Source organism: Megalops cyprinoides, chromosome 1 (assembly GCF_013368585.1).
Source record: "Megalops cyprinoides isolate fMegCyp1 chromosome 1, fMegCyp1.pri, whole genome shotgun sequence".
In the NCBI taxonomy this organism is placed as follows: Eukaryota; Metazoa; Chordata; class Actinopteri; order Elopiformes; family Megalopidae; genus Megalops; species Megalops cyprinoides.
In genome coordinates this window covers 58,018,398-58,162,576 of record NC_050583.1, presented here as the reverse complement: position 1 = coordinate 58,162,576, position 144,179 = coordinate 58,018,398, and the positions used below count along the sequence as shown (strand labels likewise).

At 41.5% G+C, this 144,179-nt stretch overlaps 4 protein-coding genes across 6 annotated transcripts in view; 2 read left to right on the top strand and 2 right to left on the bottom strand.

The window, feature by feature from the left end:
* LOC118783681 (A disintegrin and metalloproteinase with thrombospondin motifs 14) overlaps positions 1-49,207 on the bottom strand; it is a 55,389-nt gene extending 6,182 nt beyond the window's left edge. The window contains exons 1-18 of one of the 2 annotated variants that reach the window (XM_036537636.1): positions 48,928-49,207; positions 47,946-48,340; positions 32,018-32,174; positions 26,183-26,379; positions 17,323-17,406; positions 13,670-13,826; positions 10,091-10,196; positions 9,203-9,346; positions 8,884-9,016; positions 8,327-8,440; positions 7,693-7,841; positions 7,167-7,339; positions 6,843-6,976; positions 4,533-4,656; positions 4,162-4,242; positions 2,137-2,300; positions 1,839-2,004; positions 1,525-1,657 (exon numbers count right to left, since the gene is read on the bottom strand). In XM_036537636.1, the coding sequence (XP_036393529.1) occupies positions 1,525-1,657; positions 1,839-2,004; positions 2,137-2,300; positions 4,162-4,242; positions 4,533-4,656; positions 6,843-6,976; positions 7,167-7,339; positions 7,693-7,841; positions 8,327-8,440; positions 8,884-9,016; positions 9,203-9,346; positions 10,091-10,196; positions 13,670-13,826; positions 17,323-17,406; positions 26,183-26,379; positions 32,018-32,174; positions 47,946-48,340; positions 48,928-49,006 (2,690 nt within the window). In that variant the 5' untranslated portion in view covers positions 49,007-49,207. The remainder of the gene's footprint in view (positions 1-1,524; positions 1,658-1,838; positions 2,005-2,136; positions 2,301-4,161; positions 4,243-4,532; positions 4,657-6,842; positions 6,977-7,166; positions 7,340-7,692; positions 7,842-8,326; positions 8,441-8,883; positions 9,017-9,202; positions 9,347-10,090; positions 10,197-13,669; positions 13,827-17,322; positions 17,407-26,182; positions 26,380-32,017; positions 32,175-47,945; positions 48,341-48,927) is intronic. The other variant, XM_036537644.1, reaches the window with a different exon arrangement.
* A 9,642-nt stretch (positions 49,208-58,849) lies between these two features.
* Positions 58,850-131,359, bottom strand: pald1a (phosphatase domain containing paladin 1a). Of its 2 annotated transcripts, none has more exons than XM_036515535.1 (20): positions 131,193-131,359; positions 109,158-109,355; positions 108,749-108,851; positions 107,979-108,158; positions 107,588-107,752; positions 107,143-107,303; positions 106,286-106,361; positions 104,666-104,817; positions 104,153-104,249; positions 103,447-103,551; positions 102,778-102,873; positions 102,384-102,518; positions 101,814-101,930; positions 101,415-101,594; positions 100,566-100,763; positions 99,903-100,043; positions 99,657-99,728; positions 97,533-97,673; positions 73,351-73,506; positions 58,850-59,805 (listed from the first exon to the last, which is right to left on the bottom strand). In XM_036515535.1, the coding sequence occupies exons 2-20, from the start codon at positions 109,340-109,342 to the stop codon at positions 59,656-59,658; spliced, it is 2,610 nt and encodes an 869-aa protein (XP_036371428.1). In that variant the 5' UTR covers positions 109,343-109,355; positions 131,193-131,359; the 3' UTR covers positions 58,850-59,655. The 2 variants fall into 2 exon arrangements, with proteins under 2 accessions (XP_036371428.1, XP_036403934.1); XM_036548041.1 differs by lacking the exon at positions 131,193-131,359 and adding an exon at positions 123,073-123,145.
* A 983-nt stretch (positions 131,360-132,342) lies between these two features.
* On the top strand, positions 132,343-135,310 carry ndr2 (nodal-related 2). Its single transcript, XM_036551241.1, has 3 exons — positions 132,343-132,598; positions 134,072-134,829; positions 135,158-135,310. Exons 1-3 carry the CDS (start codon positions 132,343-132,345, stop codon positions 135,308-135,310), a joined length of 1,167 nt encoding a protein of 388 aa, XP_036407134.1.
* Positions 135,311-138,656: 3,346 nt separating this feature from the next.
* lrrc20 (leucine rich repeat containing 20) overlaps positions 138,657-144,179 on the top strand; it is a 13,642-nt gene continuing 8,119 nt past the window's right edge. The window contains exons 1-3 of the mRNA XM_036530203.1: positions 138,657-139,384; positions 140,363-140,452; positions 141,622-141,771. Coding sequence (XP_036386096.1) covers positions 140,383-140,452; positions 141,622-141,771 — 220 coding nt within the window. The 5' untranslated portion in view covers positions 138,657-139,384; positions 140,363-140,382. The remainder of the gene's footprint in view (positions 139,385-140,362; positions 140,453-141,621; positions 141,772-144,179) is intronic.

The window sequence follows — 144,179 nt, the reverse complement described above, 5'->3', positions numbered from 1 at the left end:
CAGCCTAGATGCACACTACTGGATCCAGCACAGCCAAGCCTCCTTAATTAGCAAGGGACCTGCTGTCAGGCAGACAGCAATATGTCTGAACCCAGTGAGCGTAACCCAAAAAAGTGTACAATTTTGACAGGCATAGATTCAATTAGCTACTTGCACCTGGTTACAGTCCCTTGCACTCCACAAACCACAGCGAATACCGACAATGCGCTGGCATGCCTTGCTGGATGGGAGTTTCTACACTTTCTACTGGAGAAGTCTTAACAGATTTCACACCCCAATTTTGGAAAAAAAAAAAACATATGCACCCTTAAATAACAAGCTTGTTCACTTCCAAAACTAAATGTCGGGATTCTGAAAATGGTAAGAAATGACACCACTGCATACGGATTATTGCTCTTGAGACACAATGAAGTAAACCATTGCTGGTTAGGAAGATGAACAACAGCTAATAAGGTTGATACAACAAAATGCCAGCCAAGGAGTCCTAGTCAGCGCTTGGCTGGGATGAGGCGTGGACACTTTTGCTGCCCATCCCACTGCAGCTCTCGCTGTACCACAATGCAGCACAGCATAAGTTTCACAACATCACAGACTCCCACCCTGCCTTTCCTCAGAGTGACTACAACCTGTTCCTGGAGTGCTAGAACAAACAGCTCCTGGTGCAGGTAGTTAGCTCGGCAGAACATTTCCATTTGGTTACGATAAGACAAAAAAGGAACACGTCTCAGTTGGAAGGGTCTGTGCATTTTAACAAGAATATCAAAGGCCTCCCTCTTCCATTTGTAATGTGCAGTGACCTCACTTGGCACCCTATGAGCCGTTAGCAATGAGCAATTAGCTGAGAGCTTGCTCAACCCCTCAAGAGATGAAATGTGCAGACAGGCACGAACTCTAACAGAAAGTGCTACAATTTGTCATAATATGGAATACACAAACAACAATACTGTATTCTTTCCACAGTTTCGTACCTTTCACACAGAACCACATTAGAGAAAGCAAATAAGCGACTTCACAAATTCATTGGCTGCAAAAGCGGGCTTCCCACCTTTCTTTAAAATTCCTAAAAATTGGTTCAATCAGGGAAATATGCCTGGTTCGAAGTAGGGAGACCAGTCTCCAAAACCAGAGCTGGCCACATGCAAAGAGATACAAATCTTGTTGTTCACTCTTGTTTTTAGATGAGTCTCTCTTAGCTTTTACTCTAAAGCTTTTCACTCTTATTAATTTTTTTCATAGTATATTAAAGACCGTTTTATGCAATCTCCATGTGAACTCAGCAAAGCAATTCTTGTGCGTATCTGATCCTGTCTTCTATATCTGCTCTCTTGAAATGATCTAATCCAGCACTTCTGACATTACGGAGAAATGTCTGCTTTGTGAAATAAAAAACATATGTGTCCTTAAATAACAAGCTTGTTCACTTCCGAACATAAATGTCGTAAGGTTAAAAGTGAGACGAAATGCCACCGATGTATACTCATTATTTCTTGTAAGACACAAAGAGGTAAACCATTTTTGACTTACGTGGGCTGGCTGCATTCGTTCACATTGCATCGCTTTCGAATCGGTTTGGGCTTCTTGCTGGTTTCGCAGAAGTTTCGGTGCACCAATCTGTTGTCACTCTTCCTCCTACACCCATATTTTGTATACTGAATACCTGGAAGATTCCACACCACAAAGTTATTGTTTTATGACATTTTGTGTAGTGAAGGAAAAAAAAATACAGTAGGTACTGTATGAATTTGAATCTATTTGTGGCAAAGCAGTCCTAACTCGAGCTGGCACAAACACAATCATACTTTTGCCCATGTGCAAGTTGCTGAAGTGCAAGGACCCACCTCCCCCACATGGTTTTGAGCATTGTGACCAGCTTTTCAGAGCCCACTCATAGGTGTCTAATTCCGCCAACAACACATTGTTATTGGTGATGACTGGCAGCAGGTCTTCGTGGATAATGTACTTGTAGGTCAGGCTGATTTTGGTGTCTTCCTCTTGAGGAATAACCTGGCGAGAAGAAACAGCACTCCGATTACTTACAGCCATTGCACACAGTCCAAATCCAGGGCCCACATAGGTGATCAAATAACAGCGCAATAATCACTTGTTCCCGTTCTCGCCAAAACCACATGGTCTTACCAGAACAACAATGCCTTCGTGAAGGGGGCCGATCGTTTTCAGGCTTTCTTTGCCACTTCCAACAGAGTACTCCCACTCCAAACCGCTCTCGATGAACTTTTTCGACTTGGCATCCTCACTTTTCGCGTTCAGTATGAAATTGCCAGTCACTTGATTTTTTACAGCTGTTGTACATGAGACAGAGGGTAAATTCATAAATTCACTTTGACAACTGTACAAACATTTGGTCATACTTTGGTCATACATTTGGTCATGCTTGGGAGCCCCAAAGAACCCTGTGTGACAAAATTAACGATTGATGTCAATCAACAAACGTGTCTCATTGCTGACACGTTTTTTTCTTTCCAAAATACTTAATCTCACATATTACTGGGATAACATAATCTTCATCACTGAGTGAGTGTCTTTGGTGTGTTCTATCACACTTGATGCATGTGTGTATGAACTGAAACACAAGAACTTCAAAAATTTGTTGCTTACAAAGGTGGTGTAAAAAGGAAACTGCCACTGGGTGCAACTGAAGTGATAAAAAAATGGCCATCTTGTCCCCAGAGCAATTATTGCTTGAGCATCTGTACAGTCTGGATGTAACTTTTGACTGAAAACCCTGCGATCACAGAGATTGTGAGGTGTATGACTTCTCCTCTTTGGTTGCCTTGATTCTTATCTAGAAAATGAACCTTAAGCCAGTGGGGAGGAAAGATACAGCCTTTATTGATTACTCGCAGGATGCTACCTATATTTGCCCACAGCAGTGCCTCTCTCGCCTTTTCCTCTGCATGGTCCTGGAATTCTTGTGACACAGTAACTGAAAAGGTTTATGTGTGTTTATTACATTTTGGGGGAAAAAAACAGCAATTTTTCCTTCAATTTCCTCCGATCACATCACTCTGTGTGACCTACTCATTTTCTTTCATCTGTGATTTTCAGGGTGTCGTCTCATCTTCCTTTGAATTAATAGCCCTCTTAGAGAGATCCTCTGAGGAGAGCCTGGCTCGGAGCCCGAGCGATACTGACTCGCACAGTCACACAGAGAGCCATTGTGTGCTGGAAGCGAGGACTCGCTGACACTCACTCATGTGGCTGGCTAAACTCAGAGGAGCCCTGCACAGCACTGCGACAGACGAATCCCGCTCTTCCTCCTCCTTTTTTACAATTCTCCTTTTAATTGATCTCAGTGGCAGGTACAGCACGGGCTCAACACAGCAGCAGCACAAACATGTTCAAAAATCTCCTGCCTCCTTTCTACCATTAATTGGCTATGCTCTCCTGAAACCTCTGGTTTCCTGGAATAGTGCGTGGGTGTCCGCTCCGCAAATGCAGGGCAGCACACATCTTTTATGCTCGTTATTCAAAATACAAACAATGTGCAATCTGGCCCATTAGTTTTTACATGTAAGTCTTACCTGCAAGGTTAGACAGCTTTTGAATAATCCTCCCATGCCTCATAAGCAGGCAGAAGTGCCTCCATCACTTCACTGTCCACCTTTTACAGCTCTCAACATTAAGACTCACTGTATTAGCTGACACTGTACCATTTCTAGCTGGTATATCTGTGGGTGGGTGTGAAAACGTATTTTGATTCCTACTTCGTTACTTCTTTGTTACTGTGAGGCAATAACTTGATTACTGAGAGAACAGATCAGTCTTGGTCCTAGACACAAGCTACAGTCCAGTCTGTGGAATATTTTAAAAAACTGTAGGTGTTAAATTGCAAGAGTCTATCCATCTTATTTCATTAATGCTCTTTCTTTTGATACGTGTCTTTGCTCAAGGATCTTTAAATGGTTTAAAAGGGCTTGGTACAGTTTCATCAATAAAGACAACTGAGAAAACATCTATTTTGGATGTAAATATGCTGTACTTACCAGAAAAAAAATATTAGTGGCACAAATGGTAACATTTCTAATGGGTCTGGGAGACTATGAAAAAATACATAATAATACTGAAATACCACTGCTGTCCTGGCTGAGGTTCAGGGGTCTAACAATATTAACATTTATCCAAAGATTACCGAGCTCTTACCAATAATGTGAGGGGATGTCTCATTTTCTTCTATGACTATATGTCTGGCTCCAACCGGGATATCAAACATTTTCAGCATGCCTAATAACAGCAAGACAAGGCAAAAATCAACGAAGAGAAGAGCAACTGCTGTGCTCTTCTGCAGCAAAACAAGAAGGCATTTCACTTTCAAGTGTATAATATTAATGTTAATATAGAGGATAAATTGATTCACCACATACACCTACATGACTGGATATTAATAATGACCGCATGCTGTCCAGTGAATCTGGCTTTCTTTCAACGAAGAGCAGCTGACTGTCTGCCCATCCTGGGGCTGTGCCACCCAAACCAAACATGTGTAAGAGAATCTGACAAAGGCGGCTGAATACCAGTTTTCTTTGGCGTCTTGGTGAGGGTGAGCTTGACGGTGCGGCAGTGCGAGTTGTCCCCGCCGCACACTCCACACTTGTCCTCTTGTTTGTACGATCCCACCTCTTTGTCACAGCCCACATGCTGAGACCACAAAGGACAGAGTCAGTGGAAGAGGGAGCTCACACAAACCAACCCAAAGAACAACCTGAGACGCCAGAGACGCTATTGATTACCGTGTCCTCGTCTGACTCTCTCCCCCAAGCTGAATATTCACAAATTCACATTACAACCTTCATCAATACAAATGAATTGGTATGCAGTAAATGATCACTTAGAAGTGAGGTTCTGCAGTCCTACCACTTAAAATTACCATGTAATCTTCATTTATTTATTGTTTTAAAGAACTGACAACTGATTTATGTGTACTTTGAAAGTTTGGCAGAGGGAGGGCCTCTTTTTGTCATTATTTATTTAAATGATGGATGCAGAGCCACGGTTGACTGATTAGAACAGAGATAGCACTTTCAAAACTTTTATTTTCTGTGCTCTGTAGTTTATGCAACATAGGCTTTGTTTGTGTAACTTTAATATAGAGTGTTTGAAGATTTTTTTTTCATTATTTTCTACTGAAGAAATATGAGTTTAATTTTCTGTTGTGTCATGCTTTGTAATTGAATACCTTAAAAACTATGGAAAGAATTGTTATTACCAACATGTTAGTGAAGCTAAGCCAAACACATTTTTAAGTAATTCATATGGGAAATTCACTGTAATGGTTAATGACCATTCTGGTCAATGGACAGTCTGATAAAGTCATTAGAGCAGGCAGATGTTAACCTGAATGAGTTCAGTATGTGATATAAACCTGTCAACTGGTTATACCACATCAATATTGAATGTACTGAGCTATTACAAGATTAGATATTACCTATGAATGATGCTAAAAGGTGGGATTTGTTCAAATCCCCCACCTTTCTTCCTGTGAGCAGCAAATGATCATCAAGCATGCCTGACACTGGCATTTCTGCACCTGCTGGCAGAGTAAGCCAAGGTGCATGCAGTCTTCTGACACATGTAAGACAACATAACTACTTTTCACACTTTAAGTCCCACAGGAGTAAGTAAGAGGATAGACACATCCCCTGATGCTATCTGAACAACTTACGGGCACCCCAGTGAGCCACAAGGCGTTCCAGTGGCATGACAAGTGACCCCTGGCTGACCTACCAACCCCTATCACCAGCAGAACAAAGCCAATTTGTTCCGCCGCTGTGGGCTCTGGTCATTGTTGGCAGACCGGCACAGCTGAAGACTTAAGTATTATATGAGGTAGCTGACCTCTGGGATGCAGATATGGTCACATGGAAATTTGAGGGCAGTCTGCAACTACTATCACCAAGGGTTGTTTTCATGCGTCCACCTCATTTGAATGACTTACGAATAACTGCCATCAGAACTAGGAGAAGAGTGTATCAGATTCTGTTAAAGAACATGAGATTCCAACTGAAATCCAGCTGCTGAACACAGGTTATTTTATGTGTGACTCTGTGATAAGCTGGTGAGGCAAGAAACAAGGAGCCATGTGGATGAGACATCACGTTCAAAGGACACATGCTGTAGCAGAATTGCATTCAGCTAGACGGAGCCCCTCATCTTTACTGTTAACAATTGATATTTCAAATAGTCTTTTCCCCTTGTCACCAACAATACAACCTTAGTACTGAACGATTGATTTTTTTTTTTAGTTTTCTTTTTGTGAAAAGAGCAAGAAAAGAGGGACTGCAACCAGCAGACCTTTTATGACCAAAATCTCTTTTTTCATTCCATTTTGGAGGGGGGGAGGTCAAAACTCCCTCTGTCAAAATTGAAAGATGAGACATTAATTGAGCTGATGGTAACTTGTGTCAAATGAATATGAGAGATGAGTAGCTTTTTACATTAAAAGAAATTCTGTCCAATGATTTTAATGTAAATCCTCCTATGCCAAACCTAGATTGAAAGGCGCATATCTATTGAGTATACAGAGACCATATGTGCCGTCATTAGATTTCTTGCTGCCCACATTCAAGTGAATACACTGTGCACATTAACACTACATACATAATATACCTCTACAGACTGTTTTGACAGTTCTGGCTTGTTGTCTAAGGTGCATGATGCAAATTTGGTTATTTTCATACATAATACTATCCCACATTATGTTAATGACGTGAACACTGTACTCTTATATCCTTTGGGGTTCTGTATGTCTAACTGTACAGTAGGTGCATAGAGGCCTGAGTGACTTAATAAGAAAGGGGGGGGAGACAGACACACAGATCTCTTACCAGACATTCCCCGCGGGCGCATACACTGAAGGGGTCGGTGTAGCTGCAACGAGTCCCATCATGCATAACCTGGTTCATGAACACCACCTCTCCCGTTTCCTTGGACTGGCAGCTCAGCTCGCACTTGTGGGCCTCTGAAACAGCAAAGGCGAACACACTGCTCAGGGAGACGGACAGATCTTCTTTGGCACGACCTCCCCATATCTCCCCCCACTCGGTTGTGTGACCTCGTCCGGACCCCTGTTAATGTCATCCCTCTGCATGTGTCCTGTCCTGAATAAAACGTTCCAGTTTTAAGGGAAAAAAAGGAGGGTGGGCTCTTACCGTCTGGGTGCTCATACGGCAGCCAGGTGTGCTTGACGTTCTGATGGTATTTGTTGCTCCTCTGGATGCACTGCTGGGCGCGGAAGTCCTCGTAGGGCCCGGGGCACTCCTCTGTGTTGCACATCTGGTAATCAAACGTAGATCCAGGACAATCCCTTCCACCATAAGCAGGCCTGCAGCGTGACAACCAAATGCACACACCCACATTGTACGGGTAGAATGAAATATTTGAAGTGTCATCTAGTTTTCTAAATAGACCATCGAGTTTTTTTTTAAATACACCTCATGAACAATACAGAGAAACAAACTTAATTAACACATAAAACAAGAGTGTTTGGACCCTTCTATGTGTGATGCATGGAGTGGTTACGTGCACACGGAAGGGGAAAAACACAAACATTTCCCAGGCTCACAGCTGTGTTGTACTGTTCCTCTGAGTACAGAGCACGCCTGAGAGTGCTAATGGGGAACATGCTTTCCCTTCCCTCTTTTCCCCTCGTCCCAGAGCCCCCGGAGAGCCCCTTACGGCGGGTTGTTGCACTGCCGGCTGCGGGAGCGCACCCCGCCTCCACAGGTCCGGGAGCAGGACCCGAACTTCCCCCAGGACCCCCAGCTTCCATCGTGTCCATACGGCTGGTGAGATGACCTCCAGATGCAGTGACCCTTGAAGCACCACTGGATACGCAGAGAATAACAGTGAGGCGCTAATGCGCTGCACATCCATCTGACAGTAGCTGCCGGCACATACAGTACACGAAAAACCATCCAGCTCCACAGCAGTTCATTATACCAGACGCACAGAGCAGACCTGTTACTTGGAGACTTTGAAGCTGCCTCAGTAACCGATGGGAACAAGAATTCTCTGTTTTCCTCCAGTTGATAATGAACATTCAAATTCACCACTGCCCTTTTCCCTAATTAAGCTTCTGACACATTTCACAGCAACCCTGTTCTTATTAATGCTTTGCCCCTTAACTGACTAACTAGGTTGAAGGTTCCTTTCAGCAAAGAGTAATTACATAAACATTGAAAAGGGATTAGCAACAGGATAACCTTTTGTGTAAAAACACATAGGGACACACAACTGATGGTCTCTGGTCACCTGTATTTCACTCCTTACAAAGTTATTAACCTGTAATTGAGGACCTGAATGTGCCCACCTTTCCTGGTGCGCATTCCGTGCCATCAACGGGGGGGCCCTTCTTGGTTTTGCAGAAATACTGGTTGTCGGGGTGGCTGCACCACAGCTGTTTGCACGGATCATATGTGCGAAACTGAGGACAGAAAGAATTAAGAGCGCGTGAGAGAACGCAGGGAATAGGCACATACCTGCGGCGGGGCTACGGGGACCGGCCGTACAGTGCCTCGTTCCTCAATTAAATATTTCCACTGACACGTTCCTGGCTTCCCTCAGGGGGGCCCAGGCCTCTCCTGCGCGGTCACGTGTCGGCCGGGCCCGGCCACATTCCTCCACCCTCTGAAGAAGGTACTACAGAGCAACAGAACACCAGACCTCGGCTAAGCCGGCCCGCCTCAGTCGAGCCCGCCACCGTTAACGGCCAGATTACTCCCTTTGAAGATGAAAGGGAATCCGTGGCAATGGCGGCTTTGAAAATGGCACGATCTGCATGAGGGCATTCTGGCGGTAGCGGGCGGGGGCGTAAAGTAGGTTACGGGAGAGCGTCCCACTTGGCGGGGGCTGAAAGGGCACACTTACGGCGGTGCACATCTTGTATCCCACGCCGAAATCAAAGCGGCACTGCTCGTCCATGGAGTAGTTAATCCCTGGGAGCTCGGGGAGCTTGGGCCACTTGTGTTCAAAGGGGTCGTCCAGCAGGCAGTCGTAAGAGCTGGGCGCAGGACAGACAAGGACAAGACCGCGTTAAGAGAGCAAAGCAATGGGCCGAACGTGTGCCGTGTCGACACAGTGCCACTCTGCATGGGGCCAGCCAACCAGGGTGAGGGCGAGCGGCATGGTAAAGGTGGGATACGGGAAAGAGGATGACGGGGGGGGGAGGGGGTGGTGACAGACGTACTGGATGTAGCGGTTGAGCTCCTGCTTGCTGCAGCGGGACCAGTGGTAGCGATGGAAGGCCGCCTGCACCAGCGGGGCCATGATGCTCCCCATGCTCGTCTCATCTGCACAACGATTCCCCTGACCGTCATGTTCCATACCTAACCTGTTAAAATTGCATATTAGTTATTGAGGAAAATGTTGCATTGCCTTTCATTTCTGTTATTTGGAGTGCAGAGTACAATAAACGTACCTGATTGACAACACACATATTGAAACATGTAGATAAAAATGAAAGCAATTTGATCTAGGTGGATATTTGACTGGAAATAATACTGGAACTGCTACTTTGAACGTGGCTGTGGCATACCTCCAGATATGATTGCATCTTTCTTTCAGGTGTTTCATATGAGACATCTAAAATGGATTTGGAGGACCGCAGCCTGCCTTAACCTAGCATTAACATACACTGCAATAATCACATCTTGTGAACAAACCTGAAAGATCAAAAGAAGAAGATGTCTTGGATAGCCATAGTAGAATCAAAAAACGTTTATGTTCACTGCCATCCATATGCATGCGTATGGAAAATATGAGACATACATGCGAAATGCCAGAGTCAAGTGTATAAATACATGCATGTCCCTAACTCTTCCCTATGGGGGGTGCTGTTGAGCTAGTGTTCGGGTGCTACAAAGTGTCCTCACTGCACATTATCCTTTAATTAAGACAAACAAAAACTTTAATGTATGAAATGCATGCAGTGCCATGGAAACACATGTGTTGAACTTTAGAGAATACTCAGCAGTGATGATTCAGTACTGCAGGTTTTAAATAATGGTAGATTTGAAATGAAGACCCCCGCCCCGATGTGTATAACTCCAGTGCTCAAGGTATACTCCAGACTTACACGTGGCCAGTCTCATGAGCTACAACAAAGGCAGAGGAGAAGCCGTCCTCATGGTTTAGAGTACAGCTCCGGAGAGGGTGGCACATTCCCGTAACTGGGGCATAACCTGGGCAAAAAAGACCAGAGGATACCGGTGAATGGGTAAGCAATGCCGATCCCACGCCACGCCCCTGACTGCGTGGACCAATGGGGATGTGGACAGCAAGCATAGCTCTCCCAGCACAGAAATGGCCCAGCAAATAAAAATAATCAATTGCTTATGCAAGCAAACATGGATTAGAAAAGAGGGTCGTCTAAAGGCAGACACCGTGTTTTCAATCATTCATTCTTTTGTAATGTTGATAAAACTAGGGACAAGTGAGGTTAAAATCTAATTTGACTGCTGTCACAACAAATTAGTAATTAACCTCTATCAATACATATGATGACTGCAGAAAAACTGAATGACTTCCTGCCAAAATATGTGGCAGCAAAAAGGACACAATTTTCCATGAATGACCTACACATATGATATTTTCTGTCCAATTATGAGTGTCAGGTATCTCAGCTTTAACAAGAATCTAGACTTTAACAACTATCTCAACTTTAACATGTATCTCAACTTTAACATGTATCTCAACTTTAACAAGAATCCCAGCTTTAAGTGGATCCTCAGTTCCTCCAAGGAAGGGTCTCCTGGAACACATGGCAAAGCTGGTCCCAATAAAACAGTCTCGTGTTAAACATACAATGGAAATCAAGGCCTCCTTGACAGGAGATGTTCAAATGTTGATGCATGATTGACCCTGTTAATATGAAAATATAATCCATAGAGAGTTAGTTACCACTACACAAAACATGAGTTGTAAAGCCTAAAGGGTGCTTGCTTGTTTATTTAAAGCCCCCAGCAACACAAGATGAACCCCGAGAGAGGGGAAGCTGGAAAGCGTTAAGTTCAACCCAGCGCAGACCAGCGTAAGCATGGTCAAATCAAACATACAGTGACCATACAGTAAAGTATATTTAATTTTCATTCATGAAAAAAAACAACTAACTCTTATGAAGCAAAGCACAACAAACACAATGTATGATACTCGATCAAGAGATGTGCAGTGATTCAGCTTAGCGCATTTTTATTTGCTTCAGAAGCACATTCTGGTCTTGTTTTTTTTTTTTTTTTTCTACCATTCGAAGACCTTTGGCATGCAAGTAAAAAGCGGTAAAAAAACAAATGCTGTCGTAGAAAAACAACACAGTGAGAGAGATCAAGGAGCCCAGGGATGAAATGCAAGCGTTACAGGAACAGAGCAGCATCCATTAGGGAATCAATAGTACACACTGTTCTCAGCCAGACAACATTCCCAGCACCGCTAAAAGGCCACACTGATGTCACACTGAGTGCCAGCTGTGATTAAACTGCATTTCTGCGCAGTAATCGATAATGATGCACAATGAGCCCAACACCTCTTGTGCATGCACAACAATATGAAAACATGAAAGCAGAGAAGGCAGCTGGCTAATACTGGGTGCTTGCTGTGCACCTGAGGGAGAGCCGGCATAAGCTTTGCAGCATATAGAACCAATGGGGAGCCGCAACAGAGCTGCACACACAAATCTATATATAGGGTCCACGCTTTTGCAAATACAAATGAGAGTGACATTATCTGTAAGACAAAATAGGCAGCACAGGTTTATGCCAGTGATGATGTGAGAGAGGACAACTGTGGGATGTGTTTCACCATCAGGGCAAATTATCAGTTGCCACAAGCATGTACATAACCACAGCATGGAAAAGGAAAACGGTGAAGTGAGTGATTAAACCAGAATATTAAATGGAAAAAAGTTTCCCTTTTTATTGAGACGTTTTCATATCATAATGTGTCTAAATAATATGAGTTAATTACACATTGTGGCTGAGTTCTGTGAAACCCTATAGTGGAAAGGCACCCATACTTCACAGTAAGAGCAAGTGAAAATAACAGTATGTGATGGAATTCGCAAAGAGAGCAATGTCTTGTGTATAGGGTCCAATTGATTACACCACCATAAGTGAAGAAAAACATTTTTCAACACATTCATTTGAACACGGTGCCATTTTATTTTAATCTCTGACCTGCACCATATATAGAATTGTACTCTCTTCTTGTTCAAAATGCCCTTAATGCAGGTTTTGAATGTACTAACTTTAGCAGGAGGGTGTGATGTTTGCTTTCCTGCCTCAAAGGGTGCTCTTCGTCAGAACAGAGGGCCCTGCCCAACCAAGCCTCAGGTGCCATAGAGACTGGGCTGTTATGACCAAAATACAGCTGAAACTATGGCAACACTTCAACTATGACAAAAACAAAACAGACACCTGTGATTGTCATTTGAAAATGACACGATGTGTTTAAGGCTGATGGTGAAACACAACAAAGAAAACATTTCAAGGCATATCTTCAAACAACAAATGTTCCTCATGAGTTTCAGAGACAATATGGACTTCGTGTGTGATTCACTCATTAATTAGAATCGGTATTTCTGAAGATTTTTTAATGAGCAAGCTGGGTAGTTGATCATGTACCTATTTATTAATCCTTGCAGCAGGTTATTTCTTACATATGCTAAACTAAAAATATAACAATCAACAATGATTGCAGCTGTTACCCTTGTCAGGATACTGTTGGTCCTCATTCTGCTTCTGGTATTTGTATTGTGTTCATCACTGTTTAGCAGCTGGCTCAAAGTTTAAAGTTGGACATCACACTGACAGACGCAGACAGTCATTATTCTGAAACTACGGTGAGTCCTTGACATTATATTCCTTATTGAAACGGGCCCAATAAAATTCAAGTATAAATCAAACAACATTACACATACAGCTGTCGAATATGATCAAATGAATATAGAACACTAATATCTGTATAGTTTTTACTTCAACCACTGTCATTCATTAATGTGACATCAGACAGATCGTGCATGCATGGTGGGATTAGAAAAATATGTAAGGCTTTGCTAGACAAAGCTAGACAGAAAGAGGTCTTAAATTTAGTAAGTACATAAACACATGCATCCTAAAACTATACATTAGGTTGATATGGGGAGCAGACCTCAACAGATCAGGGTGAATCAGGGTGAATTTCCTGTTAAACAGGCAGAGAATTGTTACTTGATAGTGAAATACTTGGGATGTCTACTTGTTAAAGTAAAAACTACGGGGGACAACAAAGGGGGAAACACAACAAGCTGACAAACATCTGGAAAAAGTGAGCTTCACATCTACGCTATCACATGACCAACCATTTATGTTAGCATCCTTTGAGTATTTTCTTTTTCCTCGACATGCCAAAAACTCTCCTTTTACAACTCGATGGTGAAATAGCGAGTTTTATTGCAGGTTGGCACCAATGCCCAGTCAGCAAGGTGCTGGAAAAATACTCAGCGATAACTAGCGTAACGGCATGAGGTCACCGCTGGCGGAACTGTGCCCGACCTCAACGGCGGCAGCGGCGTAAGTTTCCAGAAACCTTACCTGAGCAAGACTTGAGGCCAACCCTTGTGAATGGAAGCAGATACTCATCAGCACTCACTCTGCACAGGACTCGATCGAGAGAAATACAGTACCTTGCATACCTGCGGGACCAAAATCTTGCCTTGTGAGGAAGATGGCATGGTCGTGGTACTCGGCATGATCGGGGTCACGCCGCTGCTGCGTGTTCGCCCAGCGGCAGACCTGCTCCAGGCTACGGGAGGGGTTCCCTCGCTCGATCAGGCTGATGGACTGCACACGCACATACACACACACAAACACACAAACACACACACACACGCACACACAAGTACACATACACAAACACAGGAAAATGGTTGTTCAGGGAAGCCTCCTTCAGATAAAGTGCAACTGTATAGATACATCTGTATACTACAATGAAAAATGAGAAAAACACTACATTCTCAGATTATTTGAAACCCATTTTATCCTGTAGCACTTTGGCTCTGAATTTTCTTCACTACAGTCTCAATAATGGAACAGACCTCTTGCATTTATCAAATGTCTGAATGTGAACTGAATGCTGGTTATTTTTATTTCTTCAAAAATGAACACATCTATAGCATAAAAGACACACAGTGGCATTTCCATTTTAAATTATTTAAGACATCAGTATCAACAGTTCCAGGGGTATACATTGTGTTTGTGAACTTGAAAAGTGTGAAAGGGGACATTTGTGTGTTTTGATCTTCTCTGGGCTGTCACTCAGTCACCAGAATGTGACCCATCTGTGTGTTCATGAAATTCACCTGTGTGTCTCTTCCTCTTTCACATCACAGCAATCTGAGAAAACCATCAATCAAAGAGCACAAAATACAGGGCAGAAAAAGCCAAGAATGAGGCCCGTGAAGAAGTCTCATTGTCTCTCAACTTTGATAGCATAAAATCATATTATAGTCAATATTCAAATTAATTTTATTAATTACTGTGTCTTAAATGCAAAAACAAGTTTCAGACATAATCCTTCTTTAACACATCTTAAAAAAAAACTCTGGCTAGAAAATCTCAGTTCTCTTATCTAAACTGTGCTGCTATATCGGAACATCTGAAATTTGCATTCCATTATTTCTTCTTCTAAATGTGACTGACAAGATCAGTGTCAATGGCACTGCACTAAACACTATTTCATTTCATTTCTAAGATCAATTTCATTATCAACATTTTTTTTCAATCCTGCAACAAATAATGTTGATGTTTTACTCGTGAAATGCATAAACCTGGAAATAATGATGAACTGAACTATGAAGACCACTTTTACTTTTAATTGGCTGAGAACTTAACACATTGAATAAAGCAATGGACAAGAATAGAGGAATCCTTAAACAAAACTGCTACATTGTGTTGGATCTTGTATCTATCAATGTAGCAATGTATAAATCAGAATGACTGTAGTGCATTTCATTTCAAAGAGAAAGACCTAAACTGAAACACAAATCTAAGGATTCTAACCTACATCTGCATTTACATGGCGCCCATACAATTCAGTTTCACCATTCCAATGTAATGTTTAATTCATGCCATTTTTGTGTCATAAATTATTCCAAAATTACAGTAAATTTTAGATCCCTAATAAATTCTGTTCTGGAATTCTAAAACATAGAGTTCACTGTGTTCTTCTCCCTTGCCATTGGTTAATGTGGCTAAATACATGTAGAATTTTACTGCCAACTTTCTTTGAGGTTGTGTATGGTATGCTTTACCAGACAGCCCACCTTAGCTGTCATAAAACCCAGCCGACAGTCACATGATAGTCTGGCAAAGAGGTCTTAAGGCCAGGAAATAAATCAAATCAAGAGCACAAAAAAATCATACCGCTGTACCAAATCACAGGAGCAGGCCTGAGCTCCTGTTCCCAGTAACCTCGGCTCACTGCTTGTAGCAGGGCAACAGTCGGCCCGCAAATCTAAACCTGATGGCATATGTTTCTATCCACACTGGCATGGCTGTCACAATTAATTTTGGACTGCCATGAGTTGAGAGTCAGGTGGAAAAACTAATCCTCAAGTGCTAAATTTCTGCTGGGAAAAAACGGTCCGCTCCTGGTGGTGGTCCCTCTCTGTGCCGAGTAGCATTAGTGTGGGAGGTGGATTAACACACAGCATTTACTGCAAAGACCAGAGTTTACTGCTAAAACCAGGTGACTCCGTATCCATTCCAAAGAACCCTGTTCTCTCTCACACATGAAAAAAAATGAATATGGCAAAAAAATATATCTCTAAATAAATTCAAATGGAACTGGTAAACACGGAGCTGGCTGCTGATAATAATGTCCTGGAACAGCTAGATCCAAATAGCCTGGGATTATCAGCACCTTTTATGAAAGGTGCGGGACGTTACGGTTATAGGCGCAGGAGTTAGCACTGGATAAACACCGGTCCACTCCCGCTGCTGTGAGTTGAGGCATGTTTAGTATCATCTTGTCTAATCACGATTATGTCAACACAGCCTTTGCCTTGGGGAGCCGGGGGGGGTGAAGAAGCCAGGCATCGGAGGCCTTGTCAGGACCCAGAGTCAGCTCATCATGCAAATGAAAGGCAAAACAGTATGTTGGCGCATGCTTCCAGTTTTAAGGCTTTGATGGTGTACCGACATTATACAGTCTGGGGACAGAGATGCCAAAGCGGGAAAAAAAAAAAAAAATCTTAATTCATGCAGATGGGATTTGTAATTCATCCATATTCTTTCCACTGGGAGATAAGTCAATTAAAACCAAGTATTGTTCCAGTCAATTTCCTTAATTATCATGGGAAATGCTTAATATATTGCTGCCTTGAGGGAACAGCTCGACATATTAGTGATTGTGTGCCCCTTCACTACAGCAAATGCCACGAATGTCACATGCTTAATGTGTGTTAAGATGTGTATTGTTTGACCAGCTAATGGTTAAAGTTTGCAAACCTGGCACTGGTGTTGAAAAGTAAAAAGTAAGAAGTCAATATAGCCTGCTGGCAGTGATTCAATTCTTTAAAGAATTTTAAAGGTGCACTTTTACAAGTGCCATGCTCCCTTTACACAAAGCTTTGAACAAAGAGTCCTGACAGCTTGTGTGCATTGCACCAGATGGCCTATACCTGGAATCAGTGACTGTTTATGTGGTTACACATTTCTGTCTTCATGAATACTAACATTATTACATATCAGAGAATTTTGTTAGGATGTTCCGAGAGAGCAGTATCTATACTGACAATGTAGTTTGTGTATTGCTATAGTCTAAATATATATACTCTGTGGTTGTGTGTGTGTGTGTGTGTGTGTGTGGAGGCACACGTGCTGTGTGCATGTGTGTGGGGGTATTTCTTGCAGGGAACAAAGAAACATATTTGTGAGCTAGCCAACATAACGTACATAACGCTACCAAATCAAAAGTCAGGTAGCTGCCTACATATCTCATTAGTGTCATTAGATACAAACTGATTGCTTAAATGTGGCTAAGGGATAAAGCAATCAAAAGACATAGGGTGCTTTGCTTATACTGTTTAACAGCTGATGTTTGGTCACTGTTTTCCTACAGAACCAAATTCACTCTGCAAACTTAAGTTCTTCAGCTGCTTCTTCTATCCAGTAATAATCAGCGCCCACTCTAAATGTTTCAGCAATCATACATCAGCTGAATCATTTCACACATTTGTGGTGGGAGTGAAGGTATGGATGTATGATGTCTTCTGTGTTGGCATACAAGCATTCAAACAAGTACAAAAATGCTAAATGCTTTAGGATCAAATCTTACCTGTCGATAGCCGACCATTATCATGCGAACAAGGACAATATTGATGTTGGTTCCCAAGGACTCGTCATGGTAGATTTCATCAACCTGAGAGAACAGTGAAAGAAACGCTATCAACCACACAAATGAACCATGAACCCAGACCAGATAATGGTGCAGCCCAATGTATATGTGCTCTGAATATACATTTGATTCTTTCTGATTTGACATAATAGTCTCCTTCAATTCCAGAGATCCTATCGTTACAGCCCAATGAAACAATCTTCAGTAACATTCAAAACAGGAATGGAATATTATATGCGTTTAAGCAAACAGGATATTTTCCCATTCCAGATAACCAAAAAAATACATTGGAAAGCACTTATAAACTTGTTTATGGGTATAACATTAATGATTAACAAAGGTGATACTGAATGCTCAGTCCCGCAGGATGTGAGTAGGTCTGGCAGAGGGATGGAGGGGATACAGAAGGCAGGCCAATGCGGCTGGGCAGAAGAATGCACGGCAGCTGGAGATGCTATAAAGCCTGGCTGTTTAGCCCCGGAGTCTCTGCTTTCAACAGGTCATGCCTTCTTCCCCCGGGAAAGGCTGGTGCTACATTTGCTGGCATTCTGACAGCTCCAGGTCTCTCATTTTCTGACAGATGAAGGCCTTTCATTGTGACAGTGAGGTCATGGATTCCTCCGTGTGCAGAAAAGGTTTTTTGGAGAACATTATTCTACCTATTGCTCTTGTTTACTTGATCATGAATCTACCAAAAACTGTTTCACTGAACCTGTAATTGGCTCAGCCTTCAGAGATGCAGTCAAACAATGTACAAAGTCTGCCATATAGTTATTACCACTTATTACTCTCCCCATGAATGTGTAGAAATTTAGCAGCATGAGTTTTCTGACATCATTATTTTACAGCATCTGTCTGAACTCTGGAACCTTAATGAAAAGTGGTTTTCCATTATGCCTCTACACATAGAGAGACTGGGTGTGTAACTTATAACAGTAATTAACCAACCTGGTCAATCAACCTGCAGTACTTGTCCAAAGCAGCTATTGAGTATAGATTTTTGATTATACAAATATAACTAATAATTCATCTTTATGTAATAGGATAAATGAAGGCAAATATCTGCAGATATGTGACTTACATGAATGCAACTGTGTTTGGAATTATGCATAATTCATAATGAGTGTACCGGAACTACATCAAGGACAGAATGTGTGTGTGCTGGGAGCAAATAATTATTTTATCACTTTATCACAGTGTTTATATATTATAACTCAATTAAATGACTCCACTAATGATTGCCTCGACTCTAATAGTCACAGAAACCCAGAATGCAACGGTCTGAACTTCACTGTAATGTGTGAAAACAGGAAAGACACCAGACCATGCGACATATGTCCTGATGCAAAAATTACTTTCTGTGGATTTGTAAGTATATTTAGCACAGAATTAATGAGAGGCTTCTGGGACAGGCCATATTCTGTACAGTCTATAATTGAAAACATGATTCTGGATTACAGTTCACCGAGGAATACGTTTGCAGTGGCACGGAAAAAAAAATGAGTCCATAGTTTTCATGCAGTCTTGTGAGATCTCTGATTATCAGAGTCCTTGAAGCCAACAGGCAAGTTATAGCATGCGTATTTGTTCAATGAATATTAAATTAGACACAACTTCACCAATTACAGCCCTGGATCCATATATTTAGTATCAGTGAGGCACCTCTCTCCCTCTGTTAAACCTAAAGTAATACACTTGTCAGTTTATGCCTCAGGACAGACATTTGCAGCTTGCAGATAAGCATGCAGCCACTCACACAGAGGCCAATAAGCAATACATGGGAAGCATAATGCTGAAGCATGGCAAAGTAAGAGATTTATGTAATTTGCAGAAACTACAGCACTTTTAATACTTTTCGATAAATAGCTTAGATCAGACGGGCATCTGTAAATGTTTGTTTTTCAATCCTTCACAGACAAATCCAATGCCGGGCTGTCTCCCTGTAATTAACACCTACGCAAGCGCTTTCTTCTGAGCATTGTTGGGGGCTGCTGTTACCGTTTATGTAAATGCAAAATTATGGTGTAGCAAGTTCCTTACATTCTCTCAACATTGAGAGGAACATGCCTTCTTTCCCTACCCAAGCATCCATGTATTCTTAATGATGTTATTTAACAAAAATCATCACAAATTCACATCATTCATGAATACAACAATCCAGGCCACAAACAATGCTTTCTGTATAACATGCGATTCAGCAGGCAATCATGTGCTCTGTCTTGTTAAGACATTGGCAAGGTCTTCACCATAGGCAGTTGTTGTGTAATGACTGGCAGGTCTGACCTAGAAACAGCACAAGAAGTGCCTTTTGGCTTTGTAATGATAGCCAGGCATGCACACACATAATTAAGAGCAAACCTGCGATTCCAATCAAATAATGTCAAATTTCCACTTGAACATGTTTTTTCTCCATCACATAATCCCCCTGCATGTCAGTGCGTCTCTAGAGGCCTATTTAGTCAATCAACAGTTTCAATTTGTGGCTTCTGAATTCCAGAATCACAGAAGAGCAAGAGTAGAATGATTTGTGTTCCTTTTTCCATTAATCAAAACTACCGGATATGCTTATTATTTATTGTGCTTATCATTGCCAGGCACGAAAGCTGCAAGAGAAATTGGATTTTAATAAAATGCTCTTGCCTTTCTCCACTCTTGACTAGGCATGAGAATCAGCAAACAATTCATATGGACACAAATGTTAATATTTCAAAGTACAAAATATGGTACTTTTATTTATTTGATAGGCATATTACATAATAGTGTGATCTTTCAGTTCTTTCAGTTATAAAACTGCTGCTGAGTTTCCTATTTAACAGATGACACTACTACACCTACTCCTTTTTATTTCAAATTAATAAACAACAATTAACACATAAACAGACAAAGCACAGCAAAAGAAAATGTAACATTTGGAATATGGAAAAGTCCTCTGAGGTTGTGATTATGAATAACATCTCAGAGGTTCAGCAATGTTATCAGGGAGAAGGTTTGAAAACCCTGACTAACACAAATTTTAAGTGAAAGGCTCTACATCTCTGAAGCACATGGTAACTTCTTTTGCTCCCTTTGACATAAATGTACCTCACAGCTGAGTAGATTAGAGATGAGAAGCGTCATTGCTTTGTAAGAGGTAATCCACTCAGAACTTGTTGCTGAAGGCGGACTGCCATTCAGTCCGAAAGGCAGTGACAGCCTGCAGTGATGGCAAAAGAGGGAAAGTTGAGACATTTTTTACGAGTGAAATTTATTTTTAAATGTCAGCATTGCCATATTCTGACGTGAATACAAGCCATTTCCCCTTCAAATTTGACACTAAAGTGTTTAGGGGGGAGGCCGAGTTTCAATTTCAAAACATACATAATGCCCAAACGCAGAAACAGTCTGCAGAAAACTCTAGACGTATGCTTCAAAAGCACTGAAAAATGAACATTACTCAGTCAAAGGTCTCCTCAAGATTTCTGGTAGGTTAATGGCTTTCTACTTAAGAGAAAGTAAGTAATGCACGAACTGTACCTATTGATATTTACGTCACTGTTCAGTCGATAATTTTCCATATCCATATAATTTTCTGTTGCTTGACATTAAAAAAAACTTCCAGGGCAATGGAACGGCAAATTATGAATGAATTCACGGCATTAACTTTATCTTAACATGTAACCTTCAAGCAATGTAAATTCAATAGGACTGTAGTCCCTGTCCCCTTTCTGCAGTGCACAGTGCATTAAAAAGCAGGTGAAAACTCTGATTCACCCATATCCTGACCCAGGTCTACGCAATTTTGGCTCCTGTGATGCCAGAGGCGTTTCTGGTTTTCATTCCCGAGCACTTAATTACATAATTGGATCAGTTTGTGGGCTAAACTAATGTAGGTGATCATGTGCTCGGGGTACTCTGCATTTTATTATTTAGAGAGACCAGGAACACCCACAGGACTGTGCCAATCTTGGAGCAGAGTTACCTAATACTGGCCAGATTTATGTCATGAACACTCAAATTCCTGCAAGATTTTAAATCTTTTTAAATTTAAATTGTTCTACTTATATTTTGATCTCAATAGGGGTCGACCCTTCAGCATGCATCCGTGCAAGTCTGTTTCAAAAACAACATCATCAATGGTTTACTAAAACTAGACGTAATACGGCATTCCATGTCATGTGCAGTCATTAATTGAGAGTACCTGTGGGTGGGTCAGTGAATGGCCTGCCCATGTCTCTGGAGGACAGCTGAGGCTCTGCTGCTTGTTTTGAATAACATTTTAAATAGCCTGACAGCCCTACGATGGTGGATGATGTCACCTCAGCCAGTCACTTATAAATACGCCACAGGATGATAAATGAATGCCACGGCGTCTTCCGCCAGCTCTCCCAACAAAGGAGTATCTCAAGATAGCACAGGAATAAGGCGTATCTTTCCTGTTCTGGAACTATGTTATTAATATAAATAATCTGTCTTTATGGATGCCACCTTTCAAAGGGGGGGGGGGGGGGGGGGGGGGTGTGGCGCTTCCCTCTTCTAATGACACGTGCCTTCTCTCTCTTATTTGCACACATTTCTTCTGATCTTGCAAGGGAAAACCAATGTCAAAGACTGTTCATGAACAAAATGCAGACAGATGCAGATAAATATCGGCCATTTATTGTATGACTAAAACAATATGGCTACTTACCAGTCCTTATGCAGTCCCTCTCCGGACCCCATTTTTCAGCCCTTTGTAATTGCATCAGCCCATTTGCTGGAGTCACAATTATAAGATACTTCATGCACAATTAATTGCACATCTGATGCATGAATGCACTAAACTGGTGAAATCTAGTATTTTTTTGCCTAATTAATGAGGTTAGAAAGCCCAGTTCTTAGGGACTATGCTGTTTCTAGAGGCAACGTTACATTTGTAATATTGGATTCATGCTATTGGCTAAGTCAAGTTTTTCCAAACAATGGTTTTAACAACAGAACTAAGAAATGAAGTGGAATGTATTACATATTATGTCATCACGCATAACCTCACAAACACAAAAACTGAAATACTCTCCTCGCTTAATGCAAGCTTAATTCACCCTGTAGTGTACTCACATAGCCTGGGGCTTGTTTCATGCACTGAAATTCAAAGACTAAGTTCAATGATGACATGTATACATGGGTTTATGTTGGACCTTGAACACAGCAGCTGTTGAAAAATGAGGACAACGTTAAAAATAACTGTAGCCTTTCCAAGGGCTATTTTAAACAGCATAACTATCATTGAATGTAGTTGCATCATACTGGTTGTTACTTGTAGAGCTACAGATGATACTCCTGCAAATAAAACTGACAGACTGAGCATGAAACTTGCACTGACACTGTGCAAAATGAGATTTTGTCCAAAAAAAACAAAAAAAGAAAATAAAAATAAATCTCTTGATCTTCTATTGTAGTCATGTTTGATATTGTCGGAAAAACAAAGTCTGTGCTTTTAACGGACATGGATAAAGGAATTACTTCAAAGCAGCGCTAATATCGCTCTCAACATTTTCTTGCGCAATTACGCCATACACTGTCAGATTAGTCACAAAGGAAGTGATAAAACCTTGAATGCATAAAACACATAATTACTTTTGCTGCAAACCAAGACTCTGCACAATTCAGCACATTAGGAAATGAGAGCAGCAGCTGTAGCCTGGAGGCGTTGAGAGCCCCTGGCTTCTGTGCAGTATCCCATCCGCGTAGAACAAAAATCTATTCGGCATAAAACAACACGGCCATTGTGCGTAAGCACCTAACCAGTCTGGCTTTGTCAAGGCAGGATGTGCACTAATCAGCCCCTCAAGGAGGGTGCCTCTCAGTGGTACCGCAACTCCTGCGGTGGGAGGACTGTGAGGGATTTGTGTGGGCATAACTCTCTCAGACACAACGCGCAAACTGGCTTAGCAGGAGAGCTAAGTCGTTTGCGATATTTGCCTAAAGTGTACTTTCAAAACAAATGGGCAATTTTCAGGCTTTTTTCTTCAGTTGATGATAAATAGGGAAGGGGGTTTCAGGTAAATTTCAGGTAAGCTGATAACGCCAGACAAATTATTTGAAATTCACTCACACTCATTTCAATTAGTTACGGTGTTGTCAGTTTGGAGTTAGGAATTAGTTGGGAGAAACAGACACAAATCCACTTACACGGAAACAGGACCCAAAAAGTAGATTATGGCAAAACCAGAAAAAGGTTTGTCGCTGTTGTTGTTGCATAGGAATTATAATTTCTTTAATAATAATACTACTCAAAACACTCCGCGATCAAAGAAAGTACCTTTGTGGAGATTCCTAGACACACTCTCATCCTTTGTGCAGGAGCCAAGTGGTTGTAAGGGGGGGGGAGGCGCGGGGGGGCATCACGGGTAAGGTCTCTCATTAGCACACCTGCTGCTGCCCTGATTAGCAGCTAACACCGCCTTCCCACCCACCTCTCTGTCTCGGCGCATGTGTTTAATTCCAGTGGTGGCAGCCTGTGCAGACCATTCGTGATCCGTTTCTGCCTTGCACCCCCCCGACCAACCCCCTGCCCCCTCCGCTCCCAAGCAGTCAGGTCAGTAATTGGCCCAGTGCTACTAATCAGACCACCCTGCTGGGGCCAAATCGTAACTGTTACAGAGTGAAACCAGCACTCTGTGAAAATCTGACTTGAGGGATTTTCTCCATCTAATCAGATTTAGGTGGCAGGAGCTGGTGGAAACCGTAATGAACAAGCTAAAGGGTTTTTTTGCCTCATTTTTAAATAAATAATCCATAAACATTTAGAGAAACCGAAGAGGGCAGACTGCGAAATGTGGCAATGTCCAACAGGAAAGGCTGAAAGACAACCAGGTCATGAAGCATAGAGAAAATATTCGCTTTGTGGGCGCCAAGGACATATTACAGTAACAACTCTGCCCGGCTCCGCATATGTGCCAGAGGTGCATACATTAACTTCTCAGCCTCAGACATTTGTGTTGTGTGAAGCTTTAAACTTCAGGGCCTTCACCCTTCACCTACCCTTCATGGAAGTAATAATTTTGTGTCACAAGTAAGGTGTTAACCAATCATAAACTCTAATGAACACAATGAACACCGTTCACTATGGGCTTGATTGCTTGCAAATTTCAGACCCACAACATTTAACATGTCTGATTTCAACATACCATTGGCAACTGTATGCACATCTTTAAAGAAAGCAGATCTGGTTTAGATCTGTGTGCGTAAAACAGAAAGAATCTATAAACTGCTTCTCTAATGTTCTTTTTTTCAGATATTCTCAAGTTCGTAAAAACTAGCAAAGAAAGAACTTACAGCTAGTGTGGCAAGCGCTTTATATGTGCACTTCAATTCCAAGTTTTCCTCATCAGTGTTTTCTTTGCTCTGTGCCAAGCCACCGATTTCTTGAGCTAATGTGAGTGTCTGTGGCGTGTAGTCTGTGAGATGATTTGTGGTCTGCAGCAGTTGGCAATGCATCTGTACAACTGTGCTGCTGTGTATTCACTGATTCTTACATAAAAATGCAGAATCCTCAGGGAGAGCCTGAAGCCTTTTCTGTCAATGGCTCTACCAAATGTCTGGTCGGCCACCCAGCTCACAAGATGTTCACTGCGAACAAATGGCACATCAATGACTGTGAAACTGTCAGAAGGCAGCCAGCTTCTCTCATCATAGTGTTATTTGGTTTACCACATACAGTGGAGAAGTGTGGCACCGTAAAATGAAATGGTCTGACAGCTAGGCAGAGCTCAGCATAATGACATCGAAGTGGTTCCTTGAAAGTCTTGACAACCCACAACACTTATTTTGACAAGATGAAAGTCTGGCAGTTCTGAATAAATTAACGCTCTTTTTAAAAAAATGATTAAATCACACAAAGAGTGGTCCATCTAAGCAGTCCGAAATGGAATCACTCAATCTCAGGACTGTCAGTCATCTTCACAACAACAAAATCAGGGTTCATTAAAAAATGGAAAATGTAGGTGGCTGTGCTTTTCCAGGACATCCCTCATTTGAACCCATCATCTCAGCATGTGTGTATTTCCATATCACTTTTTTGAAGATTGAGAAAATGAAAAACCAAGCTGAAATAACACCCCTTCTCATTAAGCTGAAACTATTGACTTACCTCCACTTCATCATACATGTCACATCTCCTTCTAAGCCAATCACATTTTAAACCCATAATAATACATGTCAGAGAATTAGGATATGTCTAGTACTTCCAAACATAGTCCTTTACAAGAACAAAGAGGGTCACACAGGTGGGCACTGCCCTGACACCACTTGGTGACTGCAAACTTCTCTGTAAAGTCGGTTTTTAATAAGTAAAATGCTTTATAGCACCAACCCAAACTTCGCAGCTTCTTAACACAATAATTAAGCTACTCTTAAGATAAATAAATCTGTACAGAGGGAGGTTCCAAGAAACCATTTGTGTACTTCAGTACAACAAAAATTACCAAGGAACTGACCCGGACATAAGGACAGACTCACTTCCAAGCATGCTTACTTGTAACTTGAACTAAACATGAACTTTGTCCAAACTTTTAATGTGGTGTTTGAAATACCATTCACTGTTGCTCAGTTTCAACCAACAACACTCGCTGCACTTTTGGCTCTTGGTGCAGGGTATGTTCCATCTATCTGACCTTGTTTGTGATTAGTTTTCAGTTTGACCGTGACATCAGAACACAGCATCTCATATCCCACAAGGGGCAGTGACGTGGAGGTTATCTCGATGCTGTGACCCATCCGTTAGACGAAAAGCACAGGGATCGCAAGCGGGCATGAGATGACGCGCTCGCAGCGAAGGACTTACTATGTTCATCAGGGTCAGGACATAGTTCTGCACGTGCTCCTTCCCGTGGAACCGCACCACCGAGTCGTCCACCGCCAGCAGCACCTCGATGTTGTAATCGTCCTTCCTGGCGTGCCTACGTTTGCGCTCCGACTCCGACAGCTTGTGCTCCACCAGCTCCAGGTTGTTGTGAAATTCACCGATTCCAAAGTCTGGCACTGGAAGAGATGTGCAAGTGATGGAATAGTTTTACTCAAGCTGGAGCCAAGGACACAAAGGTGCAAATGCTGAATTTAGTTGGAGAAAATTTGTAACTTTCCCTGACTGCAAAGAGAAACAATATGAAAGACTGTAACAGCGATAACAAAGAGTATACAGTGCTCTTGAATTCCCCCCCCCCGGTGCTTTTTTTTGTCTTTTTTTTAACAGTATCATCCTTGTAGGCATTCCTTCCATAGCAAAATGATAACATTGTGTATTTAACCCAGCTCATTCCTGCACTCCCTGGAGTAAGCAGTGGAATTGTGTGATAACAGCACCCCGTTTGTAAGGAGACGCATTTGTTTTTTCATTGAAGTGTAGATGTGCTCTGCCATCAACAAAGAACCTCTTACCAACACACGGAACGCGCCTCCTTGAATTATTCATCCAATCGGATAGATATAAGAAATACAATCCTGAGTCATACCCCACACAAACACAAAACAACACAGGAAAACATACTGACACTGAACTCGGGTCCTCAATATCCTAAACCACACAGAATATGAAGAAAATGACTAGATCCAAACTCCAGATTACAGGAATGGCCGAGGCAGTATTATACTTGGGAAGGTAAATTAAAAAAAAATATTCTTTACATTTCAAATTTATGACCACTGGTGGATTTCATTTGAACTTAACTACTACCATATGGAATCTGATACAGATTTTATAACAACATTATCTCTGACAAACAAAGTGTTGGTAAGTAGTATTCCATGTACATGAGTACATGAAGGAGGTCATTGGACGTGGCTTTACCCAGTGTTCGTTTAGGATCAGGATAAGTCAGGATTTGAGCTTCAGTCTTTTCAGTAATGGATTCATGAGGACATTCAATTCATAAAACACATCATCTTTCAAAAATCTTTTGTATTTTCTATCCCCAAAAAAAGCATCCCACTGTTCAGATCCTGAAGAGCATTAACTCATAAGGGGGACAATTTTTTCCATGTAAAGGCAGGTCAAAGAAACTGCATTTCCTGTATTTCTGTGCACCATGACTTCTGCCCTCTCTCTGCAGTGAGACACTCACAGCAGCTGTTTGAGAGTCCTCTCCAACTCTTCTACATACAGTGAGACACCAGGGTTTTCTCTGCAAATAGAGTAAGTCACCATACGGAGCACTATGAGTCTCACCCTTCAAGCCTGCCTCCTGCCTGCCTAACATATATATTTGTTTCAGAACAAAGCTGGATTTACACCTCTATAGATCAATATACAAATGGAATTTAGTAATCTCACTCAACTAGTTTCAGGTCAGACCTGTGGCCATTTCGCAGAAGGGCTCAGCCGTTGTTACGTGAGGTGCTTGTCAACTTGCAGAATGACATGGAGCAGCGTGACATGGAATGGCTCCACGTGTTACGGGGGATGGGTTTTGAAAGCACAATAAAGCACGAGATAAGTCTACACCTTTTCAGACAACAGGATCGTGTCAGAATCACGAAGTTGCCACGGAAAATCCAAACGTCCGTTACAAAATAATGTGGGGAATGCGCTACGGGCTGGGGATTATCACATTCCATGTTGACTGTAAGGAATCTTACTTCCACATGCAGAGCAATTCATGGGGTGGCGCTTGGCCAGATGTGGGGGGTAAAAAGAAGCAGGTTATAGTAAAAACCAGCAAGACCGTTTTCTTTTCTCAATGGAGTGGCGCTTGAAAGAGCACTGCAGGTAGAATCAACAGACGGTCAGCAACGGGGGGGGCCTCCCACCTTCTGCTGCTGACACACGTTCAGGTATCAATAGGGGCACTCACTCTGGGAATGTCACAGGGGAGCCTTATTTCCTGAACGCGTAGTAGTGGTGGTGGTGGTGGTGGTGGGGTGGTGTGGTGGGGTGGGGGGGGGGGGGGGGCTGATCTGTTAGATAGTGAAAGTGAGTCAGCGGCCGAGGAAATGAAGAAGCAGAAAACGGAAGGTATGGATGGAATGCCGGCTGAATATCGGCTGGGTCTCGGAGAAAGAACAACAAAGGAACTGACTGGCTCGAGCAGAAGAATGTATACCGGCGAGGAGAATGGCCAAAAAGTTTGACGAGGTATTCAGAAACGAATGCACAGACCATATGAAGATCAGTGTTAGAAAGAGAGGTCGTGAAAGTTTCTGGGAACAGAGTGGGGACGATTTGATTTAGTGCTTATTACAGAGAATGTGTCTGAAATACAGACACTGCAATAATTGCCCAGAACAAGGACAAGCACTGAAAAATGAAGCTTTTAACAAATGTAAGGAATTGGCACCAAAAAAAGAAGAATCAGAAAAAGAACAGCTACCAAAGTTCTTGGACATCTGGAGAGACATGGAGAAATCTGAAAAGATTGATCCACAAATTATGAAAGATGGGAGACAGAGCTGAACTCGACAGGATGATGGAGAGATGACAGAAACAGTGAACTAGACATGATCGGAGCTGGACTGCAGAAAGTGATGAATGGTCCACATGGAAGACAAAATAACAAGGAAAAGAAGGAGAGCCTCCAGAGGCGGAGAGGGATCATTTTCCGAAGAACTGAAGAGAAGAGCAGAAAACCGAGAGGGTATAGCAAAGGGGTCACATGTCAATGACTGGCTATTAGGCAGAATACCTAATAGAGAGACATAGATAAGGGCCTGTTGAGGCAGACGTCTTCTACACTGAAATATTTATAGCTGACTTACAGTACTTTCAAATACCTCATAGCATACACAGTACGACCTTCATTCTACAGAAAATGTAGCCACTGTCCGCAGTGATATTTCATGGCCATGCTGCAGATTTCCACAGGTGTGGATTATAATTTTCTGGTCATGTCATTAAATGAGCTGTAGTTTTTATGGTTTCAGTAATGTATTGTGTCCCTATTCCACTAATATAATAGTTCAATATAAGAGCCAGAAATGTGAATACTTGTTTACCAGAAATACATGTTCAACCACAAGTGAGGATGGGTGTCAAACTACCATTACAAAGACTTGTGTCAGAAATATGCATGTGCATCTATGCAAGCAGATGTTATCACACCTCAGCAATACTCATTAAATAAGATGGTCATGTTTTAATGAGCTATTCCGTGACTGTAACAATAAAAAACGGTATCAAACACAATACAGTGTGCTTTAGAAATTCGATGAAATGCACCATGGGTGGTCCTTCCAATGTTGTTTTTTTTTTTTTTTTTACTATCGCTCTCAGGTTCATCAGGCTAAAATATGATCTTATCCAAATGTTAGATCCTGCCATTACTTCAAGTCACTCAGCAAAGCCACAACCAGAGGCTGAAATGAAATACTGTACCGTTGGACTATACAATGTCCAGCACGTTTAAAAGTAATGCTTATTCTTCTGTGGATATGTACCATGATTGCTTTTTTATGGACTGTGAGAATTTGGTATCTAACCTCAAATCACAGAGAAACAGGCAACCAAAACTCACAAGGAAAGGCAGCCTAATGACAGAATCGACAAATGAAAAGATAAAACCAGAGGACTGCGCTGGTACCATGAAAGCTGTTTCCCTCTGCACTCACGGGCACTGAGCTGATATTACCATACAAGGTAAAGCTGGACTTAACGTGGTCGCCCTCCTGTCAACGGGGTCACCATTGTTGAGACTGCTTGCAAATGGAAGCCTGTAGGCCTGCTCAGAATACTGTTCTATGTGTCTGTTCTTTCATCATGTTCCATTGTAATTTCGCCTGGTGCACGGAAACGGCACAGGAGACACAACTCGCACACACCACCCTTGCATGATGTCATGTCATGTGACACAACATTCTAAAAGCAAATGCGTCATTCAAGGAAAAAAATGACAAAAGGTTTATGCACAGTCATTTACTTTGGTCTCTGAACACTTGAATATAAATTGTAGAAATGATATCATACTAATATCTATCATAATTTCGAGGGAATCTTCTTTCAAAGAATCAAAGTGATCCTGCATTTTCAAAGGCATGACACATAGCTTTTCATTTCCTTGTCTGACATAGTTTAAAAAATATACACTTTTATACGCATAAATGTTTACTGTGTTGCTTAGCCCAAGAGACACGTGGATAGTGTTTTTCAGTGATGCATTACAGTCTAGAATGTGAGTGTTTCCAGTCACTTTGGCATTACCCATCAAAAGGCAGTAAAGGTAATCAATGAATGCTAATAAAAGGATGCATTTAAGAACGTCACCACAATATTGCTGCTAAAATGAATATTTCCCCATCATAAATAGGTGGAAAGTAGTGTGATAAATAAGAAGAGATTGACATGTGCTTTAGTGATTGCAACTTAACGGTTAGCTAACAGTTCAAGGAAATGATTAAACAAAAGAGGAAAATATGATCATATTGTTGTCCCTTCACAAGAGAACAACCGACAATGGCAGTGTAGAGTAGCACAGAGCTCTTATAGTTCCTCAGGCGAGAATGTACTGCCTTTTGCTCCTGCACTTAGACGGCAGAGATTTTTTTTCCAGTGTGATATCATACAGACGACTACATCATTTACATGCTCAGTTTTATTGGATGGATTACTGAGATCAGCACTGCTCACGTCACATCATGTTCCCTTCAATCCTTGACAAAGCCAGGAATATATTTCTATAAATCGCTTGTTAATAAGGTGACAGTATAATGATATTGGTGGCCAGACACCAAGCAATTCCAATGCGTACACCTTAATATATTAAAGAGAGAGTCAATCACAAACTATTCAAGCAAGGCTGTAAAAAATTAATAAGGGAAAATGACCAAAAACACCTTTTGACAAAACAATTCTTTCAGGCTGAAAAAAAATGAAAGAAGTATAAATTACAAAAAGGTGTAGTGTCTTTAATTTCTACTGTTATTTTTCTGTTTTCTGTCACTAAAAACCTGTGCTTTTGTGGGCTGAATCCCTTCCTAAGCTCTGTACTGGTACTGTAATGATGTTAATTGCACCAGTAAGCCTGGAATGCTGCACTGATTTGTTTGCAGGGAGAAATATCATTGAAATTCATAGTGCATTTCGGCCACTTTAAGTGGAGAGTTCCTGCACATCCATAGGAGCCCTGCATTCCTCATTTTACCAGCTGGTCCTCTGAGCACTGCAGCAGCTGTGTCTGGCTGTTATTTTGGTGGAAGGAGTCTGTCTAGAGGGGAGGGGTCTGCCTACATACAGAATGGAGCAGACATAAGTCCTTTTTCAATAAAACAACTTTGCTAGCATTCATGTGGGGACCTCCCTTGTATATTGAAGGTTCCAGCTCAACCTCCCACGGTCAAGTACAATGCATACTGTAGTGACTATATTAACAGATTAGACGGCTTCATGAAAATTAAGTACCTCTCTTTGATGAGTTTACTTACAGCTGTTTGCATAACATAAAATGGTCTGAATTAAATTTGAAAAATTACTGTTTCCCCTTTAACTTTCAGAGGATTTGAGGACTTGTATTTTAAGTTCTAATACACTGCTGTTACTTACCACAATTACAGGGAGTCCCGCACACACATCTTTATCTGTTCACGGTATAATCTGTCATTTCTGGAAATCATGTTTCTTTTTGGGTGCCTGTAATAATGAAAACCAACGGTCCCGTAACACTCTTATATCCATGATGTCATAATCCTTGCCTACCTTCATTATGGAGGTCCTCCCTTCTTTGGGTTGGTTCCCTTTTGATGGCAGACCTGCGGTACACCACGTGAACACGCCCCTTTTCTTCCACTTCCTGTTGTCCCTTCTCTAAGGGCTCAATGAAAAACTCCCCATTATCAGTGCGAATCAGGCCTGCCTGGAAAAAGAGTTCTCCGTATTAGTACTGTCATCTTGCTTCAGGGCCTATCAAGCAAGTGGAACGGAAACTTAACTCTTGGCTGTCCAATGTGTCAGTAATCAGCTGGGCATCAGTGCTTAACATTACATGCAGGAACTTTATGCAGATCCTTCTATCGCAAACAAATGCACACAGAAGCCATTGGGGGGTTTCAATCAACTTTTCAAGAAAAGATTCCGTGTTTATGTTTGCTCCTCTTAAAGTCTGCTATTTCATGGCAGTGAAACTGTCCAGTGCCCTGATAGCCTCTGACTACTGATTGGTGTGTCAGCAAAGAACAGACAGATGGTCAGGATGGTCATAGAAAAAGGTAATAAGAAGAACTCCTGCATATCTTAAACATACATTTTACTGTTGTCAGACAAATCTTTTCTTATGGAAAGTAATGTAATGTTTTAGTCTCCAATAGGCAGATCCAGCAAGGTAAAATATAATCAAGTTGCCTACCAGACAAGTATCTACAATATGTGGATGTATATAATATAAATTACTGAGATAATAATTACTGAGAGGGTCATATGGGTTCACCAATGTCAATCAAAAATGATAAAGTAATATAAAATTACTCCATGTTCTCCAGGGTGTATCAGTCACTGTGTATCAGTTACTGTAATGAAAATTTAGATATCTAAAAGGATACAAAGTCATATAGGGAGAGGATGGAAAGGCAAAAGCAGCCTAAAACCTTTGTTCTTGGTTTTAATGAGAGCCGAGCCATCTGGCGCAGTCATTGCTGTTGCCTCTGATTGTGCTGGCAGTCCATAGGGAAGCGAGTTAGACCTTGACTTCCCCAGACTGGTTTATACTAAATTTAACCCTTTCAGCTAATGAGCTACAGTAGTAATAATATACACATTTTATCTGTTTTAGTTAAAAAAGTGTGTACTTAATTGTGTTTGCGTGTGGGCACATGTGTCTTATATATGATAGCGCTGTAAGCATATGTTCATTAATCAGCCCGATTGTAACTGAACAGGTTAAAACCTTCATTCTAAACAACACCTATGGATTGGTAACTCTCTGAGTGAAAAAGTACTTTCTCTGTACTTTCTCCAATAAAAGTAAAAAATTACCTGTAACTAATGTAAACCATGTTCTGCAAACAGAACTAATCTTATGATAGCTTCTGGGGTCAACTTTTTAAATTCCTTTTAAAAGAAACAACAAATGTCAACTTTTAGATAGCGACCTAGACCGACACACAAATCTTAGGTGTGAATTTGCCCCATTGAATAATACTCAAACTACAGTTGGAATTTAGCTGTTTTGGCTTCAAAGTACACAGGAAAGGAAATACAGCCAGTAAGACCAACATTTACTGATTACATTGCGAACAGAGCTTTTAATACATTGGTTAATATTGAAAGCATTGACTGCATCAAAATGAAAAGCCCTTAGGACCTCAGCTGCTTCTTATTGAATCAAGTAGTCAACCAGTTATTATTTTTGAAGACAGTGCGAAATAACCATACAGATTACTCTCATTTAATGCCAAATACCAATAATTAAGTGTTTAACTTAATTGTCTAACTATGCAGAAGCATATGACAGCATAACTAACTAAAAAAGATCAGATTAATATGCCTGTTTAACGATTACTGGGAAAAAAATCAATAGCTTATTTACTGGCATCCCTAACCAATGTCATTATTAAATGTATTTAAATTAGCAAGACAATGAACCCGATGTGCCATTAACCTAAAGTGTCTGTGTGTGTGTGTGTGTGTGTGTGTGAGTTCAGAAAAGTAATTTGTTGTATTTCAGTGCTCAGAGGCAAGTTTTGTCGAGTTTAATTGTGATATTTCTTTTTCCCCGACTCTGTACCTCAGTTCCTGGTTCACTTTCTCAGGCTTTCACTGGGTAAGACTTACTGTCTTGGAGTACACCACAGTGAATGAGGATGAAAATGATGGTCAAACAAACAGCCAGTCCTCACTTCCAGGTAAGCCTGGAACTCACTCAGTAAGGTGAGGTAACTCACTCAGTCTGAGTGATGTTTTATAAACAGCTCTGAATCGATCTGATAAAACAGGAACTCGGTGAGCTTCCTCACCCTGACCCTTACCTTAACCCTATGTTTGGATGAAAATGTGTATAACAGATAAGACCCCTAGCTGCAGCATTGGGGAAAAGCATCAAACTGAAACAGCTGTTGCGCTCTTGAGTTTCCACTGGGCAGTTTTTTCTTAAAAACACATCGAGTAGGATAAATGAGTATCACAGTGTAAAACCATGCAAATTTAAGACATCCACCAAACAGAATTTAAGGACCCTCAAAAGGAGAGTACTTGCAGAGACAAGCTTGTATACAATAATCACAAATATACTTAATAGTGAGAGTGTCATCATGACACTGATACAATCCAATCAAAATTTTTCAAATGGTCTTTATGGTGCGCTGAAGTTGTGAGGTCTGTGATGATACAATGGCCAAAATCGTGATCCAGCAATCAGCTGTACCTACGCAAATCAGTGATGCACTAAATATTAAGCTACTACAATGTTCAACATAGGATATTTATACTTACTGTATGCACTTTTGTAAGTTGCTTTGGATAAAAGCATCTGCTAAATAAATGAATGTAAATGTAAATGTATTTGTGCAAAAACATGATGCTGGCTATACTGTGTTGACAGGCCAATGAGTCTGAACAAGTTATACACGAAAAGGTGATGACAAAGAGGAAAAGGTGGTGAGAAATATCAACACCAGCTGTAACACAAGGCACCTCAGGCAGCAGGAAGGTTAGATGGCTGGGGATAATATGAAGTATTAATAAGGGGGATGTTTTTGATTTCCCCCAGAAAATGTAGCAAAAAAATGCAGCAAAAAATGTTGCTGCCAATCAGCATTTGCTTTGATTTAAATCATGTAATAAGAAATGATGGACTTTGCCAGTGAGGATAACTCTTACTTTTCAACTGCATACACACACGGGTATATACACAGGAGTTAATGATTAATATACAGAAAAGATGCTTAGGCAGGCTTCCCACTTCCTCTCTCAGGAGAGCTATTGACATTCTATTATGATCAATCATGTTCAGGTCATATAATTCATCATTGAAACATTTAACAAATGGGCTGTCAACATTTTAGGTCACCAGTACCACACCCTTTAAAAGCACGCAGCCAGCTTTCATTTAAGTAGTATAAAAAGAAAGTGATATATACAGAGAGCCAGACAAAATTAAACTTTGTTAACAACTGAACTGAGATCATCAGTGAAACGCTTTTGCAGGTAATGTAAGGTTACTCACAAATGTTTATATTTATATATGTCTCTTCAGTTAAGCATTGTGCCAAATTTTGCATTACTCAAGCATTTCATGATATTTCCAAATGCAAATATCAATGTAGATTAGTGCACAGACAGGTATTTAAACTTCCATTTACAAAAAAAAACATTACAGATGCACTAGCCAAAGAGACTGTGACTTACAACAAGCTAATCTGAAAAGTGGTTACCGGGATGGATGGGCGATTTTCACCTAAGAGTGTTCGTGAGGGTTATCCAGTTGGCACTAATACAAGAAACACTGCAGTACTGTTTCTGCAGTCTACTCTTTCTGCAGTGAACAGAAACTGACCTGGGACCACTGCGGCAGGACGTCCGCTCTGCTGCCTGAGCCAAATATCTGTGAGGCCTGAGACAGCCGCAGACAGGGGAAATTCCTCTTGCAGAGAATAATATGGTATCTCACCTGGGCTTTTGCAATTCTCTACATATGTAGCAGTGTCCCGTCCCCCCATCCCCCCATCCCCCCGTCCCCCCCTTCAAAAACATCCATTATTTCACAGAATAGATTGGATTTCTTTGACCTGATACCTGCAAAATATGGAGACCACCCACATGTAGACAGAAATGTACATGTGTGCGTGCACACACACACACACACACTCCCAGATATGCAGAAGTACATATCCAAAGACACAGAAAGTCTCTGAGACCTGACATCATACCTAACAGAGATGGAGACCATAACCGGAGGAGGTGAAAACACACACACACACACACACACACAGACACACACACCTAGACTCACAGATACCCACAAGCACATGTACAAAGACAGACTATTCTTGTCATGAAAGGCAGCAGACAGCAGCACAACAGTGACTGCTAAAGAAAGGAAATGATCATCCCTCCAATCATTATCTGTCTAACCAGAGCCCAACTGATGACAGCTATAGAATCCAACAAAAGCTGACTGGGGATATGTGTCCTATAGCATGAATAGCAATGTCAACTACTGGAGAGCTCCCCTTTGAAACTCAAACTCAAACTGAAACTCAAATATTTGTTTTTTATCTGTGAATGTTTTAGAAAACAAAAACATTCCCTGCAAGTGATACAAGACATAGCCCAAATGAATCTGATTTATAATTATTTAAAAGTAAATTTATTTCACTGTTAATTATAAACCACAATAAAGCTCATTTTAAAAGAATTTTCACGCACCAACTATTGAAAGTCTTGATTCCTTTTGAAAGTTATTTTAAGTGTAACTGACCTCTCTGACTTAAAGGGAAAAATTTCAAAAATTTCACAGGCCCAGACGACAGACTTTGAAGGTGGATGTTTTTTTTTTCTTTTTCAATTCAGCACATCAATGGCACGTTCCCATTTCATTTTTCTTCTGAGACAACCATGCTGCTATTTCTCAAAGCCTGATTAACCCTAATCTAGAACTAAGTCACACATATGAACTTGTCCACATGTATGATTTGGTTCTGGACTACAGCGAATCAAGGTCTGTGAGACACACCCTCAGCATACATACAGACCAGCACATTCAGGCACATAAGGAGTTATTTAAACAACCTAGTTAAAAATATTCAGTATTCCATGACACTGAAACTCCAACAAAAAGCCAACCATGCTGTATTTGTCTGATCTGCAGAAAAATACTTTAAATCCCCTGTTGTAGCGCTTTTTTATGGATGTTTTTAGTGAATGCAACCTAACAATTGAGGATGAAGATAGTTTGTACAATGAAAAGCAACACCTTATTCAGTATAAACAGGAAAATTGGACCTTCATTTCCATTCCAAGAATTTGGTGGTCTTCGAAGAAAATTGCTTGATAACCTGTCATTTGAAGACAGAAGCATATACTTTGTCTGATCGATAGTTACGCCAAGTCTACAATCCCAAAACCTTGATCTTGCACAATAAGGTGCCAAATGGAAACAATGGCTGCATTTTTTTCTTGGAAAATAAACCCTGGATTTCAACCAAAAAAGATCACTCAAAGAAGTGGTAAGAGAATGTGTGCTTCCTACTCAGGTACAAATGCAAATCAAATGAGAATCCATCCACTTTACCAATATAATCACATCTACAGCCCAAGTGTATGTGGAACAGGTTAAAAAAATAAAATGTAGCTATGGAAAAGTCTGTGTGGATTTTGACAAAAAATAATAAAATAAATGTGTGTCTTCCACACTTCTGAGGACACAAATGAGATTGATTAGGATTTCCAATACATAACAGATGCCAAAGACATTTATGTGAAGAAAATCAGAAGTAATTTGTAATGCAGTTATCCTTTAACATCTATATAACTTGAAATGATCAGTCAATTTTTTTATATATTTCATGTATGTGAAAATGAATCCAAGTGAGTGTTTACTGATCATTCACAGTTAATGGCTTTTACAAGGCTGAGTGAATAAATGCTTGGTACATCCAATCAATAACTTTACCTGGGTTTTGTTTTTAATCAAACCACTCTACAGTTAGTGCCATTTAAGTTATTTTGAATTTCATTGAGTACACACTTTATGCTGGTAAAGACAAGCTTTGAGAATTCTGGGAAGGTACCACTCTTTATTGATTGATAGGTTGTGTTTGAAATGTTCCACAGCTCAATATGACTTGGCTGTTTAATCACAAAATCGATTTGCACTTACAAGTTGCACTCTTAGTTAAGTATCTGGCCTCTCAGAACTGTCATAATCGGAACAGGGGAAAAACAGGGCCATTGAATGATGACCTCAAACGTGAACAATGCTGCAATCAAGTACACAAGTGTTTTGGTCCAAGGGATTCAAGGACTAGATAAGAGCGTGGGATTCTAAACAGCACAAACATGTCAATGTGCAGCAACTAGGTAAAGGCACTGAATGATGATGCTGCACAGCCCAATTATGGCAATGGACAAGCCCAATTAATGTCACTTACAGTTGGATTTACATTCACTGGAACCTTAGCCTTGACAGAACAGACAGATTAAGCAAAGACACTGAGATACACTGCCTCATTCATTCAATTCCTCTGCTCTTTTAAGACGCACCTTGGACTTTTTCTTGAGAAAAAAATCATTACCACTCCGCCTCACTGTCTTTGACAGCACTCATTCAAGGACACGCAAAGGCAGGCTCCACATGTCCCAGTTTGCCCCAAATTCTGCTTCCAAATGGATGAGGGGGGGAAAATGTGTGCTGTGCAATACACGGCTGGATCAATGGGTTTGAAAATGAATCGAGGGCTAAGCTCTGCTGACTCAGCAGGGTTAGAGGTTGAAATAACATTGTGGGACAGGTCCTCAGAGCAGGGGATTACCAGCTGAGTCCTTTTCATCAGCTTTCACCTCTCCCAGCGGTGTGCCAGAAATGGCATGCATAGTTTGGGATTAGTATGAGGATTATACAGTAAAAATTATGCATTTGATGACTGGAATTATAACCAAAATGACAAATACCCCCGCATAAGTGCTTGGAGCAGTTTACTAGCGTGCATATTTTAAGGGGGGCACAGTCTATCCACATGTCAATATATCACTCAGTGCGTAACAACCTAAAAAAATTTTCTGCAGTGGAACAAGGTTCAAACAGAAGAAAGTACATAGTGGCTAAAAAATACATGACAGTGAATATGTTTAAGGGCTTACTTTCAACAGAGAACTTAAAGATTACTCGAGTCTCCATTTTTAATGAAGTCCTAGGGCTCAAATTTGAGAGGGGAAATACAGTCACAATCCATAATTTGATATGATATGTAAGAATATTTTTAAAGTTATATAAGTACAGGAAGAATGAGTCCGTATTTCAAACAGAAAGAGTAACCGACTTACACAGACGCTGGGCCATGCATCCATAAACAAATGGGTGTTTGTGGAAATAAAGTTTGCTGTGGCTTGTTGATTCGTGAATGAGAAATTCTCAGTCCATGTGGGACTGAGGTGAGTCAATAAACGGAGGGTAAAAAAATTGTGAGTTTTCACATATCTAAACAAAAAATACCCAGTCCACAAGGAGCAACATGCACTCTGCAAAGAGCAGTCCATATCCATGAGGACACAACTGTGACTAGCCTTTGTACAGAACTGAATTTCATAATTTTATATTTTATATGAATTTTATAGTTTCTTCCAAGTGACAAAAGATGAAGACATTATATTTGCAGGAATGCAGACCTTTTCCTCAGTTACTCAACTGCACCGCATCACTCTGAAAGGCCTAACGTGAATGTTATAAGTAAAATGGGAAATGCGCATCCTAACTGTTCTGTCTATGTAAGTTTGTGAGTGCCAATTATGGGCTCCACACAGAATCTCCAATGCCTCATTTTCATCATCAACCTAGTCCTCATCAGATGCATTAAAATGCATCAGGATTCTCATCATGCATATGTTGCTGCTTGAAGCGTAACGGTATGTGAAATTGCAGAACACCGAGTCATCAGATTTTACATAACAGTGACTGCTAATATGCTTTGCATTACAGTTCAGAGAAACTGAAATGTTTTCCTCTTTTAGATTAAAAATGGTTTTCTACAATTCTACGTTACATGTCTACATGTCTACATTTCCTATTACTTCATAACTCTATGTACCATTCATGTGATCTTACTCGCTTTCAAGTGACTCTTTACTCTTACTCTTTGAGGTAATGTCAACTGTTGAAAACATTTTCAAATTTAAGACAAATAAATTTCAGTAGTAATAATTACTTACCATTTTTCAAACTAAGAGCCTCTTAATATCCCTCACAAACTGGAGAACATTCCCACCTCGACTCAGTGCAGCAGTAGAATTCACTATGGTACTTTTATCAAGTTTACATTACCTCAGGTACACTGTAGCAATTGAATTTTCACAGGTCAATTCTGCTGGCGTTTCCATCCTCACAGAAAACCAAACATGTCCAAATGAGCTCACCTACAGAACTTCAGCAAAAAGGCAAACCGCCATTTTGAATGATCCTCAGTGGACCAAAAGTATTTTCCACATGCACCTGATGTGATGCATGAGAAAGAACCCTTTAGACAGGTTTAGTGTTACTTCCTTAGTGGGAATAATTCTTCCATTATCACAATAATCTCTAATTCAAATAACCAAATATAATTTAACATATATAACACCTAAAGTTTTGAGTATGGAAACACAAAATGATAATCTGTTCTTTTATTACTGTGGTATATTATGGGAAGCAAGGCAGTAATCTAGCTTCACCTGAATTGCTTAGTGCTGTATTCATTCAGCATTCATAATGAAGGGGGAGCATGACATTTGAACTCATTATTTGCTTACTTACAGATGAGACAGGATCTGCCTCTATACCCTTCAGGCTGTGGGAGGAACTTCTTTGACCCATGTGTGTGCCTAGTTCTTCCTACACTCTGTCAACGTGAATCTCACTGATTGACCAATCAGATCAAATTAAACTGCTTTCATATCCAAAATTGAACAAACAGTGGTGAATCCCATGCATACAAGAACTGCACATTTTGTGTGGAAGACGAAACAGGGAAGACATGTACCAGTTGTTTTAGTTAAAGTTTTAAATCAAGTTCCACACAGACTGTGGGTACAGTGACCTTAATCCTTTGGAATTTCCTTCTGCTATGTAAACCGCAATGAAGCAAACTTTCTGGCTTGCAAGAACGCAACAGGTGATATGTTTACACCATTGGAGAGTGGAGTGTAATTCACAAATACTAAGATGGGAGTGTTAACATAACTTTGCATGCAGTATGTGCTCAATCAATCTATCAATCAATCTACCTATCAGACCCATTTTCCAACAGGCTTGATTGTTTATTGATCATATGAAAAACATTTATTTCAAATGAACTATAAATACACCGGAGAAAGCAAAATAGAACAGTAAACCTCGGTGACCCTTAGAGCTGTTGCTGGGCGGCTCTCTCTCTTTTTAACTTATGAGCGCATACTGTAAATAGCACATTTCCCAACCCCCTTACTAGAATTCTAGAGTTTCAACGGGGCTTTCTGTCACACAAGTAACTCGATCATGCGTCACCAGCCTTAAATCCCTGCACATTAGCAGCCGTGGTTGTAACAGCCATCATTCAACGCGGGGAACAATGATGAAATCAGACCAGCAGCACTCAGCTGTTGTCACCCAGCTGTGCCTCCTAGGTACAAAAACCTCCTTTCATCGCGCGTTTTCCTCTGCCCTTTAGCCAGGAACGGCTATGACATTTTCCACACAAAAAAAAAAAAATCCCTGCCTTAGTTTCACTTCATTTTCATGTCTCCCTTTCTGCTTTCCATCCCTCACCTGTCGCTGTTGAGAACCCTAAGCATACACAGGGGGGGAATCCAGTATAAACACGGCTGCGGCCGAGGCTTCTCTGCACGTGACATGTTCCATCTGTCATGCGTTCGAGATGAGCAATCCCGTCCCTCTGGGCGCATGGCCCGGGACCAAGATAACGTAATGCCTGATTGATGATGTCATGCATCATTCTTCCAGAGGGCTTTGCATGCTTTAACGAGGGCTGACCGGCCATGGCAACTCGAAAGCTAGCTGCAGTCTTGGGAGGGTTCGCATTACATCTCGTCTGCCTTTCGAAATTGCAAATGATATGCAATCAGGATTGCAATCGGAAAGTAACTTTAGCTTTTGCGGCTGGTGGGATCCAGCCTATCTCCGGCCCTCATGTGGGCTCCAGCATAGCTATCAATGTGTACCAGCCTTTGGCCATGACTGCTTCTGGAGAATGAAACCTACAAAACCTTCAAGCCAAAGTCAGTGAATAACTGAAATGCTGGTATAAGTGCATCAATCTGTAAATGGCATTTGACCTGTTGCCAAGGAATGCAAGGAGGAAAACTGATTGCCTTTAATGCACTGACAAATCATTAGATATCCTACTTTCATTCATCCAAAGAGTTGCTTTAGTTCATGGGGAAGAGCAACCACAAACGTGCTCTGACCAATCCTTATTTTCCATGTAGTCACCCACATACAATAACTTTGCTGCGGGTGTTTTCCCTCTAGCATCCCTCCTCTGCCAAATCTCCACTTTCTTAGACCTCCCACACAATCCCTGGCTTTAGGGACGGGTCCGGAAAGCAAGCCTTGCCCTCCAAAAAAGCTGCTGGTAATTTGTAAGGGAGCAGTTCATGCAAAAAAATGGTAAAACATAACTCATAGTTTTTTCCCAATACCTTCAAATCACAAGACCAGTGATCTAAAAAATTTTACTTGGGTGCTATCCATGCTATGCATGGACAGCATGTTACCTGCAATAAGTAAGTTATCAAGCACTGTTAATGGTGAAGGTGCACTGCTTGATACTGGGAGCTTAATGGAGAGAGTTTAATGTACCACACAGTGCACAGTTAGTATCAATCTGTAAAGAAAAGACAACAAAAAACCAAGCACAGATTCCAACGGTGCCGGAACACTATTGGGGTCTGAAATTTAGCTCCTCAGTCAATCTATAAAATTTTTTTGGGGTGCTAATTCTGGCTGGAAAAGCTTCCCTGGAAAAGCACGGGGATGTAGGTTATGTCCATCTGTAGTTGCGTTATTAATTTAGGGGGAGGACATTTCTTTTTCACTAGATGTGACGCACGCTCTGAAACAGTGACAGTTCACAGATGCCTCATGGTGAGATCGATACCTGCCTCACCATTCACTTTACCACAGTGTATCGGCAAGAGCAGGAAATACATTAGGCCGATTCTCCACTGGAACAGCTGATACAGTCAATAAATCTTCTATTCTGCACAACTGGGGGAGGCTGGGTCAACATAAATCCATACCTCCGTTAGCAGAGGAAGGTAATAACAACAGACTTCCCAGTATTACGCTGTGCCAAATCTCCTGCACATTTGTTTCGGAGAAAAAAAAACATTTGCCTTTTCACTGTAACCAGTACAAATAAAAAGGGCTAGCATCAAGACTCATAAAAAGTAGAATATGAGCTTAGCTTTGCCTTAGAATCCCTGAAGAATAGGCCAAATAGCACTCTCCTAGCACTCTCTTCGGGTCTTAAAGTATAAACTAGACTTTCACCAGATCCATCTCAGGCATGTGCCTTTCATTTATCATACTGCTATAGAATCAGTCTAGAATTTGGCTCCCCTCACTATTGGATGTTTACATGAAGGATCAAGGATCACTACTGACCTCTCTCAAATTAATGTAAGTATGCTGCCATACCCAAAGCATTTTACTTCTATTACCCTCAGAAACAACGGGTAATATATGTTGCCAGCCCTTGTTGTGTAAATACCATCATTGTTTTGAATGTTTTGCATACCAGTACTGTCGTTCATATTAGGACGTGTCAGCTTTGTGTAGGTAACATCTCATGTAACAGGATGATATATTTGTGGTACTTGCACTACTTTAGTACTATTGTCATTTTAGCGTTAAAACACCATCAAGAATAAATATGATTACCACAGAGATTGCTGTATAAATTCAGACTTGCTTCTCTGTCGACTCATCTTTGATGTCTCAGGACTATAAGCCAATGGGCCATTCACCATGAGTGAATAGTCAGAACAAATCAAATTCATCACCTGGGTGTGTTCTAGGCATTTAGCAGAAGTAAACACTGGCTTTAAAAAGCTGCAGCTGTTTTAAAATAGCAGTCTTTTGCCTCATAAAAGCAACAAAACATTGCTTCTCTAAACTAAGTCCCCTCAGACTGATGTTTAGCATCCAAGCACAGTACACAGAAAGGTTATTGTCCTTACTGCTCTGGCTATGGTTAACTAACAGACTAATCAATGTCTCTTTAACACATGATGTCATTGTGCATCTGCCTAACTCTGGGAGTCCATGTGTGTCTCAGAATTTGTAACAGCAATGGAAGTCTTAAATCCCTTTGAAAAAGCAGACCAGCGTCACATTTCCGGATGGAGCCCTTTTGGTCTAATTGTTTGAATTCAGGTTTAAAATTCAAAACAGACTCTTGATGTTTCCTAATATTCAATAAGAATAAGTTTAAACCATATGCTACATTAATAGGTTGCATATGGTTTTGAAATCTTACACATAACACAAAAAGTTTTTTTTTCCTCTCCTCACCTAGAAAGAGCAGTACAAGTTCACAGCACAGGGAAGCTCAGCCCACTCTCCAGTGTTGCAGAGCTGATTGCTAAACACGTGCATACTGGGCACAAGAGGGTATTCAGTGCATTTCAAGAAGTTTTTTTGTATTTTCTTTTTCTTGAGTGAAAGGGAAAAAACTATTTCTCTCACTGAGGGCCTCCTGTAATGTAATGGCTTAAGAATGGACAGGTCATTACTGGTATACCCTCAGTTACCTGTTGTCTTCCTAGCTAAATTGAAAAGATGATCCTAATGATCCTAAAGGCTCCTTGATTAAGATTCCATCCATGGCCTTTTTGTCATAATCACTGCACTGTTTTCATAGCGCAAAGCTGTCAGCATAGAATACACGGTAGGTGAGGAATGAGAAACAATAGCTCCTTTACGTCACAGCTGACATCACCTTTCTCCAGCTGTATCCTCAATAGCAGTCACTGTTTTGTTGCCAGCCATTTAAATATGGTCCATCACGTAGTCTTGTGAAGGAATGTCAATTCATTATGTGTTGCAAATGTCTGCAGAAGATTATTCCCTAGCCTGTTTGAAAAGGCAACATTTTTCCTATTCACTATTTGAGATATTGTACAATCACCAGTGTCTCTGAAGTTTCTGAAATATACTCCTACTACATAGCTAAAACCATAGCAGCAAAGTACAAAAGTTATTTTGACAAGAATTCAATATCTGGGTTGATAGATTTGTGTGCACTTCAATATTTTCCTGTTAGAGGACTGGATTTGCTCAATAAATACATCTTTATTTCATGACAAAGAGTAAAATACACCAATGTTGCATAGCTACACAGCTGCTGACCTGTGTGTAGGTGGGAGGGTGAGTTTACAAGTTGTTCAGTCAGACCTCAAAGGCACGTAAGTCTTTAATACCAGACAGAATAAAATGATCATCATGGACAAAAGTTAAGATTCCTTGAAAAAGAGCTAAATTGTTCTTTTAAGTCTTTTGTGTTCAGTGAGACATACCATTGAAGCCCTTCATGCAAATATAATTGACTTTTTGAGCACAAACTACAAGAGACATGAGCCAGTGTGCATTTGACTGCACAACATAACATGTGCAAAGACAAAGGGCAGCAATTTTCGCCCCAACCCTGCTTAGTTCCAGTGTACTTCTTTTGTAGTTATAATTTGAAGTAAATATAACCATGAGGCTAGGCCTACGGAACAACCTGGATGTGGGATACAACTGAGGGCAAATGATACTCAGTCATAAAGCATCATTAAAGCAACCCTTACTGCATGTGTCACAGAGGTCTCCAAGACTAATGAACTCAAAGAGGCAGACATTTGTGATCTCAGCGCTATGTTTTGCACTGACACTTATTCATGTGTGGTTAGCGGTGTTCTGTTCATGCAAATTTTTCATGCTACTTGAGATGCACTGTGTAATTTGCTCTGGATAAGAGCATCTGCTAAAGGACAATAATGTACTGCAATGAACATATTTTACTGTAGCATTTTACTTTTTGACACCCAGACAGAAATATATACAATGAACAAGCCAATTTAAATGTTGGAACCATGTAATTCCCTCAAATGTACAGAGGATAAGGTAGGGGCCTGTAGATAAGAAGTATGGTTTTAGTAATCATTCAAGCCGCGCTGGTTTTGCTCCACTTAGCTGTTGGTCAGCTATATCCGAAGTGAACCAATGGTGCTTCTACAGTGAATTGACCTGAACCAACAGTACATTAGCCAATCCCACATACAATAGTAGGTTCACCTCAGCCCCAGATGAGCCATGTGAGAGCAGGGGTCACATCGCATTATTTTGTTGTGCTCTCCCCGAAACAGAAATAACCCCAACATCACGTATCAGGATTTCTTCCTCCTTCATGTGCTTGCGAGCAACCACAAAAACATGGTGAGCAATCTCGCTCACTTGCTTAGAGATCAACACATTGCACAAAGGCATTGACAGTCACAGAAATGGTGGACTCTGAACATGTTCCATGGCCAGGAGCCCTTGAGCAGTAGATGAGGCTCCATCAGTTGAAATACAAGCCGCCATAATGGGTCACATTCAAATGACTCGCAAAGTAAGTCAGGTCAGTAGAAACCTGACTAGTGCAGATATGTTATAACTGAACCACTTCTGGACAAATAAATGGTCAGACAACACCACCGATGTTAACAGAGCACAAGAAAAAAATACTTCGGGGCCTTCTAAAATCTAAACATGAGTAATGGGTAAACATCTCCAGCTCCGCACCAGCAATGAGTGATGCTGTATATAAAGCAACTGCAGCCGTATTACCTGGAAGTATAAACGTACTGAACCCTCACTAATACTTCAAAGTAAACAAAGAGGAGGATAACTGACATTTGCAGGAAGTCCAAAATTCTTCGTGTTGGCCAGCAGAAGGTAGTTTACAAACTGAGCTGTGTCTGTAAAAGACCTCTCACGCACATTAGCAACTGCATGAATGCTGTGGGCCAAGGCTGATGAAGTTGGGTTGTCTTGCACTCATTAGTACAATTCCTCACACATGTTAATTAGGTTTTTAGAGCAAATGAACACCCAGTGTTCCCAGTGAAGTGGCAGCAGTTCATGTCCCTCATTGATAAACTCAGGCACAAGGAAGAAAAGTCCAGTGAAGATTAGTCTTGCAATGAATGTGATGTGCTCTCTCTTATTAGAATACAATACATTAATGTGCACATACTTTACTAGAACAAATTTAATTCGTACACATTGTCCTATGCCACATAATTGATATTGTGATGTCTATGATATGCTAATGCAGCTATGTCTACTACATTTACATTTATTCATTTCGCTTTTATCCAAAGGGACTTACAAGTGAGGCAACACAAGTGATAATTTGCTACTACTAAACAATAGCAATAACAATGCCATGTACAACCCCCATAAATGGTCCATGCAAATACTTCCAAATAATAACTTCTCAAAACAAGTATTCACACAACTGAATCTGTGGGATGCGTCTTCCCAAAGGTTCTAGTGCATGTGAGAAATTATTCTTTTAACACCCTGAAAAGCCGAAATCACAGGCAGCATGATGCCTACTCATGATTCTGAATCAATATTAATACATGGAGTAACTTTGTGCAACTGTTAAATGTATGTGTACTTACATATGCGATGCTGGGAGAGACTTTTCAATCTATAGCAGCATCATACTATAACCCACACTTTGGTCATGAATCCAAACCGACAGAAACTGTAGTTTGTACAGGTAACACTGTCCTTGACCCAAAGGCACTCAAAGAAGCTCCATCATACGTATGATAAGGAAGGCCATCAATGAGCCTTGTTTGCTAAAACGCTTTGTTTTATAACATTATTTAGTCTATACATTGTTCTATAACACTGCAGGATCAATTTTATCCCAATGTATCTAGTATAACATGGAAACTAACTTACCAGTCCATCACAGTTGCTTATGGCCACTTTGGCCTCTGGCATGTCCGATACATCTCCTGTGAAAACGCAGTCACCGTGAATTTGTTCATGGGCCTTTTCCTCAAAGTCTTCCTGCCATTCCACAGAAGCACCTGGAGCAACGAGCCTCCTGTTGGCTCTCAGGCGTAAGTGCAATTCCTTTCCAAAAACAGTAACATTGAAAAATAAGTGCTGTCCAGCTGAGGTTAAAGAAAGGGTCTCGGAGGCGCTGCGGGCTACCCGTCTTCGTCCAGGGTGCGAACCCCCGCCTTTACTTCCAGTTGCTGCTGAGACCACGTGAGAAATGTACCGGCCGTGGGAGTCTGTACTGAATGGCACGATAAGACCATATTCACTTAACTTTCCAGAGAGATTGGCTGATGGAACAAATATTCAAGTAAGAAACACATTCACTTCGGAAAAATATACAGTATTGTAAACTATTACAAAGCAGACGTGTAGACACAAGTAATTATGTTAAGACAAAAAACAGTACATATTTTACAAAGGCATCTACATGACTACTGTGAAAGTACAAATTCCTCGTCTACAGAAGTGCACAAAGCTAAAGTTTAACAACATTAAATAAAATGCGCCCTTCAGGCAGTAGGAATTTACAGAGAACACAGTGCATATAGTAAATGTTTCTCTTAATGAGAAATGGAAGAGTCGAAACGGGCAGCAAGCAATTCATGCAAAACAAAATGTTTTGCAAACTAAGAAAACCCCACACCATCATCTGGACACCTGCCAAAATAAGACCCTGGTCAAGGTGTCCTCAGGACACAATGGTATTAATGTGCACTTTCAATTATGAAACGTAATTTGTGATGAAACAAAACAAATGTTATGTAACTATTGTCGGCTCTGCATTCGATTGAGTTTCGAACCATTCCAAAAGTCAAAAGAGAGATAAACTAAAAAATAAGTTCGAGATCATACGAATAAAACAATAAAAACTTACCATGGGATTTTGCAACATGTCGGTAGTCCAGGAATAATAAACTGATATAACAGTACATCGTAAAATAGACATAATCCATAGCGAGACTTAATATGGTATTAAAAGCTGCCAGTTCAAACCAACGGGAATAGAAGTAAACTAATGTAAACTCTGTTTAAATGGACCTTCTTCCTGGACCCACAGTTTGTGGGACAAGTACTCAATCTGTTGCTACACCGAAACTGGCAAGCATTCTGAGCGTCACCCTAAAAGCTAAACTGACGGATATTCATAAGTTGTTTCAATCTTTTGGCCTCTGTTGAACTGTGCATAAACCAGGACAGCCCCATCCATTTAGAAAGGAGAAAAAAAATCGGGAGTGCTGATGACGACATCTCCCTGGCTAATCACAGAGTTGAAGTAAAGATGGTCTGCAGAAACCTGGGAGTCGGACGTCTTCGGAGCTTTGCGTGCAGTGGGTTCCTTTAGTTGGTAGTAAAAGAGGTAGAAATTCATAGATTTTAGTTGTATGATACTCTTCACAGACATATTTCCATAATTTTAAAATAAATATGTCGACTTGCAAGTAGCCACTAATCGGCAGGCTTTTAGTTCGGAACAGTTGCACTCACTCTACCTTCAGAACTTCTAGCTACCAGCAATCTAGAAGTGCAAACTCAGAACAGAGTCGAAGTGAAAACAAGTTATGGCGAATGATTGTGAGGGAAACAACTCCAGGAATGTACTGAAAACCTTTTAACTGCTGCACTTCTTAATTGTAGGGGTACGGGTTGTTTGTGATTGGCTAACCGCAGCGCTAGCAATGTGAAAGTTTGCGAAAAAATATGTAGGAAGACGCTGCAGGCAAACGGGAGCACTTTGATCTGACTTCGTAGGTAGTTTGCCGTTAAGCGAAAGTTTATTCTGATTACCAGATCAGGATAAGAATATTGTTCCGCCAGTATTTGTTTGTTTTATGTTGTTTTTCCTGAGTAAATGAGAAATGTGCAGGTACCACATTTAGTCGGTTGGCGTTTAATAAATATGTAATTCATAACCAGAAATTCCTTTCATGTAACTTATTTGTGGATCGCAAAATCTGCTTAATCAATGTGTTTTCTTAGGATAAATCACGAGCCTTCAATAGCAGCACCGCCTGCTGGAGGAGGTTTCAGGAATGCACTTTTGGAAGAGGTGGAGAGACCGAGAATGCTTGTCTTTAAAGTTCTGGCGAGTTTAAACAGGAAGGCGTGATTGCACCAAGTTATTCTTGTCATATTACTTAAACATCACCGACTGCTCTCACTTTTGGAAGCTTTTGTACTGGAGACCCTCGATGATTTTAAAGGTTTCCTCAGTTTTTATGATTAAGGTGGAGTTGCAGTGCGTAAATGCCGTAGGCTTTTAGAAAAATCAAATCGTGAACATGCAAATTTACTTTTATTTTGCCTTAGTGTGAAGTTTTTGAAATATAAATTGAAAACGTTAGCTAGTTCTGCAAGGATAATTAACGTTAGACTGGACGGCTTTATGCAAACCTGAAGATGTCAGTATTACATTTGTGTCTCCACAGAAAGCACTGTTTTATTCCTGGCATACTTTCCCAAGAATGTTAAAGTATTTCCAGTAATGAGAAAATGTGTATTTCAGATATGATTCCCTCTGTGAAACATCAGGAAAATGTGTAGCTTCTGGTTTTGTTCTTACCAATGAAAATAACTAACTAGGCTACACAGTAATATCTTAACTGAAGTTGTTGTCAGATAAATGAAAATGTCAACCTAGCTTTACACATAGCTATAATTATTTAAATATATAATTATGTCTTACAACATTCTTGCAGGTCTTCCATCATTATGGCATCGGGGTAAGACTAGCATGTTTAAATAATATCTTACATTATAGCTAATGGTACAGTCATTTAAAGCCAAAATCCCCTGTGAAATATTATCTGTATGACTATGTTTTTGCTATTATTTATGGCATAAATTATGTACTTTTAACAATTTAATATGAGAAAATTTAAGAAATGTTTGCATAATTTTAAAAAATGTCACTTAAGGAAAATAATGAAAATAATTGATCTTCTATCAAACTAGTAGGAAAGTTGTTATAATATAGCATAAAAGACACATTGAGCTGCAGCATAACACATTGTTCCCTAAGTTAATAGCACAGTGAGACATACATTGTCCTTTCCGTCTTGTTTGTAAAACCATAGTTTATTCAGTCGATGTCCATGATGATTCAGACATTTTTAGACAGGAGCGTATTCCCACCTGAAAGCTGTCTCAGCCATGACTAACCACCCCTTCCACACCACAAATAAATTGTCAGCATTTCTCACTTTTGAATGTGAAGTTGTAAAAGATGGCCACTTTGTGCCTGTGGTATATTTATTCAAATGTGCATGGTTACCCTCATATGGGTACCCACATTAAACTGGATATCCAGACCAATTGGTACTACATCCCATAATCACAGTTTACTTACATGCTGGAAGGCAGTGGTCCAGTGTATGAAATCAGTTATATTAAACCTGAGGAGAGCAGCTGCATGAAGGCCCAGGAATGACTAAAGCCTTCCTCTTCGTGGGGGATATTTATAACAATGTCCTGCTGTCCAGTGGTGACCAAACCACAGTGAATCAGATTGTAAGGGCACAGACTAGTAATTAAATCTAAACAGTAGAGCTGTGGAACCACTACAAATATGGTCCATTTCTAAAAGGAGTTTAGGCACGAGGTGCTGTTGCCAGGATACACATAAACAATGATTATGGCACCTTTATACGATGATAGCTTACCAGCAAGTTTAAACACATTTTCTACCAGTCATTGAAAAAAAAAAAAGATTTATGAAGAGAACTTACTCTTCACTTCATAAATGTAATCCTACACACTTAGCATCCTGTTTGAATTGCTGTGCAATTCATATTTGTATTTGCAGTTGCACTGTTTGTGCGTTGTAATTTGGTTGCACAACTTTATGTGAAGACTGTACCCATACTTAAAAAGGTAATGATTGGCACAAAGATAGCAATTGCCAGAAGAAAGGTGTCTAGACTGCATTTTTCCCCCAAACAAGTTTTAGAATGTGTCTGCGGTGTATGAATTTCACAGGACCTCCCCCACACTTCCATTCCGTCTGTGGGTAATTGTCTCCATGCTCCAAGGATGGCCAATGTGCAACAGGTGTGTTTTTATATGCGTTTGTTCCCAGGGGCTGTATGAAGACTTGATTGCGATCCAAAGCTCAACATTAATAAGCAGTGGAAACTAACCACAGTATTAAGAGATGGAAACCATTAACTGCCTTGTAAGAAAGTTTGTGCTCCTTTTTCCATTCACGGCTTCGGTACAGTACACGCGGGGTTTTTAGAAGGTCCACAAAGCCATAATGTCATTCCGCAAAATGCAGAGCATTCAATTAAAAGCCTTGTGTTCCCTCAAAATGAACAGCTGTAGTCAGTCTATGCTCAGAAACCCAACAGATTGATTTTAAGCTATGTAAGGTGCATTCACATTGACTGTGTGTTTGAGTGTTAGCTCAAAATACTTACATTCCATCATTTTGTTTGTCCTCCTCTGTTCACTAAAAAGCCAGTATTACTATAGTCGTGATAGTAATCACAGGCACATTAGGCACAAGCTATTTTCAGTGCAGTGCAAATGTGCCTGCATATTAGAGCCTGTTTGTACTGTTCTAATCTCTCAGTAGTGACAGATTAATCAGTTATGTTTCTGAATCAATGAAAGCAGTTCCATTAATATTTATTTTTTTACAGGGATCAGACACAGCTGCTTAATACAGTAAGGCCTGTTGGAGTTGTCATTACTTCAGTAAGTGGCTGCCTGCTCCCATGCATACCTACCACCCTCTCTTCAGAAGAGTGAAATGAGTGATGTTAACTCACTGGCCTGAGGATGATGAACTTCATACGGATTTTTTTTTTCACCCACTTTGACTGCATAGATATTCATAGTGTGACTTCAAACTTTTTTGTAGCTAGTTGCTTAGAGTGATGTGAACCTCAAGAGTTGAAAGAGCAACAAAGAATGCCACAACTGTTTGTTTTTTCTTTCAGTTTTTTTTTTTTTTTTTGCTCCTTTTTTTCCAGATATGCCCAGTAAACTGTGTAGTTCTCAGACTGGGCATTGAGCGAACTTTGTGTGTTTTTGAAGTCACCTAGTGCCTTGTAATCTTGTGCTATCTATATTACAGAAATTACATGAGCGCTTTTGAGGAGAGCCACAGAACACCGAGTCCTGCCTGGAAAGAGGCACTGGCGTACCAGGCAGTGCTCTCAGGCTCTCTGGAGTGTGCTGTGTTGTGGGCCTCTTGATGCCAGCCTGCTGTGGAGATATGTTACTTTTCATCTTTCAAATTCTCAAAGATGCAAAGCAGCTGCAGGACTGCAGACCAGCTTGAGGAGAGAGAGCCCCTGCCAAGAAACCACCAGATGATTTTTAAGAAGCTGTTATTGTGTCCCTCAGCCTGGTGCGTTCCTAAAATATAGATGTGAGAGAGAAGGTTTGTGGGGGAAAAAAGCAAACTTAAAAAGATCAGAAGTTATTCAAATGCACTGAAGTCTGTTAGCTTTGACAAAACAGAATCAGCTGTGTTTTTCTGATGAAAACTGCAAGCATACAAACAAATAAAAATTATGAATAATCCTGCATGTTTAACCAGCATCAAAATAGCAATACTGAAAGATTTTGCTAGAGTGACTCATGCACAATTACTCCAACCAGCAGCTCTGTGACCCTGCAACATTGGTGAGGAGAACAAAGTTGAGTAAGCCTATAAGTATTTACTCAAAATATTTACTCAACAGCATTGTCATAAATAAACAGGAAAAAAAACAAGAACATCATAGAGAAATTCAATTAGTGATGACAGAATGTTCATTAGAAATTTCACCGGCCCAAAATGTCATTGCACAGTGCAGTGCCTAATTCCACGAGAGGCTTTGATAACAGTCTCAGCTCACATCAGAAAATAAGTTGAAACATTACAAGTGGTGAAATGAGAGTCGGGTACACTCCTGGGCAGCTCCCACGAGTCAGCAGACCTGCTCTTCCCCTGCTTCTTGGGAGGAAGCTTTCAGATGAAGTTCATTACATCCCCCTCTGGCCAGGTACCTTTCAATACAGCCCTTTGTGTTTGTAATCTCTGGATCCTTCAGAACAGCGAGCTTGAGTTACATGTTCGGATATCTCAATGAGTTTGGAAAGCATTTCAAAGCGGACGGCCGCCATATCATCCGACCATGCTCTTCATGTGTTCGGCTTATCTTGACCCCGGAGTCAAGTTGGCCGCATACTTAACCGGAATGGCTTAACTCACAACCCTGTGTTCCTTTGTGATACATTAGAGAGAAGTGTACTGATTTCCATATTAGTGGCTAAAGGAAAGAGTGCAGTGTGATACGCAAGGTGCGTCTGGTAAATGACATGAATAGTACAATATAATCAATACCAGTGATGGCCTGTCATGATGAGTTTCATGATAAAAAAAAAAACTGAATCTCTTCAAAACGAAGGATTGTGCATTCATAGACATATACAGTACATTCTGTTCTTTGATCATGTGACTTCAGTGTCAGCTTGGACCAGGGCTGAAGTGATTTCAGCCCAGCCCCAGGCTGTGTCAAAATATTGGAATAAATGATGTGGGAACACTCTGTGCTACAGGACTTGGTCATACTTATCTAAGCCTGGAATATTACAGACTCAGCTGGGCATGACTAACCCCTTTAGCTATTGTAAACTACAAAGGTCCTTTAATCTATACCACTTGGTTTCCATTTTCATTAATCCAGGATAGGCTGCGATGAGATAAAATCCTAACAACTTCCGTGCTTAGAGATAACCCCTTTGTGCACTTAAAAAGTGGGAAGTGATCTGGGATATCATTTTTTCAAAGCTGGACTGAGGAAGCAAGTGGGAAGAGCTTTGTTCCAATATACTGGTATCTACAGTGGAAAGGAGTGGAGTTGTCCACACTGCAAGACTGAAAACCTCCTCAGAGTAATCCTCAGTTAAGACAAGTAACAGTGAGACTCATAACAGATAGCCTTTTTATTTCTTTCCCAGAACAGCAGCAATGCTGTTTTCTCAATTTATGCAGAATATTGCTGTTGAGAAACCCATTTATGATGGTAATGTGACCATATCCATGCTTTTTCTTAAGAAATCTACCAATACATAGAAGCATATCACATCTGACAAAAAAAAATCCATCATCAGGACAGGCTTCTGGTCAAAGTTGAAAAGTAAGAGACTTTTTTCACTGTGAAAATGAGAATTGACAGACTTTGTAGAGTAAACAAAACAAACTGCTGTTTAAACAACCTTCTATACCTGAAACTTATGGCAAACTGTTTGTAAATCAATATACAGTACAGTAATGACTTGCATCTCCAAACCAGCTTTGAGAAGGTAACCAAACTAGTGGCCCGACATTAATAGAGCACTCAGAAGTTTGATTAGTGGTGCCATACTAGAGCACAAAAGACCATATAGGAGGAAAGGGATACAGAATGGACAGAGAGGAAAATGGCAATTACATGAATCCCTCCATCTAAATAAAGGACTCCTCTGGCATTGGACAGCAGACATAAGTCACGTTCAGAGAGTGTGTGGGTGGCATGAAAATAACGTCCTAGGAAACCTCTGAATACTACCCTTCCCACAGAGGAAATAGTGATCATGGGCTGAGTTTCCATGGAGAGCTCCTCTCGAGCAAGAGACATCAACAATGCTGGCCTAACATTTGTCAGCGTTTGGGAATTTAGGGAAACATTTTAAGGCATCAGCTAGAGGTTGAGATGAAAACCAGGTATAGAAACTGTTGAAGAGTAAGTGATTCAAGTACAAGTTATTTTGAGTATCAGCCAAAAAACCCCAGATTTTTAAAGAGGTCCAATAGTAGTTGCCTGAATTGCAGGTGCGTCAGTCACAGAAATGGCATATGCCAAACAAGCAAAAACTGCATTGAGAAAGAGGCTGCAAGTCGAAGCTCACTGACAGGGAGAGATGGATGCTTTATCCTTTTTTCCTACATTAGGACAGGTTTGGGTTTAGAGACAGCCAAAGGATGCCTTGAACCCACATTCCCTGTTCTCAACTGTTAGACATGCTAGAAATCTTGTATGGGCAGCCACCAGGTCCGATTATAACTATTTCAGTTCACCAGATGCACCCTACCGTGCAAACATTGTATCCCCACAATTTTCCCATATACCAAGGTGATACCGCTCCACACACATTGCTAAATGGATTCAAGTGTGTTTTCATGAACACTAGGATGAAGTCAAACATCTTCCTTGGTCCACCCAATCACCATATATAAACGTCATTGACATTTATATATGGGGAAGTTCCGGAACACAGAGTGCAGAATAGATTTCCACCTTCTTCACCTCTCAAAGAAAACACACACACAAAATGAACTGCCTACTTTCTGTTATCACACCTACTAAACAATGACTTGGACGGCACTATGGAAAAAAAATTGGTTTAGCATGGTTTATTTTGCCTTAATATAAAATATAGATGTGACAATGAAAAATGACAATCAAACAATACAATGGAATCCAATCACCATTATAACCTTGTATTTATGAGCAAAAATTTGTACAAACACAAATTTGCTTTAAGAAGGCACTGAATATTTCGTTTGTGTGATTATCATACACATCTTGCAGGACAGCATCTGCTTTTTGAGCATGTTCTCTTTTGCTCTGGGAATCACACAGAGCATTATCAGGCATTTGCTTTAAATTCACACATCACAGCAGCCATACATACTGTATGAGTATCATACTCCTGTCTGAGTTTTCAATACTATAGCATCTTCAGTAAAAATGAAAATAAAATATGTTAAAGTTCAAATTAAATAGCAGATATTACATTAGATCATAGTGGCTTTTTGAATTAAGAAAATGTACAAACATAGATATGGGGAATTTTGTGAAGGAACATTATTCAAGGTCAAAAAATTCTGTTCCATCCTTGCTCCTTGTCAAAGACACAGAAGGAATGAAATCTGTGCCACATGACAAGAACAACCAACTAACCCACAGCAAAATGCTGTACGTAAAAAGAAAATATTCAATGGACCACAGACATGGAGACAAACATTTTTTCAATAAATGCTGATTAGCAAATGCATAGTATTCTTTAATAGAGAAACTGGATTCCAATGCACAAGACCTAAGTTAAAATAGAAGTAAAGCATTCATACTATTTGAAATCTACACTGTGATTAGCTAGAAAAAAATGCATAATACAGCTACAATAAACTATGACAAAGTGCATCACATCTATAATGTCTTGCACATAAGAGCACAGCGTACAGCGACTATACATTGATGCAGATCAAAAGCGTTAGTGGGCATGGACATAAGATCCTTTAACACTATTCTTATGAATGGTAAATTATCCTCCAGATGTCTCCGTATTGCATAACTTCTCTCAAGAAAATACCCCGTGATTGTGAAAGGGCACATATGATTATTTATCTCCATTTATGGCCAAATGTAAATTAGGCCATGGATTTATGCTGTATCAGCAGTTTCCAGCTGTATGTCTAATGGAATGCTACTTAATTAAATTCTTACTATGGCCCCGTTCAATGACATCACAGAAAAATGTGGTCCTTTATGGTCATGAGTCATCGAGACGTCACCTCCAGCTTTTCTACCATCAATTAAAGTCGGTCCAGATTCTCCAAGATCTTCTACGAAACCATAATCCCTGTCCTAATGCAAAGCAGACATCAGACCCAGACGAATGCTTTTAAATAATCCCATATACATTTGGCAAACGTAGCTGGTGTTTAACTTATATTGATGGCCATTCACATTGGCGTTCACATTTATTATATTATCCAGACAATCAGGAAATTCCACCTACTTTTACTTTTCTCTTCTTTTCCAGTGGCTAAAAATACCTTTACTATTTGTGTTAAAACATCTTGGTTTTCATAAAGTGGCAACAGTATGGTTATGGTATAGTTGTGAGATTAAAGGTAAGTATTATAACAGTCACAACTGAAATGAAAAATTTGGCATCAGAATTTTTTTCCACTATTGCATTCATTTGCAAGACAAAAACAGCAAGAAATACTGGTCCTCTTTTAACCCCCTTTCCCGTAAAACAACAAAATAGTGAAATATTTTTCTTGAAATACTCGTTTTTGAGGCCAGTTCCTTTTTGTTATAATTCAAAGCCTGAATTATTGTTGAATTGAATTGGAACTCCTCATTCCTCTGGACAAACAAAAGAATTTAGTCTAGTTGACTGAAATCAATTCTACATTTTATAACATTATTATCGCAGTTATTGTACCTGTGGTAAATGGGCTCAGATAACGGCATACACACCTTGATGCTCTGAAGGGAAACATGACTAAATCTACTTCTGGAACAGACACCTTGCATGCACAGTATGCCTTCATATTGATTGGAAGAGCTTTACTTGGACCTTGAAATTCTTTCTGTCAACATGCAAACCAAATCTATGAAATTCAACAAAGTGAAATTCAACATACTGAAAAGTATTTACACTTCAAACAATCTTTGATGTTCTGGGGAAAATGCATTTGTGTTTCTGGTTTCTTAAAATATTTTCCTATTTATTCATTACCAGTTCCATTTATTATTTTCAGTGCTTCAAAGTAAAATGGAAATTTAAGCGGTAAAAATGGATTTAAATTTGTTGGTGGTAGACATAAGTATTGAAATTATGAAAGGCATTTTCTTTTCTAAGCGATGTAAGACAATCCTCTCATAAATCCAATAATTCTTTTGCTGTTAAAAATGGATGTGCCTGCTTGGTTTAATGGAAAAAAAAACTGGAATGTTTTTCATGTAATCACAAAATGAAACATTACTATCATTTTTATGAACATGCATTGAGAATGAGAGAGAGAGAGAGAGGGGGGGGGAGGTGGAGAGAGGGGGAGAGAGAGGGTAAAGAGGGGGTGAAATGAGAGATAAGACAGTGGTGTCAATCCAGAATCCACCAGAAATTAAACAGACTGCATATGGGAATGCATGTCACGATGGATTAGATAATTCTGTGAATATCACGTAGATACATTTGCCATGGACAGATGCCTTATCTGGTAAGGACGTTTTCTAACCAGAGTGTGCATATAGAGGAATGGCCGAAAGGGGGCCCTTTCAGGTTCATAGGTGAACACAACAATGCTTAACCAGGTACTATGAAGGAGCAGGTGTACCGAGGCTGTATCAAAACCATTTTTCCTAAATAACAGATTAAACTGATTCAAACCATAAATTTCCACTGAGTCAACATATAAACTAATAAAAACTCAAAATGGCCCACCATTATGTAGAGCTATCATCAAAACTTGCTATGGCAGTCCAGTGATTGTATTATAATGTGACATTTTACTCTTCTACAACTAGTGAAACTGTACAGTCTAACAGTGTAAGTAGAGGACAGAAAAGCAGGTGTGCTGGGACTCACTCCTTATCTTACAGTAAAACATTAATACCATGAGCCAGAGCAGGACATATACATTGCTAAATAGTAAAGGAACGAGGCATGGTTTCAAAAAAAGACAGGCAATCTGCAATAAAAACATTTTTTTCATACTGCAATTTTAAAAAGAAGAAAAATGTTATTTTGGGGATTAAAAAGAAAAGGTGTAAGAAAATTAAGTAGGGATGGAAGGTGAGGCCAAAGGTTTTTGGCAGTTCACAGTGATCATTTCTCAAATGAAGTCCCCTCTGAAAGGCAGCGAGTGGACGTTCTGTGGTTGCCAGCGACAGCGTAGCCTAGCCAGTGGTTTGTCCTTTGGGTTTTCAAACTCAGAGAAGCCCAGGTGGTTGAGGATGTTATAAACTCCAGCTCTGGCAGCCACCTAAAAGACAGAAACAGAGGAAACACACTCAAAGAAAGAATTCCTAGAACAGCACCAAGAGCATGCTTACCATTTACTTCCGAAGTGCCACACCTTTTGAATCATTTCAACTTTATTGAAAATTTGCAGCATGCACTTGACTGTAGGGTGGTTTTAAGTAGACATGCATGATGCCTTATTAAGCATTAAATAAGTAGTAAGTAAATAAGTAAATGATAGCCTTTACAGTGTTTCCTCTAGGATTTTTTCAGCAGTGGGGGGGGGGGAGACATTATTTATCATACCCAACTGCAGGCTAGGTAGTTTCTTTTTACCATACACGGAAACGTATCCACATTTGTGCTGTCGGTAAATGCGAATTAGGTTCGCATTGGTGTAAGCAACGATTGCGTCGGAACATCTGTAAAGCAAAGTGATACATAATAGTAAAACGTCCCAGTGCAATTATCCTCTATTATCAGCTCTCTTTGGAATGCTCTTGTCAAATCAAATTACTCGACCGTGACTAACTGTTGTATAATTCAAATTAAAAGCCCTGTGTAATTGCAACTTCATGACATTTCATAAAATTCTGAATGCTGTTAAATGTCCTAATGTTGATTAATGAACATAAAGCTGCGTTTCCGTTATATACGTTTTGCAGTGGCGGCCCACTGTTGCAAAATTATTGCCGCCACTGTAAAATGTATATAATGGAAATGCAGGTTTACATTCATTAATCAACATTAAGACATTTAACAGCATTCATAATTATTTAGACATAGCTTATTGACACTGACATCAAAGGTCATAGTGCACTAAATGCATTACCCTCTAATATGTAGCATACTCAGAGACAGTTATAATAAAATTTTATTAATCATTATGCAGTCTTATTAATGTTTGTATATGATGCAATTATGGGGATTTCATAAGGTGTTACATGGGATGTTGCATGTCTACAGCAGGGTTGTCACATACCAGAATTTTGAACTTTGATGTGAAAATAAGAGAAATTTCTTTAATAAAGGTTAGAACTGAAACTGGGAAATCTGGTTCCAGATCTGTACCAGAGTTCTGTTCATGGTGTCCCTGTGCATGAAGAGAAGCTTTTTTAGTAGTAATTGATTCTGTTTTTCTTACAAGTATAGACAACTCTGACACAGTAGTACTGAAACAGAGAAAACATCAAAGCATCAGCATTTTTGACAACCCTATTCTACAGTGGATCCTCTCTGGTATTGCAGTACAAAAAAATGACGTACATCTTGCATGCCTGAGTCAGATAAAAGCAAAGAAAGATCTCCCACACCAATCAAGGTAGGGAAAGACATGTAAAACATGAATGCCTGGATCTTAACATTCTTGTATTAACTGGAGTAAGATGGCTCTTACTCTAGCTCACTGAAGATCAGACAGTTTCATCAACTCAAGGATGCACAGAGGGACATGAAAGTGAGCGAAGGAGTTGCGTTTGATGAACAAAACATCACTGCATATTCTGGAAAGGAGAGCCTACCCAAACCTGGATGGATGCTATACTTTAGCCCTTTGGCCTTTTGCAGACAGAAAATACCGGGAGACACAACACTTTCCGGTGAAATTTGTGAAGTTTGGGGGGAAAATACTAACAAATAACAATCAAAATATGGTTTAAACACTACCCAAAACACTGAAGGGCTAGGAGGAGGAACCTAAGGTAGCACTAAGGTAGCACCAAATACCACATTGACGCTGACTATTTAAATTACACTAGTCATTTGTTAAACAGATTCTGTTGTACTGTTTCACTGAATGCTGCCCTCATTGAATCAGCAGACAGTAATATTACCAAGAATGACGAACAGAAATGGATGAGGGAAAGATTCTGCATTTAATGATGGAAAGACAGCAAAAAAAGTCCATTAGCTCTAATGAAATAACAGATCTAAACAGATACACAGCATAGGTGTTTGGTACATTACAGAAATATGTGCTTAAATCAAGCTGAAGTGGACCTTCCCAGTCATTAAATTCAAGAAACGGATAGGAGGTGGCAGAAAACTGAAAGGGAGCACACAGAGGGAAGATGAAAAAAAAAACATAAAGAAGATAATGAGGCTAATGAGGTAGTAGCATATAATGTGAATTTGTTTTAATGCGATGCGATTTGTAACTGTAAAACTAATGGAGAAGGAGGTGCTGACCCAGGGCACTGAGGAGTAATGAGGTCCAGCGTGAGAAGACTGCAGGAAATGAACGATGGAATGATAAAGATGACAGAAACAGGAGGGAAGCTCGGAACTGAGGAAAATCTAATCTATCTGACAAGAGACACGGCACATGGGAAATCAGAGGAAATGTGCTGGTCAGCATTCACGGCCTTTCCAAAAAAAAAAAAAAAAAAAAAAAAAAACTTTGTGTGTGTGTGTGTATGTGTGTGTGTGCGCGCGTATGCAAGCAGCAATTAAGCAGGGGCCAGGCACAAGCCCCAACATATAAATATAACAGACAAAAAATCATGGATTTTCATATGTTAGATAACAATATTTCACATTCAAAGGTATTTTAAATTACAAGCGTCCCTGTTGGCAGGATTCAAACCTGTAATATGTATCAACATTTAGACTTTCAGAACACTTCAAATATGCCTTGAAATAAATGTTAAATATGTCTTAAAATACACCTGCGGAGTTTCAGAAATTTTAGTTCAAAACTCTAGGATTCTCGGCAGAATCCCTCATCTCTGAACTGATTCACTTGTGGTAGCCTACTGCTCCAAAAAGAGAGTTGTGATGAGCCAGTTTAGTAAAGGTGTAGCGAAGGGCGCCAAAGAGCCAGGCTCGTTGGTACGGCAGTCAGAGCACATACTCAACCGTAGTGACGGCACTCCGTCACAAAAGGGTTGGAAGACGTACTTCAGATTTCTATTAGGTAGTTTTTGATAGTCTGTGGTAAACATGATTTCTAATGTATTGCCCTAAACATTGGATGTTACACACAGAATGTAAATACCCAAATTTCATATAGCTAGTACCAATGGCTAGCAAGTTAACAATCACTAATATGCATGTGTGTACTGCATATACTGTCAAACTGACTAGCTTACAGCAGTCACGCTTTTGATCAAACTTAGCTGAGGACAGCACCAATATGAAATTTACCAAAGAAAAGATAATCTTTCATTTAAGTGTTATCCAAGGTATCCAAAATGGCAGAAAATTCAATACAGATGAAGAGCAAACTGCATGAGGAGTTACTTCAGTGCAGCATGTTCTGTGACTGATTGAGAATAGTATGTCTGTTATGATGTTATGATGATGAACATAATTACATTACATTACATTACATACATGGTGAACAGCACAGCCTTGAAAAAGAGTGTAGCAAACGGCAAGAGCAGTCACCCCACCCAGCCTCGAATCCAGGTCTACGGGGTACCAAACTGCAGCTTTGATCGCAACACCGAAGAGCCAGGCTCGTTGGTATGGCAGTCAGAGTGCATACTCAACCGTAGTGACAGCACTCTGTCACAAAGAGTTAAAAGTCAGTAAGGTGCCCTTTTCATCATAAACATGCTTTCAAAAATAATTATAGAGGAGTCAAAGGGATTTACATACTTCATTGATGATGAAAAGCAACTGATTAGGTTAAACACAAAAGCCATACTTCCAAATTATAACAAATATGTACAGGAATGAAAGGGCGGCAATAAACAGGAAATGATCTAACACCTTGGACGCCAGTACAAAAAAGGGGCAAGGCCAGACTCTGCCTTACATTTGCATTTTTTGTCATTCAGCAGATGTTTGCATCCAGAGCCACTTACAAAGGAGAAGACGATGAAAAAAGACTGACATGATGAAAGTACAAACAGGAGGCACGCGGCATTTCAACATCAGCCCCTTACACGTGCTCCTGACCCGCTCTTACTCCAATGAAAGAGGTTTGTTTTTAGAATATAGGTTTTTTTAGTAGATTCAGAGAGGAAACAGGAGAAGGAAGAACTATAAAATACAAAAGACTGCAAGAAATACAAGTAGTACAAAAATTTAAAAGGAAGCCTTAGTCACACTGGTGCAAAGTAAACATTTGACTTTCATCCATTTCCATTCAAAAATGGGTGAAAGGCAAATTAACCATTTGTTTCCGGTAGCAAAGCGAGTTCATTCAGTTGTATTCCTGCCCACTCACCCCCAGTTCAACTTTGGTGGACTTTCACCTGCGAAATCCCGTGACTAACTGAGGTAATTCCAAAAGGATACAAAGTGGGTGGGTGTGCTCCACCCCTTTAGTTTCTTTGAATGACCAGCGCCACTGCCAAGAGCTTCTTCTGCTCTTTGGATAACACAGCTTCAGACACTACCACAATTGTGGCTCTCTAGCTAATTTTGCGATTTCCGCATTTACGATCCATCCAATATAAAGGATTATGTCACTGGGCCACCATTTTTCTCAAGCCAAAAGACAAATTTTGCCACTGGCAAATGATTTTGTCACTGGCGATGAAACTGGTTAAAATGAATGTGATGTCAGCATTAGCCATGTCTACCACACCACAATTCAATACCAACAGGAAATACAAGTATAGAAAGTTAAGCAGTTACAACAACACAAACATCAAACAACAATAGAAGACGGAAGCTGTGAAGAAATCAAGAGATGGATAATGATCGCAAGGAAGGCCTTCATGGCAACTCTCAGATTATTAAAAATGAACACATGCATTTTCAAGCCAGATTCTTAACCAGAGCACTACTGCTCTGTGGGGTAAAGAAATGCTGGACAAAAAACTGCAAACATAAAATGGAAGCCACAGACATGCGGTTCTTGTCCAGGATACACAGAATACATTGGACAGCATGGAAAAGCAATAATGAAGTACTTAATACAGCACCAGAAACTCCATTACACAAGAGGAATTCGAAGGGTGGCACCAGCCCATATCTGAGGGGAGGCTCAGAGCATAACTAACTGAAGGAACTGCTTTAGGAAGCAGTATAAAATGTCCAACACAGGTTGTTTCAAACCATTCAAAACATAACTAAGGTGGTCACCTAGATACAAAGAGGGCATTTCCCCTGCATTTCTGTTGTCTCTACTGAATTTCCACACAAGGAAATGCTGTGAACTGTGGTCTGGAAAACGTAAAGGAAAAGGTGTTTGCCTTGACTGTTTCAGGGCCACAGCTGATGGCAGAGAGCAGGCGGCCTGGGGGATGCTGGGGGGGGGTGGTAGAGCAGACCAGGACCCAACCCCCGCCCCTCCCTCCAGGGCACCATGAAGCCGAAGGTCACCGGCGCAGGCCTGTGCTGGACCAGGCCAGGTTTATGGCCCAGTTCCCCCGCAGGTGACATCTGGCAACAGCCTAACAACAAGCCATTCCTTCCCTGCCCGCAGCAGCCACCTCAGAAAACAGATTAAACACACCATTAAAGCTGTCACAGCTTGCTTAGTTTACACTGCCTGCCATTAACGCACCACAGTGGGCATCCATTCTGGCCAGCACAGCCCAGCAGCATTCCTTCAAGAGGTCCCGCTTTTACAAAAACACGAAATAAATGTTTATGTCCATGGAGCTCAGTTTCGTCAGCAAGGGTTTGCGGCTGACACGAGATCGCTGCCTCAGGATCTGCAAAAACGAAACAAACTTCTTAATCACAAGCTCGAATCCTTAAACTGAACCTTACCACACGTTTACATGCCCCCCCTTTGTCATGTAAACTCATTTTCAAGACTCAGCCTATTCAACCTATACATGCTATCAAAGGTCCACTGATTTGTTTGCAATTATTCTTCAGCTTTAACTGATTTCTCCAGTCCACTTGCCTTGCTGAAACAAATGGCCATATGTTCACTTGGTACAAACTGTTCTTTCAGAGAAAACCACCCACACAAGGCTAAGGCTATGGATTTATACTTGATAATCAGAGGTATCACTAGGCATTACCTCCTTTCAACCCCTGAGTTCCAAAAAAGGGCAATTTACAGGTCTTAAATCTTTCAGAGCTTACCTGACAAGACTTAAATGAAAATGCGCAGCAAGGAAGACCAGCGGATTCAGATCAGAGGCCACATGGGCACGTAAGGAAACACATACCAGAGATGAGGGTGACAATATTTCAAGTGGGCACTTAAAAGAAGCATGGTAAAGGAAAACAAGAGGAAAAAAATCATGTCTCGTGATAGTCTCAAAACACAGCCTGATGTGACCTCTAACAAGGTCAATCTCCTCTCTCTGGCCGCACGATTATGAAATGGAAGAACAGTAACCAGACTCTCCTCATCTTGTTATGGTGCAGTTGGAATGCAACCTGGCATCTCTAAACATCATTCAAGTGAAGCTGCGTAACCTAACACTTGGTCTGAAATACACTGTTCTGTTGTAATCAGGAAGCAAAAGAATTGGATGGCACTTGATCATATGGATAGTTAAGGAACTGGATGGCTGACCACTGAAAAAAAGGTGACCTGAGTCCCAGGAAAGCCTAAAAATACTGAACAATGTTGAGAAAATTGTTATCCTGAATTTAAAGTTCTTGGCAGCTTAACTGTCTGATAACATCTGACTAAGTCTATTTGTACTGTGCTGCAAAATCATCGTGCTTATATCACATGTTTGACAGCTGAGACACCTTAAAAGTGAATATGGATGTTTAGCTCTGGTTTACGGGCTGTCAAACTTTGAGATATTGTACCCCTGAGGATCTTTGCTGTTGTACCCCTGAGCATGGCACCTAAAAAGAATTGTTAAACATTTAAATGCCAAGTATACTGGCCTGGAAAAGTACATCTGCTGTGAGAAAATCTAAAACCGACACAATGCTCTTACTGAATAGGGTGTTGAGTTCTCAGTTCTGCAAGAGTGTATGCAATAATTCCCATTTCAAATCCGCAGGATCGACACCTCAATGTTAGGCAAAGATACTGTAAGTACTGAGCTGGTCTCTCTTCCTCCAAGCGTGAAGCATGAAGATGTGGCCTCCAGGTGTTTTACAGGGTTCACCAAATCATGGCTCCAATCAGTTACATGGAACTAATTTACATCCTTATCTGGAACCAAGTGGACACTGTATGTCATAGTTTGGCTCACCCCCATCCGAATAACCCTAGTGTTCTCTTTCCAGGGAAACGGCAGATTCCCTGAGGTGGCCCTGGTAATTGGAAGCCAGTGTATGTGTTCATGAGTGGAGTGGGCAGTTGTGCCTTTCATGTCATACAGAGAAGATTGCATGCGCCATTACTCACTGTTAGCTGGGATGGAAATACAGACAATCTTTCTTAAAGTCCAATATCTGGAAGGTCCCGAAAATAGAACTGGGACCAAAACATGGACTCTATGGAAGGTTCTACAATTGAATGCATGGAGCTGGTGTCCTGTCCTTTACAGAAATACCTTTCCTTGGCGGTTGTATTTCCTATAAATATGCCTGTCGTCACTGAAAAGAGATGTGATATGCAAAGAACGTGCCTTCATTCTAAATATTTATCTCTGAACCTGAGTTTAAAGAAAACATTTATATGCATGTGTGTAGAGGTGACCTTTCTGTACCGCAGGACAAAACGTTGAAATTTCTGAGGAAAATGACTCCTGAGAGATATTTACCACAGCTCGAGATGGTATTTGGCCTACCCACTATTTGTGGGTAACAGCAATTTAATGTGTTTTACGACGACAGTCTATAGGAGGATTTGCTGCACGTTTCGTCTCCACGTGAACAGTGCAATGCATACTTTTTACTTACCTGACAAACAGCTGTCAGCACAATCTATAATGACAGTGTGAGTAATTACACAAAATGGCGGCATTGTTGACATCTGACTCCAGTCACTGACTGCGAGATCTCTCTAATAGTCCTGCTCCACTCACTTCCACTTTGTTAACGATCCTGCCTGCAGGCATGCTCACTACTCCCCGACTCACGGGACAGTATAGACCACAGGGTTCCATACATTGGCAAGCCATCCTATTTCCTTTTTCAACATCCAATCCAAACAGCCTTAGTGGCACAGAAAACATTGCCAGCTACGCTATTCATTTGTAAACAGATACATGGAATCTGAAAACGAACAAATTGTTTGAATACTACAGCTACTATGACTGCTGCTACAACTTTTTTTTTTTTTTTTTACTAAAGCAACTACCAACGACTGCTTTTAGTCTGCTACTGTGGCTGCTGTGCCTGCTAGTACTACTTATAATAATAACATAATTAATAATAAGAGACACATTAAACAGCCCTAAGTAATGAAATTTCAAGTTTCACCCCACTATGGGTTTGTCTGATGAAATATGAATACATTTAGTCCATATTTTCAATTCATTTATTTTGTGCATTTTAAAATACTGATAAAAAAAATTTGCACAGAACAGCATGGTGAAACAAATTCATTTTTCATGTGATTCCCATACCGATTATATGATTTATTTATCTATTTTGTTTTACAAAGTTGTTTTTCCAGCATATCTGAGGTGAGGATTACCCTGCTACACAACATATCCTGGCTACCAACTACAGGAAGTGTCTGCCTTACCTAGCACACATATTTCTGCAAAGGACCATGTGTGTTGTTTTTACAGCAATTGTTTGGATCTATTTGGGTATTCAATGTTTTCATAGTCTTGGAATCTTTTCAAATCAGTTTATTCCACCTCAGCAGAAACATAGTATGATCACATGCTTCCTCCAGTAGTTCAAAACACATTACTTAGCTGCATGTCAACAGCTATACATGCATACATGCAATGAGCTTTAAATCTAGAATATCTTTGTTTTTGGCCTTTGTTCCCACATAATGAAAGACATTGTGTCAACATGAGCAGAAAAAAAATATTTGTACTGATGATCTCTTACATAATTTGTCTATTTGTCTAAAATGTGTTTCAGATTGTGAATTTACTCTGGTAATTGGCTCCACACACTTCCTGTTCTTAAGAGCTTCCTAAAGTCTTTTCTCTCTGCTAGGCAATAATGTCAGTATTTCTGTTTAAATATTTTTCAACATTTAAAGTAATGCAGTGTTTTTCTGAGGAGGACTCACAGCTGGATTGCGACATGTTGGATAGATGCTTGGCTGGATAGATGCACTGACTGCAGCATTCACTTGGATGGATCAATTATTCAAAAATTTGGATTGGTTTTTAAAAGCAGTGGTTAAGGAAATGAATTTCCTCAAACTCTGCAGTAAGTATCTGCAGCACAAAAATGATGATATGTAGAACAAGTCATCCGGGATAAAGCAATCTATCAGGAAACCAAAGCAACAAGTAATAATAACAACTGTTTGGGAGCGGATTTTTGACAAAGCAGAGGCACTACTCCAGAAAATGTGAAGGGGTATATTCCAGTCATGACTACTGTGATTTGGCCGTGTTGTAAACGATTGTTTCACGCTGCCTTCCAGCACTTCAGAAAGGTCAGATTCATTTGTTCGTCAAAGACTGTAGTGCTATAGCTAAGTAAACCCCAGCTGGACACCAAATATGCTGTGTAGGCACTGCCTAGGCAATCTCTTCAATTTAAAGGGAACAATTTTGTGATTGTAATAGGGTATATGCAGGTATCAGCAAATTCAAATTCAGACTTTTTAAAACTTTTCTCAGTGCCACTGTGGGTGAAATCTAATACCAATTTTACAAAGAAAACTTTAAAAAAAGTATTCCATCGAATGCATGCACTGTATAAACAAAATGGCACATTTTGATGTAAGGATGTATATTATGCCTGCTGATGTTTATCACCGAATTATGTGTGTGTGTGTGTGTGTGTGTGTGTGTGTATATATCTTGACAAGACCAATAACAGTGAACACCTCAAACCCACAACACAAAGTCTGAATGTGAATGCGAAACCAATCACACATCAGTAGATAAGGAAATCACTACAGTAAGAAAACAAGGACTGAGGAGAGAGAGAAAGCACGCAGCAGAGTGGTTCATTAACAGAAGGTAATTCCATCAATTTCAATACAAATAATTGCTTTCATCCTCCTCAGAACAAGTTATGGAACACTGAAACACTTTAGACACACTTCAGCCCCACCCTTGCCACTGCCACAAACTACAGCAGAGATCTGCTGGGACAACTGCATATCATGGCTTATTTCAGTTGTTTGTCTCTCCAGCTCTGATGCAATGAATTCTCTGATATGGAGTGAGATCATGGTACAGACGTGCAGATCCGGCTGCATCTTTCTGACAGACTGGTTGAGACTTTCATCAAACACGAGGACAAAGTCTCCAGCTCTGTCTACTTTGTTCTTTAAATGAGGAGCCAGTCCACATTGAAATATGCACCCCGTTTTGTCTTTCCCGTAAGTAAGTCAGTATTTCCAGCTGTGCAAGACCCCCTTTTTGATATGTATGTGTGGCGTTTCACTGTGGTATTGAGGCACCGCAAAACCTCCGGAGGCCAGGTGAGTTTGGGTTGAGCCGAATGCTGTTCTCAGGTCACAGGGTTTCGTCATGCTGTCAATGTTGAGGATGCTAGAAGTGGCTGGCAGGGTGGGGTGGTTGAACTTGTCACCGTGGCATCAGAGGCCAACACAGCTGCTAACACACTTGAGCAAAACTGAGAGAGCAATGTTTGTTTCTGCCTATACTTTATTGCCAATATGTGGCTGGCAGACTGCATGTGAGACCTGACAGCATTTACGCCCACAGTACACAACTTGAATGTCTACTTACAAACTGCACACCGCACCTCATGTTCATTTCCCTCAACCGGCCTTGAAAAACCCGTCTTGAAAGTCCTTTTCATCCATCCATTTTTTTTTTTTCAGAAAATCTACATTTCCTGATGTCGTCTTATGACTAACTGACTACTTACACCAATGCATGTTCAATCCACACCCAGTCTGTTCCTGCTCAAATCCACTCTGGCCATTGCTTCCCTGTTCCCCTCTAAACCAGTCACAATCAAAAGGTTCTGGAAGAAACCACTAAAATGGATAGTTCCAGTCCTGGATGCTAACTGGTCAAAACATCACTCCTCCCTTGATATAGAAACAGGCAAGACACGACACATCCGTTCACCTTAACTGTGTATAACATCACTATGCACCATCACTAAGGACAGAGTGGGCCCTTTGCAGTAGCCTCTGTTAAATAGGACCATCAACTGGTTAGTTAGATCAGCTACATTTGCGCAAAAACCTGCAACGAAAAATACGGTGCAGCAAACCAGGACAATAATATGGAGAGATTTAACATTACTATTAAACGCAAAATATTTTTAACACATCTGTCGGCTACAGCTAGCTACCCAATGAAGTTAGTCAACGTTAGCTAGTTAGTCTTACTGTACATGTCATTGGCAATACGGATGACAAATCATCTTGCTGTTTGGGAGGTGGCTGCAAGGCACAGAAATCTCAAGAATGAAATCTCACCCCACATTACAATGGCCTCTGTCGATGCAGACTTGTAAAATTCACAATAAGACAGTCTCCCGGCAGAGAAGGCATGGCCTCTAAGATCAAAGATATTTCTATCCCTACAAGGTTTTGGATTATGTCATCACAAAATACCCCAGTGCTCATACTGTACGATACCAAATACTCACTGAGCACTGCACTAGTTTGGATTGTATCTTCAGTTCTGGACATCAGAACCACTGCTGCAATGACCAGATATAGATCTGAGATTCTCTATACCCTATTCACCGCTGAAAAGTGATTGATACTCTCCTTTTCACTCAAACACATGTCATAAGTGATCACCATAAGGGTTCTTCTCTGAACAAATTATATAAGTGAACAATTAACTCTGGGAAAGTATTTCTCTGGACATACAAAGCAGGTATAAATCTGCCTCGTAAATGCCATCAACCTCTTACGTGCTTGTGCTTGTATTTCCCCTAATAGTTATTTGATGGATTTTCGCAAGTAATGAATGTAATTTCATGGTCCTTAGGACATGTACAAGTATAAAAGCAGCAATGGAATCTTTCACCCTTACTGCACTGTAACTTGGAAGCAAATTAAGCAACTGCACGCCAAACTCTGTTATCCAACATGGACGCATTAGTCCAAAATGATAGCAGTAATGTCACCGTTACCCGCAGAGTGAGACATCTGTTACTTTTCTGCATGAGGGCAAAAATACAGATGCGTCTTCAGCATATACATGCCCATCTTACCCTGCAATATCATGGTGTATGTATTTTTATTTGAGGCAGCCTATTTCACCTTATTACTTCACTTGAAAGAATTGAAAACTGAAAAATTGGCAGTTGTGTGCTGACCAACAGTCCGGGACATGGGATGCAGCAGAAGGTACAATCGTTTGTTTGGAATGCACATAAATTCCGCGCTTTACTGTAGGAACGCAGCTGGCCAAACCAGGCCAAACGATTAATGTACCAACAAAAACAGAGCTTCCAGACATTATGAAGTTCAATGTGTGAAGAACTGGGCTACAATGGAACTAGAATAAGCTTGTAAATTCCAGGGGGGAAATCCAAATGAAACTCTGGTTACGGTTCACAGCACGCAAACTAGAGAGCAGAAAAAAACACTCATCAGTACGTTTAAGTGCATTTTTCACCTACTCACTTTGGACAGCTGTTGACTCCAGACGACCCACTGGTACGAAGCAAGTGATGCCAGATTGTTACACATCCTTAAGTCTGGAAAGCAATGCTGTTTTCCCCTTATTTCCCCTCCAGAGGAGCAACTGGAACCTACAACTTTATTTACTGAAACCATATATTGTAGAAAAACATTGTGCTTATTAAAAATTAGATCATGTCTTCAAAGGCTTTCTGTACAGTTTCTCATTCCCCTACGGTAAATCAGTGTAAATACTTCTGTGTCACGGTTTTTCTATTCATTTTACAATAGGTTTTTCTCCTTACTGTCACCCCTTTGAGGAAATTCTTGTAAGCTGAGGCGACAGCAGAAAAATGGCTTCAAATTCTGATGGATACTTAGTAAACACACGTCCAGTCTCTGTATGAAATTTAAACGGATACAGCCATACGGAGACACTTAAGCTTTTAACATGGCGTCACTGACATTCCAGTGGGCACATGAGGAAAGATCCAGCGATTCATTATGTGAAGAGCTACGTAAAGCCCGGAAAGAACTGTACTTTATGTACGGTATCGGATGGACTCTCCTGGAACTCTGCCACACGTTTGCTTGCCACAAAAAATGCTGACGGCGATTTTTAAACCGAGAGAGGCATTATTCGCTATTTTATGTGGATTTGAATATTCAAATGACAGCGGGCAACAAACATTTACGAAAACAAACAACTAAATAAATAAAAACGTCTAAATCCCCATAGCATTTAAAAGTCCAGACCACAGAGTAATTAATACACTCTATGAAACAGCATCAAGATCCTCTTCTTCGCTTTGAATTTAACACAAAACTAAACCCTCAGGACATCAAGAGAATGGAATTAATGAAGACGGTGCCAGGGGACGGGAAGGCTAAACGTGATTCCGGCAGCGTAATTACAGGCCCGCTTGCATAACAGTGTTGACTCAGACTGAACCCCAGCGCCGTCAAAGAGGAGCCGAGGCAAAACATGCGGGAGAAGTGCATTCTTGGCGCAGGTGTGCGACTGGCGCCTCTCACCTGGTGCATCCACGCGCTGAAAGATCGTTGCCAGGAGTCCTTCTTCTCCAGGTGTAGGTAGGTGTTGAAGAGGATGAGATACATATATCGCTCTAGGTACTGCAGGCTCTTCAGCAGCAACATCTGCGTCTCCTTCTCTGTTTTGCCCGATTTGATCTGGGGGTGGAAAAAGAACTCTTATCATTTTCACATTTTTCACGCCAAAGGGATATGGTGCAAAGCACAAGGCAAAATTTAAGTGATTTACTTTGTGTGGGTTTTTATTTCTTTGTGGCACTGATTTCTTCTCCTGACCCTACATTAAAAAACCCTCAACAAACTGAATTTAAAAAGGCTCTAGGGATTTCAGCAAATAAATCTATGTGTAACAACACTCTAAACTGAAAAATAAGAAAATATCAAAGAAATTTAGCCTTCTGCAAGTTTACAGCAAAACACTCATATCGCCACACTATATATGCCCTATGTAGTATGGTATGCACAGTGGGGTGTGTACAGTATAAATAGCTTTACTCTGAAATCGGTCTACCATAAACTAAATGTCACTCCTCAACAACTCTCCTGAGCACAGGTTGTCCACAAGATCCAAAAATGATTCCCTCTATGTAATACAGTGGTTTACACATCACCACCAGGTATACCTTCATTTCCACAAGTTGATGATATGAATGATACCTCAACAGTAGTTTGGTTAATGGCCGTTTGTATACTGTGTATTGTCTTCAAGGTGGTATTCTTTCGATGCCTTGATTCCTTTGATGACTGTTGTCTCTTTAGTCCCTGACAGAATTATGTAGCTGAAAATATTTTATTAGGCAGCTGTGAGTATTGAGCTAGGCTTAAAGTGTCCTTTTTTGCTACGGTGAGATAGACACACAAGTTATCTTGCTATGAAGGGCAACACTACAAAAGGTCAAGGTAACTCTACATCAGTGAGTAACATTAGTATGTGTCTGACCGTATCACAATTTACTTTGTACTGTTTGCTGCAGTTTCCTGAAGCCAGTGTGTCTGATCCCATGTCTCATAACTCTACTCTCCACTAAATTAATATTACACATTTTACCCTTGATAAAATAACCCCCACCCCTTAACATTTTATCTAGCCCTTCACTGTACAAATAACACTAACTATAACAACTATAATAACTGTGAAGTTTTTATAACTGTAGTATTTTGAAATGTCATGGGCATAGAAAAATATTTGGTTAAACCAAACATGCACAACTCTACACTCTACAACTCTTTCACTTAAGGTTCAGGATTGAGTTTAAAGGAGTGAGGTAATCCACAAAGGTCTTTCTTAACAAATCCTTCGGAAATGGATGATTTGACACAACAGTGAGTCTCAGTGCCGAGAATGTTAATTTCTGATCTCCATGCGTGCTTCATAACTCCAATGTCTATACTCAGCTAACCCCTCCCAACACCCCCCACCAAATGCACGCTGCTCTGCGACCTCTCGTCAGGCTTTTACTTCAAAGCTCACCTCCCCTCTGAAAACCGATGTGCCGGAACGAATTAGCGTTTGAGGGCACGGTAAAGAAAAAAAAATAAGAATAAAGAGAATATCGCATCAGCTGAGGTTTGCGGAAGATTTTACGCCTGTGAAATGTAAACATGACCTGATGCTGTAAGGAGAAGCAGAGGAGGTGCGGAAAACAAACCCCCGACCGTAAATCACAGGGCCGCGAAGAGGTATAGAATGTGAGTGTGGCGCAGGGGTGAGAAAACAAGAGTGCTTTTTTCCATGAGCACTGCCATCACTGCTTTAACAGTGGGTGGTGGGGTAAGGGGAAAATAATGATAGAATGACTGACAGAAACGGGGGGGAAAAAAACGTCCCAAATTCCATCAATTTTTTTTTTGGGGGGGTGGGGGGGGTGTATTACATAAAAAACCCAGTCTTAAGAAGTATTACTGGGGGAGGCAATGGCAATGGAAACTACTGGCATCACTGCCTTCTTTCAACATCGGTGCCTTAATGTCTGCGGGATGGCGCTGGCAAATCGAACAGAAGTGACACTGTTTGTAATGGACCTGTCGACAAGGTCTTAGATTAATAAAGATGTCAAATTTGTTAGCGTGTGGAGATTAACTTTAGTCATCAGACTAAGCCTCACTCATTGACGTGCCGTGTCCCGCATTGACATCCTGTGGCGTCTCAGGCAAGAAGGACTTTAATAGAGCGCTTTTGAAATGCGAAAAATAGCACTCCATTACTCTGACAAGCGACAGAACTGGTAAATGAAATCAGAACTAAGATCCCTCTGTATCTGGTTACAGTGATTTCCTTTTCTTTGAGGTGATCTGCATGATTTGATCCCCATCATTAAGACGTTATTACGTATTTTCCCTACCATCATCATTTTACACTGTTATATCAGTATGAGCTTAACAAGCTTCTGCAGTTTCAAGCTTCTGAAAATTAATACCAATCATACAAAGAAACAAAGAAAAAAATTGCTCGGTTGGACACATCAGACACATACCAAGTAGGTGGTCTTTACTTTATATATATACACACAATATATATACACACAATTACCTCAACACACCATCATTCCTCATCCTAGGAATTGACAGAGTAGGGTTCAACAGGAGCCCGGTTTCCCTAACATAGCCGTCATGTGCGAAACACGCATCTATCATTTTCCCACTGACTATAATTACAAAGCACTGCTACCTGTGCTAAGCCAGGAGTATCGGCTCTGTCAGGGCTGTCACGGGAAGACATTTTTCACCAAGACCCTCTGTTCTCATCATCTGGCACAGCATTCTTAAGAGGTGAACTTGAGGTCACTGCATATTTTATTGGGATTCTGGATATACTGTATGAAAATATGAAGAAGCCAAGTTCTATTTTTTTGATGCATATGAGCTTGACTTCGATATATAATTTCTGAAAAATGAAAAAAGAGTTATCAACTACTTATCAGTTGGTTGACTATAACTGTTACAGAAGCCTTTGAAACCACAAATTTAAAGTCAAGTGTGTGAGTGCCAAAATTACAGTGCCAAAGAATCATGAAAAATGATGTGGAGAAAATGGAAATCACCACCAATATCTCAGATTTTTACAAAACACTCCACTGGGACCTAAAAGTATCTCTGTAATTTATCAGGAAGCAGACCATTTAGAGTAACGATCCCAGCATTCCTGCATGTCTCCATTCCCAGAAGGAAACCCCTGGCCTCTTTCTCAGCTCCTACTTTGCTGAGCAGGACTGAGGAATTTCAAATCATTTCTCTTCAAAATGACTGCACGTTTGGGATATACCATATCTGTAATGAGCTCAACCCCAGGATGGAGCCAGTCATTCTGAAGACAGAGAGAGAGTGCGTTTGCCTCTAACCTTGAGTCTTAGCATATTGATACTGTGCGGCAATTATAAAATGCTTATACAGTATATGCTTGTGAAATTATGCTGACCACATAACTAATGAACAGCTCCCACAGAGCTCCTGATGTAGTTTCTCATGTTTTGGCAGAAGTAGGATAGTTCACTTTCTCTTTTTTGTTTTTATCTGTTCACTCAAGGCTAATTCATTCTATATTTATGGTACAACTTCAGGAGAACTGTGCCCCCACACAATCAGCAGCTGGAAGATTATTACCTCCAGTGTCATGAGTCTGGCAAACTATGAACCATCTGTGTTTGCATACCTGCTGTGAAGACTTGGCTTCAGCTATTGCAGGGGAATTGAGATTTGAGTTCAAACAGGACAGCACATTGGCATCTCACTGTCTTCCAAGAACAGTTTCATTTTCACATTACTTTTTCACATTATAACTGAAGGTCTCATTTCAATAACTTTTGTTAGCTAACCTAACAGATATATATATATAATTAGCTAATAATTTTTTGCAAATGCATTCCGTTCCTTATAATGGAACAAGCATGCACAAGACAACCTTTTGCATTCAGACAACAGAAATAGCAGCTCCTGCCATTCAACAATGAATGTGAAACAATAAGGAATGCTGAATCTGATGTCTGAGAAATGAAGCATACACATGTCTGTTTGTAAAACTTGGAGTTGGCTGACTTTTTTAGCTAAAAAGGTGTACTACTGTGTGAAGAGGCAACTCATGAAGCTGGCGTTTTCTGAAAATATTCAGTGTTGTCCTAAAAATTTACTTCATCTGAGGTGGCAGAGAAAGCTGAAAACTTTTTTTAAATAAAAAAAAAAACATCTTGAAACACATTTGAAAGACAATAGTGGAAAATACTAAATGCAGCCAGACAAAATTATTTTTCATCCACTGTATCTTGGCTGTTAAATAGCAGAGAAATCAACCCCAATCATAAACAGATGTATGACAATGTTACATTCATGCCAACATAACAAACCCATGCCCAAATAATTCCACTGTAGCTCAGGCCTCCTTTATGTAATCACGACCAAATTGCAGGCTTTGGACTGAACAATCTTCCAACCCTGCGCCCCACTATCAAGAACAAATTTGCTTTCAGCTCCATGTTCGGCTTTGCCACTCATTCTAAACGCAATGTGTCATTGCAACAGGTAGAACAAGCAACACTGAATCAGAAAACGCATTCATCCTTTCTCCTCTGTTTCGATGTACTCCAAGAAGGTGTAGATTCTTTGTAGAAAACAAGCACAGCCTATCCCCCTGATGACCACTAACAGGAGTTACTGATGTTTTTTTCCAATAAACACCAGGTCTTAGAAAGCTCCAGCCCCGCTCCAACTGTAGCCAATTTGACTCTTACGTAACACTTAAAAGGAACATCAAAGCAGGCTTTCCCGCAGGCCTGTGGTTTTGATGCTTGATGCCTCTCCACCAAGGCTCCTGGGCACCGCCGTGGTCGTCTTTAACAGCACGGCAGAGCACAGTGACAGATGCTCCGCACCGCTGGTCACCCTTAAAATGGCGAGGCAACAGATGGTGGCAGATGATCGGCGCTGTCCTCAATTTGTTGCGGTTTTCTGGTGCCGATCCGTCACGCTCATCCTGGGCTCTTAAAAGCCTCTCCACGAGAGGCAGGGACCGTCCCTCCAAACTCAAGGAACAGCGTGAGCTCTTTTTTCCTCCGCTGCTCAACTGCGGCGTGTGAATACGAAATGAACTCGCAGTGGGCCCTGCCCAACACCAGAAAACATTCTTTTCATCAACGCAGAGGACGACGACTCGATACTGACTTTCACCAGAGACTTGAAAAGGACATTGATTATAGCAAACCACCAATTATCTAATGCAGAGCTTCCGTGTGGGGGAATTAAGCAGAGCCGGTCAAGTGCTTGTGTTCATTAGCGTCTGCACAACGAGCAATGTAAAGTCGAGGGGCCCCCACATCAAAGAGATGAACTCTTCCCTAGACATTCAGTGCTCCTGGAGTATGATGGAGTTCCCAGAGATGGCTGACTCGGGATGCATGTGCGCTCCCCCTCAGGGACGGACCGGAGACAGGATGTTTGTGGCATCTCTCTGGTGACTGGGAGTCCCTGTCCCATGGCAGTGACCCCCGAAGTGGAGGAGGTCAGCGAGTCAGAGCGCCGCAGCGCTGGAGCTGCGAAGAACAGTCCCCTGCATCACCCAAAGCAACACACGCGGCCCGAGGCCAGACCACTTCACACGACGGAAAAACAGAAGTGTTTGCTGATATGTACTCATAAATCCCAGAAACACGAAGGCTAACGCCCTGACTCACAGGGTTTGAGGTCAATGTGCAGCTGTGACATAGACAGTAATGTTTTTTTTACATTCACCACATAATAAACACAAATAAACATGGTCATTTCCCCATTCAATGAAACAAGCTTCAATGCCTAATGAGCTATGTGAGAGTCATTACCACACAACTGACCACTTGGTGTCATGTAAAAGTACTTAAGAATTAGGCATTAAGGAACTCAGCTCAAAAGAAAAGAGAAGTATTAACTGAAATCTTACCTTAACCAAAGTCTACAGTTACAGCAACAAATTTGCAAGTGACTATGATTTGCTACTTTGCGTGAAAACCACACTTTATGATCATTGCTGAGAAAAAAAATACATACCGTATATGAATGCATGGTTTTGTTTTAAAGCACAGTGCCAAACATACAGCCATATGAAACTAATCAAGAGACCTGTCATAAACACAGAGGGCATAACATCAGATTCAGCCCTAAGCCACTAACCTTGGGTAACCTAGCAATAACGCTGTTGCAAATGGGCAGCGGAATTCTCATTGACATCATCAGGAAAGCGCTTTTCGGCTTGGGGTAACCTCGTTAAGCGGCGTCATTTTTCAATAACTGGTCACTGGCAACACGGCGTCTGCTGACGAGGCTCCTGCTGGATCGTGTGTCAACGTCAGGAACGGGCTCCTTTGTGTGGCCTTGATTGCTTCGGGCCTTGAGGTCACTCTGGCACTGAGTCAGTCATATATGCCTTAGAATGCGTTTAGTGGCAAGGTCTGTCTCACAGCTGCATGGAGCGAGGGTGGAAAAAAAGCTCGCGTAGCACCCGCGGTCTGCCAGAGGCTCGGACATAGGCATGCAGTCTGCATGACAATGTAGAGCCCAGCGGTAAGAGGCCGCGCTGCTCCACCGCTAATTTGCAAAAAACCACCACTGTTATCTATTAAAATCCAATTACACCTCCCCCCCCCTTCCCAAAAAAAAAAAGTAAAGAAAAATACAAGATCAGCTTGTACGGCACTCTGAAAGCTGGCTTTTGCACAGTGACCCATTTATTGCGGTTACGTCAGATGACTCCATGACAGGAACGCAGGAGCGAGAAACAAAAGCAGCTACGAGGCAATACCTCAGCGGCTGACGCAACGCTGGGCGAACATCTGCACTTCCCTTCCGTTTCCAAACAAAACCAAAGGGATGCAAGTTAAGAATGTGCAGCGCAGCAGACGGGGCAGGAATGGGACGCCCTGCCTGCGCTCCGGATTCCACCAGAGGCGCGCTCCGCGGACACCCTTCTTTCGCCTCCCAGCAGGCACCAGTGAGGCCTGGAGGATCCGGTCCTGAGTTTCCCCTTTGGAACTCCTCCACACCCGCCACCTGCGTGCCCCGGCCACAGGTGCATCCCCTGCATCCTTATCACCTCACGTGCCCTGTACTCCTTGGAGCTCTGAGCACTTCCCATCCCCCTCCCCCCCATCCCCCCAGTGCCAACGCCTGGCTGCCATGTGGCCATATGTGCACTGACTGCAGCCAGACAAAGGCCCCCCTGGGCAGCCATGACCTCTGTTGTCATGCCTCCCACACGGTCTGCATGTTCCAGCTCCTTCCAATCTTACAGCTCACACAAGAACACACACACACACACATACACACAGCCCCCCATTCCTTCAGATCTGTTCTCCAACCCCCCCCTGTTCCTGCTCTTTAAGAATCCATCCCAAGGAGGCTCATCTGTACTGTAGGTGTCCACCATAAGGGTGTGAGGACTGAAGAATTGCTGACCAGCGCAGGCACATCTGGGAGGCTTATTAATGTGACATACAAGAGCTGCACACCCCGAAAACCCACATCACAAAATAACATTCTCATACACAATAACACAATGACTCATCAAAATCCTAAGCTCTTCACAGGACACCAACCAGGAAAAAATTTGCAGTTAGGCCTAGACCATTCAAAAGCAGAAAGTTTACCATATCCCTCTGCCTTGGTGGCCAACTACTGGATACCATACTACAGAGGGAAAAATTTATGACCACTAAATACAATAACCAGGTGGACACTATTAGGGGGAAAACCACACGGCTGATTTCACTCTTGGGGCATCAGGCTTCCCAAAGAAATTTTTCACTATTTACTCAAGGTGAGTAACTACATCCTGGATTAATGAAGCCTAGTGTGTACCAGTACAATGGCTCTCCTCTGATGAGCTATTCGTGGTACTCCATATTCTCACCGGACAGGGAGCACCCCCCACCCCCCAAAACTACACTACCTGACATGCACACCAGCCTCGCATGAACAGTGCCTGTCTGACAGACACCGCTGAGGAAACACACCATAGAGGAGGGGAAGGCCGGATTCCTCCCACTGCACAGCAGGGACGCGGAAGGAGGGATGAGCACACACCAGTGGCTTTATGAGCTCTCTTTTCAGCCCACCACCATTGCCACCTTCAGACCTTACGACCAGACAGCCTCTTAGCCTTCAATTACCTGGGTAATTACATGCGTTCAGATCATGGGAGTCACTTAGCGAAAGTCAAGGGCACTAGCCACATCCAATTAAATGAATAACCTCAAACTCCCAAAATACACTGCAAAGGTTCACCAGGGGGGCAGTACCCTCACACTTCCTCTCAAGTGTTCTCCCTGAATATTTAACCAATCTGGATGCTCCACCACACTACATTTAAACCATTCACAGCCTTTATGCCATTGGGAGTCACTGCCGGGGAGGCCCATGCGCATTGGCCACATCCAATTAATTGAACCGTGCCACACGGACTTTCACAAAATGTCTTTTCACAAAGCACCTGTGTGTGACATCCCCAGTATCTCTGAGAATACTAACCATGCTGGCAGTATTATTACAGTCACATGTATGTGATTATTCTAATTGCATGCGCTGAGGAACACAGTTCACTCACCCACTGTTCCTTCACAGAACATGTCTTTTTCTGCAGGGGAGGTGCCTAAAGAGGACCTTGACTCTCACCTGTTCAAAATTTAAAGAGCTGGACTCGTCTGCTTCCATGAATAAAATACAAAATTATTCTGAAAAATACCACTGTAGATGTTAGAGACATGGTGAGGACTATTGGGACATTCCAGAAAACAAAAGGTGCGCATAAATAATTGCTAGAGGACTATGTAGGATTAACGGTAATGTGTTTGATGGTGAATAAAGAGATGAGTGCTATAACGGCACACTGGTCAGGGAACAGTAATTGTTTCCATAGGGCTTCAAGTTTCAACCCTGGGTGATGCTTGTTATACCCTTCATTAAGGAACCTTACCGGAATTGCTTCAGTGTATAGTACCAGACAAAGGTTTGGACACAACTTTTATTCTTTATTTCTACTATTTTTCATGTCTTAAAATAATAATAAAAACAAAAAACAAGGAAATAACATAATAATTATGCAGTGACTTCAACTTCACTATTTATATTTGTCTAAGAAACAAATTTCAAGCATTTAAGCATAAGCCTTTAGATGATGTGTCTGAATGCATGTTTCCCATTATCCCATTCTGTTAATCAACTTTTGACTCGTACTGTATATCCAATTCAATAACCGAATACCACACACAGTAAGCAATTCGAGTCATGCTGGGTAATAATAATCAGTAATAATGCAGATGTATTACCAAATAATAAATATAACAATAGCACTGCAGCCTTTAGAGTTCCACATCAAAACGCTGTGTTCCATACACGTGACGACGAAGAAGCACGGGGAACACTCCTTGTCACCGCCTCTTTAACAGCACAAGGCCTCTCAGGACAGAGAGAGCACTGCCCAGACCTTGTTCACTGTCAAAGGTGAAAGCCATAACTCTGCCACCCTTTGAGTCCGCATGATGGATGCTCTCCCAACAGCCGAACACTGTGTGAAATGGAGCCAGGCCAAAGCGAGACTGCATTCCATTGTTGCAGGAGCCCGAGGAAGTGGGACTGTGAGATCCTTACAGGCTGCTATTGTGGAGGACCGAAATGAGCTGAGGGGGGTATTTTATCACCACACAAACACCTTCTTTCACTCTGCCACCAAGCCAGTGAGGAGAGCTTTCTTTTCTCCACATGACAATACCAGTACATATATACATAAGGTTTCCAGAGCTTGAAGCAGAAGCATTTAGTGGTTTCTTTGTGGTAATAGTAAATATGTGTGTGTGCGCACATCAATCCAGCCATAGGTTTTATAGCAAAGTAAAACTCTGAGAAAGAAACTGGTGAAAGACTTGAAAGGACCTTTGGTTGCTTTCATACAATATGCTCTGCACAGGCGGCAATCACCATTAGGCACCCTCAGGCCTTTTTTGAAGCCATTTCAAAAAGATTCCCCGAAAACACTCTCACAGACATTATTTCATCAGTGATAGCTAGAAAGGGGCTGTGCAGTGACAGAAAGACTGAAAGACAGAAAACTCTAGCCACACGTATGTGGTTCAACCATAGCACTTAATTGGTACATTGGTTCTTCCATTACAAAGACACTTGCCTCAGTTTAATAAACCCCACACTGATTGATCACAATCATTATGCACAAATGACTTGATTTGAAAGTGATTTTGTCCAGTTAAAACATGACCGAAGGAAGGGAATGGTCCCTTTAAATTGGCTTTCTGAGCTCGAATGACATGTCTGGCGGTGAAATCATTGCTTTTCTCCCACATGCCCTTTCTCTCATTACCTGAGGTGAGTCAACAAACATGTGTTTAGCGGAGGCCCCAGACTCCACTTTAATAACCCCCTGACATGCACTTTATGGTCGAAAGGTGCCTGAAAGAGGCAGGGGTGAGGCTGAGAAGAATGTGGCCATAGGCCTTCTACCTCCATGCAACCTGACCTTGTCAAGGTGTGGCCACAAGTCTGTCCCTAACAATGAGTTAAGGAGCAGCAGCTCTCATAAATATGCATCTATAAAGAGAGAGGGCAAAGCAATTAGAGGCCCCATTGAACTGCAAATTTTCACACATATTAACATTTAACACTCAGCAGATGATAGCACGGCAGCAACGTCTCAATCGTACTGATGCTAATGGAATGAGTGCACCCTCCATCATAATCCTGAAGGTGTCTCAGAGAGGCCTAACCATCATTACATTAAGAGAACATATTATACCGTTAATTAATCTCTCAGGCATCCATCACCCTGGATTACCCACACCATTGTTGTCACGTTTCCTTAGCTCCCTCCAATGAAAAAAGATCATTTCCTCCATCAAAATCAAATGATGAGTCCTTTTTCTACAAAAAATGAAATAAATTTTAATGTGCTCCCTCAACTTCAGAATGCCAGATGATTAAATGCCACAAATGATTAAAAGTACAAAAAAAGCCTTCCCTAATACATGCATTTCCCTAAAGCACAGAAGAGCATAACTTCATTGGGTGGGGAACTGTTTTCCTTGCAACAATTATGAGCATGAGCTGTCTGCTGAAGATGAGGTCTGACCTCTCTTTCCAATAAGACATAAGTGATCTGAGCCAGAACCCAAAAAGGTCTGTCTGGACATATGTTGTCAATTACCGGGCAGTGGGGTTGTTGAGGTAAAAAGTCCAGTCCACGTGCCTCCGCACTGGCCCTTCCCACCCAGGTTAGCACAACTGGCCATTCATCCATACCCCCCAGCGGAATTCCACCAAATCCAACATCCCTCGTAAGCAGAAGTCAAGTTAATCTAGACGCTCGGTGTGAGACGATGCATCATCTCTGTGTTTTAACGCCGTTTTGTTCACCCCTTGGGAAACGTTCCGGCCATTTCTTTCGCTTGAATGATCAATTCACGGACCCTTCCAAAACAAAAGGGTTCAGCTGTCAGCAGTCAAATTGGGGGCCGCTGTATAAATAAACATGAACTCATCGGGCATTAAGGGGAACCTGCAATGCGAAAAGAAGAGAAGCCATTCAGGATGAGTGACAACACAGCGAATTTGAATGGCTGATGTTACCACCTCCTCCAATTTGGAAGGCATCGTTTTGCATGCACACCTATAATTAGAGCACGGATTACACTGCTGCAGGCTGGACTGGCTCTCAGTAAATGGTAATTTGTATTTAAATTGTATTTTGTACTCCACTCTTCACTGGGTTCTACCACTTGCTTTGCAAGTCACTCTACATAAAGAAATCTGACAAATAAATAACTAATGAGAGTAAAAGCAGCATCAGTATAATGCAATACAGACCACAGCCCCAATTAGCACTCCAAATTCATAAAGGGCTCTGAAACAACTGCTTGAAGGAAGAAGTCAGTTTCAGTTCAATATCACTGCTAAAATGACAAGCAACAGGTGTGTAAATCCCGTTTCATAACACACACCTGTTAATATCTTAAGCTCTATATATATATATATATTTTTTTTTGCGTTTCTGCCAAACTTGTGCAAAGTTTGTTTGTTTCGTTAAAATTTTCTAAGAAGCAGAAATTACAAGGAATTTCTTATTCAAATTCTGCAGGAATAACTGTTGACATTCCAGAGTATTATTTTAATATCCGTGTCACGACATGTGTCATTTTAATATTTCAAAACACTACGCTTCTTGCCCCTTCTTTGTTTCTGACATGTCGTTGGGGAGAGGCTTGATGATAAAGAACAGAAATCCCAAAAGTGTTGAAAGAAAGGGGGAACATTCCACATTCAATGATTCTCTTGTCCTTTTAATTTCCTGTCCAAGGTTAACAAGCCGTATTAGGTGACATCGGTAGCCTTCTGTTACCTCCCGGTTCCAATAAAGCCGGAGACAGAACTTCACAGGGGCTGAGCTGTACAGTGTATTCTCTGTTGTGTAACAGTAAGTAAACCCATTTTCTGGACAACTGCATGACTACACATTCTCACTTGGAGTAACATCCTGCCATCCCCAACATCCCTCCTCCTCCAATTCATACTCATATTTTAAATATGGGACACTACTGTGTACCTGTGCAATGAAAAGATTTTTAACATAGAATACACATATAACAAACAGCCATCAACAGGAAATTGCATATTCTGAAATGAGCTTCCAAAAAAAATCAATACTAGAAATGTTTCGCCTGAACAGTTGAACGCAAGGGCCTCATTTTCCAGTCCAGACTGTTGCGTATGTGTGTGTCAGACCTAGCAGTCAGAACCCATAAGACCCTCAATTGTTTCTTCTTAGAAGTAATGAAATTCCATCCCCCCACAGTACGACTTCAGTATTGCATTGGCTTTGGGATAAAGTTTCCCTTTGGCAAGGTCATTCATATCCCCCTCACCAACCCTCAAATATCCCGTTTCCAGGTCGACCACAATGTGTCCATAGACACAGAATCTTTTAATCCCTTTCGAGCGGACAGTTTATGCTCTGCAAACCCAGAATCAAAAGTGGCGCAAACACCTGTCTGTACAGAAATGACAAAGGCAAAAAACTGCATCGACTCTCAGTACAGTCTAAAACTAACACTTACAGGGAGCCAGGCTGTGGTTCCTGTAAACTGAATTCAGCACATGAAATACTCTGATGAGCTGCTACACACATCAGCTCTCTGAAAATCCGGACAGTCTAAAGTAGTTTTGGCAGACGTTGCGGTCTCTGACCCAGGGATTAAGGTGACTCAGCGTAGCTTGAAAAGAGGCCCCCGACAGTGACTGCAGTGCAGTGTTGATGATGGGCAGGCAGGAGGCTGTGGGGAAGGGAGGGGGTGGCGGGAGGGAATACACCTGGTCTGTGGAGGTCATTTGCAGTCACAGACACAGACGGGAACTCAAGGTGAATCAGCACCGTAATCCCTCACAGACAGACTGAGCTTGAGCTCAGAGAACTGGAGACAGCGATTTAACTCCTGGAAGTCAAAGCGAGAGAAGGGCTCGCAGGTTGACAGACGCCAGCAGTGGATGCATGGCATTATCTCTAACTCCAAGATTCATTCATGGCAATACATTCCCAGGTATTCCACCCTTTGGAGAGTTTGGGTCATATAAGGAACTACTCGTGAAAAAACATATTTCACTCATCTGAAAATATGTACAATTTGTGGGTTGTAACCGGTACGCTAACTACATTTCCAAAACGTTCCCAAAGAACGAACTGTCAAATGATGCCTAAAGTTATTGCGTACAGTGCGGTAATCAAGGTGGCATACAGTATATCATCTGGTCTCAAGACGCATGGTTTTTCTTAAGGGATTGTTCGGGTGTGCATGGCTGGCTTTTAAGAGCAAAAAGGTCAGCCTCAGTCAGGAGAAAGGAACGACACATTCTGATGTCTTTCGCAGATTCCCCTCCACCTCCCCTCTTTCTTCCACTTGCACAGCAGATGCAGATGTGCTACAGGAAAAGACTGGAGGTGAATTTGATGGTGCCTGACCAGGTGAAGTATTCCAGTGAACATCCTCTTGCACAAGTCATGCACAAGGTGGTCATAAAGCTTCCAGCTATTTGGTTGAAAAACTTCGTATTCCTTAAAATTCCATTTTAGCGGGAACACTATCCATTTCGGATTCAGGTGTAACCCAAGATGCGAACTACCCAGGAAGAGAACTCCGGTGGTGACCTTGCGTCTGCAGGGAAAGTCTTGAACAAAGTAAATCCCCCAAGATCACCGTATTTCACTACCTTCAACTTTTTACAGAGGTTTACAGAACAGAAGGTTCTAAATGATATCAGCAAGGTCAAATCTATGCCGCTATAAAGAGCATCACCTCTGATATTCTGCATCACATTTTCAGGGAAACAACTTGTTTTGATACAAAAGGTGCCCGTGTCAATGTTCACTGAAAAATCTTTACAGCAAAAGTAAATAGTTTAGTTCATTTTTGGACGTGCGAAAGGAGTATTATACTTTATGACCACTCTGTGTTAAGTTTTCAATGACTGAATCCCCCATGTGACCCCTCTGTGTCCTCGGTTTGGGAAGGCTGAAGTGTGGTGTGTGGTGGGTGGAGGAGTACAGAGGTGAGGAAGCTACAGGGACGCGAGATGTTTTTAAGTGGCCAGTGTAACCTCTGTCCCATGGCCAGCTCTACAATACATGACTGCACACCAGGGTGACATACATAAAAATATGTTGAATCGAGTTTCTATATCATTAAGATGGATGTAAATCAAACATTTATAAAACAAGGACTTGCATTCCTGTGAGAATCAGGAATTTCAGCAATGTCTCCAGGTCTTCTCTGGTTCGTCTCTAGGTCTCTGTGTCAAAGTTAGTCCTTGGATTAGAAATAAGACCACTGTCAGGATATATATTTTATTACCATATAATTCAACAGAGATAAGCTCTAACATGAAATGCCCACCAGACTGTCCAAGATTTACTGTACTTATAAACTGCAGAATTTAAATCAAAACAGACACTATGTCTATCACAAAGACTCTGCAGTGTACAACTGTCATGAAAGCTTCTAGGTCATGTCTGGAACAACCAGGCTGGAACTGCAAAAAGGACATGTCAGCATTTCCATCAAACGATACATAAAAGCTTCAGATCTGATGGAGTACCTAAATATACACTTGTTTCGTGTAAAATTATTGTGCTTTTTAATTACCCCTGCAGCAGAGGCCAATACATTTGCTGGCAGCATACATCTCATTGCAGAGGCCACGATAACATTCGCAATTAATAAATCACACCAAGTGAACATGAATTATGAATCATACACACCACATTTCATTGCTGACCAAAGCGAAAGTGTTTTGTTCGGCATGATATAAGTATTTTGCGTTAACGTTTACAGCATACGTCTGCCGCACACACATTCTTTCACCATCTGTTTCACTTTAGCCGGAGGAATAGACTTCAGTCAGTGAATAATTTCACATTCGGCCTTATCTGCAGGCCACTAATGAACTGAAACACGATAATAATGAAACTCTGAAGGAGAACGGAAAAAAGGTGACAATCTGATTGAAATGAGAATACTGTCTCAAGCAACAAGCATTTTATCAATTAACTTTGAAGCGTCTTTTTCATCTCCTCAGTCAAGCTGCTCTTCAATCCTTCCCATAGGATTTTAATTAGCGCTCTATTTAAGTAACCTTGTCTGAGATAAACATCTGAGAACACTTTGATATTATTAACAATGAAAACATACTGGAAGAAATTAGAAGAACAAAGGAGTGGAAAAAACTGTACACACGGTATGTAGTTTTTTTTTTTTTTAAGGTTAGCACTACAAATTCGTTATTGCAATACAGTCTTGTAGGCCTAGCCGCACAGTGCATAATTTTACCATTGCACTAAGTTTAGCACAACCACAAGCAAAGGCCTCGGGAGGAACCAAATTTAAACACACAATTTCTGAACACACACAGAACCAATCTTGCCAGTTCATGCATTCTGATGGCTTGTGATGCCCTTGCCCCATAGTACATGACTGCAATCATCACAGTGTCTCACAGCCTTTCCGGTGCAAACACAGCCCTATAGAATGAGAGTTCAATAAACAGAGCTGGGAGTCAATGCCAATAATTCACAACCCCCCCCCCAGCGGAAGCATTCCAATCAATCCTGGCTACTGTGTGCTAATTTAATTACTAATTATCACGGGTGATGACAGATGAAGATTGTATCGACAGTTACCCCCCTCGGCTGCGCAGGGCACAAAGCCGCTCGGGCGGCGCATTCGCATTCCGGGCCCGAGCGCCAACCGTGGCGTGTTCATTCCGCATCTTATTTCACACCATCGCATCGCATCCTCTTCAGAGGAAGCCATCTGCGGGAACAATCGCCTTGCACCGTCACAAGTGCATCTCCTTTACTTAGTCGGCCCGCGTGAAAAGCCTCTCAATCCGAGATGTCAATCCGAATGCAGCTTCCCACGGAACAGCTCGCCGCACAAGCAATCATCGGGGGAGACGAACCTCCGCTGTAAGACAGCATCGCCCCACACTGGTTTACTGCTTTAAAACAAGGTGATTTCAACTACCTAGGGCAGTCAGCTAACTTTGAACGGTCTGTTAGCCAGTGTATTATCAGCTGATGAAAACATAAAACTGAAACATAATCCATACTTTAATCATCCCATTTAATTCACACAACAATGCAAATTGGGGGGGGTAAAAAATTAAACTGTGAAAACACTGGGTTTCCAGTAGCTGACGTGTTTGGGGGTTGATATGAAGAGGGCTCATACACTGTTGACATGGCGTTTTGCCCGTCAGGTCACAACGGTTCTCGCATATGAAACGCAGAGTCTCGCTTGGGGCAAGGCGAAAACGTAACTCTCCTGCAACTTGAACTGGTCACGATTTCCGCATGACCCCTGGGGCTGGCACTGGAGCCAGCGGGGCCTCTTGACTCCAGAGCTATTCCTACAGGCATTCGCGCAAACCAGACGAGCGAGAGGAAGAATGGAAGCTTGCAGCGGTTGCTAATTTTACTTCTCGGGAACTGAACCCTGGCTTTGCAAAATCCCTCAGATACCATAACCACAGCTACGGGGACATGCCTAAACACTCAGGGTTGGGTTTAAGTGTTGTTATTCTGGGTTCTCCAGACCAAGGCAATGATAGGTTTAGTGGGGGAGGAAATGATAGTTCTGCGTAGGGTGCCCGTTGTGAGGGACGATGGTTTGTGAAAATGCAAAGGGCATAAAAAAAAATAATAAATTTTAAAAAAGCATTGGGCCAGTAGCGTGGATCAGAGTAAGAGTCAGAAATAGATTCCGCCAACTGATCAGCTTCAACATGTGCGGACGATTAGCCCTGAGAATGGAGAGCGGTGAGGAATGTGGCCGGGAACGGCTAACTTCGGCTGCAAGGGAGGCCGCGGCTGACCTGCAGGGTCACCAGCTCTTCCGTTTGTTTGTTTGTCTTTTTTTGGCACTCTTTGTCCCGATGCCTTTACGTATTTGCTCCCATGATGCTGCAGACACACTAAATGCTGATAAGAGTAAAAAATGCAGCCGCAGCATGTTCACGGACACTGTCTGCCTGGGAGGGTTTCTCAGGCATTACCCATAACCCTGGGCTCTTTATTTTTCCTTCAGATTCTCATCATGCTCCGCTCCTATAAACTCTGTGGGCCATGCCGCTCCAAATTGATGGCGCTGAAAACCTAACATTATCCTTTTAGAGAGAGGCATTCACAGAGTGGGCCCATCTGTTGCCATCCAGGGCCTGTCCGCAGAGAGGCAGTTTAAAGCATTAGCAAAGACATTAATCTTGATGCGTTTAAAGGCAGTGTCATTCCCAGCGCTGAGAGAGGCAGTCCCCATGCGCCACACTGATAGTGTGCTTTTCCATACACACAATCCCACCCTGGTGGAGAATGTCTGGGTTGCATCACAGCGTGTCACCACTGCACATGGCCTGTGAGAACTGATAAGATGCAACATAGCCCAAACACGCTGACCTACACGGAGTGAGGCAGAGGCTTCCTCCAGAGACGGGGACAGCAACTCCAGCTCAACAGCACGTCCACTTGCAAACGTAACAGCTGAAATGTGCCATTGACTGCATGATGTGCAATGAGGCAGACAAAAGCACTTTGGGCCCTCCTGATGGGTGGATCAAAAGCGACAGCGCCTTGCCCAAATACGGTCAACACGGCAACAGATATATATATATATATATATATATATATATATATATATATCTCTTTTGCTGCTTGAGGCTGCGCCAATGATTTAAGGCACGAATGAGAAAATTTGCCTCAGTGATTGGCCCTATAGGTCACATGTGCATAAACTTTCAAGACAATCAGTGACTGAGGATGAGGGAGAGCTTATTTTGCCACTGATGACACCTACCGCTATTTATGTGTGTGTCTTGAGATGCCCCCCCCCATCCCCCCCATCTCTGGTTATGAGGTCCCGCTGCATTTATCAGGGGCCGGATTGTAGTCATTTGCTCCGCTGATGCCTTCATCAGCCGTGAGTTACTGCGCTAGCGCCCGATCCTGTGATTGATGAGCGAATCAAATCCTCGGCTTAGGGGACGCGGGCAACCGAAATGGCACAGTTGGAATGCGGCAAACTAACAAACCCCTCCATTGTGACAGCGGGCCCTGCCATGTGTGTTAAATCATGCTGGCCATATATCAATTTTAACGAATGATGGGCAAAGGCACCCTCGGGGTAAGCCCCATTGGAAATAAATCTAATCCATTCTCATTCCGCCGTCTGCCAGATCGCGGCGAGCCGGGTCCGCGAAGCTGGTAACGGCACCCGTGTCTTTTTTCTAAGCCTCAAATGGGCCGGTCAGACATGACCAGAAGCATAACCTCCGCTGGGAACAAGAGCTTTGAAATTGGACCATTTTCCACCACTTCTGTTGTTTGACGCACAAAGTAGCAATCTAATGAAAATAAAACCCTATACGTTTCCACCGCCGCTCAAACGCCTGTCAGTAAGCATTCTGAGATCACGTCTCCAAGGTACCGCACACTTCTCAACACAGTTCTATTTCCTCTTCCATTCCAGCACATATTGGCCATAACACTTCAGATTTGACTGCCACAGCTGCAAACACCACATAATGACATAAGGGAAAAGGATATTGGGCATACATGTCCAAATGTCGAAAATAGACCCGGCACTGGCAGCTGCTTGTTCTTTGAGCTGTGCCTCTGAGAGTGACTTGGAGCTCAGGGAGGCTCCTCCAAAATAAATGTACCAGTCTGCCCTCTCCCGCCCTCCACAGCTGTGCACTCAACTTGTTTCCGTTCCATCACCTCCTTTGACATGGTGACCCCTGGAAGAGCCCTGCCGATGGTCGTCTGGTCATCTCCGCTGTGTCCTCAATGTAGACGACGTGCCTCCCTAAGATCATCTTAGGGGTATAGGCTGGCCTGCGCTCCAAGCGTTTGTTTGGGCAAACCTGTTTGTTCGGGCAAACCTGTCTATAATCACCTGCCACGGTTCAATCCAAGAAACTGGACGGGGGGCAGCCCAATCAAAACAACATCTTCTGTACACAACTACTGCAAATTTTTCCATTGGCAGGGGTGTGCAAAATGCTGGGGGTTGGAAATTAAAATCAAGCTTTCCTCCCCCGCGGCTCACTGTGGCAGCCTTTCACAGGCTGGGAGAGCCCCCTGCACTTGAGGCATAAGAACCTGCTTCATGTTTAAGAGGGCAAGTATAACAAATGTTGTCCTTGGCTCTCCAGTCTCAACTCAATTGCAATCGGCCATCTTGTGTCGAATGAACTCCCAGGTGAACGGCAGCGGATTTATTACCCGATTCATCTTTTTCCTCCTTGAGCTCGGAGACGGAGGAAAGGAGATGAAGGCCTAAGGCCTCCTCACCATAACTAGAGTGCCCCCCCCCAAAACCCCACAAGTCTCATCCGAGCTCCAACACTGGCCACTCACACCTGTCTGTCTTCCATGGCACTGGGGCACTTGGCCGCCAGTCTTGCGGCAGACCCTCCACCCCACGCGTCTCGCCTGATTCCTTCCCCTGCCCCCACCAGTGACGTCCGCCACCTTTCCTCTGAAACCTGCTCACAAAGTTCTCCTGTTTCCGAAAATATTTTTCCGCTCCTCCATCCAAACCCCCGAGCCTTTCTTTGGGGACACGCGGCCTGATTTACGTCTCGGTTCATTTTTACTGGAATATTTCACTTGTTTTTCTACTTTTCCTTTTGCTCTTTGGCACCTGAGGAAATGTGCATTATAGTTTGGCTGCAGAGACACTCCACGTTGCATTGTAAAGCAGTGCACTTACTGTTTAAGGCAAGATCCTCCAATGTTCATTGAGGCCATGACGTGAGTCTTTACTAATCACAAAGTGACTGCCTAAATGGAGGTGGTTCCAGCACTTACCCATGAAGACACTCACTAATCCCTGCATTTAAATACTGCAACATTCCATTCAGTGTAAAGTTCTCCATAGTTATCATCGTTTATGAATCTCAGCATGCGTCTTTGTGGAAGGAAGCAGCCAACTAAATCCTCTCATGAAGTACCGCTAGGGTAAACAATCTCCCACCCACAGACGGGCTGGACTCAGACAGGGTCTATGGACATGCCCAAGAGGCCTGCTGGTGGTTAGTCCTCAGCCCACAGACACATATGGCTGTGACAGAGGCAGGGGAGACAGGGAGAGAGAGAAGCAGAGAGAGGGAGAGGGGGAGAGAGGGAGAGGGGGAGAGAGAAAGAGAGAGAGCACAGAGCACAAGAGCAAGACAGAGCGGGAAAGAGGCTAAAATAACAAGAGCTACAAGGCAGGTACCAGATTAATAGCGGTGAAATACAACTGGATAGATTATGCAAAAAAACCCTGCACTGCATATGGAGCCCATTTCCCCTTAACCCTTTTCTGACCCTCACAGAATTATGTCAATGCTGCGGGAACAAGTAACACATTAATTTGTCTGGCCTTTCAATCATGACTAGGCTAATTTCACAGCAACCTAATGTTGCTCTCTCATTCAGCCCCTTTTGTGTGGGACACAGAGTTCCGAGTCACAAGGTGCAGTGTCTGACAAGTACCAAAAGCAAATCTTCTATGGGGAAAGTGGCGCCGGCTCAGCGCAGTCAATGCCAAGCATCTGATGTTATTCCCCCCACCCTGTCTGACTGGAACAACTTCCAATCGATTTCAAATTTTAATGAGGAGAAGCATGTCTCCGGGGAGAGTTCCCCTCCAAGACGGCGGACAGTTTAGGGAACAGCGCGAAGCGGGTGCACTGCCCCACTGATCAGGGAGGGACCATCTGCACTCCGTGTCATGCCTAAAAGGGAGGGGGGCAAAGGGAGAGGGGGCATGGATTGGGGGGGGGATATGGGGGGTGGACTGGGGTGGGTTTAGGTCCAGTCTTCATTAATTTTTTTTTTTTTTTTTTTACATGAAGAGGCCCACCCAGCCCCTCAGCTCTTTCATGTTTTCTTTGCTTGAGAGCAAATAGATTTTTCTCTATCAAAGACACATTTTCCAACCACTGTCAGGCAGCGGGGACGACAAGGGGGGAAACAAGACGTGCCTTTCTCAGCGCCTTGCCAAAAAAGCCGCACGCCGCCCCTCTCCGGCACATCTGGGCCTGTTTATCACCCTGCGCCGCCGGCACAGAGGCCAAAGGCCAGAGTGGGGGACAGGGTGCCAACCTGAGGCTCCTCCCGCCCCCCTCCACAGAGGTAAGGGTTAAAGGTAAAGACTTCAGAGCCACCAGGAGATAATCGGCCGTGACAGCTTCTGCAGGGAAGAACAAAGCCCCCTCATTCATCACACACTCCCGCGAGTTGTAAATAATATTTCTCTCTCCTTTCCACCACCCCCAAAGTAATTAAAATGGTGGTAAGCGGAGTCCCGGCTGCTTGACTGACACCTCCCTCAGATGGGCAGATACGGAGCCCTCGGAGCAGAGGGGCGTTTGGGGGGGGAGGCAGAAGAAAGCCCGGACGCTAACTGGGCGGACTACCGCTTTGTCGGAGTGAGCAAACAGAGAACGTGGCCCCCCGGACAATGAGGCCCATTGACGGAGCGGGGCGGGCGCCGGGTATCTCCAGCCCATGTGTGAACTCGGCGCACAGACCCGCATTGATTGGGGGCCCCGGCGAATGCGGACGGCAGCCCGGCGGCCGCGTGAGGAGAGGAGGCTTTAACGCGCAGCGGCGAAACGAGCGCTGCCAGCGGCTGCATTCCAGCTGTGCGGCCGTGACAGAGAACGCAGCACAGCACTCAGAGCGCTCGCATCGTACAGTGCATCGCATTTCACACCGGTCAACTCTTCCGTTTGAAAACACTCTCGAAAACTGAGCGGGACACATCACAGTTACGCACGGAGTTCCTGAAGCACACAAGTTCATAAAAAGTTGAAAGTGACCTTATCAATTCGCAAATAACTTCCCCTTTGAAATTATACTGCCAAATAAATACTTGAAAACCAGTGAGCCTGTTGACGGTGGGAAGCCGTGGTTTTCATTATTAGTTCTTCTAAATCCTCTTTGTAAGTCAATAAGACGTAATTTATTGAAACAGCTAAAGCTGCTTCGCCGTTTGTTATTTTCACTGCAATAAAATATTTACTTTCCCTCTGACAACTGCACTACAAAAACAAGAGCCAAAAAACAAAACTGACATAAATATTCAATCATTCATTTGAGATTTACCTCGAGTGCTCTTTTCCATTTGTTTTGCTTGCCTGGATTGACTGCAAGCTTCGGCATCTCCCACTGAAAACATCTGTCACTGAAAAGTGTGTGCATGCCACCTACAGGCCACTGTGAGAACTGTTACGTGTGCGGCGCCCGCTCTTCAGCGGGAGGCATATACGAGAGCTACAGAACACCTGCGACGCTTTAGCGCAGCAAATGTTCTGAGTGTTCCGATACGGCTCATAACCATTTTTCAAGGGGATGTGAGGATTTAAAAGCAAACAAAAAGGAAGGGAAGACTCCCGTGCCAGCAAAACCTTTCATATTGGGTTCACTGGATAGTAACATGTCGCGCAAGGACACGTCCCCTGGCACCCGCAGCGTAACTGACAATATTGTACAGAAAAAAGGGGCAACTTCAAATCTAAAACTACTTATTTTGACATTCAGTTCTGCAATGAAAGATGCGACTCCTCCTCGCAGCCACCAGAAACAGACATACTAATCTCAGGGTGACCTTCTTCTGACACAAAAAGGAACAAAGAATTAGCATCCTGTCCAACACGCCTCCTCCTCAGATTCATTTCTTGCTCTTGTATAAGAAAAAAAGCCTGTGTGGTTGGAGGGTTTTTTTTTCTGGGGATGAAAATGCCCAGCCTATGATTCCCAGTCTCATCACAAACGGAAATAGGGTTTAGCAATTCAGTTCAGAATTTCCAACTAAATCTGGCTCACTGCACACTGCTCTCTTTTACTCACAGAATGCGGTGGAACCTGGAAAGGAATCAAAACCTCTCTGATATGTATCGACTGAATGCGTACATCACAATAACAGTTTGGGGTTTGAAGGAAGACCAGTTCTCAATGTCTGAAGAATCAATAAGAAACATTTTCCAATAAGCCAACAGACTTTCACTACAAGCAAAAGTTGTAGACTCATTTTTACCTGGAAGACAGCAGGACAATCATTCTCGGTTAAAAAAAATATTCAATGTACACAACAGAACTCTTCAGCAAAATGAGAAAGCCCTGGAGTTATTTTCTGCAATGTGATGGCAATTCTTTGCAATGATTCATAATAAGAAACATACTCAAGTAGCACTGCTGCAGCAGCATAGAACTAGTTTCCATTTTCCTACGCAGAAGGCAGTATCAGCATTCTACAAATGCTGACCTCAACCAAGTACCAATTTTATGCGCGGTATCTGTTGCAAGTATCTGCAATCAAGTTTTTGCTGCACTTACCAATGCTCACTGGTGGTTGTGGTGCTCATAACAGGAATTTTAAGCTTCCGAAATACTCTACAGCAGACTTATACAGTAAGGACCATCTAACTGACTGTAAATGTGAACTGCATCCCATGTAAAGTTTATTATGCACGTTACATATGTATTTATCACGTTTGTTTATTTGTGTGTGTGTTTCACTAAGGCAATGGTGGTCATTATCAGAGACAAATTGAGGCCGTGTTCCTTACAGTAAGGAAGACTCAAAGAGCGTGATCGCAAGGCTTCCTACCTGTCTGTAGGTACAGATGATGATCTCTCTCAGGTGGTAATGCATGGGGGTCATGGTCTCACTGACCGCGTCCAGGGCCATGTCAACCTCCCTTTTCATCCGGTGCCCGTCAGGCAGCAGCCTGACCAGCTGCATCACCACCTGCACAATTACACACATTAAACGCATATTCGTCGTAGGCCATGCGGGGCAATGACTGTACAAACTACACAGAGATCTGGGCATCACAGGAGACGGCAGGAGAAGAGCTGTAACTAACACCACTGAAGTCACTGAGAAAACCTTGAGATGGCTGTGGATCAGGAGGCTTCTCCCATGGATTACGCTTCAATGACACTTGAAGACAAGCTGAATTTCAATCAGCCCCCGCTGGGTCTCCATGGTGAGGGTGTATGATAGTATCCCTAGGCACCCAGAGACCCCAGGTTAAGTCAATAAGGATGTGTCGGACGGAACTGAGAGATGCAGTCAACCAATGATTATATTGGGTATGAAAGCAAGGCAGTCAGAGACTTGCAGTTCTCGGGAAGACATTCTCTTCTGCAGGTATGTAAACAGAATGTGAAGCGATGTGAGAACCTACCCTGTGGGACTGTACAGAGAAAAAGTCTGTACTTGGTTCAACCAGGAGGACTCACCTGTTTCCCCGGGAGTGCTTAATTAATCCCTCCGAGCTTTATCTTTCTTCCACATTTTGGGAATTTGAGAGGCTGAGACACCCAGGCTGAGAGTACCGCCTGAACCCTCTCACACAGTTTCAGCTGAAGATACTACTCACGGTAACAGTTCAACAAGTCTAGAACAGAGGCTCTCCAAAGAATGCATACCAATGATTGATCTGATCTGAACTGTATACTTAGAAAAGCTCTAAAACACCTTTCCTCCATGCAGGAGAAAGAATCAGATTACCACTGCAATATAGCAATGACTGTATCAATATCTGTTAAGAATTTTGAGCAAACACAGAAGGCTCGGCCAGGCATAGGGATAAGCAGTCAAGAGACAGACTGTGTGTGGCCGGGCGGAAAGGTGATTACCAGAGGGCTATGTGATAGTGTGACCCCATAAATCTACTTGGGAATATTCAGTGCCAGGTCTGTGACAAGATGCATTGAGTTAGCTCTGCATCCAGGCTCCTTGAAATAGGTCTATAATAGGCAGCCAGCAGTACTAGAGGTGGGAGGAGACATCCCTACAGGATGAACTGGTATTGGGTGGTTTCCTTGACTCTGAGCGCCCAAGAGGTGGGGTGCTGATGCGGAGAGGTCCTAAAATGACCTAGTCAAAATTTACATGCCTGAGAAGGAGTGACACAACATCAACCAACACATGGATTGGCAAAGGGTTTGGGTTTACCGTGTGTGGTGGGGTTGGGCGTCGACACAGTTACATGACCAACGCCCATACACATCAATCCTGTATTTCACTGGAGGCTGTCTAACCCTCCTCTGTGAAGCTCCTGTAATGTAATTACTCCTGTATTTCTCCTTTATTTAAGTTACAAAGTGGAAGCGGGCTACATTCCTGCAAAGTCATTAACAATGTCTGAATGAGTTATGTTGCCATGCACATACATACGCACATTGAAGGAACACTTGTCAAAAGCCACAAAAAATGTCTTTTTTCTAGATCATGCATTATTAATCAGTTAGACATTTGAGACTCTCAGTAGCAGCACTCTCATTGGTTCACCCTAGCAATACTGTAGCACAAAGCCACCTGCGCTAGGAACACCTCTGAGTTTACCATCAGATGTGCAGACCCATTCCCCCTGCAGTCAAGAGCATCAGTCAAGATGCAAATCTGAAAATGTCCCCCTCTATGTTTGCAAAATGCAGCAAAAACAGGATGAGTGTAAGTAAAAAACCAAATGCTAACGCTATATTTTTCAAATGGGTTCATAAGCAGAAAGTGTCAACAAAATGACAATGTGTTACACCTGAAGGCACAATGAGTAAATAGATAAATAGTTTATATCAACATAATTTTGTAATATATAATGCAGAATAACATATATGACCATAACAAAATGGTGTTCAGGACTGGGATGTATTGTTCTGGGAAAGGACTAGGCAGTGTTGTATCTAGGTCACAAGTGCCACATATGTAAAAAAAGAAAGTTACCTCAAATTCTCCCTTTGTGTACTTGGCGTCAGGAACGCTCACAATCTCATCATCAGCAAACTCGGGGAAACCCTGGAGAGACAAATCGCAAATCAGACAAGGCCTCAGGGTCCTGTACGGCTCCTCAGAATAAATGCATCATCACAGCCAGGCGTGAAACAGGAAGTGCAGAGTGTGGTTGAACAGGACATGCCCACAGAAGTACTGGGCAAGCTGGGAGGGACCGTGGGGACACTGAGGACTCACGTTGAAGTGCCACAGGGTGAGAGCGGCGATGACCATGGCGGTGGTGGTCCTGCCCTTGCCATTGTGACAGTTGAAGACGAAGGCCGAGCACGGATCCTCTGCCAGAGAGCTCTTCATCATGTCCATCAGCTTATCGAAGTCCTGAGAGGACCGCACTCAGAAATCAGACGAGACGCTGCTCCGAGCATTCACACAGCATAAACACAATACATGGACAGACTGGCAGACACACTCAAGATCACACACGTGCTTCCTGGGTGTTTAAAATGCTACCTAATCACATTTTAACAATGTAATTACAGATTACAAGCTTTCTATGAAAAGTATGCCTTTTGTGAGTATTACCTTGATTAGTGCAAAAAAACAGTTCAACTGTACTTTCTTTGTATTCAGTTATACCATTTTAATTCACATCTAATTCATTAAAATATATACAGTACACAACAAGGCGAATATAAACAACTACAAGAGGCTGCTACATATAAATATGAACTCATCAGCTGTTCAACACCTGCTGTAACATTTCATACCACTAGAGGGAGCCCACAGACATTTCTAACCTGTTGGACCTAAAATGCTGTTTTCTGTACAACGTTAGCACTACTGTGTCTTCTGGCAGAGATGCAGGTCTGCTGTGTGACTGCCGAGCCCGCAATGCATTACCTCCTCCCTAGGAGCGCAGCAGTCAGGCAAGGGTATGCGTTTGTACACCAGGCCCTCGTGAGTACTCTTGTGCTGGTTGAAGACCTCCTGCACAGTCAGGCAGGTCTTGAACATCTTCATCTGCTTCTCCTGTTCCAGGGTCACCTCTAGCCACTTCTGCGCTCTCAGGATCTCCTCTTTGACAGCGGTCTCCAGCATCTGAGGACAAGAATGCATTATGGAGATGAAATCCCGCTCTGAACAATCGCATATCAGATACGCGGCTAACACAGCTATATTCCTGCTGTCCTCTAAAGCAAGCACAAAACAATTCATAATTCATAATACATTTCACTTTTCACAATACATTTCACAAGTCACTTTTGGATATAACTGTGTGTCGCAGTGTATCAGTTATTCTCTTCATGGTTTTAAACACACACTTTGGCCTGCAGAAATATTATTGAACAGTCTTCTATGGGGTCTGTTTGGGAAGCTTCCACACTCAAAATCAAAGGGATTACATTACATTACGTGAATTTAGCAGATGCTTTTATCCAGAGTGACAATAAAACATAAGTGCATCCATTCAAGTTAAATGAGCCACAGTGTCAGACCAGGCTAACAACACTCCCAGGCCAGTGAGTGTGAGCATAACACCATTCAAGCCCAACCACAAGTCAACTTATGCAATCTGGCTAGGCAACGGAAGCTAAGTATATTACCATACATCGGTCACTATGGGGACACTACGGATGGAGAAGCAATCGAGTCAGAATAAGAAGACTGTGTTCACTTCGAGCTGAGCGGCACCAACCAAAACACGCTCTCATTTAGCGGAACAGGGGCATGGTGTTCAGGCTCCCTCACCTCGATCTGCTGCGAGTCGCCAGCCAGGACGGGGATGTGCTGCTCCAGACAGGACGGCTCTCGGGGGGTGAACACCTGCCCGTTGCCCTCCAGCACCAGCTCCTCCTGCAGGTTCACCCACAGCACGTGGGAGTGCTTCCTCTTCTCGTCCGTCAGATAGGCCAGCACCGCGCCTGTAGCCTGAACAGTAAGTGCACATTACGAAACCTCTCCCCTTTCAGATACCAGACACTTTCGCGATCTCCACATCGGGATGGTGACAGGCACCCTCTAGATCGATCATATCGAACAAATCAAGAACGTTTCTTGATCAAGGCGTTGAACTTTTCCCATCATTGAGGAGATCGACTGAAAATCAAACGGTAAAATTAAAGAGCAGATATCAAAGTGAGATCCAACCTCTGAGGTGGGCTGGGCCATGCCATACACAGGCATCTTGGGAACCCGTCGGAAGTTGGCCACCTTCATCTCCTTGACAGTACTGAGGACGTCTGGAGCCAAGAACTCACTGGCCACCTGAGGACAGAGCACAGTTACATAGGACAGGAAAAACCCCCACACCTCTATTCCGCTCACTGCTAGATGGAAATCCCCCCATCTTTAACCTGCAATCAGACACTGAGGGCCATCTTCATAACTACCTAAGATCCTCTGGCTAGCTTCATTGCACTGATGGACATATCCAGCCACAAGCTTTCATTTGTTTCTTTTTTCTGTATTTTCCAGGCGTTTCTTTATATCATTTTTTTCTTGAGATAAGGAAGCAATTTTCCAGCCCCCCCCCTCCCTTTAGTACTAAGTTTTCTATTCTTTCCTTTGTGACAATTATGAACAGTTAGGATCACTGACTGGCATGCAAATATTGCACAATTAAATGACAAGCTAGCATCAGCAGATGATGCTGAGTTGTCTTATTCTGCTGATTTCTGGGGTACAGTTTATGTATACAGACACAGATAAAGGTCTTACCAATACTCGTGCTCCCTTAGTGACAAGATCAGCAGGGGCAGAGAGCTCAGAGAGGTTCATGCAGGCCAGTAGTCTGTAGATCCAGGGGTGAGCACACATCCACTGTCTGAAGTTGGACGCAAAGGCAAGATGATACTGCAGAATATGGACACACACACACACACACACACACACACACACAAACACATTATCAAACTAAGGACAAGTACAGATGACCTCAGAATCAATGAATCATTAATAAAAAGCAATTTAATAAACTTCTAATACAGGGCGTAGGATTAGAATTAAGATTACGGTATTAGCTGGGATAGAGGAGATTACAGACTAATGGTTGTGAATCAGGAACACAATATGTTACACCAAATCAACATTACCTACAAAATCAAAAAGATACCTGGTCATGAAGGTATGCATTGAACGCTATCAGGTAAAAGTAACGTTCCAGGCTCTGCAATGTCCTCTGGAGGAAGTATTCTTTGGTGCTGCTTCCCTGTAAAGCAAAGCAAAGAGTCAATTACAGGAACCCTATGGAGGAACACTTGTTAGATGCACTAACGTCACGGTGTCATTTATGCAGCATTACTGAGCATAAGAAAAAACTACCACTTCTTTCTGTGTTGCTTTTGTGGCTTGCGTCAGGTACACAGCGCAGGCCTGAAGGCAGAGCTCTCCAGTCCTCACATTGTGTATGCTCACATTTATTTCCACAAAATCCTTTGCTTTGAACGCCTCGAGTCTCAGCGGCAGACATCAGAAGGAGTGCACTGAAAGACGCCTTTTCCCTAACAGCCATCACTATTTTCACTGCCACTTCAAACGTACCCCTCCAGCAGAGTCAAACAGAGCAGGCCAGTGCTGTGATACAAATCACAGGGCCCAGAGCGGAATGGGAGCTCTCTGCCACACCACTCCCGAGGCCAACAGGCCTATTGTACTCATGTAGTCTAAAATCTGGGTCTCAGGATACCGGCGCCGCAGATGAATACTAAGCCGCCATTTCTGTCTCAAACAAGTGACGCACGGTGAAGTGTGTCGTCACATCGCGAGGCGTGCCGCGGCTCACCTGAATCTGATAATCCTCTCCGATCCCCTCCAGCTTCTTCTTGTTTTCATAGATGGCCTCCTTGATGTCGTGCATCTCCGAGCACAGGTCAATAGCGCTGTCGACCTGCGGCGAGAGAAACCAGGCGGGGACTCGTGAGTCACGCCGGCCACCCAGAAGGGACGGGAGCCGCACCGGCCAACGCCGTCAGGAACGGCGGGAAGCGCTCTTCCACATTCTATTACAGCCCTGACATGAGCACCACTTACGTCTTTGATGACAAGTGTCTCATCACATCAGAGGCAATTTTATGCCAATGTGCTAAAACGTACAATGTTCTTGTGCTACACTTGGCCACTCAGTCAGCATGTGCACCCTGCCGAGAGCACACCGAATAAATTATCACTGGTTAAATAATGGCTATGCCTGCTATGCTGGGATGCTACAGAAGCGGCATTTTTGCTAATTGTGTATTCACTCTGCAGCAAAGCCTAAATTGAAATGGATGAGAGTTAACAGCACTTGTAAGGCATCTGCAGGGTGGCAGTGTGGTGGTATAACCATCAGGGCAACATTACACTTGAAATGAGAAGGCTTCAGCTTTGATTCTTTTCGCAACCTGTGTTTATCAATGTTTAACCTGAACTACTCAGGCTGTATGCTATATAGCATAAAACCTATTCTATGTAAATATATAAAGTAATTTTACAGACAAATGACCTCTTACCTCCTCCATGACCTGCTGGCCTTTGGGCAGCCTGCTGATTAAGGTCTGGATAATCTGGAAGAGTGGTTTTGGCGTGGAGGGCACAGCCTCATCCACTCTGGGAACGGGACACAGAATTCAGTTTTTAAAACATCCTTATTCGTGAAGATTCAAAACAAGACAATGTTTCATTATAATTCTTCAAGTTCTCCTCTTTTTTGTCCTTCAGTAATGCTCTATTTCAGGGCAGCACACCATGTTGTTTTTTTTTCCCATGATGAATTCATTTCAGAATGGCACTTTCCAAATCATGTTGAAAGACTAACAAGAATTCATAGGTGTTGGTGAATAATATAATGGTTCTGCCCCTACAATCAACTGCACAAGCTGCTGTGATATTCCAACATCTAGTCAGACAGACACTGTTTGAAAACATACTACATGCTAACATCACTGCCCTTAATAAAGTGTTTTGTATGTCAAAACAAATTTCAAAGTAGCCCCAGATGATGATTTGTGGGGGCGGGTACTTACGTGGGTTTTTCGGGCGCGCCCCTCAGGTGGTACATGACCAGGGTGCCGAGGATCATGGCCAGGTTGGTGCGGCCCACTCCCACCTGGCAGCTGAACACCAAAGCTGGCAGAGGCCTGGATGCATCCCGCGTGAGCAACAAGTTCGGGCTTTCCTGCAGGGGATGATCGGATATAACCACTGAGCAAATAACTTCTATGTCACTGTGATCATCGAGAGCTAGTCATCACTGTAGAGGTATTTCAGTCTAGACACATTAAGCCTACAAAAAATCATTAAAAAACTCATCAAGGATTATACAAGTCACATTAAATCATCCAGGTGACAAAATGAGATTTTATGTGTACTCGTCAATAAATTTTCCCCTCAGCCAATAAATTATTAGGCTGAAACACAGCTCATAAATCTACATGACCAGGCCTGAAAAACAATTTTACTTTTTTAGACTACATTATGACCAATATATGTAACATATCAGCAGAGGTACTGAATAATGAGCATGGTTATTTCATAAAGTAAAAGGAATCAACTTAAGAATGGTGAACACATCAGTATTAATGACTGTAGCTGTGTTTAATCAGAAATCAGGGACATTTTTGAGGATATTTAGTGGAAGGCCAAAATAATGGTGAAATATGTGGCCAGGAAAATAGTTCACATTTTACAACTAGATTACACCATCTGAGTGTCATAGTCACTCATAACAGAAAAATACATCAGTTCAAACACAGCATCATTCTCATTTTGTGTGCAAGGGCCGTTACATCCAGAAATTCTAAATATAAAAAACTCCCTATATATACGCACGGAAATCATGGTTCAAGGAGATTAGGTGTTCCATCTTATGCGCTATTTCAAGTGCAGAAACAGGAAGCTGAGAAATTCATTTAAGAAATTAATTACCAAATCTGGCAAATGCAAACTGCAGTCGTTAAGCAAATGACCGTGCAGCACTAGCATAACAGAACATTTCCAAGACAGGATGGATACGACAGGATTTAGAGGATCGCTTGTGTACACTGCGCATAAATGATTCCACTTTCCAGCGACAGAGAGTTGGACTGACTCCTGGACACCATCACTCCAAAAAAGGACAAAAAAGAGAAATGGAGCGCCCATGTGATGCCAGGGATAAAAACCAGACAAGCTCAGGAACAGCCAAGCCCCGGCCATCTGGTGCCAAGAGACTAAATCTAACCTGTGCGTACTGATTGGACGTTTTATCCAATTTTCATAACTATTATGGTTGTCGGTGATTAATAACGCACAAAGTACATGCTAAGTGCGATTTATTGAGAAAGCGAGGCCAATTTGGCTTGCTATCTGCAGTGCTGAAAACCTGCAGACGGTGTTCCGGAACATTCTGTCAGTTGGTTTTCTCACTTGCTGGGCATGACAGAGAAAATGACAGAGGAGAACGGATGAGGGATCAAAAGCTACCAAGCACTGTGCATAACAAATGCACTTCACCAGAGTGTCATGTGGATCTGTTTTCTTGTCCCCCTAGAATCAGAAGGGCAGAAGGCAGTGCGCTTTGGTGCTTTAGTACTTCCTCTGTTTGCTCTCTGTGCAAATTTTCCCCATGGACTTAGCACGCTAGTCAGCGGTTCCCCAGTCCTTACCCTGAGTATGTTCACAAAGGCATCAAACTCCTCTTCAAGTGGTGCCCCTTCCACTGGCAGAGGCAACCGGTAATACCTTCAAAACAAGGAGCAGAACTGTATGTTAAATTGAAAATCACATTTTCAGAGAGAGAGAAAAAATACAACAAATTAACAAACAACATGAAAAGCCAAGTAATAAACAACTTAAAGTGCCAATTAAAAGGAGGCACTTTCCCTGAAATAAACTGGTGGGTATTTTGTCATTACTGCCTAATCTATCAGGGGTATACATGAGTCATGTGATAACTCTGAAACGCTGTGTACAAACATCAGAGGTTTACATCTTTCACTACTATCACCATCAGCAGAATTTTTCACCACAAAACCAAGATGAGGAATTTTCTAGAAGGCTCTTAACAGTCAACCACAGTGGCAGCTTGCTTCCTATGGAGATTTAAATCTTAAATATATTGTATTGAACTGTCTAATTGAAATGATGCTCTGGTAGATTGGGGCTCCAACCACAGGCTTGAAGTGATAAAAGAGGCACTGACGAAAGCTAGTTCTTTAGATTCTACCAGCTGGGTGCTTTAGCACCGACTACAACCAAATGCCTTGAATGCCTTCATTTCATCTTGCAAACTTCAGTCATCTGATTTCAAACAGGATGCAGGCAACATACTATTCCTCCAAATGCACTTCCTCCAAGTGCTCTTGACCTTTGTACAAACAGAAGTCACTATTTACGAGGAGGAGAGCATCTGGTGACCGGCATGCTTACACACTGATACAAATTGCGTGACTAGATTTTAAAACCTGGAAGTTGTTGCTTTGGTTTTTATTTTAAACTAGAAGCAGGTTGAAATGCAAAAGACCTGTACGAAGGCATTGTGAAAAGGGGCCTCTTGTAAACTTCTTCAGTGACATGGATATCCTCTTCACAGGTGATGGTGATATGTTGGGGCTCATCTTTAAAGTGCTCGATATCATTGTAGACGTAGTACACGTTCTCATTCAGTTTTGCAAAGTCATACAGCTGCAAGAAAAAAGACAGAGTGTCATAAATCTTTCGGCACTGTCTTATTCCCTTCAGCAGATCTGTTGAGCTCATCATGAGTGAATGATGTTCATGTGTCCATGTTTTTTATGACCATGTGAGACAGGAAGCCAACCCTCGATGATCCCAATAAGCCACTGAGATCACCTCAGGTCAGTGCGTGACACCACATCATCGGATAACTGCCTAACTGCATCAGAATTAGAGAGAGAACTCTCGGACACTGCCGGGCATGAGTTTATTGGGAATGCACAGGAACCCACCTCCTTTCTGATGGTGAGCTCAAGGGCTTCAACCGTGACTTCTTTCTCTAGCCGGTGCAGGTTTTCGTGGAGATTTTCCTTCTTTCGAGGGGTGTATGGCACAAAGTCATTCTCCAAATGTAGGAACACAACCGGCTCCTCTCGTACACAGAAGAAAATAACCTCCTGTTCACAAAATAAGGATACTTTTTTTTTTTTTTTTTTATGTAAGGTCACAATTTTCCTTGAACTTCAAGGAATTATTTGTATAGCTTCCAAACCCCTTGCTTTTTGCTGCTTCAATTCAATTCATATGGATATCAAAAATGGGTCTTTGGAGTCTGTACTTGAAAACTCTTTAATAGAACTGGAATGCCATTTAATACCGCACATTGTTGAACTCTGTACTAACCTCATGGCCTTCGCTCTGCAGTCTCTGGAGGACCTGTTTGAAGCCGTTCAGGCTAGGCTGGCCCATTCCAAACAGTGGGTAGTTTCCCTTGGCCTGCCGAAAGTTGGGGGCTCCATAACTCCCTGTAGTGTTTAGGACGTCCACTTTACTGTACACATCCTGAACCATAAAATACGTCCCCTGGGGAAAGAGGATTTAGACTCAGCAGAGGCTCCAGTTCTCGGTTTCACTGAAAACACTTCTCCAGTTGATCATTTGAGGTGAAACCGAGGCAACGTGTTAGTAAACAGAAACTTCCAACAAACCAAAACAAAAGGACTCTGTACTTTAAGTGCTACGTGTGAAGGTGATAATAGTTCAATGTGATAATTAAAGGGAAACAAAAGAGCCGGCTCAAAAGCCTCTTAATGAACTCACCAGTTTGACAAAAACTCATTCTTTTCTATTCTGAACAGGAGCTATTTGAAAAAGTCTTCAAACTCACAGAAGTGAAACTCAGCATGGATCTCATATGGATCACTTGCACGTTTTTCTACACAACATAACTCAACTTTCCCACCTTAGTCAATTGTTACATACATGCAATACAGAGTTAAAACTAGCAGCCATTTTCAAAACAAGCTGCCAGTGCCATTACATCAATGTACAAAGTAAAAGCACACAATGAACAGAGAACCATATTTTTTATTTACAATGTAATTTCCAGAGCAAATGTACACCAGAATTATTTATTTACCTATGTACCACACACCAAAGGCTTGGGTCCTTACCTGAACCAGGTAGTGTTCAGGCATCGTATCTGAAATTCGTCCAACTTTGTAATTCGTTCTAAGTAGGTCATCATGAATCTGAAATTCTTGCCTGCAATTATACCTACAAAGGAGGTGAATTGATTTGGGTACCACCGTAAAAGTTTTGGATTCAAACACAGACAAACAAACGAACAGCACAGCAGAATAATTTGAAGATAACAAAAAAATTTACATTTCATCTATATGAGTATTTATGGATTTCTTTTATCCATTTGCTCCCTAAAATATCACACATGAATTCAACAACACCTACAAAAGAGGTCATCTTCAAAGCACAGACTTGAATTTGAGTTCAAGACCTCAGTACTCTCTGATCCAAGAGGATTAGCATCTGACTGTTTATCTGCGAGCGTGCGGTTGTACTTACGTGATGACTACGGGAGCCACTTTATTGGTGATGATAGACTTGGCCTTGTTGTTGTGAATGCTGACCGTCTGAAAGGAGTTCATGCTTAGCGATCGCCTGTTGTCCGCCATCCCGTTGCCATGGACACTTTCGTGAGGAGGTGCTACTGAAACTGGCTGCGGCGCTGCACTAGCAGTTGTACCCATAATCCACGAGCAGCTGTGAAGGACATGGCAGTGCGTTAGATTACAGACCGAGGTACGCGGTGGTGCAGGATTACACAGCACACCGTGGGTGTTCTAGCACAGCACCTGCTTCTAAACACCCTGCCTATTTTAGCCATTTAGATTGGCTGATACAATGTACAGTTGTCTCTAAAAGACTGGACTTGTGTGGCACAGTGGAGCCTGCATGTATTTACTTGGCTGAATACAGAAAACATGCTAACAGGCTAAATGAAACACAGAAAGGGACATGGAAACTGAGAGAAGCTGACTATTCGTGTGGACTTAATACTCCAAATTCAAAAGGACACCTTCTTATGTGATTTATCCATGCTGCTAATTCTGGCCAACCGTTAACATACGAGTTTACACAGGGCTTGCCGTGAGCCATTATTTTTGCCCAGTGGCATCTGAAGAAAAGACAAACAGTCTACTCTTCAGCCCCTCTAAAAATACTGAGCTGTTTTTGAAGCTGGCTCAGGGTTAAATCAGGAGCGTGTGTTTACACGTTAATTATACAGCACTTAATGCGGAGCACTCCGTATTCTCAGCCATCAAAACAATCCAAACATTACGCCAGGCCGCACAGGTCCCCTCAGAGTAAACAAGGCCTGGCCAGAGATCTGGCGAGATAAACAAAGTTGCTTCCCCTGCAAGCATGCACAGCCCGCGGGTCCCACCCTGCTCTTCTGCAGCCTCTCGAGCAGATCGGCCTCAGTGTAGGTGTCTGGGAGTTAGAGCAGGCTAACAGCAAACCACAGCAGAGGAAGGGTGGACGTACAGCGTGAAGACCATCATTAAGACGGGACGAAGACGCTCTAGCTTTCAGCAGGAGGTTCCCCCTGCAATCTCAGACTCTAAACGGACCTGAACAGAGAGGTTTTTTTTTTTTGTTCTAAAGTTACCCTTGAAGGGCTGCAAAGGGCTGCAAAGTACTGCAGCATGCGCCTGCTGCTGACATCATTCCTGGATGTTGGCAGATGAACCTCATGATAAGAAACTCCTTGCCTGGATAAACACCTTGTGTCCAGACGCTAAAATCATGTGCTTGTTACACAGCCACAGACAGTACTGATGTGACAATCCCACCTTCTCTTGTGACCTGTCCCAACGGTACCAGACACATCTCTCGGCATCACCATCACAGAAATTAACCAATAAAAAGGCTCACAATGTTATTTTCTTCACCTACTCAAACTAAGTGATACAAATGTTTCCCCTAAGAGGCAATTCTCCATTTAAATATTCACAACTTGCATATAGTGCTGAAATCAATCCAACACTTTGCCTTCAGAAAAATAACAAGTACGCACCAGAGTGCTATTGCTGTGGAATTAGGAATGTACCTGTGATATATTGTAGTAATATGTGTATGTGTATCTGTTTTTGTTTATGTCTGTTTTGACTATATGTATATATATGTGTGTGTGTGTGTATACATTTTTTTCTTATTTACTTTTCACAGCCATTTTGTATTCTAATTATGTGTTTGTATTCCAAATCACATTTCCCACTACAGAGTGAATGTCTTTATATTGTCTTTGCAGGACCCCCTCAAAATGACATGCGTCATCTCGGGTGAATCTATCAATAAAAATTGTCAATAAAATTCAATTCAAAGTATTTCAACATATTCATTCAAACACTCATTCAAAAAATCCAAAAAGGTAAAACTGTCATATTTTTGGAGCTCAGCATAAAATCACGTTTGAAAAATACAAGTAGAACATATTTGTCTCAAAAATAAAAAAGTTTCACCTTTAAACACTTATTTAACATGTATATGCGATTCCTTGCTTTAAGTAAATACAACATTTCCAGCAAGGTACAGAGTCTTGCTGTGTTATTACTCATAACAACAGTGTAGACAGGCCTTGAAACAAAAGAACTTGTGGAAACATTCCAACCGAGAAAGAGCAGTAAACCAGAAATGTGCAAGTTAAGTGATGAAAATTCTACCATTTAGATTACCACCTTCTTTCAAAAGAATGGAAAATAATTTCTTATATCTTCTGGTTTTCTTTCCCAACTAAACTGTAAAACTGGAGCAGCAAAGCTTTCAACTCAAGGTTGCAACCAGAACAATAAGCCAGATGCACAAGGATGCTAGGACAGCTGTGATTTTTTTCTGCGACTATACTGTCAGAATTTAATGGGCAAATTCAACACAAACACCGGTCGTTCCTGTGGAACCCAAGCAATTGAAGGTACTCAGGTTCTAGCCCCAGCCTGTTTAGTTGGAGGGTGGTATGGCTGCTGGCATATTCTTAAATTCTGTGTTCAGACTGCTTAGGTCAGGCTGGTCTGAAAGTCAGGAATGTCTACAGGTCAACCTAGTGTAAAAGAGTGTGCTATACAAATACAGAAAATCTATAAAAACAGAGGCTGTGTCACACCCCTTCCACTCCTTAGTTTCATGTGACTATAGTGCTTATGCTACACGATAGTCAGAGCAAACAGGAGTGCACTTATTACACCATCACATATTAAAACAGCCAGCCAACAAAGTTACAATGCAGAACAGCACTGGCAATATGAATGACAAAAAGTATAATGCTGAGGTGATTTTTTTTTCTAAAAATCCCAGAAGAGGAAACGTTTCTATTCCTGACAGCCGCGTGACCTTAAGAGCTCTTTGGCCATGTTTTTTTTTTTTTCTTTTTTGGTTAAATAAGCCATCTGCCGTCTGCAGAGAGACAATACCTTTGATATTAACACATTGTTGAATATTAATAATGGCTGTGCAGGTGGCAAAGTAACTAGTCGCTCACACCCTATTTTTGTCCTCTTAGCTGATAAACAGATGCCGTGCCATCTCCCTCCTTTCGTATAAAATTAATATTGCCATACATTCCAGTCCTGGCTTACTGTCACCTGCACATCAGATACAAAATCTAAAAGGTGCATTCAGAAAGCAAATATTCACACATTTGAAATGAAATGACAACCAGTTTAGTGATGACCCTCAATACGAGACGTTCAGACAGCATACAATGATAACAGGCTCAGCGCAACACCTGGGCAAAGCATTTGTCTGCTATAATACTCATTCTCATGTACAAAAAACATGTGCTGGCAATGACATCATGGGTTCAGCTGAGAGCATTGTAGTGGTTAAGGGTGTCTGTGAGGAGCATTTTCTTGTAATCCTTTGCAAAGACCTCTGAATTAAGAAATACCCTGCTGTCTATTCTACCTTGGCATCACACACGGCTTAAGCCCCATACTCTCTGAGTCTGTGTCCATGAATGGACTTTACAAACTTATCCTCTTCTCTGCCATCACACTTTCTGATTAGTACAAATAATGCTAACATATTAGAATGAAACATCCCATAAGCCGAGATCAATGTAAATGTGTACTTTTGCACATCTCAATGTTCTAATTAGAGCACATTGTTACTATGCAGTGCAGATATGGAACACTTAGGAGACATTCTATACCCTCGTTCATGTGATTTGAATTCTGTGGGAACAATGCAGGTTAAGCACAACACTGCCCTGCCAGACATCCTCAGGGATCAGAATGTGTGAATATGCAAATGAACACTGTTTGGCAGCAATTTGAGCAATTGCACAATCCTGGTTTATTTCCTTGACAACTTTATTTGAAAACTTTCTTGTAGCTCTGCATTTGGGCAGCTTGCAGTTGCACAGTTTGCAGTGCTGGCTGTTTTTCTGTCATATTCCAGACTTGTGTAAACTGTGAAGTAAATCCAACGTTCAGAAATTCAATGCCCCAGCACGTCAGACTGGTCTCTGGCTCAGTAGATAGGACTGGTCTCTGGCACAGCACATAGGACTGGTCTGTGGCACAGTAAGTAAAACTGGTCACTGGCACAATATTTGAGACTGGTTCCTGGCACAGTGTGTGGAACTGGGGTCTGGCACATTTTGTTGGACTGATCTCTGGCAAAGTGCATTATGTGTGCCCTTGCACTGTACTGTTCACTGAAAGTGAATGCTCACTATTGATTAACATCTCTCTCAACAACACCACTGCGGCACTTTGTTGATGCTTCTCCTCTCTCTCTCACTTCTCTCTTTCTCTCTTTATCTCCCAGTCACTCCATATATTACAACTTGTGCTGAAACCCTGCCCATGCTGAGGAGGCCAAGAGAAACACTTTACATCTGGCAGCCAGATGGCAAGAAGGCTGACGGAGTTTCACAGGGACACTGGATAAGGACAACACTGTTGGCTCACAGACTTTCCTATGAAATAGACCAAGACCAGGAGCAGCCTCAAGTTTCCTTGGTGGGTGATAAACTATGCATATTTATTTCAGCCCATTTTTTGGGGAAAACATTGTAATTGTATTTTAAGCTGTTGAGTTGGCATTCAAATCCATTATAAATGTGACATGTAATTTTGAAAATGAAAAAATTCTTGGGTTTCTGCTTGGGATTTTTTCGACCATGCAAATATATTCTGTCACAGACTGTTACTGTCTAACAGAAGCAACATTTCAGTAACACCATCCATCAGAGATTTGCACCCAACCTTGATGTATTTAAAAATATCATAACATGTTTGCGTCCATTCCAGCTGAATAAATGTAAAATAGCTTAAAATAGCTTATAACACAGTAGTCAGAACAAAACATTTATTAATAAAACATTTTTCTCATTCAAGTATTCTCTAAGTGACCACATTTGTGAGTTCTTAAAAACATTCAACGTAATTCAAAAAGAAGCACCCTAATTTGGAAAGGCTGGTGTTGTTTAGCCTCCACACCAGCTGAGGTCACCACACTGCACAGTGGGACCATCCTCACCGCAGACCCTCCTCATCGTACCAGACCAATTTTCTATTGAAAAAATCTAACAGCGATCTGTCTAAGAATGAAAAGCTCACACTCACCAGTGTTTGTACATGTAAAAATACTGGTTTCTGTGCCTGTCTGTTTAAAGCTAAAGAATGTTCTCTTGAGTATAAGAAACGTTAATTGATCCCCCAGCAAACTCTTCCGTTCCAGCACAGCTGTCAGTATCTGTATAATATCTGTGAGAAATCAGACAACATATCTGACAAATGCTTTGAAATGGTATCATTTGAAATGGTACGACTGTGGCCTGTTCACCAAACAAGTGGTCTTCAGCCAGGATTTACCAAAAATCCCTACTATTACTCACTTCCATTCTGTTTCTGTATTGCTATGGTAGGGTCAGAACCAAATTATGTTTTGATAAATTAATAAATGTTGCCACTAAGGTCATGTTTTACAATAACCATGTACGGCAGGGTGAGAGTCCTGTGAACATCAATGCTCAGCAGTTTTTCATGTACAGAATGTTAAACAAAGATACACCTGGGTACAGCATAATTAATATTTATCTGCACATACTGCAACTTAGTGGTATATAGTAGCCACAATATAAGAGGATTCCCTCTTCTTCCATTAAGTTAACAAGCTGAGTCAAAGATACAGAAAAGCCCAAAATTCCTCTGTGATTTGTTCCTAAAATCGACCTTTGATCACCCCAGAATAGTAACAGTGGCACATAAAGTATCCACGGCACTACAAATTAAAAGATTTCAACAATGCCCGTTTACTATGGATAAGGAATCCCAAATGAAGCTGCCCAACAGTTCTTGTTCCAGTTGAGTAAATGGGCCTCTTCTTCTCTAAGGATTTGCCAGAATAGTTAAGATCCAATCAACCACAAATCTGCTGAGCTTTTGTGTTTCTTTATTTGAGAGAACATGGGCAGAACAAAGGTAGCATTCTCCTTCACTTCGTTTGGCTGCACAGCAGATATTTGATACATTCTCCCTTTTCTCCCCTTAGTGGAGCAGTTTAAATTTAAGAAACGGGGAACAATAATTATTCTTAGTGGCCCTGTGTGTATTGGTAGCGATATAATTCTTTATAAGAACTAGTCTTTCAAAGAATTTCTTTTCCAGTTTATTAATCTTCCTCAATGACTATCTTACAGCACTATCCACAATAAAAGCACAAAAAGAGAAACATTTGATCTCTGAAAAATAGCAGGAAATTTCAGTCAAATTTAAAAAACAAAAAATATATGAATGAGAAGTGTGTCTGGGGAAGCATTCTTAGAACAATGCATAGTGGAAGTCAAATCAACCAGGAAGCCATACTGTTTAAGGGGAGTCCGATCAGCAGGTTTCCTGTGTCTACCTGCTATTGTCCAAAAGAGTGTCTTGAGGGTAGGCATACCCACAGCTTAGAAAAGCCAGAAAAACATTTGTGAACACCAAGCGAGCATTCCAGCTTTACACCAACTGTAATTATGACATAAATAGAATAGAGCATTAAGGAGCTGAGATACAAGACTCAGACATAGTTTAACTAGGTTAATGAAACTGTCCGGAATTCTTTAAGTTTCATATTCATTTCCTAACCACAGCTTTCCTTCCAAATGCAGGAAATGGCTGAAGAGGTTCGCTGCGGTTTGTGAATTTCATCAAAATAAAATAAACTACAAAACTGTCTGGTGCGACACTCTTGCTCGGTGCGAAGCGTGTCTGTTGGTCAGCATCAATGGCTGGATTTTGGGACACAAAGCCTGCCAACTTCTGCAGCGCCACACCGCCATCTGATACACTCGCACAATTGCCCAAAACAGACACACACCCACCCTCATTCCAGCGGAGGCTCGATGGTCATCTCCGTAGGAATCGCCCGCACTCATAAACATCCTCTCCAGAGTCAATCAGGCCAGGTCATCAGAGAGGCTGTTTATTCCACTCCCCACGCCGAAAAAAAACGACTGCCTGATCATGTATGCATGCAACAAATCGGCATGTCCACTTTATGTGGGTTTTCTTCCGATGTCGCGACAAGCAGATAACAGAAAGGGCTGTTTTCAGCGATGACAAGAATCAAGAACACTCAGCCTCCCACATAAAGAACAAGTAAGAAATCTCTCAAGGTCTACCCACTGCATTTCACCTGAAAACAAACACAAAAAAGAAAGGACTCTGTTTCTCTGCATTCTCACAGCATAACATGTCAAACACTCTGTGTTACTTGGGATACTTCAGTGGTTACTGGCTAATTTGTACAAGAATGTTGTAGCAGAGCTTCTGTTTTGGTGAGTCTCAACATGAATCTCTACAGTAATTTCACCTTGGTTGAGTGTTAGGACACAAGATGGTAAAATGAAAAAAAAAAAACTGAGTTTGATGAGATCACAATGGTCCATGGCACTGACCTTGAACACAGACCTGAGCAAACAAAGCAAATGACTCAGTGATGAGGACAGTTCCTACAGTTCCCAGGGTGGCTTTGGGACTCAGCTTTTGGTGCAATTCTCTTTAAACCAGTCAACCTGATCCACAGCTCATCCACGAACTTCACATTGTATTTCATTCCCTGAGACAATGAAATCAGTATCATAATGTAAATGTATTCATACCAGCATTCCTTTTTGCGGTACCCTTCCCATAAAGTCAGAGAAAATTGCACTGCCTATCAGAGGCAGGCTCTCTGGAGTTATTACAACAGCAACGGTTCAAAACCCGAGAGAATTTGCTGTAAGGGTCACTTCAAGTGTTGACATGGTAGAATTCCGATGAAATATGCAAGAGCCATTCAATGGCTTCATTGGAGAGAAGTTTGAACAACAAAAAAACAACACGTCACCAAGGTTGATACTTTGCCTTTTCTCAGCTTGGACTTACTTCGTGCTGTAAAGCAAGCAGAGCTTCAATCCACGTCATGTGAATAAATGCAAATCTTATGTGTACAATAAGTGAACAACTCATGATCTCTATTTCAAAACGGTAATATTCTTAGCTGCAAAGTTAATATATTGACATTTTTAATTTGACAATAATGACAGTATTAACATACATGGTGATCCCTGCTTTGTTAAGATTAGATAAATATACAGGGTTTCTATAATGGCATTTATCAAGCTTTAGTCGTAAAACTCCACAGTCCACACTCATAGAAGTCACAAGACAGAAAAATACATGCTGCACCAGTCTCAGAGTGACTACAGAGGTCCAAACCACGCAATTCAAACAGCAACAATAGTTATTCAAACATTATTACCACTAGCACAAGCCAAAAGCGTCCGTTCGCGCAGTTAGCTTTTCCATTTCTGAGTGCATGGAAAAGGGGGAAGCTGCATCTCAGCCAGCACCAGCCCTTTCAGCTCCTGCCCATTTAAATTCCAACAGTGTCCCAACTTTGCTGTAGAAACCTTCACACAAAAGGGTCTAAATAGGGGCAGGAAGGAGAGCGCAGCTGCCGGATGCATCTGTCCTTTGCCATACTAATAAGAGGAAGGATGCAAGAGCTCCTCATTCTTACGAGATGCGGGGGGGCTTGGAGTGATGGCTACCAGTTCACAGGGACTTTTGGAATTTGAAAAGATGTCCCACGCTTAATTTTTCAGAGAAAGGTGACCAGTTCATTTATCCGCTTGACTTGCGATAAAGTTGCACACGGCCCAGTCTGCGGATGAGCTGGACTAATTTAGCAATTTCCAAATTAACAACCATTTTCTGCCTGTTAAAGAACAGAAATATCGCTGTATATACAGCCAAGTCAAACGGCAAACTGCAGGAGGAGTTTCACTCCTTTTCTCATTGTACCTTCTGATACGCATGCTGTATATTGACATTTCTAACACAGCCAAGGTGTGTAAATCTTACAAATAAGAACAGCCCATGCATGCAAATTCAAGACAGTGAGTAGGTGGCATAGGCTTTAAGAGGTCATGATTGAGCTACATGCTGCAAGTCTATGAAAGCCTCCAACTTTATAAAACCTTGGTTTGACACAAGCTATTCTGTTAATGGTTGAGCATGGCAAGGGCTCCAGTACTAGACAAATGCTGAGGTGCATGCTGGGAAAGGCTGTGTCAGTATTACCTCTAACAACCTCAAACTCCTCACTAGCCCAGTCAATGCCATTACCAGGGGAATGACAGAGACTGCAGACAACTCCAAACAGGATGAACTCACTGAGTAGTACCCTATATACAGGTGTCATTACAGCATTTACAATTACAGACCTTCTTGCACCACCAGACAGATGTGTTTATGTTCAGCCAGCTTTGAAACAGGGACTCAGAAAAAAGAATCATTGTAAATACTCAAAATATATTTGGATGGAGTAAACAAGCATTAGCCAGCTTTAACTTGAAACAGATTTGAATCCTATGTGTGTGTGTGTGTGTGTGTGTGTGGGGGGGGGGGGGGGGGGGGGGGGGGGGACCAAAGAGGAACTATAAGAGCCTCCGTGTTTTGTTCAATGATCCCCTTAAGCTGGGAGCACTCTTCTTCTCCCTTGCTCACCACAGGATGCTGTCTATTCATGCCGTTGAAAAACCAGTCACGCACCTTCAGCACAGGAAGTACTCACACACCTTGACAGGAAGTGGGTTATCACAGGCACGTCTGATTTTCTATGCATTTTGTCTGAGTCCCTCCTTGGTTGGGTTAGGGGTCACAGTGATGTGTGACCACAGGACGTTGGCAAAGCGCAGGCCTGCAGAAAAGCACTGCACGGAAATTACATCACCGCCACAGCAACGGGGGAGCGCTTCCTCTTCCATTTTTTTCCCCCATTTCTTTCCATTCATCTAGCTCCATGCATAAAATAAAGTCACTAACAGCACCTTCAAGCACAATTTCCTACAGGAACTTCAGAGGACATTTTTCTCCAAGTATCTCACAGATGCATAGCAAGTTGTCTTAAAAATAAACACAGGAGGACAAATGCATATATTTTACCAAATTCTTCTGAAACGTTTACAATAATCCTGTTTATAGAAACCAACAACCCAAGCAATGCCTACAATCAAAAAGTCAGAAGTATCACACCATCTCAAGGAAGTTTCCGGAAATTAAGAACTCAAACTTAAACTTCTGCTATAAGTGTAATTACATTTTGTGTCAATTTAACTCTAGATTATGTTTTATCAGTGAGCTCCTGTACAGCGCAGTATGTGATAGCACAGCATGTGACACTTACATCCTTGCTTGTGGTTTACTTTTGCGTAGCAGCTCACAATCTGCAAACGATGGCAAGATGCTCATTTTTCAACAGGATACCATCTCCCTTAAACAAACGCATGAAGGCGGCCTCTATCGAAAAAAAACCCACAAATAACCGCAGAATAAAACCGTATTTACTTTTCCATGAACTTATAAAAGAACAAAAAAATGCATTCTTCTGCACAAAACAGGGAGGATAATATGATGTCAGCTTTCAAATACGTGAGCTTCGCCACCGAAAAAAGCAACGTGCAAGGGTTTGGTGGTCTTGAGGAGTGCGAGGGAGTGGGCAGAGAGTATGGGGGCCACGGGTGGAAGATCTGACGCCAACGCCGAGCTAGCTAGCAGGCGCACTCCTTCCCCTTGCTCACAGCCAAGAGAGGACACACAATCACTTCTGTTGAGCAGAGCCCAGGAAATCAACTTCCTCATTACTCTTCCTGTGTGTCACCACCCAGAGGGATGACAGCTTTTCAGCCAGCGCTGTGGTGAGGCCAAACCCTGGATGGCATTTTGAGGGACAAGCTTTTACTTTATTCGATCATAAAAGTTCAAATTCATGTAGCACATTTTCTAACTCTAGCTTGTCAAGTGACACAATCATACTCAAGTGAGTTGTTCGGAATTGCTTAAAGTGTCTGATATAATCATGCAATTCTCAAGTATTCTCTATCAACTCTGCAAGATGGTAACATGTGATTGTAAAATCATTTCGAACACAAACAGCCACAACTCTCCCCACCTCCCGTTTACCCCTTACACCCCTATTAACCTAGCTAATCCATCTTTAGAAATATGAAATAACTTCCTGCAACATTAGTATTCATACTCGTATTTCCCAGTACTCAAGCAAGTTTGACTACCAAAAACTGATACACAGGGCCCTTCCAGAACTAAACTACTGCACAGAAGCGCTGTATCTAGGGCAAGGCAAAACGTGCATGAAATGATGATGGTTATTATTAAATTCAACTTTTGTTTCCAGACTCCTTTAAACAGCAACCAGGCCATTCAAATGTATTTCTCTTCCTGCAATAACCACATTCATGCCCTGAGTTTTCCTTCACAGCCCTGTGGTTAAACACAGCCTAAAACGAACTCTGCTGTCATTGAGCAAAATAGAAATTACATAAGAAAATGCATGTTTTGGCCTCTGTTCTATACATAGCAAACACAATATTATGCAGCAAAACGGTCAATTAGATTCTATTGAAAAATGCATTAGGCAAAGCCTTTGAGCTAGAGTGTTTTTCTTCCAGTGGTTTTGCTTTATGTTTGCCAAATTATTTCTTATGAACAGACTGCTGGGTCAAAGGTTAACTACTCCCCTGTTTATGGCCTACACACACACACACACACAGAATTAACTTTCAAATCTAAGTCACTTTTGCACAATAACCATTTTGGGCATCTCCCAAGATATTGTTTCTTGCAAAACACTTGGATTCCAGTGTTTGCACAATGACAAACATCATGGCAAGACTAGTAGTGATTCTCTCAAACAAGGAATATTTAACTTGAAATCTAACTCTTAGAACTGTATATTAGAAACATTATCAAATCAACCCCCCGCTTTTGTATGCGAATGTATGAGACCTCATGTTTTCCTTGAGCTATTTTGAATTCCTATCTGTAATGTTTCCCAAGAGTGTGTATCTTTTTTTAAACAAAAACAACATTGAACAACTCTTTTTACCAAGATAAAAATGCAAAATGAAAATGCCCCATATTCTTACAGTTCTTCCCCCACAAGGCTTCTAAAACAAACTGACCCAACAAAATCATTAATCTATTCACCAGACAAAGCGAATGTGACACAAATCACAAAGAGAAGGCCGTTGTTAGCTAGGATCCTTTCATCAAGGGTTATCCAAAGCACCATTAAAACTAGATTGTAAATCTATTTTAAAAACACTGCCTGTAATTTCTTTTTATTTTAAGACAGCAATTTTATCCCCTATGATTTAAAGGCCTGTGTAATGTGGTTTTCATTTTTTAAAAGCCCAACGTCTACCCGCAGTGCGTTCTCAAACTGCACCAGTCAGCATCATGAGGCCATTGGATAATATTTTATATTGTCTCTGGTGAAATCTACATACAAGATGAAATCTAGACAAACAGGCCAAAATAAATGTGTGCTTTTTCCCCCCAAGGAAAAAACCATTTTGGATTTCAAGATTGCAACAATCATGTGTCAGTTACATTTGTACAGTGCAAATGGGGAAGAGGAAGTTATTTGTGAAACACTCGCTACCATTCAGTCCTAAAATTCTTTTTGAAATGAAAACTTTCTTCCACTGTAACTTAGGCTGTTAATTAATCTACCACACAATGTTAAAAGTGTCTAGCCTTCCATACTATACAAGATAATAAAAATGAGCAACAACCACGGAAAAGCATAGTTATGGCAATGTACTAGTTGTTTGATGTTCACCATTAAGTTATTGTGACATACAGGCCAACAGCATGAGTTTCCTGGTGACTGACAAGGATGGAAGTAGTATGCCGAAGGGCCATCTCTGTGTAGGGCTGTGCCCTGTTCTTCGGGCAGTTAGCAGACCTGGGCTAAAATTAATTCAATTACGCCATCCGGCAAATGACCACCTCTTTTTTCTTAAAAAATTAATGACAATCCATATGTCTATTGATGAACAAAGAAATCACACTTCCTTGTCCAGCAGTGAAATCCTTTGAAGATGCAACCCCGTATGAACTGCATACTCAGCAAAGAAGCCTTTCTTCATCAGAGCCCAAAAAAATGGATGTACAGGGCCTCCAAAGACTGTTTAAATGAAAAGTATAACAGTAACACCCAAATAAAGAACACACAAGTAGCCACCTTGGGCTTTCCTTCTAGACCACGAGACCACAACAATATCCTCTCGTACTACCATCCACTTACTATTCTTCATTGAAATCACCTGCTGAATGAGTGCCACCCTCCGCACAGCTATCACCAATGACTGCGGTATGTGATAAAATGAAAGAACAAACAGAATCTACCCCATTTTTACGGCCTTACATATCCTAAAATATATGTGCCACTGTTTTTTTTTTTTTTTAAATCAGAGAGTATCACCATAAAAGAAGATGACTATATAATGACTATGAAAAAAAACATAATTTTTGTGAACTGCTATTCATGTAAATGGTTAGGGACGCGTTAAACCTCAAGGTCGAGGAAGACCACTACTTCTTATGATGCCATCACTGATACATGGCAACTAACACCACCGCTAAAAATACAAACGTTCAGACCTTCTGTGACTTGACAATAAGAGAACCCAGGTTTTGAATGCACTGTCACTTAAACTCAACTGCTGTGATGCCTTGAAAGTAAAAAATAACATACAGATATCATTCTTAAAATAACAGACAAACCCTTCATTCAAAACACAACAAAAATACAAACATAAAGTAACAATAACACCCGATTAAACAGGCTTCAACAGCATGGCATGGGAAACAGACAAGGGAGTTGCACACCACTACCTAACCCAGGCACAGAAACTACAAAAGAACACAGTCAGTTATTTGGGTACAGAGAGCTGCAAAGTGCTTTGATGCAACCGCGCGTGCTCCGGCACTCCAAACGCATTATTACACAGGATGGAAATACCAAAAAAGCACTCAGTCACTTCTGATGTGAGGAACACGCACTGCGCCACCACCATGACAGCAAACCCCCCCATGTAACAGAGAGCACAAATGGAATTTGGAGACATCGACAGTACCTGGCTTTCTTTTCCTGTACACCATCCAGTTGTTTCCTCAAGTGTTTGAGAGAAGAAAGCTCGTGGGGGGGGGGGCCCGAGAGGAGGGGGGGGGGTGGGACAGAAATCAAACGACAGTTGTCCGGTGCAAGTCTCACTCAGACATCCTCTCTCCCTCTAGTGACTTCTCCGTATTTCTCTGTCCGGTGATTCCACAGCACTGAGGCTGCCGCGCATCATTAACGTTCCCTTATAAAGAGGGTGAGTCAATGACAGTGCCCTTCACTTGAACGGCCACGGCTAATTCGGTGCGAAGGGAGCTGCGGCAAGTGAAGCGGAGCTCCACATCTCAGCAGTGGATCGGTGCCTGCAAGAGGATGTGGGGGCGGACCCTGGGAGCCTTACTCATCAGCCGGCTGCCATCCAATCAGCGGCTCAGCCTCCTGGCAACAGCATACCTCCCACACACACCGGAGCGCAGACAGGACCTGAGCATGCTCCCCACACACTGTATGCCGCGAAAACGACATGGTTACACACACAATGTCTCTCGCATGAGTCATCACTGCTGGTACCAAACAGGCCCGGGGGCTACATCACCAAGAGGAGCTGATTAAATATTTTACCCGGAGGAAAGAGGTAACAATATCCAGTCTGCGTGCCATTCGGTATGACTGTCTAATTACTTAATTCATTAGCTATTGATCTATATGTGATTACACAGGTTAAACGGACAAACAGTTTCACTACACCAGTGATACCAGCAGCAAGACTAACCTACTCACTACAGCTTCAGAGAACCTCAATGCTTTTTACCAGTGTTGTGCAAGTTCACACTTCACAAGAGCTAGCTCAAAGTTCAGTTCATGCAGACTAAAATGAACAAGTTCACTTTCATAGTTCACAATTTTGAATTTTCAACAAGTCCACAGTCCTAGTTCATTTCTTCCATGTTTTAAATAAGCTGCTCCAGGGACTATTTTATGTGTACTCCTACATGCGCTGTGATTGTTACGCAGGATATGGGCAGTTGGTTGCGAGCTGTCGAGCTGTCTGTCTGATGAGTTGCACTAATTAAAACGTCTCAAGTATGGAACAACGCCGTCCGTGTTTATCCATCAAGCAGTAACACACCCAAGGATTCCAAATCTCACACAAACCTGAACGAGCTCAAGTTCACGTTCTCTAGTTGCAAACGGACACGTTCAAGTTCACTGTTCACTGAAAAAATGAGCATGTTCAATGAACGCACTCTTTTAGCGCGTTCATGCACAACACTGCTAGTTACCGCCTCATCTTGAGGCTGCATACTTGCTACGACCTAGGGACATCACAACTTTTTTGAGGTTGGACCCCTACACAGAAAGATAAAGTGTTAGGACTCCTGACAGTAAAAATACACTACCTGTATAATGGGAGTAAAATCTGTCAGCATTACACATTTCATTAATAAATAAAATGCAGTATAGCCAGTTTATTTTACTCTTTCTTTTATAAGAGAACTTACCAGAACTTAGTTCAGGAGAACTCCTTTCATATCTGAGCAAGACACTTTGATCAGTCGAACCATTTGAAATCCACTGGAATTGATTTGTACGGTTCAGTCAAGACCACACTGAGAAACCTCTAGGACAGACAATTTTTGGTTAAAACTGCAGTGGCAGTCATCTCACACCATCACCATGATTCTATTCAGCCAATATCAACACACGTCACTGTGAGGCATATCTGGCACCCAGACCAGAAAATTAACACAATCTCAGCCTTAAAAAAAAGTCTGGGAACACTTTGGCAACACAATTCCCGTGAGCAAATCCCCTGCGACAACCCACTGTTTACATAAACTATGTAGAGCGTACCATGTGACAACGTAGACAAACGCTGGCCACACTCTACACCACAATGCAAACTACTCAGGATATCACAAGTAATATTCCCAACACCTGGCAGGCCCTGCAACCTTTAGCAATCCATTGATTTAAAAAAAATTCACCAATAAGAATTCAATTACTCAGCCCACCAGTAGAAATGAAAAAGTGATTGACAAACTCATCTCAAAAAGAATGTACAGAGAAGTACTCAGTGCCAGATTGGATAAATATACTGACATAACATCACAATGAGAATAACTATGTATAAACCAAAACAACATCATTTGTTCTGTGACACTGAGGCAGAACACTTGTCTGTATGCTAAGTATTTTTCCCATCAAATGCTCTCTTCCTCCCCAGGATGTAGTTTACTTGGCTCTGCCTCATGCATAAAGCACCGGAATGTAGTGGAACACTGGAAGGTTTTTGCACTGCCTTTTCCCCCCCAATTTCCCTTTAGAGTTGCTCTTATCCAGAGCAACTTACATAGCTTACAATTTTTGCACGTTTACCCATTTACACAGCTGGATATTTACTGAGCCAGTTCCGGTTAAGTACTTTGGCCAAAGGAACAACAGCAGTGGCCCACGTAGGAACTGGACCAGCAGCCTTCTGAGTTACAAGTTCTGCTCCACTATGTCACACTGCTGCCCCTGAAAGCTGATTTTTCTTGCCAATATCACTAAACAGGACATCCATATGGTTTATCATATATGTGTCCATTATTCTTATTACATTAAATAAAATGTTCAGAAACTCTTATGTTCACTTGCTGCAGCCCTACATCCGAGATAATAGTCAATCACATCTTGAATACTGCCATATCTGTACTGAACTTCATCTGAACTTCAGACAGACCTCGTGACCTTTAAGTCTTCAGAGTTCAAACCAAATACCATCAGTGAAATTATTCTGCTTTGATTTTATATTTACAAAATTGCTGTGATCTCAAATCCATCATGCTTCGAGGAAACTTAAATTACAAATCTAAATATTAATTTTGTGAAAAATGAACTGTTACTAAATAGATTTGTGAGACATTATAAGACTCTTAAACATTAACAAGGTTGTAAACAGCAATATAAAACTGTTACATCATCCAGCCTTAAAAAGGCCTTCAAATTTAGCAGCAAATTTAGTTTAGGAAGAACACTGCACTACAACAAGCAAGTGTTTTGCATAATTCCTTTCTCTAGTAACATTTCTCAAATATGAGCTAATTTGCCTCTGTCCTGACTTCCCATCTAAGTAGGTCTGACCACAGTTGAATGGTGTTTACATGAGATTTAGTGGTGCCACACCTGTTCCTTCCTTCCTGCAACAGCAGAGGGCAAGTCTTTGATGAAGTTCTCCTTACGAAAATCTGAAACTACATCAGGCTGACGCACGTGATATTTCACTAACTGCAAATCACAATGAGCATTTGCGGAAACCATATACTCTATTCATTTCTGGTGGACGTTTGTTGGCTCTGTGGGTTTTTTCGTCATGGCTACATCTGCATCTCAGAGTACTGTGTGCACAAGCAGAGGGCCATTCAAGACAATGAAGTCACTTCCTTTCAGACTGAAAGAAGGAGGTGAGAACTGAAATACTGCACTAGATTACTTGAGTGTTGAAGGATTTACTAAATTGAGACCAAACTTCCAATTATTGGTTTTACTGTTACACACAATAAGACATCCCCCTAATGCACCCTTGATCTCAACCTGTTCTTCTTGGCACACGAATGGCTGTCTGCTAACTGCTTTTGGCGAGTCAAGGCTACTAATGATTTCTGAATGATGCGGCAGTTCTTCAGAAAGGAAACCCAGCTGAAGGATTTGGAACATGAGACATTGTGTGGACAAGCTCATGGGAGGTTCCACACATGGGCAGCTGCAAATGAGTGACCCAAAGGAGGTGCATTTGAGCCAGCTCACCTGCCTTCACTTTTGGCACTCTGTACCCCCTTCTGTCTCACATCCTGTTACAACTCATCCCAAATCATCCTTTTCCTGAGCACGCCGCTCCAAATCCCCTCTGTCGAAGCAGACAGACAGCTGTGTTTATGATGCTGTCTGCAGGCTCCGTGCTGAATGGTGGAAAACCTCGGGGCCTGCACTTGAGCATAAATACAGCCCAGAAAATGTCTACAAATGGCACGATCTCAGAAAAGGAAGAACCGCTGCTTAAGTAGCAGGTTCGGACCATTCTGGCAGGCTCTGCTGGAAAAAGAGATGAGGTCGCTGACTAGTGACTGTTCATCTCTGTCTTTGTCAGTTATAAACACAGACCCAGTGGCCCAGTGAGTGTTTCAAGCAATGAGCAAAACCTTGCAAGCAATATTCTCCATCCCTGAGATTCAGATGTTAGTAATGTCAATTCTAATAAATACAAGTTATGTTTATGCAGCCCCCCCTCACAGACATGTATGGATGAAGAGATAATTATGCATCACATAAAAGGTCATTTGCATACAGGAAGTATTTCATATGTTGAGGGAAACTGTCCATTGTTATACTGCCAAACAACTAAGTATTATAATTACTTTTATAACCCCTGCCTTTCAACCAATTTAAAGTCTGACATTTTGATTGAGTCAATATGCAAACACTGTAGCAATCTCTATCAACTCAAATACAGCAAAAAAATGTGAACACAGATGGCCTATTTAAAAATAATTAAGGAATAAAGTTTTTACAATAATTTTGCTAATATTTTAGAAAATGCAAAAATGTACAGTTTTAGTTTTATGGAATCCTATCACACTGTTCACTGATGACACACATCAACACTGTATCATATTCCATATACTGATGTACTTATTGAATATACATGACAATACATAAATGCTAAGTGGTTACACATTCATTTTTCTTTTCATTCTATTCATCGGTGAACTCATTCACACAATCAGACACGTCCTAGGTTAAGTGGCAAAAATTGTTGCAGACAAACATTTTCTTTTAATGGATATCTCAACAGAAAACATCAAATCAGGTGCATTTACTATAACTTATCTAAGCAAGCAGAATTTGGGAAGCCAATGCTTTAAGAGCTGAAGAACTACATCTGTTTAAATTGAATTTTCCCACAATGTTCATCAACAATGACTCACTGGAGGCAACTGTTGTACATCTAGCAGAACAATAACCCAACCATTTTTCATACCAACAGCGCTCACAAATCAAATCAGAACTATGAAAACAGCTGGAAACAGAACGGCCTTCAAGGACGGAAGGGGAAAGAATCGGCTTGCTAGTTAAAGTTAATAAGCAAATCCATTTACTTCCTGGCTAGCATGAGACATGACCGCAGAAAGGAATATCACTGTCCTCATCCACACTACTAAATGGGTTTAAGGTTCCAGATGGAAATTCCTGATACACAATGATATTTTAAAGAATCAACATTCGCATTAGTCAGATCCTGAGCATCTTCCCTGTTGATCATATTTCTTCAATTACCCTGCATTTGAACCTCGTGACTCTTAATAACTGTGCAGAGCCATGCCCAACAAATCATCCCAAGTACATAGTGATGCTCTAGGAAAGCCTTAAATAGCAACATAATCGCAGTCAGAAAAATTACAGACTAGTATTATTCTCTGAGTTATAGTAATTATGTTTCCACCAACATCACATTTATCACACCATAATAAGCAAAATCTACAGCTGACACTCCTGTGGTGTTAAAGAGTCACCTACCCCCATACGTGCATGTAGCTACTGTAAACTACTGGCAATTCATTCAAATGACGAAAGTAAAATAGGACACTGTAATTGTAGTACACACATGCTTTTAAGAATGGAAGCCTTATATACAAATTGATGATGATTAAAAAACTACTGTGCTGAAACCCCAATGCTGAGGACTTTTGCCATGTGTTAAATCCAATACTGCCTATGCATTATATGGAAAAGTATTTTTATGAACATGTAATTTTCTGTTTGGCAATTTGGAGATCAATACATTTAAAGTAACAATCTGAGATTAGTGTCAATCAAAATACACAAATGTTGAAAATCCGGTTGAAAATAAATCAGACTCTCAAAAAAGAGTTGTGCCATCTAGAGGCAAAAGTGAAAGCTGCACACCTTTTAACTAAAATGGCAAGCCTACCTTGAAGGCCACACAATCTATTGAAGTACTTGTTAAAACACAAAAAACAAAGGTTGACAGCTAGCTAGAAAGAAGGGATTGATCTTTCACTGGCGTAAAACAGGCTTTCACAATAAGATAACTTTTGGAAAGGTTGCACTGTTATTGTGTTACTTTCAGACTGTACTGCGTCACCTTTCATTCATATTTGATGTAATGTTCAGATGGGTGGCAAAAGTCTTTATCCAAATCAAAGTGTCTCTCTACCTAAATATGCAAGTACACAGTGCTTATGTGTCTAATGATCAAGACAATAAAACAATTCCTGTTTTTGACTCATTATTAACATGACTCAACAAAAATACACTGGAGAGTATATGTTTCTTTCAGGAAAGGGACTACAGGTGTTTATCAAAGAAAAACATTTGAGGAAGAGACAGCCATGACACCAGAAAACAGTGCTGTATCGCGTAAAGAAAAGCAAAAGGGAAACTAAAAACCTTGTATAATGAGTCCACAACTTATGCCCAACATAGCATCTGTCTCCTTTTTTCAACTTTATACCCTGAATTACTAACATTATTCATTCAAACACAGTCTTTAACAGGATTTAATTGTGTACAAACAGCAATAGCACTCAGAAACTGACGATTAAATGGCGACGGCAGCTTCATTGTTTACCAAAGCATTTTGGCCATACTGTATAGGCAGCAGTGCATTACTCGTCTATGATAATGTCTTATTTTCACCAAACTGAACAGACCAGGACATGCGGCCCATCATTTAAACAAATACAGACGAAACCAGTTTCTACTCCAGGTTTCAAGCAAATATGGGTCCCAACGTCCAAGAAATTACGTCAATATAAATATTGAGGAAGCTGATTAGCAAGAGGATTATTTCGGTTAACGTAAACGGGGAAACACGGACAAAACCGTTCAACTTCCCATTTATCGTGTAGGTTAATCTCAACACTGTACCTCCTCTTTCTTTGTTACTTTACAAGCAAACACCACGTGCTGTAATTTGGGAGTGGCACATTAGCCTAAACGGTATCGATACGCAGGTCTTGATTAATCTCCATACTATTAATCTTTATTGGTATTTGGTAAAAAAAAAAAAATGGGATCTAATCTTCACTAATGAATCGCGATGAGTATCTGTTAGGGATTGAAAGAGACATTAAATAGCCAGGTTCTGGAGGCAAGTTAAGTAATGTCGAGAAAACAAATGTAAACCGTACGTGAATTAATATCACTCAATTTGCATTGCCTAAAGGCCACGGTGGTCATTATTATACCTGCCTTGAAACAAGTGCAGCAGTTGTATTGTAAAACGTGTTTTAATTCTCTTTTAACTTGATTACTGTTTGGGAAAGCCCAAAATCCGCGCATACGACTTCACTCTGAAAAGGCTACAATTGTCACCTATTAATCAAAGGGATGTTCTCAGGCTCTGCATTTGCATAAATGTACTACTCTGATGGTCAATGGCAGTGACTAATACGGTGCCTTTACATGCACTGAATATACAGCGAAGTGTCGCTAATTCAAAATAAAAGCCGCGTGCGGTTCCTCGCCACTAACTAAATCAAAGTCGATGCAATGCTAATTTTACATTGATATGCAATACTACACAGAACTGACTCTGGAGCACCGGTGCCCAAGTAACTATGGAAATAACTTTCCCCTTGTTGTCTCATTGTTAGCGATTCCAATCCATCATCAGCACGAGGAAAATATCCCCTTCTTGAGTGCGTGAATTCGGACTCTTCTAATGTGTTCGCGCAAGGAACAGGATACCAGTTTAATCTCCTACAGCTAGCTAGTTATAACGCTCATTTGCGTCGGTGATGAGAATTTGTGAGTTGCAAGCGGTTCCCTCCGTTTTTGTTGTGTATAACGACCTTACTTGCAACATTTCGTCATTTGATCCTGGAAAAAGTGCTTGACTGTCGGCATGGGAGGATAATGCCAGACAGATGCCACAACGAAATATTTGGCATGGTCGCGTTGTCTTAACAATAGGTGAACTCTGCAGTGATTCGCGCATGTCTCATAACCACTGTTTGGTGAAGCAAAAATGTACACAAACATATTTATTGGTTCGTCAAACGCTGCACAAGTACGTCTCCCATCTCAAAGATGTGTGCATGCAGACGGTAGAGTAGCTGGAACTTTACTCACCATTTCACTGCCGTGAATATAAATCTATTACCCTAAATGAAAGTTCTTGCTACCTTGATGGATGCTAAAAGAATTAGTTATTTACAAGGCATTAACTAGCGTCTTAGCCCAAAGTTACCCTGCTTAGACTTATTATCCTTTCTTTCCCCGTTAGCTTGCAGTCCTCCAGGATCTTTTGTGGCAAATACACCACTTCATGAGGAAAAGACATACACTTGAGCATGCGCACATTTAACGGAGCATTTTTTTCTACTTGTTCCGTTCTTTTCATCATTGCTACGAATTTTGTGCTGTTCAATCAATGTTACTTTGGCATTTTCCTTGGTTGTGATATAAAATTAAGTTATATCCCCTAAACTCTAAGAAGAGACAGAATAAACTTAATGAAATAATACACAGAAAAAATATACGTCACATACAACATGTGATAGACAGGAAGGTGCACTCCAGGATGGTCAACATATGTCAAGTCATAAATGTGGAGCACCATTATCATGATTTATAAAAATGGCCGTGCAGTCAACAACTAAAGTGTTGTCACCAGAGATGCAACAAGTTTAAGCCATGCTCAGACAAGACCACCAGCTAAAATCACACAGTCTATTGCTACCCAAAGTGCTTAATTTAAGTAATCAGTATGTTTATTTTGTGGATATTCCCATAATATGCCAATACAAAGAAATAAACACATAATACAAATTGGAAAAATAAAAAACGATCAGATTGGGACTAATACAATTACACCACAAACATCCAATGTAAATATGGAGCTGGTACTCCATTAATGGCAATCAATCTTGCACAGAAAACTAGAACAGTACTGTACATTAATCGAAAGGGGGGGGGGGATCAGCATATCTGTGGAAATAAATCATACAATAAATATTGGGGCAGTTTTCATACAATAAATGCAAGGGCGGGAGTTGCTCACAATCTAAGATAAACAATGTGCACTTTAAAATGCACGTCTGGGCTGCTCATTAGCAACACAATAGCTATTGACATGTCATGTCACACGCATTGGGGAGGGATGTCAATTTCCTTTAATGTCCTCTGCTACTTGTTAAATATGCATCATGGGAGAGGCTAAGAGTATAAAAGACAACCTGCCTTGGCAGAGTGGATAACTGTCATCCCACGGTGGTACAACATGCACGCACTCGGAGCATTAAGTGTTTTACTGTGCTTCTCTTTAAAGCTGGTAGCTGCAGGATTTCACAAAACTGGAGACGGCGGATTTAACTTTGCGCATAGATCGACATCCATTCGTTCACCTGGACATCACTTGCCAACGTACATGATGCATCTGTACCGGAATTTCAAAGCAAACCAGTCGCCTTCTACGGATTTACTGGAGCAGCGAACGGTGAGCCAAGCTGACACAGTCCGGAGTGTTATTGCCAAAAGTAAGATTATCTTTTTGAACTTTTTTCTGGCTTGTTTTCTTGTTTCACTATCTAAAGCTTTATTTTACAAAATATTGGTAAGGATTATATAAGAATGTGTGAAGTGTGAAGTCGGGGTAGGATCAAGAACGTTAGTTTAGTTTTGTGTCACTTTTATAAATTTTTATTTTAAAATTAAAATTCCCCTAAGATTTAGCGTATTTCCCTACGTATTCTGACCATTGCTGTGGGACACTGCGGTTGGCCTGTCAAATTTTTTGAGCCAGACGACCTCAAGGGCTGGAATCCACATTCACTTCAGTGGGTGAATAAGCATAGCAAGGGATCAGTGTGTGAAAAGGTTCGTTTTCAGTCTAATGCTCAAAGCAGACTTCTCTTTACTTAACTAGGTGATGTTGATTGGACATCTTGCCAGACATCCCTATACAAATCAGTTGGCAGCTCAAATCAACATCTCTCTTTAGTTCTTTTCACACGTCCCTTGATTAGATTAGCCGTCTATATTTCTACTAGGCGGGTTTTAACATGTTCCGTGTGCCCCCCTCTTGGCCTAAAGCTAATTTAACATTGCTGCGAAGTGGGAACATTGTATTTGTTTAGTTGAGGACATGCGGAAGCAAGGCAAAAGATGTGTTAAATGCTTGGTTTCGGTCCGTAATGTATTTTGAGAGGATTAGCAAAAAAGTTGTTTCAAACACCCAACACCAGTGCAAGGGAATGTTAGGCCTAAAGTCTGTTTTATTGCATAGGCTACGTGAAACTGCTTTTATATGAGTGATCAATCGCAGTTCCACAATCTGATATGTTTTTCTTTAGGACACATTAGGAAGCCCCATTTTTGTCATAGCAAGTATGACATAGAGCTTGCTAAAGGATACAATACACCTTCAGTCAACAAACGATAAGGTGTATGGTAACAGTCATCTATATAATCATATTTTCCTGTGCATCACCGTTCTTTTTCGAGTTACGTCTAGTTGCTTATAGTGGAGTCGGATGCAAATTTATGAGTAATTGTCACTTGCAGGCTACTGCTCATGAATTGTTTTTATCCTACAACAAAGTTGTTTGATATGTGAGCTGGCAGCCAATCCACAAAACCATTCAATGGACGCCTCGTTGCCCAGCTTTGATCAGAATACAATCAAATATGAATGAACTGACGGTTCAATACCTAGGAGATGAAGAGTTCACGAGTCACCGTAATTATTAAATTACAAATCAGTGAGTTAGCTAATGAACGAAATGGAATCTACTCTTGAACATTTAGTTTTTTACCTACATCGGCAGTTAATTCTGTTTATTTAAAGGTTGTGAATATATTAATTAATTTTTAAAATATTGCATTTCATTTTTTTATATACACAACTAGTGCATTGGTCATCAAAAACTGTGTCTATATATTCTCTGATTGGTATAGATTTTGAAAACGTTGTGGTACAGACATGAAAATATGAATTTATGTTTTTCTAGGTTTGATTCGAAGAGGTCATCGCTGGATTGCTACCTTTGACTTCTCATCGTTTCTGGCTGAGGAACAGCTGCAAATGGCTGAGCTGAGGATCAGGTTACCCAGGGTCACAAACATTACAGATGTTACAGTGGAAATCTATCATCAGCATGAGTACCCTTGCCAGAGGAGTGGGGTATGCCGTGAGCATCATCATATGGGATCTTTGTCTGCACCCTCCGTGGTGGATTCGTCTCAAAGCTGGAAAGTTTTCAATGTCACGAGGCTGTTGTTGGATTGGCTCAAAGAGCAACTCGTTTTTGGAAAGAAGAGACTACCGGTCACAAAGAGAGGTCCATCCATCTCCAATCCAGCTCTGCTTGCCAGCTCGAAAGGTTACCGGAGTGTCAATGACAGAGCTCTGCTCGTTGCCTTCTCCCACGTGGGGTCAGATGAGGGTTCTCAGGCCAAAGCAAGTCTCCTGCATACAGCTGAACAATCCAAGTTTTTGTTCGGCACTGAAAACAAGAAGCTTCAGCGCCTAAAGAGGCACAAAAGCAACAGGGGGCGACGAGCACAACCTATTCGAAGTGTAGATGTGCCCAGGAGGGGCAACACAAAATCCCTGTGTCGGAAAGTGGATTTGCACATAGACTTCAATCAGATCGGCTGGGGCTCATGGATTGTCTTCCCTAAGAGGTACAATGCCTACCGCTGTGAGGGAACCTGTCCTAACCCAGTTGGAGAGGATTTTAAGCCAACTAATCATGCCTACATGCAGGTGAGTAAACCAGTGTTTTTTGGGGCTAAACCAAGAGGGAAAGTAGTCTGAAAATGCTTTGTTGAACTGTCACTGAGAATGTGCACAGATGGAATGTGGATGGCATGACAGTTATTTCAGTTACAATGATATCCCACTCATTTTCCCCAAAGGAAACTCTGTGTGTGTGTGTGTGTTCATGTTTGTGTGTAGATAGATAAACAGACAAAGCAATGGATCTGTAAAACTGAAATCTGAAGCTGATGCTATGGCACTTCAAAATTATACTTATTTCAATTTAAATGGTGTTTACAAGATTATTCAAGGGGTTTTCTCCCATTTCTTGTAGAGTCTGCTGAAGTACTACCATCCCGATCGAGTCCCATCGGCATGCTGTGCACCCACCAAGATGAGTCCGCTGAGCATGCTGTATTATGAGAACGGGGAAGTCCTTCTTCGACACCACGAAGACATGATTGTGGATGAATGTGGCTGCCACTGACCCTGCTGGACAAGTTTCCCTGGATATAGTTTATGAAAACATTCTTGTGAAAAATGGAAAACATTTTGCTGCCAGGGAAAATGCTGGGACTCTTCAATTAATCCAGGTCTGCAACCACGATGAGAACAGATGGACTCCCGTTCAACTTGTACATAGTAAGAAGTTATTTGCTTTCATAACATGAGAGTGAAGACTGAGGACCTTGAGAGACAATATTACCAGTTGAAGGTACATATGACTTAAGGCCCTTTAAGTGACATGATACAAGGTGACATTATCAAAAAAACAGTATTTCATTAAGTATGTAAAAGAGGAGGTCCTGTTACACATCTCATAACTGGACATTTGGGATGTTTACCATTTACAGGTAAAATCTGGTGAAGGCCGTTTACAGTGATGAGTCAAGTGGGTCAGTCACGAATCAAGCACTCTTAAATATGATACAGTTACACCAAGGGTGTACAAATATATATTTATTGAAAATAATACTAATTAAAGCTAGGTATTTATGTGAACGTAATTTATTGTTCCTTGTGTTAACTGAGAATTCCATCAAAGGAAGCGATTTATCGCAGAGCTCTATTTTTGGCAATTAAAGATACATTGTGATGAAATGTGTAATTATTCCTCAATATAGGCACTTTTACCATTGATCATAGAAATACTTAATTCTGATTTACAACATGTCATTTGATGAGAGGGAGAGACAAATCATGATGTTGGCACTTGTCCTCCTCACTTTACAGGTATTGCATTCATGAAGACCTATACAGACAACCCTTAACTCGTTTCCTTTTAAAAGCTGAACACACTAGATGACTGATCACAAAAAAAATGAAAGGGTCAATAGTTCACCACACAAACATTCATAAACACTCTCACTGCATGATGAGTACCTTAACTTGATTCAAACACACAACCACATGACAGTGAAATGACCATAACATCCATTTTCACATGATTTTAATTGATTTTGCCATAGCAGAATAAAATAGCACTGGCATTCCGGGGAAGACAGACATACTGTTTACAAAGTACGAACAAACAGGCTAAAAACATTTGTCTGACATCCAATCTTGCATCAAATCCCATTTGCTATGTGGTCATGAAAATGAGTGGAGAAACAAAACATTCACCAAATCATTTTTGGAGACTTACTATTATATTGCTTGAATTTAACTCATACAGCTAGGTTCAGTACTTCCCAACTCCTTGCTTGCTCTCAGGCACCCTGCAATTCATCAGGTACCTATGAGTTGCTTGGATGTTGTCAGTGGGGTAGCGGCTATGTTCCAATGAACACCCACTCTACTGTCATGCATGGTGTGACTTGTGGTGGGAAAGTTGGCTGCATGTAAGTGTATCAGAGGATTGCATTTGTCTCACTTCAGTGCTCCCGCACAAGTGCAGAGGTTGTTGTGGCGAGAAGAGCGTAGTGTACATTTGGCCATTCCAAGACAGGGTTGCATAAAGGGGAAAAGGCATTTAAAAATAACATTAATGAATTTTAAAAAATGCAAAGAAAAAAAAACATCTCATTTAAAGAAGAAAAAACAAGGTACAGTTTTGTAATAATAGTTTGTCCTTTTTAATATTTTTTCCTGTTAGCTCTCAAGATTTTCCATGTTAAAGTAAAGGCTGCATTAGGCTACTGGTAAAAAGGACTTGACAATGCATCAGTCCTTTCACTGTGTCTACACATCCATATTTACATTAAGAGCTTATGAAATTTAAATGACAATGCATTGCATCTTGAGACTAGTTCTTTTAACATCTTAAATATTTAATAAATCAAAAGTAACTTTCAATACAGGTATATGCAGTCTTTGTGCCTCAGGAAACAACTAAAACCAATCAAAACCCCACTTGAGATGAATTTGAGATACATAATTGTCATTGAAATGCTCATATTGGAGGGGGGGGGGAGTTGTTCACTCTTTAGAACACTTTAGAATGAATATTACTTCCCTAAAATTGAACATATTTTTAGAATTGAAGAATTCTAAAATTAAATATTTTTGTTTAAACATAAATGTTTCAAATTATAACCTCTCATAATATTTAGTAGATTGTTTGGATATAAAATATAATAATCACATTGTATGCACAGAGTGGAAAGAGCTTGAATTAGCTTCTAGTGCTGTCTGTGCTGAACTGTTAACTGTGCTGTATTGTCGGCACATTTTGTGAGCAAGCCGTCACCGGTATTATTGCCTAGACAACAGAACCACAGAAAAAGCACTGAGTTGAATCCTTTACCATTTCAAACACAAAACAAGCACAAGGTCTAGATTAAATGAGTGACTGACAGAAATTCTAGGCTTGGAATGACAATGAAATGCTCTGCATTTTTCTAAATAAAAACAGGACATCACACCAAGTTTCACTTAAATACTGTGCTAGGAAGCATAGGCCCAAGGTCCAGGTAAGAAGTATTGGCACATTCTGTGTTTTTTAATCATATTCCCAAAATGTAATATTAATGGCTTTCAACTAACATTCCGCGAAATAATTCTAACAAACAAAGCTTAGTCCATGGTGAGTTTTTGTTCAACAGAGAAGAGCAACTGTTGACCACACTCAGGGAGGTTCCAGAACAGCAGGGCTTAGGTAATGGACAGCTAGTTTGGTTTTACAGTAGTCACTAACCAGAAATCAGATCTACGGGAGAACTCGCCTGCTGCTTTGTTTTATGTCTAATTAGCTTGAGTTGGTAAGCGACTGAGGTGCTGTCATACGAATCCTTTGCAACAAGAACACATGACAGGAACCCAAACACATCAACGCTAGCTCAATATTATGCTGAGGTCTGATTTATGACAAACATTTAATTCTGTGCCATCTCACCTCATATAAACATACATGCAGAACTAGGAGATAGCTAAACCAAGGCAGAATGAAGCCGGCCAGCGCAGGCTAGCTTACAAGTGGACCTCAGGCCAAAGTGACCGAAATAGACAGGGCAGTGATTCGGCCCTGTGTATTGGGCAGCTATTACGCAGTTTCATATCATAGCATAGCGGTTCTTCACAGCAGTTTCACAGCCTCACGTTTCTAGCCATGTCCAGTCTACTAACAGTGGCGCAGGCAAATGTAATGAATAGTGACTTTGCGCATAACTGGTTTAGCAAATTGTACAAGTCACACTCAAGTAGTTACATTTGTTTGACTCACGGCGACAAGTTTACTGCCCCGCTAAATTTCGGTACAAGCAGAGTATGTGATTTGAGCATTGGTTTTAATTTTTCAGCTAACGTTCTAGGATTTAGCATATGGCAGCAAGTTATTAAAATGTCAGAGTGCACTGCATTACCTACCAACTGTTTTAAGATTGGGGGAGGGTGGAGAGTAACTGTTGCACTTCCTGGAGCGGTTGCAAATAAAGTGCTTGTAGGAGTGGTGCACGAATCGTGAAGCAGGCGACTTGTGTCGTTCAACTGCACCGTCCTGAGCGAAATGACTCGGCTTTTACGGTGCTGACGGTCGGTATCGGCGGTATAGCTAACTTAGACTACCAATTTCTATCAAGTATTGGTACAGACCTACCTTCCGCAAAGAAGTACCGGACAGACAAACAAGGAAATGAAGTCAAACGAACACGTGCTGTAGTTGCCAAGCTACACGCATATCACCTATCTGGCTAACAGTTAGCGTCCCACTTTCTCCAATCACGCTAGCTAGCTAACGTCACAGATTTTCTCGCGAACCAACACACTTTTACATGCAAATAATCACAAGGCATTGATGCTACTGGCTAACAACCTAGCTAGCTCAAATCAACTGCCTCACAAAACACGTTTGAATTATCTAGCTAGCTAGCTAGCTAGCTGCCAAACACCATGCTGTGAACACCAGCCAGTTTAGTCTAGCTACGTAGCAGGCAGGTTACAGACACACAGCTGTTTGTGCTAAAAATACACATATCGCCAAAATTATCGCCAGGGATTTGCCCATCTTGGAGTGACAGGACAGCTACATTACCTGCAACGAAGATAAAATACTGTGGTAACATTACTGCTAGTGGTCGGAGAAACCTTAGCTAGCGCTATACATACACGGAGACAATTGCAGTGGGTAAGTTGATAGCTAGCAAAGCTAGTGTGAGCATTGAAATTATACCGAGTCTCAGAATGCAAGAAATGTTCTGACCAACGTGAAGTCTAACTTAGCTTGGCCGTGTCACTTCCTAGGTAGATAATGGCAGAGCTAGCAAAGTAGCATTTTTGTTATCTGGCTGGCTGTGTGGGTGCAATATTGATAGACTCTAAATGAAAAACCATAGTGCTATCACACAAAGCCAGGCAGAGTTTGTTACCACAGCGTTTAGCTAACCATGCTCAACGATGACAATTTCTGTTTAAAAAAATGTATCAACTCATCAGTTAACGTTGCGGATAGACACAGAAGCTGCTAGTTAGCTGTCAAAGGGAGTCATCTTTTTTACTTGTCGTTGGCAATTAGCTGTGTACACAAATCCTAGTTCATTATTAACTGTGGTTTGATTCATTCTTTTATTTGTGAATTCGCTCGCCACTGGAACGAAATGAAACATTTTGCACTTTTTCCTTGGTATAATGTGTATTTGATTGATTGTTGTTGATAGATAATGCAACCTCATTTACCAGACACAATGAAGCAGAGATGGTGAAAATGTTCTTTTCCATTTTGGTGTCACTGGTATAAGCAGTGGGGTATTGTCTGTTGCATGTTTAAAGAGGACTCACTAAGGTTCTGCATGAGGGAACGCAAAACCTCAGAGTGGCCTACTGAGAGTTTGTGTCTCAATAATGGGACGTGGAACGGTGGTGCTTAACGTTACATTATATTTTCTTATAATTATGACACCCTTAACATCCAAGGATATTTGATAAAGGTAGACAGCATTTTACGTGCATACATATTTAAGGACGACCCATTACGGTGTTTACTGTTATGTCAATATATGTCTGTTTCAGCTCGTCTAATAATAATAGGTGGAAATTATAGCAGTGAACTCATATTGTAAGTGTTCCTACTCATGAGCAATAGTGAAATAAAGAAATTACTCTTCAGGCTTGAAAATACCTGACAAGATGGGGGAAGCTGTAGCTAATGTTGCCAGGAGGATTAATGCAACTGTTGAGGAGCAAAGAGACACACTGGGTAAGTATGAAGAAAAAAAAAGAAATACTGTCCACTGTCAAGATTCAGATGATGATATTTGCATAGTGCCAAATCACTGTGTGGGGACATTGTGAAAGTACCTTTATTCGCTTTGTATTGAAGAGCCCTTAGTAATTCTTGGAATGACATGTTTCAGCAACTTCTGCTATTATTTACTTAATTAGCAAATGATAAACAAGCGCTGAAGGTTACGTATTTGCCCTTATACCCGTGAAGTAGCTTTTTGTACTACTTTGTGCTTTGGGGAGTGCACAGATTCAGTGTAACCAAGGCAAATGTTCAGAGCTAAAAGTAAGGCACAGTACATACAGGCCTCCCAAGACTTGAGTTTGACACCCCTGCTCTAAGCAGGCTATGCAACCCAATGTGCACCTGTCACTGGTGAAGACAGAATTCCTTACTATCATTAAGATTCAGACTATTATGTAGTCCTTGATATAAGGCATATTCATTGAAGTATTTACAGAAAATTTTGCAATGTGGTTAGGGATCAGGATTGGAGCACTGCTGTGGTCTGTCGCAACTTTTGGGAAGGTACCCAATCTGAATCACATCAGCAGATATCCAGCTGAATAAATGTATGATATGTGAAACGTAAGCAAACGTAAAACAAACTATGTTATGTAATGAACACTGCTGGGAAACTCCCTGCATTCAGGCGTAAGGCAAAATTAATGGATTTTTAGATATACCCCACAGTTATTCCTAGATCTAGATATTCAAAGGGTACTTACATATGGCAAATACTTTAAAGAGATAAATTGGTCTCAAACTCATGAAAAGCCTCTTGCAAGGAAAAGGGCAATTTAGATTAGATCTAATGGCATGTTTGCCCGAAATGTGTGTGTAATATCTTGAATGTTCGTCATCTTTGATGGTCTCTCGCCATCAGCACCACACAGTGGCAGTTCCATACAAGTGCAGCAGATGTCAGTATCGTCTCAAAGTGTCCCAAACATGAGGACACTTCCAGTGGTGACAGTGTAAAGGGCTGGAATTTCTGTAGTATAGTATAAAACATAGTAATCAGATGAATTTATTGTAAACTGCCTCTGATGGTGAAATTTTCAGATAATAAATTACATGTAAATTTTCAGGTTCTTTTTCAGTGGTATCCTCTGCAATTCACCATTTTCCCTTTTCCTTAGACCTGTCAGACTGCAAACTAATTAGTTTCCCAGAAGGGGTTTTCAAAGTCCTAAGGAGTGTGAAAGAGAACATCCAAGTAATCACACTGGCAAACAATGAAATGAAAGCACTCACGAGCAAATTTTTCACCACCTTCACTCAGCTGAGAGGTACGTTTCCTGCAATGTCAACTTTATGGTCTGTAATTCTGTAATCCCCTTGCATTCTGTGTTTATTCTCACCAGAGCAGTATTTTTTGTTTGTTTTTTTACATTTTGATCCAATCATGGCAGCTTTGTCAATGTTAACATTAGGAAAGCCAAGTATGTTTGCACCTGTTCTAGGCTGATCTCCATGCACATATTGTTGAATGCATTCACAGCAAGTGTTTAAAAGGTAATGTGTGAAACACTAGAATACAGTGTATCTTTACTCATTGTAATTCAGGTCTGCTGAAGGGTCATGTTTCTTAAACACAATAGTGTACAAAATAAAACTGCATTTACAAGAGGAACACACTGGCATGCTAGTATTCAGTAGTTGTTTGTGTTAGAAATTCCATCATCTTGTTTATTTTTTTAACACATCCTACTGTCGACCAATTGATAATGCCATATCAGACAAATGCTCTTCATAGATTAATTATGTAGGCTTTGTAAAGTTAGGGGACTGGCAGGTGCTTTAAAGCCTTAGCAATTCTTTGTCGTGAGGAGAGGAATATGAACCAGAATGCCGTTATTCATTTCTTAATGCACATTCCTGGTTTCATTAGATCCACTGTCTGGTGTTTACCAAGTCTTTCAAACCATTTTAAAGTACGGCTGCTTTTCGCATCAACACAGGATCAGTTTTTAAAATTGTTTCCTCTGCTTTAGGGTGCGGTGGGGTTTACTGTCCCTGTTAGCACATAACAGAAGCAGACAGAAAGTTTTCTCATCTAAAAAGTTTGTGTCAGAAAATTGCGTATCGCAAAATGTTATTTTATAAGTATTTTGCCCACAGAAAGGTCAATGCTGGCCTCCTCCTGGTCAAAACAATGATGGGCAATGGTTTCAGGAGCCCAGTTAAGAGTGAAACATTTAATGTAGTGTACCTTAGTGAATAGAGCTCTAGGTCTTTAGAAGCCCTTATAAATGTTTTTTATATTGTGAACAGTTTGCAGGTGAACATGAAAATTGCAATTTTGCTATGGAATCTTTCTTTGAATATTAATAGCTTGCATGAGACAACAAAGTGCTCTTATTGATACAGTAGCTATTGATTGTCCTAAAGATTTGTCCTGGATGAAAATTCTGCTGCAGTGCAATCAATTGAAAATGTATTAAAAATGCTACAGGTGGCAATATGCTATATCATAGACTTTGAGCTATGTAAAAACTACAGAACATTAAATCTGTTAAGCCTTACTGTATCATAGCACCTATTAAACAAACTCACACATGCATGTGTCATGAGGATTTTTATTGTTTTTTCATCTTTAATTTTGGCATTTTACTTAAGCCTTGGAATTTTACAGTGGTTTATCTGAGTCCCTGATTTAATGTAACTGTACAGCTTGTTTCAGATTGCTTCCTTCTTTATTAGGGACTTCAGTGTTTTATTTTGTTACGTGAGATGGACGGATAGTGTAATGTTTTGCTGTTCTACTGTCAATGATACTAACATGTTCTACATGTATGGGTATACCAGGGCTAGGTGACTTTGTTCCTGCAAGTTGTGTACCTTGCTTTAATGTATCGTAATATTCCATCTAATTAAGGGTCCCACTGCCAGAGCAGCTTTGCTTATGAGGGAAATGAAATATCAAAAAAGGATTGAAAATGAACACAATCATTTTTGTGATTTTAATGAAAATGACCCCTGGTTGTATAATGCTGAGGTTACACTGCACAGTTGGCCACTATCTGACTTCATTGTGCAATGTCCAACCCATTTTTCAAAATCAGGTTCAAATCTGAATGTAGCAATTTTAGGAATATACAAGTAATGTCTTGAGTCAGTCACCATGACAGCGTGACAGTCTCTCTCTGTATTTGCTCTTGCATTCTCCCGTAGACCCTAGGACATCTCAACAAAAATATTCTGACTCCAACAATGCATGATTGTGTGATGTGAAAGGAGCTATCAAGTAATCACCATATGGGTACATTAAAACAGCCAGTGGGCACTCAGAGCAAATGACAAGCAGATTAAAATATGCAACAACATGGCAAGGAGGAGTGTGGCTTAGCTGTCCGCCATGTGAACCCAGCCCCTGCAGTAGGCTGTGGCAGGTGCCAGATTGCCTTGCCTGACAGAAGCGATGCTGAGTGATTTTGACTAAAGTTGGAGAGAAATTGTTGCGGAGCTTCAGCTGCATGTTGAGTGAGCAATGGTGTGTGGTAATAATCAGATGGCTTATGTATACATTTCAGCCTAATACAACATAGTGGGTTGCACATTTGGGTATTGGAAGTTTTTTGGTTTTACATCATATGTATGTTTTATTAGGTTTATTAAGTACGTATAATTAAGTTTGTATTGTATTGTGCTAAAGAAAGAACACCTGTCATCTAATTGATGTTGTGTTGCATGAGAG

What these genes read in the sequence shown, in the direction of transcription:
- ndr2 (XM_036551241.1), top strand. Translation starts at nt 132,343, where the DNA reads ATGCACGCACTCGGAGCATTAAGTGTTTTACTGTGCTTCTCTTTAAAG. An exon ending in CCGGAGTGTTATTGCCAAAA is followed by an intron (nt 132,599 to 134,071) that starts GTAAGATTATCT and finishes ATGTTTTTCTAG; the next exon opens with GTTTGATTCGAAGAGGTCAT. An exon ending in CTAATCATGCCTACATGCAG is followed by an intron (nt 134,830 to 135,157) that starts GTGAGTAAACCA and finishes CATTTCTTGTAG; the next exon opens with AGTCTGCTGAAGTACTACCA.
- pald1a (XM_036515535.1), bottom strand. Translation starts at nt 109,342, where the DNA reads ATGGGTACAACTGCTAGTGCAGCGCCGCAGCCAGTTTCAGTAGCACCT. An exon ending in CTAAGGGAGCACGAGTATTG is followed by an intron (nt 101,931 to 102,383) that starts GTAAGACCTTTA and finishes CTCTGTCCTCAG; the next exon opens with GTGGCCAGTGAGTTCTTGGC. An exon ending in TCATCTGTACCTACAGACAG is followed by an intron (nt 73,507 to 97,532) that starts GTAGGAAGCCTT and finishes TTCCACCCCCAG; the next exon opens with ATCAAATCGGGCAAAACAGA.